This window comes from Miniopterus schreibersii, assembly GCF_964146895.1.
Source record: "Miniopterus schreibersii genome assembly, chromosome: 16".
In the NCBI taxonomy this organism is placed as follows: domain Eukaryota; kingdom Metazoa; phylum Chordata; class Mammalia; order Chiroptera; family Miniopteridae; genus Miniopterus; species Miniopterus schreibersii.
The window spans coordinates 31703157-31844647 of record NC_138116.1 but is presented as its reverse complement, the minus strand read 5'-3'; the positions used below and the strand labels follow the sequence as shown (position 1 = coordinate 31844647).

General features: G+C 45.8%; 5 protein-coding genes, 1 long non-coding RNA gene and 1 pseudogene across 11 annotated transcripts in view; 2 read left to right on the top strand and 5 right to left on the bottom strand.

Annotated features, from left to right (window-relative positions):
• Positions 1 to 20627: 20627 nt before the first annotated feature.
• RPA1 (replication protein A1) lies at positions 20628 to 73785 on the bottom strand. The gene is made up of 17 exons (XM_081162260.1): positions 73641 to 73785; positions 61640 to 61690; positions 60509 to 60587; positions 59733 to 59841; positions 46379 to 46467; positions 41284 to 41376; positions 38849 to 38981; positions 37645 to 37747; positions 36349 to 36417; positions 36039 to 36231; positions 35742 to 35881; positions 35253 to 35401; positions 32514 to 32646; positions 30176 to 30352; positions 27196 to 27303; positions 24577 to 24663; positions 20628 to 23072 (listed from the first exon to the last, which is right to left on the bottom strand). The coding sequence occupies exons 1-17, from the start codon at positions 73668 to 73670 to the stop codon at positions 22968 to 22970; spliced, it is 1848 nt and encodes a 615-aa protein (XP_081018386.1). The 5' UTR covers positions 73671 to 73785; the 3' UTR covers positions 20628 to 22967.
• Positions 68324 to 70712, bottom strand: LOC308568954 (adenosine deaminase domain-containing protein 1-like; annotated as a pseudogene). Its single transcript has 4 exons — positions 69877 to 70712; positions 69486 to 69644; positions 68730 to 69227; positions 68324 to 68545 (listed from the first exon to the last, which is right to left on the bottom strand). The product of its transcript is annotated as an adenosine deaminase domain-containing protein 1-like (transcript).
• Positions 73786 to 73891: 106 nt separating the features above from the next.
• Positions 73892 to 98063, top strand: SMYD4 (SET and MYND domain containing 4). Of its 4 annotated transcripts, none has more exons than XM_081116113.1 (11): positions 73892 to 74061; positions 75842 to 75987; positions 81181 to 81325; positions 85263 to 85352; positions 87018 to 88182; positions 92919 to 93101; positions 93584 to 93747; positions 94954 to 95086; positions 95892 to 96008; positions 96212 to 96335; positions 97212 to 98063. In XM_081116113.1, exons 2-11 carry the CDS (start codon positions 75854 to 75856, stop codon positions 97363 to 97365), a joined length of 2409 nt encoding a protein of 802 aa, XP_080972239.1. In that variant the 5' UTR covers positions 73892 to 74061; positions 75842 to 75853; the 3' UTR covers positions 97366 to 98063. The 4 variants fall into 4 exon arrangements, 3 of the variants coding, with proteins under 3 accessions (XP_080972239.1, XP_080972241.1, XP_080972240.1); XM_081116115.1 differs by having other exon boundaries at positions 73908 to 74061; positions 95032 to 95086; XM_081116114.1 differs by having other exon boundaries at positions 73917 to 74205.
• A 1408-nt stretch (positions 98064 to 99471) lies between these two features.
• Positions 99472 to 110364, bottom strand: SERPINF1 (serpin family F member 1). Its single transcript, XM_081116112.1, has 8 exons — positions 110122 to 110364; positions 105881 to 105969; positions 104434 to 104632; positions 103400 to 103555; positions 102802 to 103005; positions 101577 to 101719; positions 100377 to 100587; positions 99472 to 99918 (listed from the first exon to the last, which is right to left on the bottom strand). Exons 2-8 carry the CDS (start codon positions 105959 to 105961, stop codon positions 99659 to 99661), a joined length of 1254 nt encoding a protein of 417 aa, XP_080972238.1. The 5' UTR covers positions 105962 to 105969; positions 110122 to 110364; the 3' UTR covers positions 99472 to 99658.
• Positions 110365 to 116815: 6451 nt separating this feature from the next.
• SERPINF2 (serpin family F member 2) lies at positions 116816 to 124541 on the bottom strand. Its single transcript, XM_081161120.1, has 11 exons — positions 124403 to 124541; positions 123886 to 124074; positions 123201 to 123267; positions 123016 to 123054; positions 122849 to 122911; positions 122378 to 122579; positions 121762 to 121905; positions 121412 to 121615; positions 120792 to 120934; positions 118513 to 118717; positions 116816 to 117886 (listed from the first exon to the last, which is right to left on the bottom strand). Exons 3-11 carry the CDS (start codon positions 123261 to 123263, stop codon positions 117474 to 117476), a joined length of 1476 nt encoding a protein of 491 aa, XP_081017246.1. The 5' UTR covers positions 123264 to 123267; positions 123886 to 124074; positions 124403 to 124541; the 3' UTR covers positions 116816 to 117473.
• Positions 124542 to 125340: 799 nt separating this feature from the next.
• Positions 125341 to 136338, bottom strand: WDR81 (WD repeat domain 81). 2 transcript variants are annotated; one of them, XR_013997379.1, is made up of 10 exons: positions 132589 to 136338; positions 131762 to 131869; positions 131300 to 131490; positions 130992 to 131182; positions 130548 to 130713; positions 130367 to 130471; positions 128881 to 129570; positions 128145 to 128290; positions 127673 to 127852; positions 125341 to 126601 (listed from the first exon to the last, which is right to left on the bottom strand). XR_013997379.1 is itself a non-coding variant. In XM_081115981.1 (10 exons), the coding sequence occupies exons 1-10, from the start codon at positions 136247 to 136249 to the stop codon at positions 126281 to 126283; spliced, it is 5814 nt and encodes a 1937-aa protein (XP_080972107.1). In that variant the 5' UTR covers positions 136250 to 136338; the 3' UTR covers positions 125341 to 126280. The 2 variants fall into 2 exon arrangements, 1 of the variants encoding a protein (XP_080972107.1); XM_081115981.1 differs by having other exon boundaries at positions 130312 to 130471.
• Positions 136339 to 141033: 4695 nt separating this feature from the next.
• The window catches only part of LOC308546718, a 5740-nt gene continuing 5282 nt past the window's right edge, over positions 141034 to 141491 (top strand). Inside the window, exon 1 of the long non-coding RNA XR_013997380.1 lies at positions 141034 to 141491. This exon is cut by the window's right edge and continues 706 nt beyond it. This is a non-coding gene — a long non-coding RNA (uncharacterized lncRNA).

Below are 141491 nucleotides of genomic sequence, written 5' to 3'. Positions count from 1 at the left end.
ACACACACACACACACACACACACACACACACACACGGCTTCAGGGATCATCAGGTGCAGGACGTGGTGCCCTCTGAGGGGCAGCTGACTGGAGATTGAGAAATCCAGGTGGCTGCTCACCGCTCCAGCCAGAGAGAAATGCGAGATATAATCTAAATAAGCCTTTGTCAGTGATGTGGGGCCAGGGAGACAAACCCACAGAGGAAGAGCTGCAAGGGGCAAGGTCAAGCACGGACTGGGGAGGCAAGGAAAGAGGGAGTCTGAGCAAGACTCCAAAGAAGGCACACATACAGTGCCACCTGGAGAGAGCAAGCACAGCCCCACAGGGCAGTCACACAGCCAGAGTCAGAGGCAGGGAGAGACACAGACAGGCAGGAGGGTGCAAGGAGGAGAGAGAGCCATTTAAAAAATATATATGTCTTTATTGGTTTCAGAGAGAGGAAGGGAGAGGGAGAGAGAGAAAAATATCAATGATGAGAGAGTCATGGATTGGCTGCCTCCTGCACGCCCCCTACTGGGGGTCCAGTCCAAAACCCGGGCATGTGCCCTGACCGGGAATCGAACTGCAATCTCCTGGATCATAGTTCAATGCTCAACCACTGAGCCCCACCAGCCCCGCGAGAGAGCCATTTTGCACACACATCACTCAGGAGCTGCGTCCTGTCACTGTCCCTGGTGCAGCTGAATGTGGGACACTCACACAGTCCACAGGTTCAATCTCCCATCATGGGCACGGCTCTGGCCAGGCCCTGGAATGCCATGCTGAACGAGCGTCCATCCACAAGGAGCTTACCTCTGGCCAACTTCAGCCCCTTTATTTGATTACAAAGGAGGGGTCAAGAGAGGAACAGGGGGTCTTTCACACAGATGCCCCCCACAGGAAAAGTGAAGGGTGGGGCAAGTCCTGCCCTCCCCACATGCTGGTGACCGTCCAACAGGGACATCTGTGGGGGGGGGGGCAGATTCTTGTCTGAGCCCTAGGCCTTGGCGTTTCCCCCTGACACTTGACCCTGACAGGATTTGTCCAGTTCCCAGCAATGTGGAGGCTCCAAGAGGCCTCGAGCCCTTAATCCCTGACACAGCCCCTCGGGCATATGCCCCAGCTAGGGGCTCAGCTATGCCACATTGTGTTCTCCCCCTAAGCTCCGGTCACAGGGGCATCCAAGGTGTTTTTATTCTTTGAACCTCAGAGGTCCCCAGGTTCCTGCCCTCTTGTCTCGTCTGCCACCTGGAGAATCTCTCACTGTCTTATCTGTGGCATTTAAAGTGTCATCAAGTGTCTGGCACTTTGCAAGTCTGAGGTGCAGGCTCTACTGAATTTCCACACCAGGCCCCTTTCCCGGAGCCACCCCCAGGCTCACTCCCCTGCCTGGGCCTCTGCTGGCTGTCACCAGGTCCTGCTTTGCTCTCAGCTCCATGCCCACAGAGGGGAAGCAGGCGGAGACCAGGCACCCTGGTTGGAAGTTGCTGTGGGCACAGCTGCTGTGAACTCCAGGCCTCCGAGCCACCCCCCAATTCCAGGCCTGTCCTGATGCGTCCTTCCTCATCTCCTCCCCTCACAGGTGACGCCTGCAGGGGAAGTTCTCCTTGCAATCACTCCTGCTGTCTTATAGCTCCTTGTCTACCCCCACCAGCCTCACTCTGGGCCCGCGCTGACCTCAGCCTCCCCAGAGCCCACCATCAGGAGCTCAGGAGCTGCCTCCTCTGGCCCACTTGGCCTGCCCACAGACAGATTCATCTTTCAGAGTCTCTGACGACTTCAGCCCCAGGGACAGGCTTCGGCCAGGCCATGCCCCGTCTCCTTACAGATCTTTGCTCCTCATGGTTCCTCTCGTAAGGTCAATGATGAGAGAAAATGAAAACACAACTTAGACTTGGGCAGTATTTCAGGTTTTTAAGGTCCCCTCGTAGACACAACCTCACATTAAACTGGAAAGTATCACCTCCAAGGAGATTTGACTATAATCCCCTTTTTATAGCTGAAGAAATGGACCTCCTGGTTATCCAAGCCCGAGTTGCTGAGTCTAAGACAGGCTCGTCCTCGGCACGGCTCTGTGCTCCCGGCCCCCGAGGGGAAGGGAGCAAAGGCTTTGGGCAGTCCCAGGCTCAGGCTGTCACGAGTGGAGGCCCCGTCCCACACAACCCATGGCTAAGCATGGGACTACCCCAGGGACCCAACCCTTCTTTCCCACGCCCAGGAATCTCAAGCTTAGACGAACTGCTTTGCAAAAGCCCTGGAGAAGTCAGGAGCTTTCCCTAGAGGGTCTCTCTGCCCTCCTGGCCCCTTGCTCAAGCTGGGTCACTGCAGACACCAACATGGTGACTGAAGGAGCTGGCAGAGTCCCTGCTCTCTGCTTTCCTTCCCACGAAGAACAAGTATGCAGCAGCAAGAAACTCCCAGCTGGCCAGGGGGATGACTCCAGTTTCCTGACAGCTGTAGCTGAGTCCCCATTTCTGAAGAGACCGCTCATAAAGTGCAGAGACTCCAATAGTGAGGCAGAGAAAGAAGGCCAGGCCCGTGGTCCTTCCTGCACAGGGCACCTTGAGAGGCATTCCTCCCACCATGTGAAAGGAAGACAGTGGGCAAAGGGTGAGTCGGAGTTGACAATCGGGTCTGCTGGATCCACATGGGGGTTCCTACGCACAAACAACATGGGTGCCTTCCTAGCTGTTCACCTCGAGTGGTTGTATTTTTTTTTAAATGTACTTTTATTGATTTCAGAGAGAGGAAGAGAGAGTGAGAGAGAGTGAGATAGAAACATCAATGATGAAAAAGTCATTGATCGGCTGCTTCCCCCACGTCCCCTGCTCAGGATCGAGCCCATAACCTGGGCATGTGCCCTGACTGGGAATTGAACCTCGATCTCCTGGGTCGTAGGTCGATGCTCAACCGCTGAGCCACTCGGGCCGGATGAGTGGCTACATTTTTACAACTCTTTGTGCTTCAGGTTTTTTCAATCATCAGTTTTTTTGGCCTCATGTCAGAGCTTTTTGTGAACCTCAAGACTATGCTGGGAATCTGTATTTCTTTTTGTCTATTTTGTTCAGTTGGAAAATGAACAAAACTGTCGTAATAATTTTCAGGCAAATATGTCTGCTTTGCTTGTTTGGAACATTTTCATGAGTTTTTATATTTTGTTTCCAATTTTAAATTGTCTAATAGCAAATTGGCTTTTAAAAATGAACAGGCAACCACTAGTTCATGTATTAATTTATTCTAGGTGGTATTATACTTTTTTACAATTTACCTTATTTAAAGTTTTTCCATTAAAAATTTTTTATTTGAAAATAATATAGGTTCATAAAAAGTTGCCTCTCCTCCCCGCAAAAAGGTACAGGGAGATTCTGTCTGCCCTTCACCTAGTTTTCCCCCATGATAACATCTTGCATAACTTCATATTATTTTGCCTTTTCAGTTCTAAATTTATTTTCAGTTAATGATATTTTCTTTACTTATTTAGGTAAAGTTTTATTATATTTAAACAGCTTCGATAAGAAAAAATAAATAAAGCTTCCGACAGGGACAAAGATATGAATGGTCACACTTTTGCTTGGCTATTTCTGAATGAAACATTAGGTTTTAGTGTCCGTTTATCATTGGACTGAGAAATGGAAGGTGAGAAATATTTGCCCACAGTCAGGGATCTTAACCAGGGTCCATGTCAGAGCTGGGGTGGATGAGAGGACTTGATACAAGGCCTTCTGGGAATGTGCAGGTTTCTAGAGAGAGCTTATCTTCAGATCCTCAAAAAGGTTAAGAACTGCTGGTGTATCCTGCTCTCTCCAAGGAAACCTTCAGGTAACCCCAGGTGTTGCTGCACCTCCTCCGCCTGACCCATAGGTGGCGATCTCCCTTTGGGCTGACACCATTGGCTGGCTCCAAGGGCAACATTGGCAGGAAAAGTCATCACCTGTGTGATGGAAATAGTCATTCTTGACCAATTTGGCTGTGACCAAATTGTCTACTTCCCCACCCTCTCACACGAGGAAAATGTGGGTGAGAAAGAGATTGAGGGGCTACCGGAACAAGACGGCGGCAGCATTTTCAACCCAGGCTCTTCTGCTTCCTCTTCATTCCAAAAGCTACGGCCACTGACAGAAGCAAAGCTTTCCAGGAACAGCAGCTTCCAAATGCCAGTTTGAAGATCAGAGGAGCCTGTAATTGAGATTTTACCGATTTGCAATGAAACATTAATGTAGGGAGCTTTTCATTGAGCCAAATTTATTCAATGTAAAGATAATCCTTTATTCTGAAACTGTGTCCCTATTTTTGGTGGGGAGAGGGAAAGGGGTGTCCTAAAAAGATTTTTTAAAAAATAAACTGAATGTATGGGTGCCTAGCAACTTGTTGTTTCTCAGTGTCTCTAGTTGGCCAAATAAAATGTTGCCCTCCCCAAGTAGCCTTCCAAATTCTTTTTGGAATTTAAACTGCTCTGGGGAATCCCAAAACACTGGGAACAGTGGTTTTGGAGGAGTCGGGCAGTGCAGCCCTTGCCTTATACCCTCCTGGCCCCAACTCCACCCCACTCAGGCCAGGTGGCCTGCTTACCTGTGCCAGCCCCTTCACACAGCATTCTTCCACTTTATTACCTGCCTCTCTGATATTTGCAGACAATTATCTGCAATAATTAGGCAATTATTCTTAAAGGCAATTATACTCTTCCACCTGCAAACATTGATGTTCTTTTCTGGGGTCTTTTAATGAAACCGGTATTAAGGAGACACTTTATTTACATAAAGCCAAATGGTTCCTTTTGAGGAGGGTTTAGGTTCAGTGTTAAAGTTTAAAAATCTTAACCAATGGGCCCGGCCAGCATGGTTCAGTGGTTGAGCATCAACCCATGAACCAGAAGGTCATGGTTCTATTCTAGGTCAGGGCACATGCCCCGGTTGTGGGCTCCATCCCCAGTAGGGGGCGTGCAGGAGGCAGCCGATCAATGACTCTCTCATCATTGATGTTTCTATCTCTCCCTCTCTCCCTCTCCCTTCCTCTCTCTGAAATCAATAAAGGCATATTTTTTTAAAATCTTAACCAAGGGGCCTGTGGTTGGGCTGATGATTGGAGTAGAAAAGGAGTTGGGAGGCCTTTTCCTTTTGAAACTCGAGGAGCTGCTGTAAAAGGTAAGATTCCCAGGGGACCTGGTACTGTGTGCACCTGCCCTCCCCAAGCTAATGAGATCTAAAAGTATCAATGTGATGAGCTCAGCCCTGCAAGTAAAGTCATTCAGAAGTCCTGCCCTCATTGCTGCGCCAGCCTCTTACTGACCGCAGCTTCCATCTCCCCTCCCAGCCACCTCTGGGGACCTCCAGAGCTAATCACTTCAGGGAGCTTGATTGAAATGTGCTCCTCACCCTCGGCTGCTCATAAAAGCTTTATCCTGGGCAAAGGCTGACCCAGAACGAATGGAGGCATCTGGAGAGTCAGGAGGCCAAAGGTGCCGGCCGAGGCGGAATCTAGGCTTACAGGCACAACTCCATTACAATGGTTACATTAAAAAGAGGGGAGAGCTACTATTTTATCTCCTCACAAATGCCCCTGTCTTCATGGTTTGGGCCCTACCTGGTGGCTATTTGTACTTGACTCATAGTGGGCAAAACAACAGTAAGATGCAGTTACTTTCAAAATTAGAGGGGGGGGGACTTAAAGTCTGCTCCTGCTGGGTTTATAAAGAGCTGTTTTCTTCCTGAGCTGTACAGCATGGTGACTCTAATCTAAAATTTCTTTTTAATCATAGCAGGAGTCCCAATTAGTGTGTTGGGTAATCTTTCAAGTAGAACTGGGATTTCCATGACCACGGAGAGCAGAGGAAATATTATGTGTGAAGCCCCTGAGAAAAGGGACAGAGAAGGCAGAGCTGCTGGGCCTGTGCACACATGTGTGTGAATAAACATGTATTTGCAGGCTGGCTTCCCACTCACAAGATGGGTGTATGCAGCCCAGGTCCCTGGAACCAGGACCAGAACCAGAACCAGAGCAAATGTGTGGAGCGTTGCCCTCGGTGCAGAAACCCCGACCTTGCGTCGTCCACGAGCCAGTGTGCAAACACACAGTACACGTACACACTCCTACCCCCTACCCCCGCCTCAAGAATACAGGGGGAGCCAAGACCCATTTGTAAAGCAGTGGGCGCAGAATTTGGGGCGTCCCTCTGCTCTCTGTGAGATGGGCTGCACCCCCGACTCAGCTGTCACCAGGGCCCAGCTCCAACCTGGAGCTGCCAGTGACCTACTTTCCTTTGTTGTTGTTTTTGGAAGTGCTGATGTCAATGCAGAATTCAGCTGAGAGGCTGAGTGAGAAAAAAAGAGAGTAGGGGGAGGAGGAGAAGGGAGAGAATGAAGGAGGGGACAGGAGGGGGGGCAAGAGCATGTCAGGTAGCTGGAATGGTGCAGGGACCTGCACCAGCGCTAACCGCAAACTATTCCATCCCCACAGGCCTGCCCAATATAGCTGGGATCAGCCTGGGCCCTGCAGCTTTGGCCTGAGAAACAGGGACCAGGCTTCCTACAGCTTCCTCAATGGGCAGAGGTGACACCCAGGCAGGCAGATCCAGATGTGCCTTCAGGCAGACCCTGAAGGTGCCCGGTTTGCATCCATTGGCCATGTCATTGGTGAGACACTGAGCTGGCCACCCTGCCCTGGGGGACTTGGTGCAGGCCCTGAGTACTGCTGGGGCTGGAGGAAATTGGCCTATAGGGACACAGAAGGCAGTTTCCTCTGTTCACTTGCTCCTTGGTAACGCACATGACAGCTCTGCGGGCAGTCGCCTGCTCTCACCTCGCATTCTCAGGTGCCCAGGAGACCTGCAGGGTTTGGGCTGGGAAGGCCCTAGTGTGGGGCAGCAGAACTGTAGAGAATTTTTCCAAGGTGCTGCCCCTCAGGGTTCTGAATCTCATCCCTTCCTCGCTTCCTGGCTTTCTCACCCTATAGTCAGGGTTGAACTCCACACCCAGGATGACAAAGACTCATGCACTTTCCACCCCATTGCAAACGGCAGCTGCTGCTCCATTGTCTCAGCAGGGCTGCTGAGCACAACCCAGGGCCGAGCCTTCCTCATGACACTCAGTCAACAGATTCTTAATGAGAAAACGATTCCAGGTCCACATTTCCATGAAACCTAAGGCCATAGCCTCGTGATTCCACATACATAACGCATTTCCCCTGCCAAGGTCATATCCATGTGCCGAAGGGACTCCACTCAGGTGGAGCTGGGGGCTGGGGCGGGTCACATCCTCTTGCTCTGTCTCCCTTGGTCCCTTGACTCCCAGACAAGTGTGACACATGATTAAAGTCACTCTTTCCTGCGCCATAAGCTCATACATCTTCCAGGTAAAGAAATATACCAAGGAGACAAAGCCCTCATATGCTGAAATTAGCCCCCCAAAAATAGGTTACCTGACAATTACTTGCTTCTAAGTGGAGCACGATCTAGTGGCGGAAGCGCTGGATGGGCTGCAGGGACTGCCGCCTGCTACTCCCAACTTACTGCCTCTTAACCTCTCAGGCGCTTGGTCTGGAGAAGAGACAATAACTCTCTCCGCCTCCCGCCCTCCGTGGGCTGGTGGAGGGCGTAATGAATCAACATCCGAAGCGTCTGAGGAGCCCGGGTTCAGGACGCCGTGTCAGTACACAGCCTCACCAGCCACCTCTCCAATCTGCACCCGGCTGATTTATTTACTTCCCGTGAAAGAGACAACAATCATCATATTTACTCTTCACGCTCCCGCCTCCTGCACCCCCCCCCCCCCAGCGCCCCTCCCCGTGACCACTAAGGACGCCGCTGAAGGCGCTGCCAAGGGACCCTCCCTCCCCCGGCAGCTCTCTTCCCTTAGGAATCACAGCCTCACAACCCAGCTCCCCAGATCACAATCTGTTGCCACAAAACGCACCGCCCCGCTGTGCACGGGAGACCACAGCCTCCCACAGCTCTCCACGGGCGGAGACGGAAATGGATTCCACGGGCAAAAGAGGCTTCCTTGGAAGTCCAACTCTGCTGAGAATTTAGAAGCAAAGCAGAGGTGCGTGAAAGGTGCATGGATGTTGCTTAAATGTGGCATCATTGGAGGGCTACCCTGGTGCTTGAGTTCCTCGTGAGCAGCAGGGCTGCAGACTGGTGGCAGGGGAGGACACCGTCATGACGCACGACCTCTCCGCTGCTGCTGTTGGGGGCGACATTGGATTTCCCCCTTCCTCTCTGACTTTTGACAACTCCCTTCATTTTCAGCAGCGTTTAGTACTTGGTGCTTTCACACACGGAGAAAAAGAATATTAAAAGGGGAGAAAAAAGAAGAAAGAGAGGAAAAGGTTTGAAAGGTTCTTATTAGCCCCAAGAATTAGAAAGACCGCTGCTCCGAAGACATCCGAGCCTGGCTGGGGGACCGCGGTGGCCAGAAGCCAGAATGTTTGACATCCTGTAGCGGCAAAGTCCCACGGCCGAGCTCCTGGGTACCACCTGCCAGGAGGCAGGATGGATGTATCCTCTCTCCTCCGAGCATGGCCCAGGGACCGATTCCCCAATACTGATGTGGGAGGGAGATGTCAACAGAGGTCCCCTGAAGAATGATGTCTCTATTTCCATGCTAATCCTGGGCTGCGCAGAGAAGAAACATGTCTTTCTGAAAAGCGGAGGGGCCACCATAGCTCAAAGAAGTACACCCAGGGGTTCCGGCCGTCTCCCCGGAGAGAGCAGGGGCTGGGCTGGGGGTCGGGGTGGGTAGGATGGGATAACCCAGCCCTCCCGCCCTCCTGCATGGTCTACTTTTGGAAAACAGCACCGTCTCCAAAGGAATGTCGCCGCGGGGCCTTCCAGTTTATCTCCCCAGTGCTTTCGAGATCAAAACCCCTCAACTCCTTGACTGAAAACTGTGTCGAGGGAACAATACCCACTGAGGTGCAGAAGGTGGTGCCAATTCTCTCATTAAAGTGTTTTTCAACATGAAAACTCACGACAGTGGGCACTTGGCCGCTGCCAGTTCAGAGTCAGGCGCTGGAGAGAGGAGGGAAACAGCTGCGCCCGGGTCAGAACGGATTAAATTTACGGCTGGCCGACTGGCTGGAAGCAGTTTATTGCCTGCTTGGTGCTACTTTTCCCCTTCAGGTGATTTTCAAAATGGTTTTCCTGTGGGTGGTGTGCCTTTCTTGTGTGGGACGTGGGCCTTGCGCCGATGGCCCAGTGTTGCTTCGTGCTGTGGCTTAAGACGTCATTAAGCGATAAAACCCCAGCCACTCAGAACTGTGCCTGATGCGGGAGAAAGCAGACACCAGGGAGCATCTGGGGACAGAGGAACGAGTACGGAGCTGAGGAGCCTCACAGAGGAACCAGAACCAGAAATCCCTGTAGGTCATGGGCAAGGATGGCAACTTGGGCGAGCCCGTGGCTCCCGGGCTGACCCAGCTGAAAGCTCGAGAGAATTCCTGGGGCTGCCGGAACGAACGACCCCAAACTGGGTGAGGGGTAGGGGGCGGGGGGTTAAAGCAACAGAAATGTATTCTCTCCAGCTCTGGAGGCCAGGAATCTGCAGTCAAGGCGTCGATAGGGTTGTTTTCTTCTGGAGGCTCGCAGGGAGAATCGGTTCCAGGCCTTCTCCTGTCTCTGGGGGCTGCCAGCGGTCCTGGTGTCCCCTGGCTTACAGAAGTGTCACTCCAATCTCTGCTTCTGTCTTCATGTCACCCTCTCCTTTGTGTGTCTCTCTCCTTCTCTTCTCAGGACACTTGTCATTGGATTTAGGGTCCGCCCTAATGCAGGATGATCTCATCTTGAGATCTTTAACATAATTACATCTTCAAAGACCTTCTTTCCAAATACGGTCACATTTACAGGTTCTGTTAGACACACCTTTTGAGGAGTTACCACTCAACCCACTGTGACAGTCAAAACCATCAGGAGAACAGCTCCCAGGGCAAAGCCTTCTCCCACTGTAGGCTCTGCCTGCCCTTGAGGCTCCTGCGATTTGGGCTCTGTCTCAAAGACACAGGGACACTGAGCCTTCCCTCAAAATCAGGCCACACCTTTCAAAACCATTTCCCCATCTCCAAGCCTCACTCGGCCCCAAGAACCTTCTCTCTGAGGCAGTTTCTAAGACGGCGGGCCACAGCAGAGCATCCTGCCCACAAGGCATCCTGGGGACTCAAAGGCAAGTGTCGAGCTGAATACTGAAGCTGGAATATTTCTCCTCAGGTCTGCCCTCACCCAGAGCTCTGAGCTGCAGGGGCCAAGCACAGGCTCCTTTCCTTCAGAGGCTTTGCAAATCCTTACCAGCCTTTTCATAGTGGAAGAAGGGTGGACGCTCATTATATTCTAAAGTGACCCATTACGTCATTGGTTGTTCCAATCACTTTTTTTGGTCAAGTCAAAGCTGACCTACCTGTAATGCTGACCACTCACTGTCCCAGATTGGCCTTTGGGAAATCTAGAAATGAAGGTCACCACTGGGCTCCCAGAAAGTTGCCTCATTCTAATAAGTTGAGGGGATTAAAATATCTCCCCCCCAAAAAAAGGTCACAGGGTACTGGCAGCTGGGCCAGATCAAGCAAAGGAATTTCAGTCCTTCTAGAAGAATGGACAGCAACTATCACTGCAATTTGTAAAATGTAGCCCATTATATGCTAGATGCTTTATGTATATTATTTCTAATTCTCACAACAGGCCTGAAAGGCATGCATTAGTATAATCCATGCTTCACCTACGAGGGAATGAATTCTGAGGTCAGGTAAGTGGAAGAAGTGAGATTCAAACTGAGATCTTTCTGACCACAGAGTTGTCATATTGTGTCCCCTCCACACTGCCTCTCTCCTGGGTGACAGAACAGTCCGCATCCAGTGCCTGGGGGCTGGAAAGTGGGGAAAGGATGAAAGTCCTCAAAGGAAGGTGAGGATGAAACAGAAACTCCAGTTTCAAATCTAAACCAAGCAATAATGTTTTATTTCAATTTCCCTGAACGTACAGTTCAGTTACACTCGGGTGGAAAAAAAAAAAAAAGCACAACTGGTGCTTGAGAAATAAATGTCAAGTATTACATTTCAGCGGACGTGTACAGAACAATCAAAATGTTGAACATCCCCAAACAGATGCAAACCTTTACCAGTCTTCCAGAGGCGCATCCCTGAGATTTGAAAAGAGCAGCTCGTGTTGCCAGGCTGGCTGATTTTTCTAGAATAGAAGTGCTGTACCTCCAGAGTCTGGTTCACCCAGACGGGGAAACATAATTACTCCTTGCACATTTTGTATGTGTTCTCTTTCCCACTTATTGCATATGACCCTCACTTTCGTCCCATGAGGTTGGGGGGCAGACGTTACCCTCACTGCAAAGGTAAGGACGTCAGGAGGTGCAGTGGGCTTCCCGGTGAGGAGCCCCCGGGGAAGCAGGACAGCAATCAGGTTCCCTTTTTCTCTGTTATTCTCCCTGCAGGAGCCCCCACTGTCCCTTTGGGAGCTTCAGAGTCCCAGGAAAGATGGGACAATTCGAGATCCCACCAAAGAGTTGGGGGGTGGGGAGGAAAGATGGGAGAGGGAGAGGAAGGACCATGGCAAGACCCAGGAAGAGCAGTTGTGGTCACTGAAGCCGAGGTGGGGTCACTGGAGACTTGACTGCAGCTTCCACCAAGGACAGAAATGAGCAAGGACACCCAGGCTCTTTCAAGGAGATGGGATCAGAAGCCTTTTGAAGTCGAATGGTCTTGCCGCCTGTAAGAGCTTTTCCTTGGGACCATGAGCTCGCCCTCAGCATTGCTGGCTCCAGAGGCTGGGAGCAACACGTCATCCGGTGTGCGTGTGACGGAAGAGAGGTCAGAGGCAGGGGGCTTCTCTGAGGCCATGCCGTCTGATGAATTAAGGTCAGCGGGCAGAGACAGAAAGGGCACTGAACTTTACTCTGCTACCACTTCGCTTCTAAGTACGTACTTTGGGGATCACCTCACTCAGCCTCAAATGCCAGTAGTTCCAGTGAACAAGTGAAGGCAGCCGATAGGCCTTCAGAATACATGAGCGGACCATGCTTCCTTCAAGGGTCAGGCAGGTCTTTGACTTATGTCAGCAATTTTCAACCTTTTTCATCTCATGGCACACAAACGAATTACTAAAATTCTGCAGCACACCAAAAAATATATTTTTTTGCCAATCTGACCAAAAAAAAAGGTATAATTTTCATTCATTCACACCAGGTGGTTATTGCTGTGTTGGCTATTGTCATTTTCTAATTTGACAATCTAAGGGAAAAGAGGTCAGTGTCCCTGACTAAACAGTCAGGTATTGCATGTTTTAAAAATTCTTGTAGCACACCAGGGTGCCACGGCACACCGGTTGAAAATCGCTAATTTATGCAAAACCCAAGGACAAAGAAAACTGAACAGTCACACTTCAAAAAATTCTGTTGGCTTAATTCCTACCCAGAAAAGTACTGGCTCCTGCAGCAAAGGACATCTAGATGTAGCCCTTTCCCCCCATGGCCCGGGAGAGCCCTTCATGCAGAAGACTTCCCTACAGCCCACACTTCTATGTGGGGGGCCACTCTGCTCCTGCACATGGAAAAAGAAGAGTTGATCTTTACACGGTCATTTTTGTTACAGTAATAAAAGCCTTGAAATGATCACAAAAGGAAAATAGGAAAATATGCCTCCTAAAAAGAGCTGAGGCAAATTATTATAGCAACTGAATCCTAAAAGGAATTTTCAAGTAAAAATATGGCTCTTGTGAAGTTGTTATGGCAACTGACATTTAAAAGTAACTGGATTTGGGCAAGTTTCTTCCTCCACCCTCTCTGCAAAGTCTTGCAGGAACTTCATGCTAAAATTATGCTTTAATTTTAATTAGCCAAATAGGTCATAAATATAGCTTATTCCCAAATCCTTGCAAGCAGCTGATCTACTAATGAGAAAATATTTCTCTAAAAACCCACTTACCATAAAAAAATCCTAATATTTTTCTAATATAATTTATCAATTTAAACACATTGCATAATGTGATATTCTGTAGCATTCCATTAAAATGATAAATAGCAGTGTGTGTGTGGTGGTGGTGGGGGAAAACCAAGAGATTAAACATTTTGCAAGCAGTGTAACTGTATTTAAATAACCCAGGTCACTGCTGAGAAAAACGCACTGCTCTCTTTCTCAAATACAGCCTAAACTGAGCTGCACATCCCTGACTATAAGGGTATTAATAGGACAAAAGAAGGGGGGCAATAAGAAACGACAGGCAACTTCAGAAGAAATAAATTTTCTATTAGGCTTTGTTATAAGATTACATCAAAGCAATTCATATGTTTTAATCTGGGGAGAGAAAAAGCAACTACTTGGGGTTTGTGCCTGGGGCCCGCCTCTGTGCATTGAACCAGACAGTTTGCATAATGAACAATTTTCAATCAGGATCTCAGCACAGATAGCTCCCACTCAACAGTCCTAGGCACTGCTCCGAGTTTTTATTCTCCCGGCTCCCCCTGCTGGAAAAACCGCACTTAACAGGGAGAAAGGGCCGCAGGGCATCTTTTCCAAGCCACTACTCCAAATTTAGATCCATAAAGTTAGAGACCTGACTATACGATCCCCTCCCAAAGCTGAAAGGTCCTCTGCAAGACACAGAGCACCTCCTCTAACAACTCTTGCAGGAGGCAGGGAGATTCGAGGGGGTGTAACATGAAAACCTTTGCCCTTTCCACTGTTTACTGAATTGGGGATTTCAGGAATTGCTGTTTGCATTCTGGGCCAAACATCGGGGAGACTGAAGTTTCTGGAAGTTTTCCTTGAATGACTGGTGGACATGGTCACTGGTTTAAAACACCACGTTTCATTCCTACCTGGCTAATCATCTTTCGAGTCTCGCAGCTCTCCAGGTCTTCATAAAATAAAATGGGGGAGGGGAAAAAGCTACCCAAATGAAATTGCATTTTCATGCACAATGGAAAACTTAAAAGCTGAACAAATCGTTTTTGAAAAACTGGCACAACCGACATTGGCTTGGAGGAAGGAAAGCGGGGCGAGCTGGCTGCGCCGGGACCTAGAGCTACGGCCTAATCCCCTTTATCCGGGTTTAGTTCGGCTCCCGCCGCCTTCGCTGAAGCTGCAAAGTGGCTCTGCTCCACCTGGCTCCATCCGGAGCCCACACCGGCTGCCTGCCCGCGGGGAGGCCACTCCAAGAGGGGGAGTGACATGAAGCCATGTGAAACTGTTTTCGAAAACCTGGGATGATCATTTAAATGTTTAAAATATGCACATGGTAATTCAAAACTAATTACCCTGAGCACATTTGAAACATTTATGCCATCATCTCTGGATCCTGCCTTCAGACCGTGTACCACAGCTCACTCTGGTGTTTCTATAAACTGCTCCAGTGATTTCAACTTCCAGGCTCAATCAGGCAGCCGCACGCAGGCCCTGACTCCTGGCCCTGGTGGGTGGAGACACCCCTCCCCCCCCCTTCCAGGACAGGAGGCTGCACCGTTTCCCAGGAGAGCCATTTGTCATGGTCATGTAGTTCTGGCTGCTGAATGATTGCTTTCATTGCAGTTCATAATTGTCATTTCCATTAGTTAATTTAGGTTAAAATGACCTCTCTCCCCACCTATGCTTTTTCTCCTAGTCCCTCCCCACTTCCCCTTCCTCTGTCTCAGCTTGTGGCCTTATTTCCTAATTCATTCAGGTGCATCAAAAAGTTGCCTGAGCATTCATACCCCACCTGGCTACTTTTCCATTTGGGATTGAATACTTGAAATTTTCAAGAAGACAAAGGGGTAGTAGGGTGGCCACATCCACCAGCTCTCTTGAGAACAGGACTGAAGTGGGCCAACCTGGGTGCAGAGCAGTCACTGCTGATATTATCCTAGCCAAGGGCACACACATGCACACAGTACACGCATGTGCACACACACACACGATACACATACATACGTGCCTCATATGTGGTGCAAACTCTGCTTACAGACTGGGCTGATTAGACATAGGTGGGTCCTGAAGCAAATTCACTTCCCCATTTTCCAGAATAAAATGAATTCTCTTCCTTCTGGGGGCACTAAACCATTACACCAATAGCTAAGGGATGGAGAAGGGTGATGCTGTGACTGAAATAACTTCAACTTCCCAAGTTTATCCAAGGACAACTGACCTCGGGCTGGGGAGCTGGAATTGCAAGAGACACAATTCCGGAGTCAAGATATTAGCCTTGGCTTATAAATATGCTCCAGGAACCAGAGGAGTGACGGCTGGCTCCTTATTAGCTCTTTGAAGATGCCAGGGGCAGGTTTTAGACAGTTAGGAATAGGAAACTGGGTTAGAGCCCCACAGCCAGCTGAGGGTTGATAGAGGGACATTACCGGGTGTAACTAGAGCCATTAAGCGACTCTTCATTATCCCCACACCACCACGACCAAAGTTATCACATGAGCCATAATGCAAGAGAGAATTTCATTCCATCAACAAGAGAGGGAGCCAGTCTATCTTTGTCCAAAGAAAATGAGCAGCCCAGCATGAAGCTTGTGAGGAATTGAGTGTACAACACTCCAATAACATCCCCTGCAGGATTTCCTCAGCTATTTAGTTGGCTAAGCAGAGCAGGCTGACTGGAGCGATCTTCCTGGGTACCCGGCTTGCCAGAATGCCCTCTCTAGGAGCAACTGAAAGGTCAATTAAAGACCAAAAAACACACGCTGAGACCACATTCCTAAGGGCTTAAGTATTAAGCCCCAGGAAAATCAAGGTCTGGGCCGCTCTCCTGATGTTCAGAAACCTCTTTTAAAAATCTCCTTGAACCAAGCTAATTCCCTTGGTATCACCTGCGCCCAGTTAACTTTCTTTGACCCGCGTGCCTACACTGGGTACTATTCCTTCACCTTGAAATGGACTCTTCTCCCTGCCAAGCCGTTTTTCTCACCTTTGCAATTATAACTCCCTAGTTTTGTGACTGCCTCCACCACATTGTCCCCTCCTCCCCACCGGACTCCTTTCTCACCCCACATGCTCCACCTGCTCTCTCACTGCTTGTCTACGACGTGCTCTTGCATTCTGCGGGCCTTCCCCTCTCGGATTAGAATTTAGGCAAGGAAGGAAGTCTTGTATTTCCTTTGCATTTCTTGTGGCATCTCAAATAGGGTTTTCACATTAGAGACTCCCAGGTTAGATATACTGACTGGCCTAGTAGTTTTATAGCTGGAGTTGGAAGATCCGTAAATGACCCAGCATCACCCCCCGACACCGAGCAAAAATCGCACCCCTCATTCAGATGTTCCTGGCATCCTATACTTGCCCAAAGCCAGATTTATTGCTCCTGCTGTAAAGTGTATCTTCTCTAAGCCTCACTTAAAAGCTACCACTTGGCAGAGGATCAGGTTGGAAGTGCAGGATAGCAGGTGACGGCGAGGGTAGGAGGGGGTGGGGAGCGCGGGGTGGAGCAAATCACTGAGGCTCCGAGAACAACCAGCTCAATATTTAACCTAACTAGTAATTTGCTGTGACAATTATGCCACGATCGGAACACTACTATATGCAAGAATGTCGCTCCCTAATTAAGAGGGCTCTGCTTTTCCTAGCCGCCCGCACTTTAATAACACACACAAAATGAGACTTGGCTCCGGGAGCTAAAGGCTCTATTAGGAGGCATGCAGAGCAGGCGTGAGTGCCGCGCCCGGTGAGCTGCTAACACCTTCAGCTCGCCCTGCCCTCCGACGGGAAGGGAAGGGAAGGGGCCGAGCAGGCCCCACGACACGAGGCCCGCCCGACTGACAGGCTTCCTCCCTGAACACCCGCTTCCCCGCAGCCCTGCTCCTGGACAGGGGGGTTCGGCGTGGGCTTGATCCTTAAAGAGTAACTTTAATCAGGGTTTTCATAAAAATAAAAGTCCATGGAAAGTAATTTTCCTCTTAAAGATGGAGAGGAAGGCAGGCACAGACGCGCGCACGCACACACACACACACGCCCCACCCTACCTGCTGGCTGAAAGACAAGAGAGTATTATTAAAATCATAGCTATAAAGAAGGCTGTTGCCATCTTCTAAATTGACTGCTAGATTCATGTAACGTGGCTAAGCAAGACAAACCGTTTTCTGCTTAATTAGTGGCTCCTTTATGGAAGGTTTGCTGCCTGGAGAGAACCCATTAGAGGAGGAGAGCTCATTTAGAGATGCACCTTCTAAAGCTACTGGAATTTTAAATAAATGGTGGGGAAGGAAATGGTGGAGGTGGGAGCAGGGGTGCTATGGAGGCAGAAAAGCTTCTACAAAGACAAGCTCTGCATTCCAAGCTGAGTGCTGGGGAGATCGGCTTTCCTAGGCAAACACAGAAGCCTCTAAAATTTTAGGCCAATAGAAATGACCTCTGTGCCATGGCTGACTGAAGATATAAATAAACTTCAACACGAACAGCCTTGTCAACTGTGAGAGAGATGAGAGTCCAGTTGGGGCTTATTTTTTGAAAGTCCAGGTTGTTCTGTTTCAGGGGACAGCATTCATGAGCACAAAGCGGCTGCTCCCTGCAGGGGGCCCCCCACTTTACTGGGTACCAGACCCTTGGTTACCTAACCATGGAGAGGAAGCTGCACCGCACACGTTAAATATAGGCTGAGTTGTCTGCATTTTACAAGCACCAGGAATGTTATCTGAGGAAGCTGTCATTTTTAATGACAGCACAAACTTCCAATTACCACCTGGGTAATACTCTAGGGAGCAGGGATGATTTCATAAGAATGGCTCACAATTATTAAAAGTTTACATGGTTTCTTTTGAATTAGATATAAATATTTCTCCTGAGGCATGTGGGATTTTTTTTTTTAAAGGGGTCTATATTCAAAGCTGAAAAAAAAAAATTGTTTCCTTCAAAATCCCGTATTTCAAGATTTAGCAACAGCTAAGAAGCAGGGGATGCAAGGTGACAGCCATTAAGAACCCGGAGAAGCTGGAAGGTTGTAAAAATGGCCAGGTGTTTGGTTTAAAGTCTCAAGTACACCCACAAGTTCAACAGCAAGTCACAGTGCAAGAGTCAGGAGCCTGGCAATAGAGAATACAAGTAAGGAACCCACATAAGGAAACCAGTTTCCTTTGGTGGGTCTACCTAACTCGCACGGCATCTACACAGCTTCATTCATCAGTGGTAAATGCAGAATGAATATTATCAGGTGTTACACACATCCTTCCATACAGCAGACAGCCCTTGACCTAAATGAAGGCTACAATTTATATGTGTCTCAAATCACCCAATTCTTCGTGAAATCTCTCCTGATGACTCTAGTCTCCAGTGATCTCCCCATTTATTGAATTTTAATTTGACTTATAATATTGCTACTTAGCTCCAAGCCTTGCTCCAAATAGACCACAGATCTTGGGGACAAGGATTCTTGATTTAAAATCACCTAGAAAGAGGGTAGAACAGGCGGTCTATGAAGACAAGTGCTACATACGTTTCTCAACGACTTAACAAAAAACCACCATCACAAATGTAATTAAAAGACTTAATAATCATTAACTAATAGATTTAGAGTAAAGAATCAGGTTGATTTCTAAAGCAAGTCAATATGTTTTCAAGAGGCCATTTCTGCCACACCAGCAGACAACTGGAGGGGTTGGGCCTCTTCCCATAGGCACAACCCCATCCTGTGGTAGGTGGGATGAGCCACGATGGCTCCAAAGCGTTCTTTTCCCCTCTCCTCCCTACATTAGCCTATCTGCTTTTGCTCCAGAGGATTCTAGGGCCTGCTCAAATTACCTGCCAGCCCCTGATGGTATACAGGGTTACAGGAGTTATCACTAGACTAAGGCAAAGGAAAAGCACCAGAGAACCCAAGAGAACAAAAGGAGGCATACATTTTCGCAGCCCCACAAAGGATAAATGCTTGGGCCCATCAAAAGCTGAGCTTAGGATAACAATCAGAGAGTATAAGCATCCAGCAAAAGTGAACTGGCTCAATAAATTTACACATCCATATAGCCAAGTACCAATCAAAATCGTGCTCTTTTTATTAAAATAGAAATGTTCATGCTAGGGTAAAAGTATGCATAGTATTCATACCATTGTAATTAACCTAGTTATGTATTAATAACAGGAAAGGAGCAACAGGAAGGCCAAATATTATAGGCATGTCATTTGGGCAGCTTTGCCAGGAAGCTGCAGCTTTACACTTCCCAGGGACCCACTGGTCTATGCCCCACAGATCACTGGGGGAAGGGACTGGACAGGGGGGAGAGAGACACATGCCCAGTAAAGTTGGGGTAACATAGGGAAGGTGCTTTCTCTCAGTCACACCTGGGAACCAGTCATTGGCCAAAGTAAGGGTGGCCACTGCAAGCACGGGAAGATTTGAGATATTTAATCCCCTAAACAAAGGATTTAGCTCTCCTGGTTTCCCTTGGCTACCCTTGGGACTCTTGTTGCAGGGGCACACTCTCTTGGCTCCCCTGCATTTGCCCGCATTGCCCACAGCCATGTGGATCCCACACACAATGGACTAATGGACTGCAACTAGCCTGATGCTGAACTGGACCCGGCTGCGACGTGGGGTGGAAACTCTGGACACTGGCTTTGCTTCTAGCTCTACTGAATCCCCGGCTACCCTTCTTCCAGGACTGGGCTAAGGGAAATTGGGACTTTGGAAACCCAGGAATGTAATTCCACACAATTAAAATCACTCATCCTGCCCAGCTGGGCGTGGCTCAGCGGTTGACCATCGACCTAGGATCCAGGCGATCGGGGTTCGATTCCCAGTTAGGGCACATGCCCGGGTTGTGGGCTCGATCAATGACTCTCTCATCATTGATGTTTCTATCTCTCTCTCTCCTTTCCTCTCTCTGAAATCAATAAAGATATATTGAAAAAAATAAATAAAATAAAATCACTCATCCTCCCATGCGAGTCTCGGAAAATTCTTTTTCTCGAGATATTGTAAGGACTCCACCCCCAGCACACAATGGGGAAAGGGATACCCCAAATCCCCCGATAGCAGTATAATCCCATTTTTTAATTAAAACTATACTTACACACAACTATGCACAGAAAAAAAGCAGCCAGCTACACAAGTGATTCTTGCTGACTGGTGGGATTATGGGGAATTTTGTTATCTGCTGGTGATTTTTCTGCAAGAACACGAATTGCTTAAGAAATAATGATCCAAATGGCCCCATTCCTTTCCTTTTTACTTTCTTTAACAGACATTAACAATACTTAACATCAGCTTAATAATAAAATATACTCACTCAGTAAAAGTGTTTATAAAAGCCAGAACTCTACCGACAGAGTGGATGATAAATCTAAGAGCTAACCAACCACATAAAAAGGTGGCAGTGGGGTGGGGGTGGAGGGAGAAATCCTCTCTTTGAGATAAGGAAACAATTAATTTACTAGGTGAGTAGTGGCCTTCTAACAAGTGGAAAGAAGGAAAGGAGACAGAACAACCTGTTTTGTTTTCTATAAATAAAACCTTGGAAGGCATATCGCCAAAGAAACACAAGTCAATATAAACCTTTATATACTGGGCTGCCAAACTTCACTTTTAGACAGTATATTAATTATGTAGTCAATAACCATGGGTTTCATTAGTGTATTAAATACCACGATCAATATTATTTATCCTTTTTGAAGACAGGCCACTCAGGGAAAAAAAGCAGCAGGGGAGGGGAAATTTTTGACCCTGCAGTTCAAAAAAGTCAGAATAGCACACTAGAGATTAGCAAGGCTTTAATGGAAAGCATAAAACACTAAAAATATGGACAGAAATCAGATTATTACTTTTTTTTTTTTCTTGCCTCCTTCACAATGAGACTGGAGGGAATCCAAGAACCATTTAAAATAAAGGCAAAATGATTAGATTTTTTTCCCCCTAATTGCTTAACGCTGATGTCATGGTGTACGCAAAATAAACATCGATCTCTAAGTGAAAGATGAGAAACAGAACAGCATGAACAGCTTTTGAGTAAACTATATACAAGACAATTCTAAGGACTGTGGGCCAGAATCTATTTAGGCAATCCTCAGGGACCCAAATCTCTTAAAAGCATAACGGTGGAGCCAATTTCTGATGCTCCTCTACTGGTGATCCGATTTTTAGCAGGGAAATCTGCTAAACACCCTCCCTAGAGGGAGCTGCCCTCCCGCAGAACCACCCGGTGGATTTCTAATCACACCCATGTAGATATGCAGATTTCATCACATGGTCACCAAGAACACTCAGTGACTGGTACACTCGAAACACGTCACGGTAACACTGCCAGTAGACAGGCATGTGGTGGGAAGAGGGAATTTTGCTGGGAGCGGTAGATACAGAAGGCTGGTTACTGGACTGAGAGCTAGATTATCACTTCCACCCCACAATTTGCCAATCCAGAAGAGTGTTGAAGACTTACTTTTCTAGCAACTGCTTTATAAGCAAGGTCAGACAGAAAAACTGAGGCCTTGGCCAGAGAACCAGGTACAACCCAGTGACCATCTTCTGAGACTCAAATGTGCCTAAACGATCAGCAGGCCTGAGAAAAAGACCCTCTGTGTCTGTTCTGAGCCATGGGAGCCATCCTGCTTGGAGCCGCTGGTTCCTCCTGAGAGGACAGCTAAGGATGAAACTGACAGGCTATCATCACGAAAGCTCCACAAAGGGCCTCCACAGGCCGCACTTGCCCAAATCAAAAACCAGGTCCTCCCGCTTTAGGCCGACTGCAGCGCTGCCTGGGTGCTCGGAGAGGGATGTGCACCGAACGCCAAGCGGTGGGTTGCAGCAACCGGATAGATCATTAATATGATTAGGAACACACAGAGCAAGCATGCTCTTGCTGACTGAAAAGCCCAGTAGCGTAATTACTGTTTTCTTACCAGCTCACTGTCTGTACACATTTCAAAGCCTGGTTGGTGTTAGACTGCTGTGTAAACATCAATAAAATCCCAAAGTGCCTTATCATCAGCATTCTTGGGCACAATGGCTTTGTTTTTAGTGTTTTCATTCTTTTAAAGATGCATTTCAGGGTTGCAAGCATTAGGAAGAATGATCTCCGTGCCTTGGACTAATCTTCGAGTTTGAAATGAGTTAACATCTCCCCCAAGTGAACATTTATTACGAAGGCTAATTAATTGCTTTCCAGTTACAAGAACTCCCTGCATTCTGAGAAAGCAGGATTCAGAAGCAAAGAACACGCTGTTTTTTAAAACAAAGCAAGGGGAAAAAGGGCTTCTCCCTTCAAAACCCCACCTATTTAACACAGCTTTAATCAAGAAGTGAAACACAAATGCAGGAAATATGTACAGGTAGAAAAAGTGTGTGTGCGCCCATTGAAATGCAACATTAGTTGAAGTGAAAACTAAAGCAAAGCTTTGTAGTTGCCTGGATGTCCCTAGGGGACAGCAAGTCAATGCTTATCAGCCTTCCTCAGAAGAGACAATTTTGATTAATATCAGACCCATCAGACTTAGTCTATTAAACCCTGAAGGAAGGATATTCTTCAGATATAAGAGATTGGTCTTTGATTAATAATTCTACCCTGTTGCCATTCCGGGCATTAACCACCATGTGGCACCTCTAGAAAGAGGGCGCCTTTGGATTCTAGGAAGACGTGCTTACTAAACACCCAGGTTCCACACAGTTACTCCCCGCTCTCCCTCCCGAGGAGCCCAGGCTGGGAAGGTGCCACCACTGGAGAAGCAGAACCTCTAGTTATAAAATTTATTTCACTGCCTGCAGATTTAGGGTCAATTACTCGTGACATAATTCCTGCTTGAAGATAATGAAGTCTCAATAAAACAGACAAAAGCCTGAAGAGAGAGGGAGCGACTGGCACCACACTACCCGCCGGCCGACCCCGTAGGCCTGACAGCTTACACCACAGCCATCTGAGCGTGTTTTCCTTTGCCCACCAATGGGTTTCGAGACACACATAAGAGAGGAAATTGCTTAGTCCACCATAAAGAGGCTCTAGGCACTGTAGCTAGTGTGAAATTGTCGCACAGGGGGTGAGAAGACATCAATTTCATTTCGGCTCTTTATTTCCAAACTTCTGCCCAATCAGGGCTGCCCCGCTCACACTGCTGCATTCCTCCTGATGTTCATGATCATCCTTCTGCTGTATTCTCTGTAGTCCACGGGCTTCACATCCATCACTGTGGCCTTAATTCGAGACTCATCCTTTGAGAAGAGAAAAGCAGTTTATGAACGAAGGGAAGCCCGTGGCACGGCACAGTGGCGATAACCCCTCTCCTGCAATGGTTTCAATGATCCCAGCAGGAGAAAACACAAACTCAGGCTGGACTCAGAGGCCAGTCATTCCAATAAAGGAAAAAATCTTGAGAGCCGAGTCCAGAATTTCTGGGGCTGGAGAGAAGCCTCCCTTCAGCACAGGCCCTTTCATCCATCCTTCCCTCATGCTCCCAACACTCAGAAACCCAGAATCCAACGGGATAGACTTTAGAGGGCTTATCGCTTCAATTTATTCTCTTTGTAGAGGGGGAAATAAGAACCCAGAGAAGACAAGTAAGTTGCCTAAAGCCACAGCTAGTTCTGCAAGCTGAGTGTGGCGAGCAAGAAAGCGCCTGCGGCAGAGGAGGACAATCTGGTTTGGGGCCCATCTCAGCTCTGGGAGAGGCAGCCTCCCTGCACCTCACCTTCCCCGTCCTTACCAGGAAGGGACTGAATGACCCTCCAAATCCCTCCTGGACCCCACTTCACTCAGACACTGGATCAAAGACACTTTGACTTCCTATCTCATGTAATGCCCATAAAAACAAGCGCATCTATCACAGGAATGGAGACGGTGGTCTAACAATACACCAGAACAAGTTAACCCTAAAACAAGTGAGATGTTCTCAGAATTCTCCTCGCTCACTCAACCATTAGGACTGAACGGTGTCTTTTAGAGGCAGAATGGGGGGATGCCCAGAAAGGCAGCAGAGTCTAGCCCCAGGGCTCACACACTTTAGTGTGCTCAGTAATTACTCAACACAGTCCTATTTCTAAGCGTGATCAAGAGCAAAGCTCTGAACTTGGACTGCCTGGCTTGGAATCTTAGCTCTGCCACTCGTTAGCGTATGACTTTAGGCAAGTTACTTATCCTCTGTAGGTGACATTTTTCATTGGTAAAATGGAGATGACAATAGTTCCTACACATAGGGTTAGTGTCAGGATCTAGTGAGGTAATTTGTGGAAAGTAAAGGGTGCAGAACAGAATCTAGTAGATGGTAAGTGCTGTTTTACTTTGACTATACAGCTATATAATGTTGTGGGCAATTTAAGGAATTTTCAATGTAATTTTAACTACATGTGGTCTTTGTTTCATAGACTGACTTAGTGCCCAAACCTTGTAGCAGATGAGAGCCACTAGACATAGTATCACTCTCTGTCAGTACACACAAAAAAACCCCGGTTATAACGGAAAAGATCATATAGCATTTTCCCCCCTGGATGCCTGACACGGGACAGGATATTTAACCTCTAAGTCCATTTCCTCGTCTTAAAACGGGAATAATGGTACCTGAGGTTGGGAAGATCAATGAGTAACACACGCAGGGTGCTCAGCTTGGGACTGGCACACAGCAAGAATGAACTGATAGCTGGTACTGCAATGCTGTGGGTGGGTGGGTGGCACACAGCAGTTTCCCATGCAAACCCTTCTGCAGCCCATGACCTTACTTACATTGTAGGTCTCCAGTTTGACCCTGATCTTGAATACGAAAGATCGAAAGTTGGCATTCTGGAAAATTTCCTCAAATGCCTGCTCATTCTGCAAAAAGAAATACAAAACTCTAGGCTTGGACACTACTGAACCACTTGATAATATCTATCAGAGTTTTAAAGAGACTTTGAGAAAAATCTCAGAAAAGTATCATTCTAGTGGTTTGAAATTACTCAGGAACGACTAATCTACAGGTAACAGTTCATTACATAAACCTGTTTAAGTAGAATTTTATTTAAAGTTAAAAATACTCTATATCTAGAGTATTGAAATTCATAGAGAGAAAACAGAATGGCGGTTGACAGAGGTCAGGGCGGGAGAACTGGAGTGGGAAAGAGGAGTTTGTGTTTAATGGGTACAGAGTTTGGGGAGACGAAAAAGTTCTGGAGCTAGATGGTGGTGATGGTTGTACAACCATGTGAATGTACTAAATAAGTTGTACAACTTAAAAATGGTTAAAATGATAAATTTTATGTCATGTATATTAACCACAATAAAAAAATGTAAACACTTCTAGGAAACACATTCCTAAACTTCAAAAGTTTGTGATGGAATACATCTGAGGCCCAACATCTTCCTTATAAATTAAGAATTATGAAAAAATGAATAAAAATTCAGAAAGAGGTTCAAGTTGTCATATATATACTATTTCAGCCTCTGTATCTACAGCTACTGGTTTGATGAGCAGGTGAAGACAGCTAACGTGGGCAAGGTTGGGGAAAATTTTTTATGCAGTCCTTTCCCTCGTTCTCTCACCCTTCAAATACTATTTGATTAAGTTTGTAAAAAAAAAAAAAAAAAAAGTCTGGTTAACAGCGGGATTAAAGAAAGCATTTTTTTTCTTTTCTTTTTAATTTTGTTAATCCTCACCAAAGGATATTTTTTCCATTGCTTTTCAGAGAAAGTGAAAGGGAGAGAGGGAGGTGGGGGGGGTAACATCAATGTGAGAGAGACACATGGCCTGGTTGCCTCCCGCATGCGCCCCGACCGGGGCTGGGAGTGAACCTACAACCCTGGTACCTGCCCTTGGCCAGGAATCAAACCCTTGACCCTTTGATGCGTGAACCAACGCTCTAACCACTGAGACATACTGGCTAGGGCTAGAGAAAGCATTTTATATAAATATGCATAGGATCAATTTACAATAACTTTATATAAAATTAATAGTTCATATCAGCTAAGTGTTATCTTTGCAAGCCACGTGGAACATGAAAAGGGCTTTGTTACAAAAAGCTGTGTAAAGGTTACTTCACACACACAAAACAAGTCCTCTGGGTTTTCAGGTATGTAAATAAAGCAATGTATTAAGCCTTCAGAAAGTTACACCAGTTGCCACTATTCTTCCCAGCGTGTATCAGGGAAAGCATGGCGCACGTGCTCCAAGAGCACCATGGCTCCCGAGGGAAGGGCTTCTCCACGTCCTCACTCACCAGCAGTAAAAAGTCAAATGCAATAAGCTCATAAAAACCCTGGAAGGCTGCCTCGAGCCTTACAATCCGATATGAAAATAGAGGACCAGGCAAAGCAGATAAAAGAGACCATCATACTTTAAAGTCAATTCCAGTTATTTCTATAAAAGGGCTTGTTGGGATTATTTCCAGAGATCTCATAGACAACATTTGAAAAAGGTGGGGGCAGAGGGACAGAACTGAAGACAGAAAAGAGTAAGAAAAACAGACCCAAACAAATGTCAAATCCCTTTATCTTATGCTTTTACAAGTATTCTAACTGATTTGAAAAAATCAACAGATGCCAATTTGGCCCAAAAATACAGGTTTTACTGGTCTTCTTTACATGTTTTGAGCAAATATCTTTCCTAAGTTTAGCATAATTAATCTTTTCTCTGCATTAAATAAACCTAAAGTGTAAAAATTCAGATTTATAAAAATGAAATGGATAAAGTTAATTTATGGAAGAAAGTTACTTCATAAAAATTGCATCTGATGACCTAAAACAGCAAGCACCTTATCTGTAACTTTAAACCAGCATTTTACTCAACCTTCCAGGAAGGTGTTTGTTCTGTTGAAAAGGCACACTTATATTTCAGGTTATTGCAGAAGATACCTTCCAGCCCAGCCAGCGTGGCTCAGTGGTTGAGCGTTGACCTATGAACCAGGAGGTCATGGTTCAATTCCCAGTCAGGGCACATGCCCGGGTTTTGGGCTAAATCCCCGGGGGGGGGGGGGGGGGTGCAGGAGGCAGCCGATCAACGACTCTCTCATCATTGATGTTTCTATCTCTCTCTCCCTTCTTCTCTCTGAACAGATATTAGAAAAAAGAAGAAAAAAAAAAAAGAAGATACCTTCCATATCTCAAGTGACCACAGGCACACCAACTCTGGTGCTGACAGTAATAGGAGAAATAGTGCTGCTTTTAAGGCACGTTTGTCTATATTATTTCATTACCCGATTGTCAGCAAATCCAAGATGGACAAAAATAGACAAAATCAGAAGAGCACCTCAAATAATCATCAGACTGAAAAACTATATACAACACCCAAAAGAAACAAATCCCCAAAATATTGAAGAGCCATGTTACAGCACAAGAACTATTACGGTAATAATAAAAGATGTGGCTGACCTTCTCTTTTAACTCTCCAAGATAAGCAGTGCTTTGTCCGAGGATAGCCTCTGCAGACTCCTGGAAACAAGTGACCCACTGGTTCTCTTGATAATCGGCAATATTTACCTAAAAAAAATACAACTGTGTATTATTTCAGCAAAGAAATAATAAAAGGAAGAGACATTCAGGAGATGGGAGATTTCATTAAAATAATCACCAGGGGGGAAAATAATTACCACCATGTGAAAAGTATCAAAGGAAGAGTTTAAAATGTAAGTCTGGCCCTGGCTGGTGTGGCTCAGTTGGTTGGGCATCGTCCATGCACTGAAAGGTAACCGGTTCGATTCCCAGTCAGGGCACATGCCCAGGTTGCGGGTTCAGTTTGGGTGTGTTCAGGAGGCAACTGATTGGTTTCTCTCTCTCCTTTTCCCCCCTCTCTAAAATCAATAAAACATATTTTAAAAAAATACATAAATAAAATGTCTCGGTCACAGCAGAAATACACTATGCTGTGGATGTGTGGATTCAGCTCTCAATACAGATACAGCCCAACTAAACTCTCCTTCAGACGCAGAATCCAGACACACTGGACTCAGTTCCCCTCCAGCTGCGATGGCCTTTAGACTAAAGGTTTGAACAAGCCTCCAATGAGTCAGGGCAGGTTCACCGCATTTTAAATTGTATGTCCTTCAGTCACTAGGAGACAGCTCTCAGTCACTGCTGTGCATCCCAGACAATTTAAAAGCTTGAGCTAAGGAGCTCTGGTCAGCCCCCAAATTTTTAGCAACAGAAACGAGACATCAAGTATCTCCGGTTGGACCATGGTGTAAAATTAAATAGAGGAGTCAAGGAAGAAAGTAGATCACAAAGAATCCAACTGCTAAAAGGGAAAAGTAAAAGGCTTAGGTACAAATAAGAGGGCCCTGGCCAGGTAGCACAGTTGGTTAGACAGTGGCCCCAATACCCCAAGCTTGTAGGTTTGATCTCAGGTCAGGGCAGAGATAAGAAGCAACTAATGAATGCATACGTGGAACAGCAAATTGATGTTGCTTCCTCTCCCCCCTTCATCTTTCTCTTTAAAAGCAATAAATTAAAATTAAAAATTTTTAAAAATAGAGCAAAGGTGGTTTTTTAAAGGTATCATTTTGGTGCTTTTATATATTCACTTTGCATATACATGGGGTTTAATGTACAAAGTTATGATGAAAAATAAGGAAATGAGAAGTTAAAACAGAAATATAAGGGCATATTGCATACTGGGGTGCACACCTACAGTTCCCCCCATGCTATACTCCTGGAGGCAAAGGCGCCCACTTTCCAGGGCGGAAACATCAACAATAGATACATGGGTGAGTGTCACATGAAACCAACGTGCCAGAGAGTTCACTTAGAAGAAACTTCTAACAGAAAGGCTAATGAAATAAACTATCTGAAACAATTTTGTTCATTTTAGTTCATTGAAGTGTACAGTTTACAGAATATAAGAAGCTTAAATATATAAATTTCTTGTTGAATTAACATTTTAAGGGGCAATTAGATTGTAGAAAGGGTAGGTGGGATCCCTTTAAAAAATAAATAAATAAATAAATAAATAAATAATAAATATATATATATATTTATGGGTGTTTTTTTTCTGATTTTTTTTTTTAAAGAGAGAGGAAGAGAGAGGAAGGGAGAGGGGGAAGGAGAGAGAAAAACATCAATCAATCGGTTGCCTCCCATACACACCCAGACTGGGGATCAAACCCACAACCTAGGTATGTGCCTAGACCGGGAATCGAACTGGCAACCGTTCAGTGCATGGGACAACACTCAACCAACTGAGCGACACCAGATGCAGCTGGAATGCCTTACTTTTTATCAAAAAAGATTTAAAAAAAAATTTTCCTATTATAAAAGTATTCACTGCAGGGAAGGAAAAAAAAAGGAAAATGCAAAAGAAATTTTGAAAAATCAGTCAGAAATAACCATAACCAACAGTCTGGTATTCAGTCCCCTAGTTGGTTTTCTGTCTGTATACATACCTTAAGACTATAAAACATAACACTTAAAATTTGCTATTTTCAATTAATAAAGCCTGAACATTTATTTATGTCACTTAATAGTCTTCATTAACATTGCTTTTAAAATATTTTAACTGTGGAAACTATTGAACAACAATTCTAATGTCTTCATGGTATTCCACTCTATAGGTATTCAATAAAGGAATTAACCAGGAGACTATTAAGGACATTTAAGTTATATCCAAGTATTCAAAATAAATAGCAGGGTAATAGACAACTTTATAGAGATGTAACATCTCTGATTATTTCTTTAGAAGAAATTCCCTCCTGGTATTTACTGTGTCAGAAAGAATAAATATTTTTAAGGCTTCCGGTATATTACTGCCAAGTCAACTTCTAGAAAAATATGAGTGTGCCCTTTTTTTTGGTACCTTTATCATCATTTAGTATAACTTCTCAGAAAAAATCCACCCTTCATTTTAAAAGTTTTAAAAACCTTTAAAGAAATAATTCTTACAATGCAAAAAAGCCACAACCCCACATCAGCATGCAGTGACATTCCTCTGAAGTCAGCTCTACCGAGGCGAGAGGAACAGATTATCCATGAGGAAAATAACTAAATATAGGCATCAGCTGCATACGTATAATTGCTGCTCTCCAGAAACGCCAGTGCAAATTAATTTATCTTCATAACAGTTAACAGGCAAGTGCCACCAATGCTGTAATTGCATGACATGCACAGTGACTGAAATCAGCTGGAGAGCTAAATGCAACTTTCTGGGAGGAAAAAAATGCTTTTAGTGGGAGCGGACTGACTGCTATTCAGTCGCAAGGCCCCGTACTTTTGTATTTATGGAAAAATAATAGGCTCTTCAGCACTTACTCATCTGCAGGATTCCTACCAAGAGTGATCTTGTTTTTGCTGTTTCTACAGCACCTGGCACTCAGCAGAGACTCGAACACCACAGTGGTCCGCACCCACCCATTCTACTCACCGACAGGATCATGCGGTACTTGAAATTGGGAAATTCACGGTCACACTTCTCACAGCGGTATAATCCATTCTGTTGGTCAATCACTTTCTTATTGCAGTCCTGAGTTGGGCAGGCCTGATACATAGAGTTCTCCTTGCGAAGATACACCACTGTTGCCACAGAGCTAAAATAGTCTGCCTTCAGGAGAAAAGAGTGACACAGGACACTGAGCCAACAGGCCTACACTCATGCCCTTACACAGAAATGTTTCTGATACATGATTACAGGGAGTAAGTCATTGTGTAGCTTTAGAAATCACTTGTGCTAACCAAGAAACCTAATAAAACTTAACCATAAAAAGGTAATAAACCAAGTTCGAAAGCATGTAATTCCTTAACAGTAAAAGAGTTATAAAGACTTCGAGAGACAAAGACTTGTTCCTCTGACCCTCTGAAGGTAACAGGCTAGGAAATACAGAGTAAGGCAATAGAATCTAATGAATCCATGGTCAATCATCCTTCCATATGAAAAACAATAGCAGTGCTACTAGGGCTCAGATTAACCTTTACCTTTGTCTACGTTAGGGGTCAGCACACCTTTTCTATAAAAAGCCATGTAGTAAATATTTCAGGCTTTACAAGCCATTCGGTCATAGTCTCTGCTGGAGTCACTCAACTCTGCTGTTGTGGGCAAAGCATCCACAGACAATACGTAAATCAAAACACATGGCTGTGTTCCAAAGAAACGTTATTTACAGCAGGCAGCAGCAGGCTGGACTTGGCCTGTGGGCTGGTTTGTCAAGCCCTGGTATAAGTCATCAAATTCAGCAGAATGCAAAAATGACTGAACAAGGGCACTCAAAGTGGGAAATCACTGACAGGTAGATGCAGCGAGGACTAAGTCATGTGCTGGGCTTTATGCTGTCGCTCTTTGTTTCGCTTTTTAACTCTCATAGGAAGGATATGGGATGGATCGTTTTTGAGGGTGAACACGTCCCTCTGGGTATACTCTGAATTCAGAGCCAGGTTAGCAACTTCCGGGACTTTCTGATGTTTCAGACCAAAAGAGGCAAAACAATCATGTGAATGTTTAAAGAGCTTGGATGAGTCCTCAATCTAGAGAGCTCAATAGAAAAGTAATAAGCCTCCTAGGAGAATGCCTAGAGTTTTTCTGTATTTCAAACAAAAAAATTTTTTAACCCTCACCGAAGGACATGCTTAGAGAGAGGAAGGGGGAGGGAGGGAGAGAAAAACACTGACTGGCTGCCCTCCTGCCCTCCCTACGCTCCCTGGCATGTGCCCTGACTGGGAATTGGCCCAGCAACCTTCTGGAGCATGGGATGGTGCTCAACCAACTGAGCCACTCCAGCCGGGCAAGTTTTTCTGTATTTCCAGGTAAGGTCCAGATTCAAAGCATGACTTGAAAGTTTGGGTGCAAACAGGGACTCTCTAGGTCTGATTTCTTATTACAGAATGTCTACCTTTAGATCTTAGAGAAAAACTGGGTGACAAGAACCCAAAGAGTGGCTGTCCCTCTAACAGGACAAACAGACCTGTCTAAAGCTGAGCTGTATAACAGCACTGCCAGCTGCAGCTGACAATGAAGGTGATAAGGGAAAACGGCAAAATGAGCCAGTAGGGAGTAAAGGCCATACTGTATAGTATGAAAATAACAAAGCAGGAACTGCTGTTTGGGGGAAGCATAAAGGAGAAATAAGTAATTTAAATATTAAACTGTGGACAGAATACAGGTTTAGTTCAAGATGGGAGGAGGGTCATTCTACACAAACGTGGAAAAGGAAGCTGCAACCAAAGGCAAATGCCAGAGCCGATTCTTGTCAGAGACACTGGCAACCCTCCGCCCAGGACAGGTTAATATTCTGCAGCCGGTGAAAGATCAGGTGAACTGCCTGATGTCTGACACTGGGCCTGACGAACGCTCCATGTGAGCTGTATGTATAATCTCAAAACCTCCCTTCTTGGTATGCGGGCATTTCAATCTGTAGAAACAATCACAGAAAAGAAATATGGGCCCAAAGGCAGTTTATATTATAAACTTGCCTTATGGCTTGCTTATGACACCTTGTTAAGATCCCTCTAAGAATTAACTCTCTAAGTGAGAGTTCTTAACATTTTCTGTCCGCAGGACTTGAGGGAGATAACATACTCCTATTAGGGAGCATGGCTACTGCTCCCTGGCAGCGATTCCCAACCATCACGCCATGTTCTGGCCAGAGCCTCAGTTAAGAATCACAGCTCTGAATTAATGTGTGACAGCTGGTACCAGACATCGGATTTGAAAACACATCCTTTTGCACACTTTACGTGCTTCTGTGAAGGAAGTCAGGAATGTGGGATACCTTGTCACCTTGGCCCAGGTTCTCCGATTTAACCTCATACAAAGTTTTCCAGTTGGTGTTGCTTCCAGCTAGTCCTCCACCCTTTAGATCTGAGATGGAAACACCATTTAAGGCTTGTCCTTCTGAGTCAAACCTGAGAAACAAACAGAGAATGACAGGCACTTTATGTACTTATTGACTATGCCACTCATTTCTTTATGCCAAATACAGGCTATCCACCCCCCACCCAACTTTCACAGGTCACAGTCCTGTGGGAAGCAATTAGCATCTTCCTCATTGTATCTTTAGCCTACTGAAGAAACTGAATGACCTCTTTTTATCTCAATTGCTTTGATGCCCCCCAGTGGTCAAGACAGTGCCAAAGTACCACAGAACCTTTTCTTAAATTAGCCTTCCATATCAACACTGGCCAGAGGGCCCAAGGCCAAAGAAACAGTAACCTGCAAAGTCAGTAACAAAAAAGCAATAACGGAGAGCTCCAGTATAGTTCTCTGGGCTACTGATGCTCATTCTCCACCAGTGGCTGCATTTTTACCATCACTGAAATGTATCAGTATAGAAAGTGACAGCCAACATATTGTAACGGTAGCAAAAAAATGTTCCCATGGTGAAAAAGCTTTTAAGCCTGATACAGAGTCCAAAAGATTACATAACCCCAAGTAATTTATTAGAAGGTATTGTTTTCTTGTAGATTTACCTTCTTAGTGAGATTTTTACTTATGCCAATATTGAAGTTAAAATTAAGTTGTATTAAGTTATTATTAAAATTGATTATACTTTTTTATTAAAACATATTTTTATTGATTTGAGAGGAAGGGAGAGGGAGAGGGGAGAGGGGAGGGGGGAGAGGGGAGAGGGGAGGGGGGAGGGGGGAGGGGGGAGGGGGGAGGGGGAGGGGGGAGGGGGGAGAGGGGAGAGGGGAGGGGGGAGAGGGGAGAGGGGAGAGGGGAGAGGGGAGAGGGGAGAGGGGAGAGGGGAGAGGGGAGAGGGGAGAGGGGAGAGGGAGAGAAACATCAATGATGAGAAAGTCACTGATCAGCTGCCTCCTGCACGACCCCTGCTGGGCATCGAGCTCGCAACCCGGGCATGTGCCCTGACCGGGAATCAAACTGCGATCTCCCGGATCCTAGGTGGACGCTCGACTGTGGAGCTACGCCAGCCAGGCTGATTATACTTCTTGATCACATATCAGCCAACATGAAGGAAAGGGGACCAGGGAGAAAGTGGCTCAGAAACAAATTTGTGGCAGGGAATAGTGAGTCTGAGATTAAACACATGCCAATGTCATCCAAAAGGAGGGCAACGACAAGCTAGCCACGTACAGAATAGGCTCCTGAAAAAGAGACCATCTACTGCAATGGATGCTGCCCTAAGCTGCAGACAATTGCTCCTCATTCTGTCAGGTAAGCAGCTAAATCCGTCACAGAGGCACAGCAAGGTCCATAAATCTGTTTTGCCACAACTAGCTACACAAGTTTACGATTTCAAAAACTCCAAGGAGACATTTGCCACCAAAGACAGCTCATCAGGAGTCAACAGAGCAAGGAGAGAGACAGCCCTTCTTACAATAAAATTCTACATTGTTATAACCAAGATCTAAACATCTCCAGTCCTTGTCTAGTGGGTTGTGTGAGCTGAACCTCTTAGATCAATGCCTAGTTATTTTATTTTGGAGACAGCCATGTCTTTTTATGTTGACCGGGATGATGGTTATTGACGAGTAAAATATAAAGACCTTAATGTGGGCATGCCATTAACCTGGGGTCAAGCTCCAGAGCCTGAAAGAAAATAAAGCAGTAAGGACCCAAAGCTGTGGTTATTTCTGGTCAGACTACTAACAGGCCCTGTCTTATAACACAACGCCATGCCAGCTACCAGAATAAATACAGATACCTGTGGACCACACTCATGAGGCTGCCTTAAGTGACATGAGCACTCCAGTAGATGTTTCATGAAACTATTCAAATACTAGTGCTTCTGTTGGTTCCCATTCGACTCCAAACAAAAGCCAGGAGTATGTAACGTGAGCTAATTCTTTAGTCCCTTAAGCTCTAAAACCTAGCTGGAAACCGACACACTTCCCCCTGTGACTACAGCTATACAAATTATTTAAACTGAGCTAGCGGGTTCTCCCTGACATCAATTCCTGCATGCTATGTTTCAGTTTAAGTGCTCTTCTGAGGCAGAGTTTTAACACCCTAAAAAGCTAGACAGAGCCAGGTTTTAATAGGCTCCCCTCATCGCTTGAGTGCTTTGGGAATAATAAAACGCCAACAAAAGCCCGTTGTTCTCACGGGGCACTTTATCAGAGTCCGGTGAGTACACACTAGAAGACGCCATCGGCACGAAAGACTGGCCAGAAAAGAAAGCAATCTCCCCCACAGCGCAGTAGCCCACGGCTTTAGCCCACGGAAGAGAGATGCCTCCAGCACACAGCTGCTAAGCCCGGCCTCACCCTGCTTTGGAAGGATTGAGGTCGGCAGCAGCACTTCCATTCTAATTGCCTCCTCCTCCGGCTCTCCAGGTTTGTCATGGGATTACAGGTTTGTCAGTTTAAGGGCTTTAAAGCCCTCCTCTCAGAAGGTATAACGCCACCAAGAAATATAGGAACTGCTCCATTCAGTTACAAAGCCCTCTGCTCGGTAGACAGCTCACACACTGATCATAAGAACCAAAAGAACCAGCTCTTCTCAAAGCCCAAGCTCAAAAAGCCCCCTTGTTTAGCCCCATGGCACCTACCATCCACGAAGCTTATAGGCCTCTGGGATGTCAGGATTCACAATGATCGTGCTGGAAGATAGTACAGAGAGGCTCCGTCCACCAAAATCAGAAACTCTGGCTCCTTTGATAGCCATCACGGGTTGTCTGGAACCATCAAATTTATCAGCCTGCAGCACAACAAAAATCCCAGACAAATACAAACGTGTCACTGGCAGTTTTTACAGAAAACAAGGAAAGTAGTCAATACCAGGGTGAAAGCAATAAATGGTACATGGAATCTACTGTACAAGATAACCTCACACGCAAGAATCTTCTCAGAGATACATCAGGACTAATGTAGAAGCAGCATTTCACTATGTAAAACTTAAACCATACCAATCTCACAGAAGTAAATCAAATGAAGGGTTTCCAGCATTCCCAAGACAGCCCAATTCTTCACTGGGCAGGGGCTACAGGACAAGTCACTGCCTTCCGCATGTGCTGCGACTGCTCAGCACAAGTACTTACATCATCTCCCCACAGAGTAGCAGACACCACTTTCCCCGACATGTCCATCAAATAGATATTTCTCTTAGAAACTTCTCTGTTGTTAGACTTCACTGTGATTTTAGTGGCATCTTCATAGCTCTTGCAGATCCCAATTATGTCTAAAACACAGGCACAATGTTTTAGCTCGAGATAGTCAAGGCTCCCACTACAGTGTGACTGAAGGCTGAACAGTAAGCAGGCAAGTCTTCCGCCCCTCTGTGTGTGGAAAACAGAACTGACAATCACCCCTCTCTGTGCTCCCAGACACAGACTTACCTATCAGGGAGTCCTTGGGTTTGTTCTCTAGGTCATCGATCCTTGTGAAATCAAACTGAACGGTAGGTAAATTATGACCATCTTCACAAGGCAAGACGCAAGTCTCATTATTGAAGGTCATCTCGTAGTCGTTTTTAACAGCTGAGAATTGTTTGTTAGCAATCTTCAGAGTGCCTTTAGAGAAATAGTACACCTGCAAGAGTCCAAGCCACGGAACATGGGGCAGCCCATCCAATCGGATGTAAAAAACCCTTTACCAGCACACAGCCCTCAGAGGGACGTTTCAGTTCTAGACTCAGCATTACCATACCTTGTTCATGTCGATGAGGGGAAAGAATTTGTCCACTTGCTCATTGAAAGCAGTAGCTCTGATTTCACCCTGTGGATGGGGCAAGAGGTTAGAATCATGTTCACCAAGTTCTGCCAGCAAAAACCAGGACACTTTAAGTGTCAAATGACATCTTTAGGAAACACGCATCTTATACTCACATATTCGAGTTATTAACCTCATGAAACAATGTAAGTTTAGTTAGCTGATACTGTCATCACGCACTTTATTAGCCTCAAGTTAGAAACCTAAAAAAATAAAATACCAAAAAAACCCCAACAAATCTAATGATGAGTTGAATATTCTGACAACAAAAATAAAACAACCCGAACACTGAGTGACACGACCAAAGCCCACGGGAACCACGATGATTCACCAGCCTCCCTCGCACTTGCACTAAGCAAGGAATTAGTTCATGCTCAGGAGTCACTGCCAAAAACGTTACAGTAAGTCATGTTTTCAAGTTGCTCGTGATTTGATTTTTGCTTTTGCTTTTTGTCAGTCTAAATGCTACAGATGGATAAAAAACTTAAATAAATGGCTGAAATTTTTGCCAACTGACAGAATAGGTCAGTAATTTGGTAAAAAATTAGGTTCTGATATTGATCAAGGCATTACAGTCAATATGTAAATTGGGGTGTCATTCCATCTTCCAAAAACAAAAAACAAAAACAAACCACCTATTTTTTGCTGCCCTTAAGAGGTTTGAACAAACAGGAAGTATGCGGCAGTTTGAAAAGAATGCTTGAAGTACATACAGTATTGGGAATTAAAAACGAAACTAATGAAGACTGGAGATTCCACAACTTGGGTTTTTTGTCCCCTCACCATAGTTTTGTTTAAGGAAAGCAAGTAGAGTCTGCACAGTCAGAATCTGCACAGTCCACAAAACCACTCACTTACCAAGGTGGCTGCTGTGCCTTCCGATGCGGCTCAAAGCTCCACTTTGCTCCTGAGCACACATCTCCTCCTACAGCCTCAACTAAACCTGCCAGAGAGTCAGACAGAGCATCTCTGGTTTCTCCTGCCCACGAGGCTCCTCATACATTTAGAAAACTAATTTCCACTGCTACAAATGCTTTCGTTTAAGGTCAAGGATTTTATTTATGACCTTTAACCCTCGGCCCCCAGGTAAAAGACTACAAAAGAGGAAAAACACAGTAACAATCATGGTTCTTTTTGGACTCCCATTGTTTTTCATCCCATAGGTCTGCACGGAGACAGCCTTCTGTGTCTCAGGGTCCACCACTCTTATTTCCCTACTTGACAAATACTCACACTTTCGTCGACTAGTTCTATTGAGAAAAGCTTCCCTTCCCCCCGGGAATTGCTCCAGGTACGGATCTGACTTTTGTTGGTAACCCGAGCACAAATAGTCCACCTAAAAACCAAATAGATTATAATAGTGTCAGAGTCTCACGTGGGAAAGATCTGAAAGGTTCCCTAACACCTTCCAATAGCCTTTCTTATCTTCTGCCTAATTCATTTTTCAATGGAAGCTGTATTTTAATCCACCCAATTAAACCCGAAGGTGACACAAAGGTTTGACAGTTTATAGAATTAGCAAACAGTATAACATACAGGTGACTTAACACTAAATCATTCTCCTGTCAAATAAGCAAATTTATAAACTCTCTCCCTTCTCCAAAAAGCATCACCAAGGCAACAATACCCCCTTAATGAAAGGTTTGAAGCGAGAAAATGCAGTAATACCAGCAATTATATTTTGGCACTATTTTCATTATGGGAACTGATACAGCTGGCGTCAAACTTCTGTCTCATTTCTAACACACGCTGGATAGAAATACAAGGTTATAGAGCGTGGTGTCGGTAAGCCACCAAAGCAAGACACGCCAAAGCCGTATGAACTCAGAAGCCACAAAAAGAGGAGGCACAAGATCTGACATGCAGTCCTGGTACCCATCCTGAACGGAGGAGCTGGGTACATTAGTTACTTTACTTATTTCACAGGCGAACATATCTTCCCTACACTGCAAAGAATTGAAGGATGCAACCGCTAAAATTAATTTTTAATGGAACAAAGTCATATAAAAGAAATATCTCTTCAGGGTATATTAATGTGATTAATACAAACAGTAGAGATTCTTTTAGCCAACTATAGCAGAACAACATTCTTTTAGACAAAAAGTCACCAATTTATATGATGAGGCGATAAACGCCTTCTGAATTAGAACAAATATTTAGTTTTACTCATAAGACTATCAACTGATGTTTCAAGCATTAAACATTTTAAATTTCAAAATGAACGAGCCCACCAGGCATTGGCAGACTGCTCTCTTTTGGCCGTTTTTTGTCTGATAAGAGAGTTAAAGGTTGCGACAATTTGTACCCTCCTGCCCCTCAGGAAAAAAAAGAAACCTATTTTATGTGTGGTTACAGTTCACACATATTTAAGAGCCCATAATACCCTCTTCTATTGCTTTGTAAGCACATCCTGAACTTATTCTATGGAGTAACTCACTTGGATTGGTAAGGGGTGAGGCTGGCAATGGGTACCACTTTGGCCTGTGATGCCCCAGAACTATTCACTAGGCTGGCACCTCCAGCTTTTCCAAATGTCTTTGAGGCACCATAAGCCTTAGATACAGTAGAACCTTTAAAAACAAACACAAGAAAGGACAATCATTATTCTATTTAAATTAACTCTCAATTACTGAGGTATCACTGGTGAAATCATAACAAAACAAGAGGCAAACTTTTTCCTTTTCTAGCAATCAGGAGATATGAAAATCAAATACAGATGAAACAAGAGGCTGACTTAAGTCCTCAGGTCAAGATTGTAATGCTAAATGAACCCAGACACTGATCCACTCTTCTAAAACTTTTCTCTCAATGGGCAATATAATGGGTCAGAAAAAGAAAATCAATCTCCTTGACTGGTAAAACTGATGAAAGTCACTAGCTGCATAAGAAAAAGAGCAAGAGGAAAGGTCATAGTGAATGAACCATCCAAGGTAAAGGATGTCCGTCACAAACATATCACCTCAAAATACCCCTAGAAAATTCCCAGTCCTCAACTGGTCTACAGGCCTGACAAGTACAGAATGAAGTCTATGGGACTGGGTTCAGTTGGGAACAAAGGGAAAGACTCAGTTGTTGGTTCAGGACAAGTAGGTGGCTGGCTACCAGGACCCCTTCTGCCTCCTAATCCAAGCCTAAGCAACTGCCTCCACTTGGAAAGAATAGGCAATTAAAGCCTATAAGCACATGGATTCCTCTGCACACTGTTTCTATAAGGCTTCAACCTCCAAATTCAGATAATATATTTCAGTCCAATGATTTCATATCTTCTATATAAAAACATTTCTTCATAATGGAATTTGGCTAGAAGTATAAACCCACCATTATTCAGCATTCATTATTGAGTTTCCACTGCATGTACAACACTATTCTAGGTATTTGCAGCACTTAGTAAAAAATATACAGACTGCTCCAGATCTTAAAATTTTATTCTAACTGCAGAGTTGAAAGACGGCTACATACACAGCAGTAATGATTATGCAAAGAAGCACACATGCTTTGTAGAATACATGTGTATACATACCTAATACATAATATACAATTATGTAGAACACACACACACACACACACACACACACACACACACGCATCCGGTTTTCATGCCGCATAGCTTCCCCTCAATACATATCCAGTCTTTTTTCTTTTACCACCCAGCTGATGTATGTTTAGAGAACATTAACAGATTTTAAAAATTAAATATTAATAATATAAGCCAAAGACCGACAACTGAGAAAATAAGTCTGTGGGAGAAGAATAACACATTTGTATTTCAGCATAAGGAAGTGACTTTTTGATTATTTACCATCTCAGACCATCTATTCCACCACTTTTTTTTTTTTTTTAAATATATCTTTATTGATTTCAGAGAGAGAAGAGGAGAGGGAGAGAGAGATAGAAACATCAATGATGAGAGAGTCATTGATCGAGCCCACAAGGGCATGTGCCCTGACCGGGAATCGAACCCCGATCGCCTGGATCCTAGGTCGACGCTCAACCTCTGAGCCACGCCCGGCCAGGCATATTCCACCACCTTTAACAGCAGATAATTTGAGAGCTGTGTATGAATACATCCATTTATGAAGAGAGAGAGATAGAAAGTAGGTAGATAGATTTTGCAAGGCAGATAAAAACATCAAAGGCCAATGGGGGAAAAGTCATATGTTTCAAAAGTTTCACAGAAACATTACTGACGTAACTTTGCCATTTTTAAAGTCCTAGCATTGAAAAATAGAAACTGGTTGAGAGGAGAGGATGTGGTGTATGTGAAGCTGTACAGAGAAAGGGGCCTCTAAAGAGAAATCCAACCAAATTCTACAAATCATCATTTTCAATGGTGGTTCCTAAAGTAAAGGCCAGAAGGAAACAAAACGATTCCATTACAGCCTCCCAGGACCTGCTGCAGAGAAAGTTAAAAGAAGAAACTATTTCTCATCCTTAAGACGAGAAGCAAACCTATGGCCAATATAAATGACACTGTCTTCAAGCTAAGACAAATGCTCAAGAGCCCAAAATGGGAAATGTGGAGTGAAACAGGCCAAATTTAATAAGCAGATCCTAGATAGTTAAAAGGCTGGAATTTAAAAGCTATGTAAATTCACAAAGCCAAGAGGGCGTAAAACCTAAGATGTGAGAAACTACCAGAAATACTATTAACAGAGAACAGTATATCATTCTGACAAAAAATGGCATATTAAGTACCTTTAAAAGACTATCTTTAATCATTTTTTCAATCACATACTTTGCAATAAGAATTGGACTTATTCTTTGTCAGGAATGGCATTCTGAACACTCCCTTTTGTCCCAGATTAAATTTCAAAACATTACTCAAAAGCCTGACACGTATAATCAGCATGTATCCCCGTGTGGCAGTCTTACCTACTCCTGAGCTCCCATTCTGCTGCTGGGGCTTGCTGGTTGGTGGACTGGCTGCTGAGGCTAGAGAAGGAACTACCTGCTGCTGCCCATGTCCTGAGGATCAAAAGAGAAAGAGCATTTTGGTGCAAATAATTTGGGTTAAAAGATTTAAACTTGAGTAGAAGAAATACTCTGAGAAAATGAGAATTTTTTTTGATTCTGTCAAAGACTCTCATGGGTCGGCATTCCTGCTGGGGCAGTCAATAGCACGCAGTGAATTTGCTGGGCGGTTCATTTTTGTTTTCATTACATCAAAGGTTGGCTCCATTTACCTTTCACCTGCGTATAATTGATAGCTTTCCGTTTTAATGAGGTTCTCCCCTAAAGCCTTGCCCATTTCTCCCTTGTGAACCTGAGGTAAAGTCACTGGGCTGAATCTGTGACAATACCACTATTTCCATAGCAACAAATCGATGTCATCAACAGAACTGCGTGCTCGCGGCAGGATCTATTAGAAGAAAAAGCTGGGTGGTAAGAAAAACCTAAAAGCAGTTCAATTGTCTCTGAAGTGCTCCTGCTTCAAAGGAAGGCAGACATTCAGAAAGGATTCTAGCCTTTCCCTCCCAAACAAAGCCACCTTATTTTGCAACTGACAGTGGTGGAAAATCAGTTGAAAGAGCCTCAGGTACCATGAAGTGCTAGTGAACTGTCACAGCAGGAAGAGATGAGAGCGGAGTTCAGAAGCAGGTACGTCAAGGAAACAGGAAGATTTAAAGGAAAGGAGGGGAAATGAACACGTGTCTCGAGCAGAAAACAAGAAATGCCTTAATCCTTTCTACAAATGTTTATGAAGTTGAAAATGTTAAAATAGCAAAATACACCTAATTGGGGGGAAAATGATAGGATTTCTGGAATTTGCTTTTGCTTTGTAATTGGCACTAAAAGTACAAGCCAACCTAATGTGGGCTGCTCACCAAGAGTGCTTGCAGCACACGCCGTAGCTCAGAAAAATTTCCTAGAGAGCCCCGAGAACACAAATGGTGAGCGGCTGCCAAGCCCCCTCCTGCCCCTCGCCCTGGCCTCTCCAAACACAGGCTTATTCCTGCCGCGCCCCCAAGGCCCTCATGCACGCGGGCAGATTACACACTGATGTCATTTCCTTCTGCCAATATTACTCTTCACTGGTACGACTAAACAAGAGCTAACTGTGCGATTAGAGTAAAACGAATTTAGCATAAAATTCAAAAGGTTAAACGGAATTGTTTATTCTTTAGTTCTTCCTATGGAGAGAAAAACTGAGGCCTTATTTACATAGAAGAGGAGGGTAGATTCTTGACAATGAATTTTTGTGTTTCCTTTTGGCTTTTCCACTATCTCTGAATTTACAAAGTGTCACAGAAATTGAAGGGGAGAATTGCTCTTCTTTGATAGTGTGTCTTGTGAAGGAACATTGTGAAATTCTACAGTGAACCTGTTTTAAAATCAGTAGGGAAAACAGGAGTTGCTCAGTAAACAGTATTAGAATCTAATGGTTGGAGGCAAAAGTATTATTCCCTGCTTCGTGAAATATATTAAAAAAATGGAAAGATTTCAATATTCAAAGACAATACCATAAAAATACACAAACCCCTGCTCTACTTGCTCTGCTCCACTGTAGTGCGCCCTTCTCTTCCACTGTCTCAAATCTGTACAAGTTCTCAAGCCCTCTTCTCACTTACCACGCCAGCTTCTGCAAATACCTTGTCAAACAGGACACGCTCATGCGACCATGCTGATCTGCTATCTTTAATTTCTATCAAAATGTACCAAGAGTAGTCAAATTCAGAGACAGAAAGTAGAACGGTGGAGTGGGAAATGGGGAGTTACTGTTTCACGGGTACAGTTTCAATTTGGGATGATGAAAGAGTTCCGAAGGGGCGACGGTTGCCTAACAACATGAATGTACTTAAATGCCACTAAACTGTACACTTAAAAAATGGTCAAGGTGCCCTGGCTGGGTGGCTCAGTTGGCTGGAGCATTGTCCAGTGCACCAAAGGGTCACAGATTCGATTCCGGTGAGGGTACATACCCAAGGTTGTGGGTTTGATATCCAATCAGGGCACAAATGGGAGGCAACTGATCAATATCTGTCTGTCTGTCTCTCAATGAAAAACATATCCTCAGGTGAGGATTTAAAAAAAAAAAGGTTAAGATGTAAACTTTGTTATGTATACTTTACCACAATTTTTATGTATGTATTTATTAATTTATTTAAATTGATGATTGATATTTTAGAGAGAGAAAGGGAGAGAGAGAGATAAACATCAATGTGAGAGAGAAACATCGATCGATTGGTTGTCTCCCGCACCCACCCTGACCGGGGATCGAACCCTCTACCTGAGTATATGCCCTGCATAAATCAAACCTGTCATCTTCTGGTGCATGGGTCTACACGCCAACCAACTGAGCCACATGGGTCAGAGCTACCACCATTTAAAAAAAATGTAACTTACCTATTTACCTATTCTAAAATGAACACTTGACATTTTAACATATAAATTAATATTAATGTGTTATTTCCTTGTAGTAGTACATAATATAATGTTACAGACTTATAATCATAGGATTCTTAGATTCAATGACGTAGACAATAATAGCTACCATTTTTTGCATCTTACTATATGCATCAAGTATAAGATTAAATGCATTATTCCATTCAATCTTTAACTCAATGATATAAATAGTATTATTATGCCCATTTAACAGATGAGAAAACTAGGTTACAGAGGTCAAGTAACTTGCCCAAAGTCACACAACTAGGAAGAGGCAAAACGTCATCTTGAACCCAGGTTTGTCTAACTCGATTCATCCACTTCACCGTGTAGTTAATTTTTAATAATGAGCAACTAATTCTGGCAGCCAAGACTCTAATTATATAGAACGTAACTAATAACCCTAATATCTGGTAGCTAGGAAAAGCTGCTAATCCACTTATCAGAGCAATAATCAACTCCTGCTTTGGACTACATTTGCAAATCTGGCACAGGACACAAGGGACAGTCTCAAAGTAAATGGATGGCAAGAATCCTGGTGCATTCTAAATAGCAACAATTGCCCTTCAATTTAATGCACTGCAACAGCCGCTGACCACAAGACCTGAAAGAAATTAGTCTAGAGCTAAACAAAAATCTTGCTAAAATTTAAAATTATACCCCAAAGCAGAAATGCAGACTCAACTTCTGATAATCTTCTGTTTTGTGCCACCAGCAAATCAAACATTGCAGTGAGGTGGATCAAGGTTGTAATCCTTAGACTCTTTTGCTTATCACTGGCTCTGACCAAGGAGGAAAATGGGATATTTAAAAGCAGACTCCAGCTCCTTAAGTTACTTGTACTCACACCCATCATTTTAATTATCATTACAATGGTAAGTGAGCCACCAGCAGATAAAAATTAGGTAACACATGGTAGAGTACACAAAGTGACAAAAACTCAGTTTCTACTAGCAAGTGATTCCTTAACAACAGTTACAAAGCATATAAAAGAGTCAACCCAATAGTTAAAATTGCCTATTGGCAGAAAATAGACAGAATGGGGCCCCAAAAATTCCAACTAATAATGAATATATTATGACGTATTATGTAAGACATTTAAGTCTAAGCAAAATATTATAGTTAAAAATAGCCAGCGTGGCTCAGCAGTTGAATGTCAACCCGTGAACCAGAACATCATGGTTTGATTCCTGGTCAGGGCACATGCCCAGGTTTTGGGCTCGACCCCCAGCAGGGCACATGCAGGAGGCAGAATCAATGACCCTCTCTCATCAATGATGTTTCTCTCTCTCTCTCTCTCCCCCTCTACCTTTCTGTCTCTGAAAGCAATAAAACATATTAAAAAATAAAAGAATTTCATTTTTTCAGTACTGAGCTATCAGCTGTTAAAGTATGTGTACATTTTTTTGGGACACCCTGTATTTGTTCATTAAAACTTGTATAGTTTTTGCTCTGCCTGGTATGCTCAGTGGTTAGTGTTGGTCTGTGCACAGAAGGGTCTTCAGGTTCGATTCCCGGTCAAGGGCACATACCTGGGTTGCAGGTTCAATCCCCGGCTCTGATCGGGGCGCATGTGGGAGGGAACCAGCAGATGTGTCTCTCTCACATCAATGTTTCTCTCTCTCCCTTCCACTCTCTCTGAAAAGCAATGGAAAAAATATCCTCAGGTGAGGATTAAAAGAAAATTAAAAAATGAAATATGATTAAGATAATCAGACAGCTTTTTAAATAAACATTAATTGTTGAATAGTTATATGTTTCAAGTGAAAACTACAAAATTATACTTTTAGAGAAATCTTACTCCTACCCCTGCCTCCTACCCCCTTAACTCCTACCCACTGCTGCCCCCTTTAGGCAACTAATTTTAGTGGTTTCTTTTTATTCTTCATGTGTTTATTTTTATTGGACTTGGTGGCAGAGCAGACAAGCTGCCTCCTTTTATGGGATCAATGACTGAAGATTCTTTGCCTTCTTCTAGAACTATTACTGTCTCTCTTGTTTAAAGTAATTGAATTTTTCTAATTGTGTTTTTCTAGATATCTTCAGAAGAAAATGAAAATCATTATCAAGAGATAATCACTGTTGAGAGGATTCTGGGAAAATGGCAGCATGGGAAGCATCAGTGACCTGGCCCCCAACCTAGACTACAACTGCACTGGCAGAATCTGTCTGAGGTAACTATCTGGGGGGAAGCAGTCCTATGGGACTGAGGCCTTACCCTGTGGGATCTGATGCTAACTCCAACCAGGTAGTGTCAGAGTTGAACTGAATTGAACTGTAGGACTCCCAGCTGGTGTCTACAGGGAATTTGAAAATTATTTGGTGGGGGAAAACCCTCCCTACATCTAGTCACAGAAAAGCTAGAAGTGTGAGTGTTGAGCAAAGAGAAAAACAGAGAAGTTTTTCCTTTACAGAATCTAACCATTTCTTCAGTCCTGAAGAAAACTGCAAGAACCTGGTTCCTAGACCCCCCAAATCACTAGTTTTATTAAGACTAACAAATCAAACTGAATCCAAAAGGTAGAATTCCAGATCTATAAAGAGATATTCACTTGAGTGCTACAACCTATAAAAAGTATTTTACCTTCATTATAGGGCACTGGATTGCCAATCTTTACTCCAACAGCTTCTGCTGATTTCAAAATGTCTAACTCCATCAAAATAACTACTCTCCTACAAAGGCAAAGAAAGAGAAACAAGTTAGAAAAAAATAAATTCAGAAGCCCTTCAAATGACAAGCTACTTAAAAAGCTTTTCCCCAATAATCATTTTGATGAAACTATTTTCCTTTGTCAGTTGGTTTTCATACTGAATAACTTGAGAAACATATGATAGCAATTCCTACATAAATATTTCTCTGAATCTTTCACTGTATCATTATCAAGTCTTTTTATGATCGCAGGATTTTCATTTCCCATCAAGTCCTTAATTAAAATGCAGTGTCCTTACTACATACTGTATCTTCAAGGAGCAAATGACATAAGAATATAGATTGTTAAACACAAGAATATGTGGCACAACAAGAGATTATCTATTTTCAGAAACATAACAATTATCTAAACAATTACCTTTCCCAGTGCAAACCAGTATGACTGTAGATATAGTTTTTTAAGTAATTATAATCTAAGAATATAGTTCTTTGACCTATTTTTAACTCTGATTAAAACCCTACAATAGGGGATTAAAGATGGTGGCAGACTTAGTGGAAGCTACACTGACACTCTCCCGGGACCAAACTGGAATTACAACTAAAATACAGAAAAACCATCCTGAATGATGAACTGCAACCGAAGACAAGCTGGAGAGCACCCTCGTAACCAAAGAGGAAAAGTGGAGACCGCATAGAGACTGGTAGGAAGTGCGGAGGCGCCAGAGGGCTGGCTGGGCTCCCAGAGGCAGCAGCTGAAGGTCCCGAGCAGTATCTCAGCTGTGGGGGCTCCCACTGAGGACTCTGGGGTCTAAACCCCAGGCTGGGCTTCCCAGCCAAGAGCACCAGAACTGAGAAAGGTGCCCATGTAACATCTGGCTGTGAAAAGCAGCAGGGTTTCTGTCTGCCAGGGAGAGAAGGCTGGAAATGCCGGCACCCTCTTAAAAAGCCAATGCACAAAGTTTCATGTGCAACCACTCACCTTGGGCTCCAGCAGAGGGAGGGCAGAGTGGACTGGAGTTATGTAAGGAGAATCAAGGGCTGTGGGCTCTGGAGACAGAACTTAGAGGGTACCCCTCTGGATTCCTGTGCCCAGTCATTCCCCTATACTGCAGAGTCAGACATTTACTTTCCAAGCAGCTTTTGCCTGAGGGGGAAACAACTGCCCCACCCTGCTGGAAAACCTCTTACCCTACCCTAAGGAGTTTCTACAGTGAGAGGCTCCTTAAGAGACTAATAATAATCAGCCACCCCACCCTGTGGAGTTTCTACAGCCTGAGGCTCATTAAAAGAATCAGATTAATCAGCCTGCAGGCAGAGGCAGACTCCAGAGGGCTTTAAGTCTTCGCCTGATCTGCTTCTGGATCTGAGCCTTGGAAAAGCAGACTTTCGTGTGCATCTTGGTCCTGTCCAAATGGACCCCACCCCCAACAGAGGGGACCTCAAGCCATGGGTTGCTGATAGCTCCAAACAGGGTTCTCAAGACCAGTCACAAACAGCGCCCGACATTGGCCTGTACCAGAGACCATCCAAAAAGACTGAGTGTCGTAGCAGGCCTACCTAATACATAGAAACAAACCCAAATAGGCAGCCAAAACGGGGAGATAAAATAACAAGCCCCAAATGAAAGAACAAGAGAAGTCTCCAGAAAAAGAGCTAAATGAAACAGAGATAACCAATCTCTCAGATATAGAGTTCAGAATACTGATTGTAAGGATGCTCAACAGCATGAAAAAAGATATGGAAACTATGAAGGAAATTAAGAATGACATAGCAGAAATAAAGAATACATTGGAAGGAATAAACAGCCGATTAGAGGAAGCCGAGGATCGGACCAGTGAATTAGAAGGCAGAGTAGGAAAAAAATCATTCAATTAGAGATCCAAAAAGAAAAAACAATTAAAAAACAGGAGGACAGTCTAAGGGAGCTTTGGGACAACATGAAACATACAATATTCACATCACAGGAATGCCAGAGGAGGTCGAAAGGAAGCAAAGGTTAGAGAACCTGTCTGAAGAAATAATGGCAGAAAACTTCCCTAACCTGGTCAAGGAAAAAGTTACACAAGTTCAGGAGGCACAGAGATTCCCAAGCAGGAAGAATCCAAAGAGGCCCATACCCAGACACATCATAATTAAAATGCCAAGAATTCAAGAAGAAGAGAGAATCTTAAAGGCAGCAAAGGAAAAGCAACCTGTTACCTACCAAGGAGCTCCCATAAGGTTGTTAGCTGACTTCTCATCAGAAACTCTACAGGCCAGAAGGGAATGGCATGAAGTATTCAAGGTAATGCAAAACAAGGATCTGAAATCAAGACTACTCTATCCAGCAAGGCTATCATTCAAAATAGATGGTGAAATAAAGAGCTGCCCAGACAAAAAAAAGACTAAAGGAGTTTATCATCACCAAACCAGCATTGCAGGAAATGTAAAGGGACTGCTGTAATAAGAAGAAATAGAGAAACATAGGCATAAAGAATTAAAATGGCGTCCTGGCTGGGCATGACTCAGTAGTTGAGCCTCAACCTAGGATCCAGGAAACCATGGTTCAATCCCCAGTCTGGTGTGTGCAGGAGGGCAGCCAATCAATGACACTCTCATCATTGATGTTTCAATCTCTTTCTCCCTCTCCCTTCCTCTCTCTGAAATCAATAAAGTTTTTTTTCAAGAATTAAAATGGCAATAAATAAAGACCTATCAATAATAACCTTAAGGACTTTAAGGGAGAGATCAACAGCAATACAGTCATAGTCGTGGACTTTAACACTCCACTGACTTCACTGGATAGATCTTCCAGTCAAAAAGTCAACACAGAAACAGTGACTAAATGCACACTAGATCAGATGGATTTAATTGATATTTACAGAACATTTCACCCCAAAGCTGCAGAATATACATTCCTCTCAAGTGCACATGGGTCATTCTCAAAGATAAGACCACATGTTAGGACACAAAACCAGTCTCTACAACTTCAAGAAGATTGAAATCATATCAAGCATCTCAGATCACTAGGGCATGAAATTAGAAAACTACAGTAAAAACACTCAAATACATTCAAACACGTGGAGGCTAAATAACATACTAAACAATGAATGGGTTTCTAATAAGATCAAGAAAGAAATCAAAAACTTTCTGGAAACAAATGAAAATGAACACACAACAACCCAAGATCTATGGGACACAGTGAAAGCAGTCCTAAGAGGAAAGTTCATAGCACTGCAGGCCTACCTCAAAAAGCAAGAAAAATTTTTAGTAAGCTATCTAACCCTACAACTTAAAGAATTAGAAAGCTCCCCTGTGAGGCCGTCCAGACAAGGGCTTTTGTTTGCTGAAAGTTATTTTATCGCTGCTTCAATTTCATCAGTTGTTATGGGCCTATTCAAGTTTTCTGATTCTTCCTGGTTCAGTTTTACATGCTCTCACTCATATGTGGAATCTAATAAACAAAATAGACTAAGGAACAAAACAGATCCAGAGACATAGAAGCATGGAACAGACTGATGAATCTCAGAAGGAAGGCGGGAGTGGGGGAGTGGGTGGGGAGAGATTAATCAAAGAACTTATATGCATATATGCATAACCCATGGTCACAGACAATAGCATGGTGAAATCCTTGGTGGGGTGGGTGGATGCGGGGTGGAGGGGATCAATGGGGAAAAAAAGGGGGGATATCTGTAATACTTTCAACAAAAAAGGTAAATTTTAAAAATTAAAAAAAAAACAAACTAAACAAAACCTTACAATAACTTCCCAAGGGCCATAGACCAAAAAAAAACCCTTTCACATGGTCTACAGGCTGTGTGGTCTGGCCTTGCTAATCTCCAACTCATCTCACACCAGTTCCCCAAGGATCTCTGCTCTCTAGCCATGCTGTTTTCTTTCAGCTCCCAGTGTATGTTATGTTCTCTGCTGTGGCAAGGCCTTTGTGTACACCGCTCTGATTGGGATGGCTTCCTCTTATTCTGCCTCATCTAATACTCATTTTTTGGCTTTCATCTCAACTATCACTTCTTCAAGACACTTCCCTAATTGTTAGGTTAGATCAGGTTTCTGTTATACTCTCTTCTATAGCCATGACTGTTTTCCTTCTTCAGCTTACTTCTCTCAGGTTTAATTAACATATATGAACATGTAATTATTAACATATATAGTATAAATGTCCACTGTTTATTTATGCATACATGTACATATATATAGTATAGTATAACTATATATTCATTACTTGATTATCTCTTTCTCCTACTAGACTGTACTTTCAATGAGGGCAGGTATCCTCCTGTGCTTAATGCAACAACTGGTCCACAGTTGTTGCTCAATACAAACTTGTAAGAATGTCATGATCATGTCTATATTTTAAAGAAAACTTGCCCAGCCGGCATGGCTCAGTGGTTGAGCATCAACCTATGATCCAGGAGATCTTGGTTCGATTCCTGGTCTGAGCACATGCCTGGGTTGCAGGCTCAATCCCCAGTGGGGGTCATGCAGGAGGCAGTCTCTCATCATTGATGTTTCTATCTCTCTGCCTCTCCCTTCCTCTCTCTGAAATCAACAAAGATGTATTTTAAAATAAATTAATTAAATTAAATTAAATTAAGCTGTTGAAATACCAGTCTATCTCCTTCTGTCACCAACCACCACTTCTCCACATAGCTATCAGAATAATCTTTTGGAGATTTTTTGAAACTTAAATCAGATCATATCGCTACTACCTGTCTCAAAACCCCATGGCTTCCCATCACACTCAGAATAAGACCTAAACTCTTTACTGGGGTATATAGGCCCTCCATGATATGGAATATCCATTTGGAAAAAAATTAAGCTAAATTCCTCCTTCATATCCTATGTAAAATAAATCACAAATGAAATATTTAACTCCATATCACAAGATACCATAAAAAGACTATTATAAAGTGGGATAAAATATTTGAAACATCTAACAAAGAATTAGTCAGTATCCCAGCTCTAAAGAGTTCCTCCCTCCACCCCAAAAAACATAAACAAAAAACATGAACAAAGTATATAATAAAAAGCTATTCAGAGAAATACAAATAGTCAATAAATATATGAAAAGATGCTTAATCTCATTAATGAAAATTTAAATTTAAAAAATGATTAGCAATATTTTTAAAAGTTAGTGCCTGGCCGGGCATGGCTCAACGGTTGAGCATCGACCTGGGATCCAGGCGATTGGCGTTCGATTCCCAGCCAGGGCACATGCCCGGGTTGCGGGCTCGATCCCCAGTCAGGGGCGTACAGGAGGCAGCTGATCAGTGACTCTCCCATCATTGATGTTTCTATCTCTCTCTCTCCCTCTCCTTTCGTCTCTCTGAAATCAATAAAGATTTTTTTTTTTAAATAAAAAAGTAAAAAAATAAATAAAAGTTAGTAATACCTAATATATTGACAAGGTTAAAGGGAAACTGGAATTCTTTTTAAAAAATAAGTTTGTAAGATATCATTCATATATCATAAAATTCACACTGTAAAAGTATAATTCAGTGGGTTTTAGTATATTTGGAGTTGTGCAAGCATCAACACTACCTAACTTCAGAACATTTTCATCACCCCCAAAAGAAACCCTGTACCGAGTTTCTCCATCTCCCACCCCAGGAACCACTGATCTAACTTTAGTGTCTATGAGTTTGACTATTCAGAAACAGAAGCTCTTACACATTATAAGCACGCAAATTGGTCTATTCTCCACAACAGATGCTCTCTGGCCCCACAATACTAACTCCAGTATAATCTACTCAGAAATGATAACATGAGAACGTAATATACAAGGATGATTGCTAAAGCCCTGCCTAGAATAAACCTAAACGCCCATCAGAAAGGTAAGGAGTAAATTAAGCAGGATGTACACAGACAGGCTCCCACCACAGGCAGGAAACAATGCCAGGCATCACCATGCTGAGGTGCGGGACAGGGCAAAGCCCGTGGGGATGGATTGCTACCCCCGGCTGGAGAGAATGGAGCCTGAGTGTTTGTACTCAGTCCCAGCAAAGCTCTCCATCCCCTCCCACAACCATGCCCTAGGGGACAGAGAAGTGGACACAAGGCACACCCGAGCACTCAAAGGTCGCCTAGAACAGAAGATAGGGGTCCCACATGCGAAGGCTGGCAAGGAGATACACCTAGCCTAGATAAGTCAGAGAAAACATGAGGTCTGCACAGAATTGTCCATATTAAGCATAAACAAGATAAAAAGAAATGACAGTAACAATGCAACACACCACAATGTATAAAAATGGAAGGAACAGAGGAGGCAGAGACAATTAAAGAATCCAGTCTAGAACACAAGCCAAAAAAGGGAAACTACTTCTCGAGTGGTTTGCAAAATAAAGACTAAGGAGTCAATAAAACACATCAAAAGATGAGCTAAAACAAAAGACTGAGAAGAAAAGTGGAGCTTGAAAAGCTAAGGAGAACACTCAGAACAAAAGTAATACCATTATACATCTAACACTTAAATTATAAACATCAAAGAACAGAACAGAGAAAGCTAAAAACTGTACTAATACGTTGCAAAATCTTGAGGTTATCCAATGCATGCAGTAGGAAAAAAGACTACACCAAATTGAAGATATGCATGGAGGACAGCTATCCACAACATAAATAAAAACTGGAACCCAAATGAAATGTAAGACAGCATTAAGGAACAACACAGAAAAATTTCATCGGAAAGAAAGAAATGAGTCTGCAGACTGTAAGGGCATATCACGTACTGGGGGGAAAATCAGAACAAGTGACATCAAGAGACAGATTAGTGAACTTACTGAACTGGAAACACTAGGAAAGAATTCTTTCGTCTAATACACAGAACCCATTCGAATTTCATCAATTGTCTCAATGATGTCCTTAATAGCAAAAGGATCCAGTCCAGGATCACTTATTATGTTTAATTATCGTATCTCTTTAGGCTCCTTCAATCTGGAACAGTTTCTCAGTTTTTCTTTTATTTTCATGCTCAAGATTTTGAAGATCAGAGGCCAGTTATCTTGTAAAATGTCCCTCAATTTACCTGACGCTTCCTCAGGATTAGATACAGATTATGCGTCTTTAGCAAGAACATAACAGCAGGGAAGCTGTGTTCTTCTCATTGCCTCCTGTCAGGAATACCCGATTCCTACTGACCCATTGCTGGTGATGTTAACATCATCACTGGGATACATGCCAGGCTTCCCCACTGTGAAGTTGCCACTTTTCCTTTCACAATTCGTAATTATGTTGTGGGGAGGCACTTTAACCCTCTATAATTTGCTCCTCATCAAACTTGCACCCATTGTTTCAGCCCTGGCCGGGTAGCTCAGTTGGTTAGACCGTCATCCCAATAAGCCAAGGTTGCGGGTTCGATCCCCAGTCAGGGCACATACAAGAATCAATCAATGAATGCATAAATAAATGGAACAACAAATTGATGTTTCTCTCTCTCTCAAATCAGTTAAAAAAACTTCACCCACTGTTTTAGCATCCATGGTAGGCTGAATGATGGATCACCCAAAAGACAGCCCAGCCACCTCCTGATCCCTGGAACTTGTGACTATTAACCTTATATGGCAAAGACAAGACCTTGCAGGTGTGATAAGGACTGAAATGGCGAGAGTATCCTGGATCATTCAATGAACCCTAAAGCAATCACATGTATCCTTACAAGAGGGGGGCAGAAGCAGATCTGACACAGACAGAAGAGGAGGCGGCACCGTGACCATGGAGGCAGAGAATGGATTGCTAAACCAATGCTAGCAATCTCCAGAAGCTGGAAGGGGCGAGAATGGATTCTCCCATAGAGCTCCTGGAGAGTGTGGCCCTGCAGACACTGTGATTACAGCCAGTAAAACTGATTTCAACTTCTGAACCCCAGGAAGAATAGATTTCTGTTGTTTTAAACCTCCAAGTTTGTGGTAATTTGCCACAGCAGCCACGGGAAGCTTATACAGCACCTACTGGTGTTTCCTGAATTATTACTATGATGGTCGCCAAATGGTGCTATTCTAATTCCATTATCCCTTCTACATTTGTAAGATGGCATTCTAGTGTAAGAAAAAGCTTTCTGTTGCACCCATTCATTCATTTATTTAGTACAGACGTGGAATTCCTATTTGAGTCAATAGGTTGCAATCTGTTACTGTACTTATTTTGATTTTTAAAAACTGTCCTGGATTTGGCAAGTGTAAGACCCTGCAAGCTAGTTTCTCTGTCCTTTCAATGGCCCCATCTTCCTCACTTTCTGGCACAATAAGATAGTTCGGGCTCATCTTGTAATTTCCAAGCCTGTAAGACACCCTCCTAGGAGCCCTGTAAGACACCCTCCTAGGAGCCCTGATGCCTTTTAGTGTAAAATGACATTCATAAACCAAGATCTGAGTGCTAAATGGGCTCTTAGCTGTGGGGGTGTTGCTGTTCTAAAACCCTCTCAGTAGAGAGATCTAGACAGACACACACACACACACAGGGTGGGCAAAAGTAGGTTTACAGATGTATGTACAGTAAAAGACATGCAAGTTTTGATTATTATAACAGTTTTATTACCTGTTTCTCATACTCACAGCTGTAAACCTACTTTTGCCCACCCTTGTGTGTGTATATATTATATATATGATACACATATGCAAACTGAACATTTATAACTTCTTATATCTACATATATTGAAAACCTTGAGCTTAGCAATTACCTCCAATTTCATTCCAACATCACAGCTTTCTCCCGATTGACTCCCACTGTCCTCAATATATTTACTTATAGCAATTTCCCCCATATGTAAACCAATCTCCTTTCGTCACCCCCACTACTGCACACATGGACAATACCTTCCTCACAATGCTTGTGCTCTAACCCGTGGCTCTAGGCCACCACCACCCAATTAAAACAAGCACCCTCCTCTCCCTTGGATTCTATCATCTCAGGCTGGGCTGTCACCATTCCCTGCAGAGACCCTCCTTATCCTGCTGGGACTCCCTCCTCACCCTACTCAGTCTCCACAACCTGCTGCTGTCCCTCCACTCCCACACCCACAGATGCCCTCTTCGCTTGCTCAGGACTCAACAGCCACAGGACTCTTGCCTCACCCTCCTCAGGCTCTGCCAACCCCCGCGGGGCTGCAGCCACCCTCTCTCCATGTGTGTTCTCCTTACCTGCTCATGCTACATCCTGTGCCAGCCCACGAAGACACCCTCCTCCCTTCGGGCTCTGACCCCTGGTTCCAGGCCACCACTACCACTCCCTCCCCTGTAGACAACTACTTTGCTTGGTCCCACCTAATGGCTTTTGGACTGAATTATTCAGAAAGGAAAAGAACAAGAACGTTACAGTCATTCATGGCCTATCCAAGGGGTACGTTCTGAGAAAGGCACTGTTAGGGACTTAACTGGCGTGCCAACATCATGGAGCACACTTACACAAATCTAGATAGTGTAGCTTACTACACACCAGTTTTTTTTACTTTCTACACCTAAATTTTTTTTTTTTACTTTTTGATTCTCTTTTGTGGTAATAATTAGCTTAAAACAAAAACATTGTATAGTTGTACAAAAATATTCTTCTGTTTTTTTCATTATCATTTAATATTTATCATTCACTATCATCATAGCAAAATGTTTCTTAGAATACAAGGTATAAAGATGAGCAATTCATGAGTTTTTCCAAGCTTAAAATCTAAAATATATATATTCATTTTACCTTACTATAAATAATTAGCAAGAAACAAGGGCAGAATTTGTCTACAATCCCATCACTTAATCAAATCAATGTTTCCATTTAACCCAGTCACCTTTTGGTCCCTGTGCATATGGTTTGGGACATCATGGATTGATAAAAACTGTATCATGTGTGAGTAATTCACACTGGAAAATGATTATCCCTTAATTAAACAATCACCTCACTTTTACAGAGAGCCAGAGACATCATCATGGGAACAGAAATGCAATCAATAACAAATTTGGCAGATATATGCAGATTGGGACCTTATAATGAGCGTTTTCATGCTGGCACATTATAATTTTAAGTGCTGGCAGCAAGTCTCCACTTTCCCTTTATATATTAGTGAAGGCATGTGGAAAATAGTTGAAACTCTCTCTGAATCTAGTATATGTATATTTTAGGGTACATACTGTATTATTTTTATTTATTGATTGATTGAATTTATTGGGGTGACATTGGTTAATAAAATTATATAGATTTCAGGAGTACAATTTTTTTTAAATAAATATATCTTTACTGATTTCAGAGAAAGGAAGGGCAAGGGAGAGAGAGATAGAAATATCAATGATGAGAGAGTCATTGATCGGTTGCCTCCTGCACGTCCCCCACTGGGGATTGAGCCCGCAACCCGGACATGTGCCCTGACCGGGAATCGAACCTCAATTTCCTGGATCCTAGGTCGATGCTCAACCGAGCCACGCCGGCCAGGCTATTTTCTCTCTTTATATTCTTACTCTATAAGCTTTCTTCTATTTAAAAAAAATTTTTTTTTACTTTAAACTTTTGGTTAAAAGACTAAGTCACAAACATACATATTAGCCTAGGCCTACACAAGGTAAGGATCGTCAATCTCACCACCTCCCACCTCCACCTCTTGTCCCACTGGGAGGTCTTCAGGGGCAGTACCATGCATGGAGCAGTCTCCTATGATAACAATGCCTTGTTCTGGACCAGCCTGAGACTCTTCTTGAGGAGCTATCACTCTTTTCAGAAATATGTCCATGGTAGTTTGATTGTTTTTTTAATCACAGAATAGCTGTAAGCAGATAATGCACCATGAACATTCCTCTCTATTAATAATAACCTTTTGGTGTTGGAGTTCATGTTTTCAAATTTTTTAAGGAACTTGTTGAACTTTACAAAAGCTTCTGCTAGCCCAGCCGGGTGTGGCTCAGCAACTGAGCATCGACCTGGGATCCAGGCGATCAGGGTTCAATTCCCAGTCAGGGCACATGCCCGGGTTGCGGGCTAGCTAATCAATGACTCTCTCATCATTGACATTTCTATCTCTCTCTCTCCCTCTCCTTTCCTCTCTCTGAGATCAATAAAGATATATTTTAAAAACAAACAAACAAACAAAAAAGCTTCTGCTAAACCCTTCACTAAATTTTCTTGGGGTTCTTTCTCTTCTCCTGCAGTTTCCCTTCTCTTGCCTCTTAGTCAATTCCTCAGGAACCATCTCTAGAAGCTCCTCAATTTCATCCTCAGCACAGCCAGGTTAAAGTTGTTTGCCATCCCAACCACAGCATTACTGATTTTTGCAACCTACTCATCCTTGCCAAATGCTTTGAAGTCATGAATGAGCCTCTTGAGTGTCTTCTTCCAGATGCCATTTACGCACTTCTTAGTGACATCACCACAAGCCCAAGCAAGGCTCTCGATGCAGTCATAAGATGTTGTGTTCCTTCCTTCCAAAACTGCATCAGTGTCTTCCTCAGTTGCAGCAATAGCCTGGGCAAAGGTCCTCCTCAGGTAGTAGGCCTTAAAAGGTGCTACAAGTCCTTCATACATTGGTTGGATTTGAAGTGGAGTTTGGAGGGAGAAACGCCCCTTTGATATTGGGGTCAAGACCACCAATGAGAGGAGGATGCTCAGGAGCATTACCAACGATAAGCAAAATCTTTTCTTTTCTTTTTTAAATATATCTTTATTTATTTCAGAGAGAGGAAGAGAGAGGGAGAGAGAGAAAGAAACATCAATGATCAGAGAGTTGTCATCGATCGGCTGCCTCCTGCATGCCCCTGACCAGGGATTGAACCCGCAACCCGGGCTTGTGCCCTGACCAGGAACTGAACCCTGATCTCCTGGATCCTAGGTCTAGGCTCAACCTCTGAGCCACGCCTGGCCGGGCAACAATGAGCAAAATCTTGACGGTGAGTTATTCTCCAAACTCACTTCTCCATTTCATGGGCATAGCAATTCATGAGGGCACCTTGGAAGAGGAGCTGGATCGTCCACGCCTTCTTACTGCTTCTGTAGTACACTGGCCTGTGTGCTTAGCGATGTGCTTGAAGGCCCTGAGGCTCTCACTGTGCCCCGGGGGGTTTCAATGTGTGGCCTGCAACACTGCTCACAGTTATTCTGTCCTTAAAAGCCTTCAAACCTAGCTGGTATTGACTTGGCCTCCTTATGGATGAAAGCACTTTCAGGCATTCGTCTCCAGAACGAGGAGGTTTCATCCATACTGAATATTTATTTGCTCTGCCAAGTAATTTTCCTCCACAATCAGCTTATCTAGAGTTCCTAAAATTTCATTTGCTGCCTTCATCTCAGTCACAGACTCACCACTCACTTTCACATTATGTAATAAATGATGATTCTCATTTTTAAATTGTTATTAAATTTATTGAAGTGACACTGGTTAATAAGATTATATAGGTTTCAAGTGTACAATTCTATAAAGACATCCAAAATTAATAACATCAAGGTTGAAAGTTAGAACAATGATATGTCAAACAAATATAAGTAAAAAAACCGTTTTTCGGAAATGACAAATAATGTAACATACACTGACATACCCTTATTAAGGTGGGAATGCTTGGTATATTTGCTCCTCATGTGTTTTTGTTGTGTTGTAATTAAAAACTAAAAACCTGAGAAAATAGAACATAAAGCCACTCCCCAACAAAAAAGCCATGTTTTATCAATGGTTACCCGTGAGTGAATAGCATTTCTGTTCATCACTGCACCTCTAGCATGTAGCATCTGTAGTTACTCAACATTCTCTATACTGGCTGGATAAAGGTTTTACTATGAAAGATTCAAGAATGCCTGGGCGGGAGTGACTCAGCGGTTGAGCATCGACCTAGGATCCAGGCGATTGGGGTTCGATTCCCGGTCAGGGCACATGCCCGGGTTTCGGGCTCGGTCCCCAGCAGGGGGCGTGCAGGAGGCCGCCGATCAATGACTCATTGATGTTTCAACTCTCTCTCCCTTTCCCTTCCTCTCTCTGTAATCAATAAAGATATATTAAAAAGAATGCAAAAAAAGGGCTGCATTACAGAATTTATTATATCTTTTTTGGCTCTCATAAGTGACCCCTTTTTATTAAGATCCTTTGAGAGAGAATCCTAAAAACAGGAAGTGTTCTGCATTCTGCTTTATTCCCCTGCTCGAAGTGCTCAACGTTTCCATATTTCTCTCCCTTTGGTGCCATGTTTTAGTCACCGGAGTAGAGAATTCAATAGCTGTAAATCCTTCGCTGAAAGCTCATCATTGCCTTTTGGGTTCCAAACTGAATTCTGGCACCCAGTGAACTGTTCAAAATTAGCCCCAATCTACAACACAGTAAAACAGAAAAAACACACCACATACCTTCCATCTTTCAGCGTGTTAACAATGAATCGGTTAATCTGGCAAATACAGTTGCTAGACAATTGTTCGCCTTCAACAAGAGGGTTCAACTGTGTTGCCAACATAAAAGCTGAAAAGCAGAGATTAGTTTAGTCCCCAAAACATTTTAGCCATGACAATCTGAAAGCTGATCACACCTGTACTAGCAAAGAAAAATGCCTTAAGTATGTTCCTGAAATTAAAACTAGTCAGACAGACTCTGCAGAGTGAAAAACAGTATAATTTGCTGTGCATTAATTAAGCATCTGCTGCTACTCTGAAATGTATATATTTCTTAAAGTGCACCAAATCATTTTCCCCATCATTCAGGTTTCATGACAGAGACTAAAAAAATCTTTTCTAGGTCCTTCACATTGTGACTAGAGATAGCAACCATATATTCTGCAAATTCTCTCCTTTCTCCCAGGTAAACCTTTCAACACAGGAATAAAACCCTATAAATGCAAGTATAGGACAGCTAACCCATCATATTCACTAAATGTCAATATCATCCTGGGGGAAATTAATCAAAGAAAACATGGAGCACCAGTTAGAGAAAATTAATTAAGCCAAGTGGCAGCTTTCCACTAGATCCAGTCTATTGTTAGAATGCTCTCTGACAGCTGCAATTCTGTCTGAATGAATTACATAGCCAAGCAAACACAGACTTCCAGAATGCCCCAAATTATTGCAATCGTAATGTTGAGTTTGCTTTTATTATTTAAATCCAAATTCCTAGATTTATACATCATACTTACAGGATAGAGTGTTCAACCCATCACTCATGAGCAGTCGATAGCGGGGTGGACTATTCCCTGTAGTAATGGGACGGATGTTCTAGAATAGAAAATTTGATTCATTAGCCAGGTTGTCTGCCCAGTCCCCAGGGATAAGTAAACCTAAGTGGCAGGAGAGTAGGCTTGCCATTAGATCAACACAAACTGAACTGCTAGTTCATTCTCTCAAAACCTAAATCCAAGTAAAAGAAATCAGACTTGATTGTCCCATCAACCTCTATCCACTAACATTATGAAAGACAACACAGATGAGAACAACACGTTGCCAATACTCTTGTGTTCTCTTCCCTAACTCAAATTTGTTGAAAATCAACTCTAAAAAATATATAACAAGGTATCTAATATATGCAAGGTACTGTGTGGGAAACATGCTAAAAATACAAAATGAAAAAAATATATATTCTTGCCTTGAAGGGAATTACAATGAGGGTAGAGATGGAGGCCGGGAGACATAGGAGAAGTGTGCACATAATGACATGGGGCAAAGCCAAGACATTTATCCCAACTGGAAGGAAATCAGAGGCAACTTTAAGTGAAATATGTAGAAGCCTTAAGATAAAAAAAGCCTTAAGATGACTGGCAGCTAGTTTGAGAGTAACAGGGAGACCACCAGGCTAATGACTCAGAATCTGCAGGTATAATCCATGATTCTGCTTCTATTGATTTTTAAATTTCCCACTAAAATCTAAGAACCACTTAAATGATAGGGTTAACGAAGACTTTTAACCAGACAAGTTTATTTTACAGAGAGGCCATATGTAAGACAGATTTGAGCAAGACAAACCCAAGGGCAAAAAGACGAGGAGGAGGCAGTTGTAATGATGTGTAGCACTACAGCATCCATTAATTGTGGAAAGAACAGAGAGGCAAAACCTCAGATTAGAATCTCCAAAGGTCTACCTCTGACTAACCTAATACATATTTTTAAAGCCTAGCTCCTTTCTCATGGTTGTAACATGGACTGGCTGAGTTTTTGTGACGATGGAGAGACTTTCCTAAAGTGAACAAATCTTTATGTCCTTCATCAAATGTAATTTATGATAACACATAAGTTTAAAAACTGCTTGACATAAAATATATGTAGTTACTTACAATGACTTGGAGGATGGGTTTTATGGATGTGTCTCCCTGTTGCATTATGGCCTAAAAGAGTAAAAACAGATTTTTGTGAGATATGTGCTCAAATCATGATTAAAACTGGACATATCTTTACAGTTTAGAATTTGTAATAAACTATAGATAGTATTGTTAAAAGAGCCTTTGGGGAGCTTATCATTTGAAGATCTAGTTTAAGTTTTATCACTCTGGACAAGTTATAAAATCATAAAAGTGAGAGACATGCTTGCCAACAAGGATACGCTCACCACATCTAAAATACTGGCATTGCATAAGTACTCATGCATAACAACACATTAATTTGAATACAGTGACATTAGGGAATGGTAAATTTTTAAAACAATATTATACAGACTTAAAGAGGAGACGTTATTTATATAATACTGGTTCCCTCTTTTTTAATTAAATTTCTTAGAGTGACTGGTTAACAAAATTATATAGGTTTCAGGCGTATAACTATACACGTCTTCCAAACATTGCATTGGTGCATTCACCACCCCAAGTCAAGTCTCCTTCCATCACCATTTACCCCCCTTTTACCCTCTTCTACCCCCACCCCTTCGGCTGAGTTGTAAGTTGTGTATATACAAAATGAGACTCCACAAGGCCAGGCAAAGAGTAAGCATTAAGAGAGCTATAAACTGAAGTATTACTGGAGCTCACAGAAACTATCATACATTTGTGTTCCAACCAGCCAGAATGGAGAGAACTCAATAAACATGGTGCATTCAGTAAAGACCCCAGAAATGCCATGGTTTAGAAATAAGACTAACTAGACCCAAAGTAAAATCTACTCTAGACCCACTCCAATCTCAAAGGGATCAGCTAATCGGCAAGTAAATTAACAGCCTGCTAGACAACTCAATATTCTTAAAAGAAATACACGTAATCCAGACACTAAATAATGTTATATTCATAATGTCTAGTATCTAGTAAAAAATTACTAGATGAAATATTTTATGAAGGCAGACACAAGTTAAAGATATATGCTACAACCTTGAAGCAGTTGTCAAAATTGCAATATGAGGGCCCAAGACCTTTTCAGGGGGTCTATAAATTCATCGTATTAAATAAGACATTGCCCTTCTCACTCTCATTTACTTAATACACTGAAAAATTGGCTGAAGAAAAAATAAAGCCTTATACTATTAGCATTGATGAATGTCCGCTAGATGAAAAGTCAGTAAAAGAAAGCACAGCAGTGCTACTTTCCAATGACAGAGCAACTTGCTGAGTTGAAGAAACAAGACTCATCATGACGACTGAGTTAATATCTCTTCTGCAGAATTCTACTTTTGCCTTACAAATGAATGAATCTAGAGATGTGGCTAGAATTGCTGCTTTGCTTGTATTCTAATGGTATCATAACCAATTAATCATCTAGCAGGATCTTCTCTCATGTGAACACTTGACAATAAACTCAAATTATACTGAAATATTCAAAGTGTTGAATTATTTTCTGAAACTCATGGCTTATCCTGAAACAGCTGTGTTGACATTTGAACCGATGGCACAAAGCAGTGATAGGTAAGACTACGGGTGCCTTATTATACCAGTAGGCACTATATTCTTCTGCCTTGAACTCATGGGAGTAGGAGAGGTTTCACTCAAGAATACCTTTGATGAAGCAGTAAAATTATGTTATATTAAATTTAACTCTTGAATACAAAATTTTTTAAATATCCTACATAACAATACGGAAGTATGCAAAAAGGACTTCTGCTGCATACTGAAGTATGGCTGTCATCCTGAGGAAAAGCACTTGTGCAACTGATTCAGTGAACTGAACTAGCACTTTTTTCACAGATCATCACTTTTTATTTGAAAGGGCAAACTATTCAGACTTGGGAATTTAATATTTTCTCAAAAATAAAGTGAGTCTGTTTTCAAGGAAAATAATTAGCAGTATTTGTTGCCAATGATGTTTTCTAGTAAAAACCAGAAGTTTTGAAAACTTGTACTCACCACCATGTGCTTTACAGCTTCCCAATACTTACATATGTTTCTGATTAAATTAGCAGTGATGTTAATAAATGTAAATTTTTGTTGTGAATAAAATATATCAACATTTGGGATCTGCATAATGCAACAAACCAATATTTTTCAAACGATCAATGCATAATGTTACAAATAACACAAACTAAAACATCCATTCAAAAGGCAAGATAGTTCAGTTCTACATTCCAACTAACTTTTAAGAAAGTACCATTTAATAAATGTTTTGATGTAGTATTAAAGGAAAACTGTTTTTCCATTCTAAGCACTTCTGACATCGAATATGTGGGTTTTTCACAGGAAGCAATTCTCTGTAGACACCATCTGATTATCCTACAATTCAGTTCTGACACTACCCCAAGTTAGTGTAGACCCCAGGGGTTAAGGGCTCAATCCCACAAATCTGTCCCAAGACCACTTCAGACACCAGTATCAAATAGTGGATCCCCAGGCTACCCATACTTATGTTCAACATGGCTATGAATTGAGGATTCCCACAACCCCCTCCCTCAGGCTCCCAAAACTCAGGGAAACACTCTACTGGTTCATCACAGAAGATATTATAAAAGATACAAATAAGCTCTGGCCAGTGTGGCTCAGCTGGTCAGAGCATCATCTCATGTACCAAAGGGTTCGATTCCCAATCGGGGGTGGGTACAAGAGGCAACCAATCAATGTCTCTCACATCTAAGTTTCTCTCTCTCTCCCCCTCCCTTTCCCTTCCTCTCTCTCTAAAATCAATAAAAACATGTCCTTAGGTGAAGATAAAAAAAGAAAAAAGAAATGAACAGCCAGATGAAGAGGTACATAAAGCGAGATCTAGAAGAGCCCCATGCATAGGAGACTGTCCTTGTAGGGCTTGTGGTGTGCCACCCTCCTGGCACTTGGATGATTCCACCAACCCAGAAGCTCTCTGAACCTGTTGTTTAGGGTTTTTATGAAGGCTCCATTAGGTAAGCATGATAGATTAAATCACTGGCTGCTGCTGCAGAATTCAATTCCCAGTTGGGTGGGGGGGGGTAGGGGTAGGGCTAAAAGTTTCAACCCTCTAATCCCATACTTGGTTACCCTGGCAACCAGCCCCAATAGGAGGCTATCCTGAGGTCCACCAAGAGTCACCTCATAACATACACTCAAGTATGCATGAAAGGGGCTTATTATGAACAAAAGATGCTCTTCCCATCAATATTTCTCAGGAAATTCCAAGGGTTTTAGGAGCTCTGTGCTCCTGAATACGTATTTCTTACATCACAGTATCAAAAAAGCCTGAAAACACTATTAAAATAATACTCCTTTTCCAACTACATATATGAGACCAGATTTCCTTCATAGGGTTGAACCAAAACAACACAGTATACGAATATACTGAATGCATAAGGTATGAAAATCTAGCTGTAGTGTCTTCTCATAAGCCAGATACTAAAGCATTGTGAAAAAGTAAAACAATGTCACTTTTTTATTTGTTTCGAAATACACAGTGAGCTTCTGAGTTGGTGAACACATGGAGCTGTGGGAAGACTGGTACACACCTAGAGAGGGTATGGAAGCTCTGAGCTCCCTCCCACATACCTTACACTATCCCTCTTCTCCATCTGGCTGTTCCAGAGTTATATCCTTTTACAATAAGTCAGTGATCCAGTAATTTAAAAAATATATATATATTCACATATACACACACACACACATATATGCCTTTTTTTTTCTTTTTTTTTTTTAGAGAGAGAGAGAGAAACATCGATAGCTGCCTCCTACATGCCCCCCCTACTGGGGATTGAGTCTGCAACCCCCGGCAAGTGCCCTGACCAGGAACTGAACAGGCAACCTTTCAGTGCAGAAATTGTCATAATGAATAAGAGAGACCCAATGATTTGCTGTCTACAAGAAAAGCACTTCAAATATAAAAAGACAGATATATTAAAAGTAAAACACTGGAAAAAGATGTATCATTAATAGCAGGCAAAGTAGCCCGGCCAGCATGGCTCAGTGGTTGAGAATCAACCTATGAACCAGGAGGTCACAGTTCGATTCCCAGTCAGGGCACATGCCCAGGGTTGCGGGCTGGATCCCCAGGAGGGGTGTGCAGGAGGCAGCCGATCAATGACGCTCATCATTGATGTTTCTATCTCTCTCTCCCTCTCCCTTCCTCTCTCTGAAAAATCAATAAAAAATATATATTTTAAAAAATAGCAGGCAAAAAAAAAAAAAAAAATAGCAGGCAAAGTAGACTTCAGAACAAAGAATCATACCAGGGATAAAAAGAGCATTTCATAATAACAGGGTTAACTCCTGAAGGAGACACAACAATGATAAAAATGTATGCACCTAATCTTTTTAAAATGTGTGCTCCTAAAAAGAATTTCAAAATACATGAAGCAAAAACTGACAGAATTAGAAGACGAAATAGACAAATCCACCACTATAATTGGTAGTTTCAACATTCTTCTCTCAGTAATTAACAGGGGAAATAGACCAAAAAAGTCAGAAATACAAGGAGACTTGAACTACCAACCAACGTGACCAAATCATCTAACAACTGCAGAATACACATTCTTTTGTTTTCTATCCACCAAAAAATAAAAGATGTTTTAAAATCATGCTTCTCAATTACAGCTGACATTCAATATTCTTTTATATTAGTTTCAGGTAGACAGCATAGTGGTTAGACAATTATATAATTTATGAAGCAATCCCTGCCCCCAGATAATTCAAGTACCCACCTGGCACTATACATAGTTATTACAATACTATTGACTATATTCCCTATGATGTACTGTATATCCCCATGACTATTTTGTAACTACCAATTTGTACTTCTTAATCCCTTCATCTTTTTCACCCAGACCCCCAAGTCCCTCCTATCTAGCAACAATCAGTGTGTTTTCTGTGTCTATGAGTCTGTTTCTGTTTTGTTTGTTCCTTTATTTTGCTCTTTAGATTCCACATACAAGTAAAACGTATGGTATTTGTCTTTCTCTGACTTATTTCACTTAGCATATTCTCTAAATCCATCCAAGTTGTCGCAAATGGTAATATTTCATTCTTTTTTATGGCCGAGTAATATTCCATTATGTATATATACACTACCACTTTCTTATCTACTCAGCTATTGGTGGGCACTTGGGCTGCTTCCATATTGTAAATAATGCTGCAATGAACATATGAGTGCATATATTCTTTCAAATTAGTGTTTTGGGTTTCTTTGGATATATATCCAGAAGTGGAATCACTGGGACATAAGGCAGTTCCATTTCTAATTTTTTGAGGAAGTTCCACACTGTTTCCCATAGTGGCTGCACCAATCTGCACGGTTGGGAGTTTTTTGATTACTGCTTTGACTTTGTCGGTCGTGACTGGTCTGTGCAGATTCTGCTTCTTTTTTATTCAGTTTTGGAAGAATGTACGTTTCCAGAATTTATCCATTTCTTCCAGATTGTCCAATTTGTTGACATATAATTGTCTGTAGTATTTTCTTATAATCCTTTGTATTTCTGTGGTGTCAGCTATGTCACTTCTCTTTCATTTCTGATTTTATTTTGGTCCTCTCTCTTTTTTTCTAGGTGAGTCTAGTTAATCTTGTTTAATCTTTTCAAAGGACCAGCTCTTGATCTCATTGATATTTCATATTGTTTTTATTTAAGGCTCTATTTCATTTATTTCTGCTCTGATGTTTATTTTCTTCCTTCTCCTCACTTTGGACTTTCTTTGTTATTCCCTTGCTAGTTCCTTTAGGTATAAGGTTAGATTGCTTATTTGAGGTTTTTCTTATTTCCTGAGGTAGGGCTGTATTGGTATGAATTTCCCTCAGGATTGTTTTCAGTGTGTCCCATAGATTTGGGGTTATTATGTTTTCATTCTCAAGGTATCCTTTGACGTCTTCCTTGATCTCACTGTTAACCCATTGATTGTTTAGTAACATGTTATTTAGCCTCCATGTCTTTGTGTGTTTTTCAGTTTTTTTCTCATAATTGATTCCTAGTTTCAAACTATTGTGGTTGGAGAAAATCCTTGATAGGATTTCTATCTTCTTAAATTTATTGAGATTTGTTTTGAGGCCTAACACATGGCCTATTCTGTAAAATGTTCTGTGTACACTTGAAAAGAATGTATATTCTGCTGCTTTGGGATGAAATGTTCTAAAAATATCAATTAAATCCATCTGGTCTGATGTGTCATTTAAGGCCGCTGTTTCCTTGTTGATTTTCTATCTGGAATTCTATCCAATGATATTCAACTCCCTCCATTACTATGACTGTATTATGTTGATCTCTCCCTTTATGTCTATCAATAATTGCTTTACATATTTAGGTGCTCCTATGCTGGGTGCATAAATGTTTATAAGGGTTATATCCTCTTGTTGGATTGATCCCTTTATCATTATGTAATATCCTTCTGTCTCTTATTAGAGCCTTTGTTTTAAAGTCTACTTTGTCTGATATAAGTGTTGCTACCCCAGCTTTTTGTTTCATTACCATTTGCATTAAGTATCTTTTTTCATCCCTTTGCTTTGTCTGTTTGTCTTTTGATCTGAGGGGGGTGTCTCTTGTAGACAGACTATAGATGGTTTGTTTTCTTATCCATTCAGCAGCTACCCTATGTCCTTGGATTGGCGCATTTAATCTATTTACAAAATAAAAGATTTTTTAATGTGACAATGGATTGTCTAACTCACATACTGAATTGCTCTATACAGGGAGATTTCACAATCCAAGAGCCATAGCCAAGTTGCTCTAAGTAGGATTTCAACAAAGTTTTAGCTTCTTGACAGGATTCAGACATAGGTGAATCCAGCTACATGATATGTACTAGCTTCAAGTACATGTACACTGTCTTTCTTAGCTTCACTGGAAAGAGTTAAATCAGCTTAACTTTGCAGCCTTACAAGGCAGACTGAGTGCATTTTCTTTTTTTTTTTTGATTGATTTGAGAGAGAAAGGAAGTGAGAGAGCGGGAAACACAAATTTGTTGTTCCACTTATTTATACATTCATTGGTTGATTCTTGTATGTGCCCTGACAGGGGATCGAACCTGCAACCTTGGTGTATGGGGACAATGCTCTAACCAACTAAGCTACCCAGTCAGAGTGACACAGCATTTTTAAATGGGGAACTTTCAGTGATCTTCCTACGTAGGCATCCACAATCTTTAAAGAAATGTCCCTCTGTGCCCAATTTGGAATCAAGTATCTGTATTCCAAGTGTGTTTGAAATAAATATGCAGAAGGTACTAAACTAATCTGAGATCTGCTGACCAAATGAAAGTGGAAGTTTTGAAGTGAGTGCATCATCAACACGTTGCTTTATAGCAATTTCTAAGCCTCTAGCATCACTGCAATTCCCATCACCAAGTATACTGCTGATATCTAGTTGTTATAAAGTGACTCAGCAACGCTCCCTGTACTCCAAGCACGTCCCATTTTTTCAGTTTGTCACTTGAGGACATACTGCCTACTCTATTAACAATATCTGCAGGACAGTAGACATAGAAATTCTGCCTTCAACAGTCACATAGACTCGGTTCTTCATTGGCTTCAAATACAGACAGAGAATGTAGATTAAGACGCAATCGTGTCCTAGCTGGTTTGCATCAGTGGTTAGAGCGTCGATCCTCAGACTGAAGGGTCCCAGGTTCAATTCTGGCCAAGGGCATGTACCTTGGTTGCAAGTACCTTGATCCCTGGCCCTGGGTGGGGTGTGTGCAGGAGGCAACCAATTGATGTGTCTTTCACATTAAAGTTTCTTTCTCCCTCCCTCCCTTCACTCTCGCTGAAAAGCAATGGAAAAAATATCCTCAGGTGAGGATTATTTTAAAAAAAAGACATAATAATGACTTAATCTGGGCTGATCCTTTAAGCAACTGGTTCACATAGAGGTAGATGTTGATATCCTGTTTGAGAGTGAGTAAATTAGAAGCTGGTTCTATACAAAATACTGATTTTTCCATCAGAGCAGGGTTTCTGCAGTAGTGTAGAAGTTGTCTATAAAAGTACCTAAGGAGAGCCCAGCCAGTGTTGCTCAGTAGTTGAGCATCAACCCATGCACCAAGAGGTGACTGGTCCAATTCCCGGTCAGGGCACATGCCAAGGTTTTGGGCTCGATCCCCAGTAGGGGCATGTAGGAGGCAGCCGATCAATGTTTCTTTCTCATTGCTGTTCCTATCTCTCTCCCTTCTCCCTTTCTAAAAATCAATTTTAAAAAAACATACATTTAAAAAAAAAGTACTTAAGGAGAAACCTTCTTATAACAATAGCATGAGTGTCAGGCAACACTTCCATTTGGCTAAATCACTGGCTGTAATTGTATTCACCTGTGCCTATAGCTACACCTTCTGGCCACCCGCTCTTTTAATTATAGAAGCAGCCAATGAATTGGTACATTTCAGATATTCTGAATGACTAGGAATTAGTTGACTAAATGTTTAACATTCTGGGAAATCTTTGCATACTGTATGTGTCTCCCTTCCTAATGTACTTTTGAAACATATGCTGGTTCTGGTGAAGCAATAGGTTCTGCAGGGATAAGAGAAGGACCTGGTGTTTCTAAATTTTTTGGTTCAGGTTCACCCAATTTTAGAAATTCATTAAGAACTAATTTTGCTGCACTGGATCTAGACTCTTTATTTTGTCCCAATCCAGTCTTGTATTGAGTACCATCCACCACAGACAGCACAAAAAGCAAAATATGGTCCTATAACATTACCTGTTGTTACAGTTTCCTTAAGGTCAAGTTGAACCTGCTGCATTTGTGCAAACTGGTGCAAGGCTTACACATTTGTCTCTCCATGTTTGTATTTCATTATAAACTCCTAGCTATTTTGTTTTTGGAGGAAGAACAGGATTTGAAATAGATGAAAGACCTTTGGAAAGCAATGGTTCTGGAAAATTACCCGTCACTCGTATAACCTTGGATGCCATATTCAACAGGCTGTAACTTTCCAAGGAATGTGCTGTGGGTGTAGTTACCATCTGGGCTGATGGCTGAACTGGCAAGTCCTTTTTCAGTATCTGAGCAAAACTAGGGACCTGGGAGCTCTGAAACTAGTCATTGTTGGCAGACATTCCTCACCAAAATCAGCCTTCCTACCCTGTTGGCAGAACCCCACAGGCAGGTAGCTCAGGCCAGGCCATAGGCTGCAGGGCTTGCCAGTAGACTATTGTTTCAGAATACACATTCTTTTAAATACACCTGGAACATTTTCATCAAGACGGTCCCTATGTGCCCTGGCTGGTGTGGCTCAGTTGGTTAGAGCATCATCCTGTACACGAAAAGGTGGTGGGTTCAATTCTGAGTCAGGGCACATGCCCAGGCTGTGGGTTCCATCCTGGTCAGGGCATGTACGGGAGGCAACTCTCCCTTCTTCTCTCTCTAAAATCAATTTTTTAAAAAAACCATATCCTGCACAGACGGGTGTGGCTAAGTGGTTGAGAGTTGACCCAGGAACCAAGCAGTCACAGTTTGATTTCAGGTCAGGGCACAAGCACAGGTTTCAGGCTCTTATCAATGTTCCTACCTCTCTATCCCTCTCCCTTCCTCTCTCTAAAAATCAACAAAAACATATTTAAAAAAACAAAACACAACATATCCTTAGGTGAGGATTTAAAAAAAAAAGGAATGAAAACATTTCCACAAAAGACTTGTACATAAATGTTCAAAGTATTTTCATTCATAATAGCCCAAAAAATTAAAGTGACCCAAATGTCCAAAAATAACAGAAAATTTTTAAAAATCATATTTATTCACACAATGGAATACTACTTAGCAGCAAACAGGTATAAATACCAAAACAACATTAGTAAACCTCAAAAGCCATTTTGCTGAGAAAGCAGCCAGACACGAAAGAGTACACATTGTTTGGTTTCAGTTACATAAAGTTTTAAAACAGTCAAACTAACCTAGAGTGATTGAAACCAGAACCCAGAACAGTGTTTGCCCAGGGGTGGGGCAGGAGATGGGGAAAAAACATGAGGCTGGGGCGGTATGATTACAGGGGTGTATACACTTGTCAAAACTCATCAAACTGGGCACATACAGGAGTCAACCGGTAAACGATGAATGAATGGAACAACAGACTGATGTTTATTTTCTCTCTCCCCCTGCCCCTTCCTTTCTTTCTCTAAAATCAATTTTTTAAAAAAATGTATTTATTGGGTGCCTAAAACTCCCCACACTGCCCCAGGTATTGATACAGGTATTGGATACTATGTTGAGCAAAAACACAGATATAAAAGAATGTAAATCCAGTGGGGAAAATAGAGAGTAATTGATGTTAATCAAATCAAGAAATAAATGTAAAATAACACCTGTGATTATCAATAATAGGTAACATATGCTGAGCATTTACTATGTATCAGGCACAGGCCTAGCACTTTAAATGTAATAATTTGTTTAATCCTCCCATTAAACTTAGGCAATAGGTATCAGATATCATTAATCCCATTTTACAGAATGAGAAAGGCAGAGTTTAGTATCTTGCCCAAAGTCACACAGCTAATAAGTGAAGGAACAGAAATTAAGGTCTCAAAACAAAGGGATTTAGCCTAGTAAGGGAAGACAGGGAAGGCTTCTCTGAGGAAGTAACAACTGAGTTGAGGTTTGAAGACTATGTTAGCCAGTGAGAAAAACCACCTAGGCAGGAGGAAGAGGGAAAGCCATGATAGCCCTGGCCTGGTAGCTCAGTGGGTTAGAGCATTGTTCGGACATGCCAAAGTTAGAGGTTTGATCCCCGGTCAGGGCACATACAAGAATCAACCAATGAATGCATAAATAAGTGGGACAACAAGTCAATGTTTCTCTCTCTCCCTTCCCTCTCTCTCTAAAATCAACTTTTAAATTTTTTTAAATTAAGAAGAATGATCAAAGACCCAGTGGAGGGAAAGAGTATGGAATGTACCAGGAATTAATTTTTTTTTTTAAATGGCTGAAAAGGAGAAGAGAACAAGCTGGGAATATGCTATGATGGAAATGGCAGGAGGAGGGTATGCTGAGTGGAAGTGAGTGATCCAGGCAAAAAATTACGGTGTCAGTGCGGATGGAGAGAACTAGATGGATTTAAGATACCTATGTGGAAGTAAAATACATCTGACCTGGCGATGGACTGGACATTCAGGGTGATGCAGGAAGAATGATTCCTCAATTTCTGGCTGGCGTAACTTAACTGCACAACAGTGCAATTCATCCAAATAGAGAACACCAAGAGGCCCCAATTTAGGAAGAGAAAGGATTTGCTTTGGGACATGTTGAATTTAAAATGCCTTTGAGATACCAGGCAGGCAGGTAGATTGTAAAGGTTTGTCTTTCATACTTAAAAGTCCTCCGGACAAAGAAATCTTAAGCAATTAACATGAGACTGTCTTGGGAGAAGAGGGCCTAGAGCTGAGCCTTGAGTCTACAAACACTTACAGAGAGGGTCCTGCAAATAAGATGGGGAGAGACCACACGAGCCAAAAAGAGTGTCACCGGCAGGAAGCGATGCTCAAAGGACTCAAACGCTAATGAAAACTCCCGTAGATTGAAAACTGGAAAGTGTCTGTTGGATTTAACGACTTGCAGGCCCTGTTAATTTCAGCCCGTTATTTCTATAGCGATCAAGGGGGTGACTGACTGGAGTGGGTTAAAGGCTTGATAGGAGGTAAGGGAACGAAACAGCTGGAAACAGACAACTCTGGAGAAGTTTGGCTGTGGGTGGAGGAAGCGCAGGACACACAGTGGTCGTGGGGTGGGAGGTGGAGAGGGGGTATTACAGTTTATTTTGTTTCGTATTCTTAAGCAGGAAAACATAAGCACGTTTAAAAGACGATGGGAAAAATTCTTTCAAGAAAGAGTGATGGCCCCAGGGAATGACCCAGCGGTTCCCACCGTCCCCGCTACCTCGTCCTCCCGCGTTCTCTCCCCATCGACCCCAGCTCCTCTCCCCTTCCCCACTACGCACAGCCCCACGACCCAGAGCCACCCCAGCCCGCCGGCGCGGCTCGCAGGCGTCTCCTCACCGCAATGGCCCCTTCGCTCAATGACACCATGGCTCCGCCGCGCCAACTCCCGCGTTTTCGATCCTCCGAAGCCCCGGCTCCGCTCCTGGGGTCCGGCGCGCTCTAAAGCTATTGGCCCGAGGAGCTGAGTACGTCACTTCCGCCTGCCTACGTGCGCACTCCCCGGGGCGGGCCTAGGAACTAAACCGGCACCGCATTGGCCGAGGCAGGGCGGGCAGCCCACGTGAGCCACCCGAGCCCGGATCCCCCGGAGGCGCGGCCAGGCTCGGCCCCGGAGGCGGGGAGCTGCGGGCGCGCCAAGGCTGACGCGAACGCAGCTACGGGCCCTGCGAGACCAGTTTCCGGAGCTTTGCTAGCGGGCTCTCGGAATCATACCCGCTCGGCCTTTAGCGGGCGCACAGCCTTCCAGCCCGGAGCACAGGTAGAGCTGATAACCTGCAGCTAAACGTGGGAAAAGCAGCGACTCAATCCTGAGCTTAGCATGGTGAGGGTTTCTGAATGTAAGTAAGGCCCGGTTCCTGACCTCAGAGGAGAACACAGTCTGTCGAGGGAGTTTCCACTCTAAGTAAGTAGCCCTAGTGAGGTAGATATGGTATGGGCCCCAGGAGAGACACAAGTGTGCCGGAATCACACAGGTGGGAAATCAGGGAAGGCTTCCCGGAGGAGGTGCCACTTGAACTGAGCCTTGAAGGATGTGTGGAAATTTGTCCTGTGGACTTCAAGTTAGTGGAGGGATGTCCCCGGAACAAAGAGTAGCTTATGCAAAAACTAGAGAGGTGAATAGCCTGGCAAGCTGGGGATTGCTCTGAGTAGGTCAGATAGTAGGTTACAGAGGAAAAGTGATACTGGAGCATTAGAAAGTAAGGCAAAGGTCAAATACTAAAGGGCTTGTACTGGACTTGCCTAAATTCTAGGAGGAATATTGATGAATTTAAGGCAGAGGAGTTAATCTGTCTCAATATGAAGGATGGGTTGAATTGGGGGATGAACTGAGACTAGTTATGACACTCTGCAAAGAATGCCAGATGAGATGGTAAGGACTTGAACTAAAGGAGATTGAAAGAAGAAAACTAAATTATGTAAGGAGATAGAAATATTTGTTGTCCAGCAGTGTGGCTCAGTGGTTGAGCTTCACCCTGTGAACCAGGAGGTTATGATTTTTTGTTTATTTGAATATATCTTTATTGATTTCAGAGAGAGATATAGAAACATCAGTGATGAGAGAGTCATTGATCAGCTGTCTCCTGCATGCCCCTGACCGAGAATCAAACCACTATCTCCTGGATCATAGGTCGATGCTCAACCGCTGAGCCACGCTGGTCAGGGAACATGGTTGGGTTGCCAGCCAGCCAGCCAGTAGGGGGCATGCAGGAGGCAGGGGATCAAGGACTCATCATTGATGTTTCTATCTCCCTCTCCCTTCCTCTATCTGAAATCAATAAAGACTTTTTTTTTAAAGTTGCTGGGGAGAGTTGAGAGAAAAAAATCTGGGATGTCCCTCAGGTTTCTGACTGAGCAACTGAGATAGATGGAGGTCTAAGGGGACAGGGATGTGACTGTCTAGTCACCTATCATGGTGCCTGGAACAGAGTAGCCTTTCAATAAATATTTCTGAGTGAAAGGACAGTTGAGTGAATTGGTGTGAGAGAGTAAAGATACTTCTTCAGCATATAAACAGCTATTGAAAAAGATCACAAGAGCCTGGCCGTTGAGCATCGACCTAGGATCCAGGCTATAGCAGTTTGATTCCCGGTCAGGGCACATGCTCAGGTTGTGGCTCGATCCCCAGGCGGGGGTGATGCAGAAGGCATCCAATCAATGAATCTCTCATCACTGATGTTTCTCTCTCTCTCCCTCTCCCTTCTTCTCTCTGAAATCAATAAAGGCATATTTAAGGAAAAAAAGAAAAAGGTCACAAGAATAGCCTGGCCAGAGTGGCTCAGTTGGTTGAGTGTTGTCCTATGCACTGAAAGGGTTGCCAGTTCAGACTACGCAGAGGGCAACCAATCCATGTTTCTCTCTCACATCGATGTTTCTCTCTCTCTCCCACTTCCTCTCTCTATGCATGTCCTTGAGTGAGGATTGAAAGAAAAAGATCACAAAAATTGATTTGGTTGCTTCATGCTTGCTGGAATGAAATCTTGATTTTCTAGAACTATGCATTTGTAGAAATCTGAACTCCTTATTTTCTTATTTTATAGATCTAAAGTACCATGGATCTGCCTGTGGATGAGTGGAAATCATACATACTTCAGAAATGGTCTTTGCTCCCAAAGTCCACTCAGGTCACCATTTGTACAGCAGAGACTTTGAGCGATATCTTTCTTCACTCCTCTTCACTTCTTCAGTAAGTAAATGGAAGCTTTAACCAGGGAAATTTTGATCTGCAAAATGTCCCTGTTTGTCATTTGCTCTTACGTTATATCTCTTTTTGATGGAAGGGTTAAATTCAGATTTTTAATTATTGGGGCATTCAGCAGTTCTTGCTATTTCCAGTATTTCCTAACCTTCTATTATAGAAAAGGTAGGGATGCTATTTAGCTTTTTCAGTGTCAGTGTTATGTTTCAATAATCAGTGCCTTGCTGTAGTCACTTTACCATTTCCCAAAGGTTGTAGTGGAGATTTACTAGCTGCACATAGAAATTCATAAGTTCTCAAATTTGGAAAGGACCTTAGAGGTGTAACCTATGCATTTTTAAACTCTTTACTACACTTTTCAGTGAGAAATATTTTACATCACAACCTAGTACACATACATATATGCAGAAAACTGAAACAAGAGTTTCCCACAACTTCATTATCACCTATTTTGAGCCACAAATTCTCTAAAACTAATAAAAGACGTCAACCCAGAGATTCCAGAAGTTTAGCAAATCCCAAATGGTATAAACATAAATAAAATCACACCTAGGGACAGCAGACTCAAACTACCAAAAACTAAGGAAAGAAGAGGAAATCTTAAAAACAATCAAAGACTCCCAGCCGGTGTGGCTCAGTGGTTGAGTATCGACCTAGGATCCAGGAGAAGATGGGTTCGATTCCTGGTCAGGGCACATGCCTATATTGTGGGCTCGATCCCCAGTAAGGGGCATGCAGAAGGCAGCTGAACAATGACTCTCTCAATCATTGATGTCTCTCTCTCCCTCTCCCTTCCTCTCTCTGAAATTAATAAAGACATTTTTTTAATTGTCTTAAAAACAATCAAAACAAAAAAACATGTTACCCATATGGCAGTAAAAATAAGACAATGGCTGATTTTTTCAATGAAACTATGGAAGCCAGGAGACAGTTAAATGGCACATTTAAAGCCCTGAAAGGAAAGCAAAGCAGAATAAAACTTGCCAATCTAGAACTCTATACCTAATGAAAATACCTTTCAAAACTGAATGCAAACTGAAACATTTAGAAGTAAGACGTAACAACAACAGTACAAAGGGGAAGATGGATAAATGGAGTTACATTGTTGTAAGATTCTTGTGTTGTTTGGGAAATGGTAAAAGTACTAACTGGAGATAGCAAAAACTCAGATTCACTTTGTAACCTCTAGGATAACCATCAAAAAAATAATAAATAAATATACACACACACACACACACACACACACACACACACACACACACACACACACATATATATATAAAATTTATAATCAAGTCAGTTCTTCCCCTTTCCCCATATGATAGGCAGAATAATACATCCCCAGATGTCCATGTCCTAATTTCAGGAATTTGTGACTTAGGTTATATAGTAAAGGGGAATTAAGATTGCTGATTAGCCAATTTAAGATAGGGAGAGTAGCCTGGATTATCCAGGTGATCCCAGTATAATCACAAGAGTCCTTAAAAGCGGTAAAGGGAGGAAGAAGAGAAGAATCAGAGGGAGATGGGACTATGGAAGATCAGTCAGAGAGATGCAACACTGCTGTCTTTGAACCTAGAGAAAGGAAGCCCTAAGCCAAAGAATGTAGGCAGCCTCTAGAAACTGGAAAATGCAAGGAACACAGATTCTCCCCTAGAACCTCCAGAAAACAATGCATCCCTACCAACACCTTGATTTTAGCTCACTGAGATTCATGTTAGACTTCTGCCCTTCAAACTGTAAGATAGATTTTTGTTTGTTTTAAGCCACTAATTTTGGGGTAATTTGTTACAGCAGCAACAAAAAAACAATACTCTTCTCTTTACTTCCCTAATCCAAATTACTATCAGTAGCTAGACCATTACAATAGCCTCCTAACCGGTTTCCCATATCCATCCTTGCCTCACTCCAAACTATTTTCTACACCACAACAGGAATCATTTTCTAAAAACACAAATCAATTTTATTGATCTCACTTAAAACCTTTCAGGAGCTTCTTTTGCTCTTATAATAAAGACTAAAATTCTTAACTTAATATAGATAGCCAGTAAAGACATTGCAATCTGGCCACTGCCTATCTCTCTAGCCTCCTCTTTCACCACACTCCCCTTTCAGACATATTGGCCTTCTTTCAATTCCTGATATGCATTATGCTTCATGCCACATGTCCTTCACTTACTATATTTCTTCTGCCTGAAATTCTTTTCCTATCTCCCCTCTACTCCACCATGGCCTAAGAACTAATTAACTTCTGCTCATCCTTTAGGATCAGCCAAATCTTTCATCAGGATTCCCTGAATTCCAGCTGGATCATCTTCATTTTTTTATACATTTACAAAACTGCATACCTTTCCTTTTTATATTTGTGTAATCATTTGGTTAATGTCTGTCTTCACTACTAGACTATAAGCTCCGTAAGGGCAAGGACCTTGTCAGCATTTGTTTGTCTTTCTTTAGACAAGAGCAGTGCAGTGTCAAAAAAACAGGTACTCAAATACTGATTGAATGACAGTTTGATAACATGTATTAAGTTCTTGGATCAGTGACTGGCACATATTAATGCTAAATAGGACACATAAATGAAAGCCTCATCTACAGGCAGATACATAAACACAGACCTTTCAAGTTCAAGATGGACATTTTATCTTTGTGTCAGCAACTAACACAGTGTCTTTCTAGTTCTTTCTATGTATTCTCATTCATTGTAGATAAATATGCACGTATCTTTTTTTATTCTCTGTTAAATTATATCATGTGCTTTGTTCTGTGAGGTTTTTTCTAATATCACACCTTAATCTTTTTAGCAACCACAAAATATTGCTATGTAATATGCCATGGTTTAGTTATACTTTTCCCTGTTGATGGGCAATTAGTTATTTTATGTTGGTTTTTTGTTTTTTACTGTTACCAGCACTGCTGCAGTGAACAGCCTTTATGTGTGTTTGTGTACATACATTTAGAACTTAACATAGGTTCTTAGAAGAGGAATTGTTGCATCAAGGGTTATGAGCATTTTAAATTGAATAAATACTGCAAAATTGTCTTCCAAAAAGGCTTTACCAGTTTGCCACAAATAGCATATGAAAATTACTTTCCCATGTTATCACCAACATTAGAAAGCAATAGTCTTTAATTTTGCCAACCATAAGGACAAAATAATCCTGTTTAATTTGCATTTTTTGAAATATTGCACCATTTCCAATATTACAGCCCATTTATATGTCCACTATGAATTGTTCATTTCTGTCCTTTGCCCATTTTTCTAGTGGGTTATCTGTCGTTCTCTTATTAATTTATAAATCTGACTGTATAATTCTTTGTTATATATGTTACTAATTTTTCTCTTAGTCTATTTATCTTTTTTACTTATGGTGTCTTGCAGTGTGTATATGTTTTAAATTGTGTGTATATATTTTAACTTTCACACAACCATGTCTGTTATTTTCATTTTTATTCCTCGCCCAAGGATATTTTTTTCCACTCTCAAAGAGAGTGAGGGGGTGAGAGAGAGAGGGAGAGAGAAAGAAAGAAACACCTATGTGAAAGACATATCGACTGGTTGCCTCCTGCACGTGCCCTGACCGAGGCCGGGGATCGAGCCTGCAGCTGAGGTATGTGTCCTTGACTGGAATCAAACCTGGGACCTTTCAGTCCATGGGTTGACACTCTAACCAGTGAGCCAGACCAGCTAGGGCTGTCATTTTCTTTTACAGTTTCTGGGTTATGTGTCTTACTTAGGATAGTCTATTATACTCAAAGATTATAAAAGTATCCTTTATTTTTTTTCTGACATTTTTTGTAGTTTTGTGGATTTTTTATGTTTTTATTAATTTTTAGAGCGAGAGGAAGGGAGAGGGATAGAGAGATAGAAACATCATTGAGAGAGAGAGAGAGAGAGAGACATCAATCGGCTGCTTCCTACACCCCCCACACGCCCCCCACTGGGGATCGAGCCTGCAACCCAGGCATGTGCCTTACCAGTAATCAAACCAGTGACCTCTTGGTTCATGGGTCTGTTCTCAACCACGGAGCCACACTACCAGGCCAAGCACACCTTTTGATTTAAATACTTTAATACTTTCCTAATTTTTCTTTCTGTGTCATTTATTTTGAGATTTTTTTCTATATTGTGTTTAAATATTAAAAAAATAATATTTGATATTAACTTACACATAGCAGAAACAAATAATGTTTTGTGAAATTCCAATATATACATACACAATATAAAAGGAGGGGGTGTGCAGGAGGCAGCCAATCAGTGACTCTCATCATTGATGTTTCTCTCTCTCCCTCCCTCTCCCTTCCTCTCTCTGAAATCAATAAAAATATTTTTTAATTAATAAATAAATAAAAGGTGTTTCTTACTGAGGGTCTTTGTAAACAAAAATTTGAAAAATATTTTCTAAACATTCTTGTAGTTTAGATTCTGATTTCCTATTTGACCCAAGGGTTGCTAAAGATAATTTTTACTTCCCATGTTGTTCATACTCTGCTTCATTGCATTGTAGTCAGAGTGTAGTCTAAGTTATACTGTACTATTTCTCCTTACTGGAAAACGTGTGTTCTCTATTGCTAGTGTGTATATATGTTTGTATATTTGTTAGATCAGCCTTATTAATTTTATTATATAGAACATTTGCATACAGTACTTATTTTTTTTTAACTTTTCATGTTGAAATAATTTCAGATTTAGTTATAAAAATAATACAAAGATTTGCTGTGTAATCTTTAAGATTACCCAAACATTACCATTTCACTACTTTTACTTATTATTTGTTCACTTGTGTGTGTGTGTGTGTGTCCCCCCCTTTCCTCCTCCTGTTCTCTGGCAGCCATTCAGCTCAGGTGTTTCCAGCAGTGTAAGCGGTGAATATGCCTTGGTGCAGTCTCTGTATTATGTCATTCTCTACACCCAAGCTTCTATGTGGTGTATCTGAGGAATGGTGCGTTGGCCAGTAATTATGAGACAGAGAATAAAAAATTAGCCCTCCAGCCTCTAAATAGGAATTCCAGCCCCTAAGTCACTGATACCACAAGATCCCCACCCCGTGCCACTCCCCTCACATTGCATAATAGAACCTCTTGTGCCCCAGTGATTTGCAGACCATGGGTTTCAAGTGCAATGGTTAAGAGCTTTCCTTGAAACAAATTTATGCTTTTTTTGTTTCTTTCTCCATAAAGACCTGAGGATGAAATGTTTTTAAAAAGGCTTTCTAGAGGTTACTTTGTGGGAAAGGACCCCAACATTCCCATTTTCTACAGAGAAGAAGGAAACAAAAAATTTCAAGAGAAGGATTATATGGGAGCCACAGTGCTGTACTCTAAGGTAAGACACTCCAGGCTCAGCGGGAGGGGCTACTTCAACAATTTAACAATACGTAGTTCTTCAAAAGATAGAGCATGCCCGGCCGGGCGTGGCTCAGCGGTTGAGCATCGACCTGTGATCTAGGAGATTAAGGTTTGATTCCCAGTCAGAGCACATGCCCCAGTTACGGGCTCGATCCCCAGTAAGGGGCATGCAGGAGGCAGCTGGTCAATGACATTCTCATCGATGTTTCTCTCTCCCCTCTCCCTTCCTCACTCTGAAATCAACAAAGACATTTAAAAAAAAAAAAAAAGATAAGAGCCTTAAAGACGAATGTGTAGCCAGTGGCAGCTTGCCTTGTCTATGATTTGTAGATTGGATTTGAAGAAGAAAACTGACAGAATTCTGCCATTGGCTATATTCTGAAACAAAGAGTTTCAGAATATATCGGACCCCTTACCCTACCTTGTTCATGTTGATCAGCTTTCATTGACTTGTATGCCATTTTTTGTATAAATGATTGATAAGGCTATTGTTTGATTATCTCAATTTAGAGAGCAGCTAGATTTTTGGTTAGCCACACAGTGTTAGCTAACATACAAGCAGTATGACTTAGATGAAGTTAGAAAGGAAAATAAGCTCAATTGCCATGGCCCAGGAGAACTCCAGTTTGAAGGTTATCAACAAATATTTAAAATTACACTAACGATCAATGATCTAGATTTTGAGGAGGAATGCTGGCTTTTGTCAACCTATTGCTCTTGTCCTGCTTCCATAGTAGGAACTGGAACAAGATCCCTGAGAGACTTCCTTCCATAACTTTTTTTAAAAGAATCGTTTATTTTTTTAGAGAGAAACATCGATTTTAGAGCACAACACCCATCGACTGCCTCCTGCACATCCCCTACTGGGGATCGAGCCCATAGCCCTGGTATATGCCTTGACTGAGAATCGAACCAGCAACCTTTGATGCACAGGGTGACGCCCAACAAACTGAACCAAACTGGCCAGGGCACTTTCATATAAAGATAAATATAGATTTAAAGCAAGATGTATCGCTCCCTTGTACCAGCTCTTTGATCTTGTATATTACAAGAATAAGTGTAAATTTGAAAGTGTACCTCTACTGTGAATCTTTAACAGGCCTATGCTTAAAGTTTGGAATTATTTTTCCAACAAGCTGCTGCTGTAGGACCTACAGCAGCAGCTTCTATAACTGATAAAAAGCCCTGCTTTGTAATGTTATAACAGAGCATGTAGCTGAATAATGTGTTAGTGATTGCTGATTAAAACCCATTAGATGTAATGATCCACCGATAAATGGCTCAGTTCTTCTTCAGAGCTAATCTCTTCCACTTTATGCATGTGCATCATAAATATGATCCCATGGGAAGCTGTTCAAGAAAAACAAGTAAAATAAAAAGTAAAATCAGACAAAAAATGAAGGTTTGCTCTGGATGTGAAGAGCCGAGCCTTCCTATTTCATGCAGCTAGTATTTTGGTGATTATGGTACTTTTGCAATTTTTATAAAGCGATTTTCTTCCTTTTTTATAATAATAGTTGTTGGTTTTGTCTGATTGCAAGTGCAATATATGTTTACTTGGAAAATATAGAGAAGCATAAAGAATAAAAAGAAATCCCATAGCCAATGATAGGCACTGTTAACATTTTTGCTTATATCCATCCAGCCACTTTTTCCTCTGAAAATAACACTTTTCTTTTACAAAATGGGGATAATGCTGTACTTAACTGTTTTGTAACCTGCTTTTTTCCCTCAACAATTTATTGTGACCATTTTCTCATGTTATTAAATTTTCCACTGGAACATGATTTTTTACGGCTGGCTTAGTGTTCCATTACAGAGAACTGTACTTGATTTAACATCTAATGTTGGCAGATTGTTTGGTATCATAAAGCTGCAAGGAGTGTCTTTCTGTATAAATATTTGTACATATCTGCTTATTTCCTTAAGATTCAATTCCTAGAGGAACAATTGCTGGATCAGTTGAGTTTATTTTTTTAAGGCCTTTGGTACCTGATGCTGAATTGCTCTCCAGGAAAGAACTGGTTAACATCCTTTCTAGCACAGTAGGGGAATGTTCAGATCCCTATATCCTAAGCAATCCTGGTTATTATGGTTTTATTATTATTATTTTATCAACTTAGTTTTGAATAAAAAATGTGTTTATATAGTTAGAACTCAAAAAGTTCAAGATTATACAGTGTAGTCTGTTTCCTCTGTCCCCAGCCGCCTAGTTTCCCATACCCAGAAGATACAGCATTAAATGTATCTTTCTAGAGGTACTTTAAATAAATACAAATAATCTTCCACTCCTGCACACACACACTTTTTTTATTATTATTGATTTAGAGAGAGAGAGAGGAAGGGAGAGCGAGAGAAACATCAATTTGTTGTTCCACTTATTTATGCAATCATGACTGCTTCTTGTATGTGCCCTGACCAGGGATCAAACCCACAACTTTGGGGTATGGGGACAATGCTCTAACCAACTGAGCTACCTGGCAAGGGCCTCACTCTTTTTATATAAATAACATTCTATATACACTCTTTAGCATTGCACTTTTGTCAATAATATCTTAAGATCACTTTTGCATTTAATTGGTGTCCTATAGATGAATATTTATCATTTCTTCTCTTTTGCTATTTCAAACCATTCTGTGATGAGAAACTTTGCATGTATGTTACTTCGCACATATCTGTAGGATAAATGATTATATCTGTTGGATAAATTCAAGAAGAGCAATTGCTGGGTCAGTGGATTTATATAGTTAAATTGCCCTCTATAATCATAAGACCAATTTACGCCCCCACTAGCAACATTGAGAATATTCATCCCACCCCTTTGCCACCTCCATGTGCTATCAATTTATTTTTCTTTGCCAAACTGATAGGTAAAAAATGGCATCTCAGTAAAGTTTTAATTTGCATTTTGCTGATTATGAATGAGCTTGAGCATTTTTTCATATGTTTAAGAGCCATTTATATTTCCCATTAGAACTGTCCATATCATTTGCTTATTTTCCAATCGAATTATTGGTTGTCATCTTATCGATCTGTAGGAACTATTCCTAAAGTAATGAGCCCTTTGCCTGTCGTATAAGTTGCAGATATTTTTTCCAGTTCAATGTTTGTCTTTTGGTATTGCTTTTATTGGGTTTTGCTGTAAAGAAATTTATTATTTTTATGTGGTCAGATTTATTAACCTTTTATGACTTCTGAGTTTTGTATCTTAATTAGAAAGGTATTCCTCACTCCAGCATCATGTTAGACTATTTCTTTAGTTTCTAGTGCTCTTATAGTTTCATTTTTTACACTAAGATTTTGATTCATTTGGAATTTATCCTAGTGAAAGTTTTATCGTATATAGAGAACCAATTTTATTTTTCCTCAGTGGCTACCTATTTTTCGCAGTACTTTCACTGAATAATCCCCATCTTTTCTCCCGTCATTTGAGATGCCACCTTTATTATTATTAATCCTTGGTGGTAGAAAAACCATAGCCCTTCTCTGCTTTCATTCATATATTTGGCTATCTATATATGAATTACCCATTTGTTTCCCATATATCATTAGTGTTTCTTCTTTTGTGAATTTCTGTTTGTGCCACTGGCCCTTTGTTATGTGCAGGATTATGCTCCTCTGTTTTCATTTGCCTTCGGTATTGTTTGTGGCTGAAGAAGCTGTGTCTGATGCTGTTATCTTCAAAGTGCTTTGAATATTTATTTTTTTCACTTGCTCTTCACAGCTTTGCTCTAAGGTAGTTAACAATGACGCTGAAGCAGGTGAGGCACAAAGAAATCCAGTAAATTTCCTAATTCCATACAGTCTTTATCTGAAAAAATACTATTTAAAGATGCTAGTCCCCTGTTATCTTAAAAAATGCTTTAAAGATGCTCGTCTCCATTTATACCTTTAACTGGTTCATTGTTTTGCAGGGAGTATCTCATTCGAGGCCAAACACTGAGGACATTTCATTGTGTTACGCCAATCGCTCGGCAGCCCTCTTCCGCCTGGGTCAGTACGAAGTGAGTATCAGGATGCCTGTGTGATGGGAGAGGATCTGGAAGAGGTGGGCTGGAGGACTAGACCTTCATCTCTGCTTCTGCCTTAGAACACTAAAATTCAGCCAGCCTCAATTGATTGAATTGGAAGCACATTGATCTCTCCCCAAACTTGTTCTTTCTCCTGATTTATTGTACCCATCAGAGATGATTATGTGGGGTGACTATGTTGTTTGATAAGAGATCATGGCACATTCCACAGGGCATTGGACTATATCCAGTGGGTCAGCAGTTCTCAGTGTTGAGATCAGCTATGAGATAAGTTGCTAATAATACTTCAGGTTCCAAGTGTTTGCAAACTCTTTACTTGTTTGATGTGTTCTTTTAATAAGTAGAGCATATTCAAGGCGATCCCTGCAATAATATAGCTCACATTTAATATGCCTTTTGAGTGGGAAAGTAAAAGTGCCTATGTATGTCTGTGAGCATTCCCTACCTAAAGTCTAAGGACAAGCTCTAAATACCATTTTGGTCCATCCATTTCAGAATTCCACAGAAATTTAAATTATGCTTTAGAAGTAAGAATTATGTCAGTAATCACAAGTTCACACTTATTGCCCTTTGGACTCAAAAAAGAAGAGCAAGACTCCGACTCTAGGTCCTAAGCAAGAAAGTCCTGGACTACTGAAGACGGTGATCAGAAGAACTTGTGAAACATTTAACCCTGTTTACTCTGTATTGGTTATTTCTATATCCCTTCTTATCATAACGATTACCATATATTGAGCACATGCAATGTTCCAGGCACTCTTTTCAGCACTTTCAGTACCTTATTTTTTTATTTTTTTTTATCTTTATTGTTGAAAGAATTACCGATGTCCCCTTTTTTTCCCCATTGACCCCCTCCACCTTACACCCACCCCCCGCCACAGGCCCTCACCACACTATTGTCTGTGTCCATGAGTTGTGCATTTATGCATATAAATTCTTTGATTAATCTCTCCACCCACCCACCCTCATATTACCTTTTTATCATTATTTCAACCCTATGAGAGAGAGATTATTATCCCTGTCTTTCAAATGAGAAAACTAAGCCTCTGAGAAATTAAGTCACTTATACAAGGTCATACAGCTGATAAGAGGCAGAGTCCGTGTTGGAATGCAGGCCCCGCCTCTTCACCACCATACTGCTTCTATCCATAAGACTGTTTTCCTTAAAAAACAGAAATATGTAATAAGATAGTTAAATATAATCTCTTTAGCACAGATTTCTAATCACTCAATAGAAAGATCACATGGTAGAATATGATTTTAAGAAATAAGCATGTGATTGTAGTTGCTCCATTTTAATTTTTTTTTTTTAAATCCTCACCCGAGGATATTTTCTCCATTGCTTTTCAGAGAGAGTGGAGGAGGGAGAGCAAGAGACGGAGAGTGAAACATCAATGTGAGAGAGACACATCGATTGGTTGCCTCCTGCCACAACCGAGGTATGTGCCCTTGGCCAGAATTGAACCCGGGACCCTTCAGTCCACGGGCCGACGCTCTAACCGCTGAGCCAAACTGGCTAAGACTAGTTGCTCCACTTGAAATAATCTTCAATTTTCCTATAGATTTTTGTTAAGACTTTCAGTAGATGTTGAAGAGCAGGGACCAAGGATCATTTTGGGATTTCCTTTCTGTTTTCAGGCATGTCTTAAAGACATCACCAGGGCACAGATGCATGGGTATCCAGAAAGATTGCAACCCAAGATGATGTTGCGCAAGGCACAGTGTCTGGTGACGCTGGGGAGACTGCAGGAGGCAAGCCAGATCGTCAGTGATCTTGAAAGTAATTTCACTGCCAAACAAGCCCTAGCAGCTTCCCAGTTTCAAATTCCGCAGAGTACCCTCTGTCATCTAAAAATGAAGGTACAAGAAAAGGAGACTCTCACGGAAACCTCCCCAGCAGCTCTAACCAATGCCTTTGAGGATATGAACCTGCGGGAAGAGAATGAACAGGTTTCCGGTGCATCATCATCTGTCAGCTTATGCACGGACCCTTTAAAAGGCCGCTGTCTGATTGCCACAAAGGATATTCCTCCAGGAGAGCTCCTGGTGAAGGAGGATGCTTTCGTTTGTGTCCTTAACCCAGGAGAAATGCCACCACTGCATTGTGGCCTGGAGAGCAAATGGGATACCAGAGTTACCAATGGGGATCTCTACTGTCACCGGTGTTTAAAGCACACTTTGGCCACGGTTCCCTGTGATGGATGCAGCTATGCCAAGTATTGCAGCCAAGAGTGTATGCAGCAGGCCTGGGATCTCTACCATAGTATAGAGTGTCCTCTAGGGGGGCTGCTTCTCACACTGGGGGTCTTCTGCCACATTGCCCTGAGGTCAACCCTTTTAGCTAGATTTGAGGATGGTGGCAAAGTCATAAGACAGCTTTGTGGTGAGATTAGTAACAAGGACATCTGTTTACCTGAAAGCAAAAATCTGGTGCAAACACTCAGTTCTCACCTGGGAGGGGAGGGTGAGAAAAATGGCAAAACTGCTGAGCCCCCAATTCCCGGATGTGATATTAATGGGAAGTATGAAAAGAATTATACTGCTGTCCTACACCTTTTGCCCCATACTAAAAACCACAGCCCAGAGTACAAATTCCTCTGTGCGCTCAGTGTGTCCGCACTGTGCAGGCAGCTGGAAGCAGCCAGTTTGCAGGTCCTCACAACAAGTCTGAAATGCTCTCAGGCCAAAGCAGCAGTGGTTCCTGGGAGGTGTGAAGAGTTGCACATCTGGGGAGTGGCCATGCTGAGACACATGTTACAGCTACAGTGCAATGCTCAGGCGATAACTACCGTACAGCAAATAGGTAAGAGGGGAACTTTTCTGCCTTACAGAATTGTTCTTTTTTTTTTTCTTTTCAGTCCTTACCCGAGAACATGCTTAGAGAAGAGATGGGGAGAGGGGGAGAAAATAAACATCGATGTGAGAGAGTACCGTCTCTTGGTTGCCTTCTGGGGATCAAACCCTCAAACCAGGTATGTGCCCTGACCGGAAATCAAACTGGCAACCTTTCGGTGCACAGGACGCCACTCCAACTAACTGAGCCACTCCGGCTAGGCACAGCGTTGTTCTTGATGTTGCTAACGTTTGGGAAGAAAGAACCATAAAGAAACATATCAGGTAGTTTCATGGGAAAACACAGTTGTCTTGTATTATCATGAGTATGCCATTGAAAAGCTATGTGACCTTAACAAATTATTTGATCCCACTCTGCCTCAGTTTTCTCATCTTTAAAGTGGGTAGTTTATCCCACATAACTTTCCATAGTTGTAAAGATGATATGTTTATTTGTAAAAATACTTTGAAGTTAAATACCCTATTACCCTATTAATTTTTTATTGTGAAGGAAAACTGAAACAATTGTTAAAAAAGACTGCAGAGAAAACAGGGTCTATAGTTAAGGTATCAGAATCTTAGCTCACTCATATAACTCAGGTACTCTGTCTCTGCTCTTTCCAACTGACAAATTGTTCTCATTCATCTGTTTAAAATTTCTAAGAGAGGAATCTGGCTGAGCACAACTTTTCACACAGTGCTAACTTAAACTGTTGGTCGGCCCATGTTTGGGCTGTCCTCTGGTCATGTGGCCAAGAATCTAGGGGCCACTTCTAGACACAGCCCAGCCCAGCCCTGCTTTTCTGAACCAGTATAAATAAGGCTGTTTAAGGTAGGTGGAGAGGTTGGATTTGCCCAGCATCACGAGTGACATCTCTAATATGAATGTACTGACAACAGATCTGTTATTGCAAAAGACATGCTTTTTCCCGTATTTCTAGCATATGATCTCCATTTTAGCAGATAATGCCTTTAGATTCAATCAGTTCATTATTTTTCTGCATTTTCTGATTAACTATGGAGGGGAGAAATTAGATTTTAACCAAACCTAGGATTTATAGACAGATTAATATTAAATGTGGCTTAGCTAAACTAAACACCCTTAGCTCTTTAATCTTCTCATATTAGGTAATGTAGAATTTTGTCAACCTTTTGTTTATAGAGTTTTATCTTTAATTTTAATTCAGCTGTCAAGTTATGTGATATATAGGTATTTCACTAGAGGTGTCTTGGGGCAAGACTCTCTTCCCCATCCTGTAGCACATGGACATCCAATAATAGCACTGGGTTCATCCCATGGTACTACAAAATCACATTGCAAACTAGTCTCCATTTTCTCTTCTGCCTTCTTTTGCTTCTTTGAGCCGCTGCTACCTTCTAAAATACATCTGTTCAGTGTTTTCCCAGAATTATGTTTTCCCTTGGGTACATTGACTAGCATTTTAAAAAATATTGTTTTCATTTTGGTTTGTTTTTCTGAATATAAAAAATAATATATGGGCTTCCAGATTATACTGGCAGAAAGTAACCAACTCTTTTTTTTAATATGTTTTTATTGATTTTAGAGAGAGAGGAAGGGAGAAGGAGAGAGAAACATTGATTGGCTGCCTCCTGCACGCCCTCTACTAGGGATGGAGCTGCAACTGGGACATGTGCCCTGACCGGGAATTGAACTGGTACATGGGATGATGCTACTGAGCCACTCGACCAGGGCTCAAATAATTTTTATGTGAACATTTTTAAGGTACTTGATACATATCACTAAATTGCCCTCCAGAAAAGTTCTACCAGTTACGCACCCACCAACAATGTTCAGTTTCATTTTGGAAGTCAATCAGATTTTGTTTTAGTCTGCTCATATTTCTGAACTTGTTATATCCCTTTTTATTATTTCTTTGGGGTTCTAGCACGTCCCAATTTAGTGTTCTCATTGAATTTCATTAGCAGCTGTTTCATTAGTAGCACAGAAGAAGGATTGAAGTGTTAACTAGGATAGACTTTGACAAAAACCTACAAAAAGGTATGTTTTTATCTTTGCATAAATCCTATTTAATCAAAGTTCCTCAGAAATCTCTCTTTGATACTTAAGAGTGAGTACTGACCACTGATGATATTCTAGACCTTGAGATGTGTGGTTCTCAGTGGGAATGGCACATTGGTGATATAGCTGAATTCACGTCATAATAAGGCTCAATGAGATTCTGTGTAGATTCGGATCAATTCACTGCCCTTTGCTTCCACCCTTCAACAACCAAGGAATCTGCCTTCAGTTGGGATCCTTGATTACTTGATATACACACAGATTTCTTATTTTGTAAAATATCTACCAAAGTAAGTGTATACTTAGAAATACTGTGAATGAATTTTTTGTCTTTACTTGAATTCCATTTTAAAGGCACTAGGGCCCTGGCTGGTGTGGCTCGGTTGGTTGGGCATCGTCCCGGGCACCGGAAGGTTGCCGTTTGATTCTCCATCAGGGCATATGCCTGGGTTGTGGGCTCAGTCCCCAACGGGTCGTGCAGGAGGCAGAAGATCGATGTTATGCTCCCATATCCATGTTTCTCTCTTCTCCCCTCCTCTTACTCTAAAAATCAATAAACTATTCTTTAAAAAAATAATAATAAAAATAAATGCACTAGGGATATTAGCAAGGTACACTTTGGTAAAATAAAGAATCATTCTCTTTTTCTTTTATGCACAAAATGTCACATATTCAATTTGGTTGATAAGGTACATACATATTCTCACTTTCTATTATCTACTAAGAGATGACTAATGCAAAATATTGAATAATTTTTTTAAAAATCAATACTTAATTTTTTAGAAATAATTAGAGAGAGACTCAACTCTGACATAAATACTCACCCCACTCAGTTCCTGGGCCTGCTTCTCTTAGAGGCTAACCTATAAATAATTCATGAAGCTGACATTACTCACTGTATTGTGATCATTTTTTCTGGGAAAATCTTAGCAGCTGTTCTAATATAGATTGCCAGTTATCAGTAGTTGGGAATGCAAGTCAACTTTTAATTATGCAGAGGCCGATTATTCAGACCACAAACTGTTCGTGCCCTGCACTGCTCCTTCCTGCTGCCTACATTTTAGCATTTTCACTGCTCATTAGCACATCTACTAGAAGGGAGGCATTGGACTAGGGGGAGGAGGGGAAACTAAAATCTGTTAAGCACTTAGGAGAAGCTCTGATGAAAGATTTCAATACAATTTATAGAACTGTTGACTAAAATTGAATCATTTGGATTCTCTGTGAATTTTATTTGTTCTTTTCTTGTCCTCCATAGCAACAGATAATAGAATTGTCTGCAGAGAGACAACATTACACCTATAGTTCATGATTTCCTTTCTAGAACATTTTCACATGATGATTCATATTTGCTCTATTTATTACATTTGTACCTAGACTACTTTATTTATTTGGAGATTGGTATATTGAGATTCCTGGCATATACAGTGATACCACAATTATCTCATGGTTTTTCAGTTTTCCAGAAAACTGAAAGTTTCCCTTTAAGTACCAGTGTCTTTAATGTGTCAACGGGTTTTCTTGGAAATGCGATTTTCTCATACCTAAACCAAGGCCACCGAACGCAATTTAAGCGTTTCCGGGCGCCCAGCTTGTCTGTGTGGTGCGCCCGTTGCTGAGATATGTGCGGCCGTCACGAAAGCCCGCGCGGGCACTGGCAGCCCAGCAACCCCCAGTTAAGCGAAACGCACGTGGTACAGCTCAGGTGGTGCAGTGGTTTTGTTTGCCCTGCGGCTGTTATTCTTGTCTAGGTTTTCTGCCTCCTCTAGTCTGTCACCTGTCTCTTTGGTCATTGTCAGAACCTGCCTCCTGCTAGTTCTCTGTTTCTGGGCCGTTGCGGGCCGGTTAGAACTGTGGCTAAAATACGAGCAAGGAGGCCCGCTCGGGAGTACAGGGGACTCACCTATGAGTCCAGGCGCACGAGCTCTGGCGCGGAAATAGCCTCGCTGCTTGGAGGCCTTTTTCTTCCTTCCTAATCTTCAATCATGCAGTTAAAGAGCTGGCTAATTGTATTTCAAAGAAGATATAGTTTAAAAAAAAAAGACGTTGTTTGGGACATGAGACTATCTTTAATAGAGCTAGTCTAGAATTTTTTTCAATGAGAACGACTGCTGACTGATGTCCCCTAATGTTGGGACAAAGGGCAGAATGAACAGGAGAACATAAGAACTATGGATTTTAAAAAATATAAGCCTGTTTAGTTTCGGATAGAAATTAGGTTACTTGTTCTATTAAGCAACCAAAAGACCCAAAGAGCAGTTAAGCAAAAGCACTAAGACTATAAAAATCTTTGGGAACTAAACTCAGCAGGTACTCTAGTTTCTGTGTCCTCATGAACATCACGAAGGTGTCTACCTAGAAAGCTCCCTACTGATAATTCCTTTTTTATTATTTTTTATAAACTCTAATCTTTGTGGGTTTTGTGGTATGGAGACACAATGGCTAGGTTCCAGGATTCTGGCGGACTTTTCATGTGTTCATTTGCTTCGCTTCCTGGGGACCAGAGTTTGCTGTGAGTCATGTTCTATCCGATTGATATTGGATCCGGCTGTGGAGCTATGACTCAGAGGAGCGTCAGGCCCAGTTGCCCAGCTCATCTGAGGAATGGATGGCGATGCCAGGACTGATGTCCTGACACATTTTCCTTTTTCCTGTTGGACTTTCAGAACCTAAAGAGAACATCATTACCGAGAGCAGGCAGGTACGCCTTGCCACAGGCATCTTCCCCGTTGTCAGCCTCCTGAACCATTCCTGCAGCCCCAACACCAGCGTGTCCTTCATGAGCACTGTTGCCGCCATTCGGGCCTCCCAGCAGATTGGAAAAGGGCAGGAGATTCTCCACTGTTACGGTGAGCCATCCCTCCTCACTGCTGTCTACCTCGTCCAGCAGAAAAGGAACTATACGTAGCAAAGCACTGGGCAGGTGTCCTCACGTGGCCAGTGATCGTTTCCTGGAAGAAACAGTGACTACTTAGGCAAAAAAGCAGGGAGCTTCTTACTGGGCACCGTTGTGTCTAAACTGTCATGCGTGTCACCGCCTCATCCCCATAAACTTCCTATCCTGAAAATGGGCTAGAAACACCTTTTTGACTTTTTCTTCCTGTCCCTTCAACTTGGGTGCTTATTTTTATGTCTGGTTCCACAAATGTTTGCGTAAAGAGGACCTGTCACATAATGAATAATTGATGAGATTCTCTGCTAAGCTGAAGTTTTCAAAGTAGTGCCTCTCTCAAAAATAATAAAAATCAAAAATAATAAAAATCAAAAATTAAAAAAGGAAGCAGTGCCTCTCTCTTGCTTTAAATATTGGCCAAGTGTCATCTCTCTGCAGGGCCTCACAAGAGCAGGATGGGTGTTGCTGAAAGGCAACAGAAGCTGAGGTCTCAGTATTTCTTTGACTGCAACTGCCTGGCTTGTCGGAATGAAAAGCACAGAGCCGCTGTAGGACCCAGATGGGCGGCGTTCCGCTGTAACAGCTGCAGAGAGCTCATGCAGGTGAACCCTTCCTCTCAGCTTCTCCTGGAGGTCAGTTATCCAGCCCAAAGGCCATAAACCTGTAAGAGGAAGGCGCCGGGGCTTACAGGTGCTGAGAGCAGTACTCTCTCTTCCCTTTCAGCCCATCTTCCCCCCACATTGATTACCACCCCTTCTCCCCCTTCGCAGGAACCACAGTGAAAGGTTGGATTTATTAATCTTACAAGAAAGAAATTGGCAAGAGCAAATAACAGAAAATCCCACCTAAACTGGCTTAAGGGGGTAGGGGGAAGACTGAGAATTTATTTGCTCAAGTAAATCAGTAAAAGGTCCCAGGGTAGAGGCACTTCAGATACATCTTGATCCAGGGGCTTAGGTAATGCCATCAAGACCCAATTTTTCTCTCAGCCTCCCTCAGCTCCATTTTCTTTGTTAGCCCCATCCTCAGGCAGACTTCCCTCTTGAGGTGGCAAGATGACCAAAAACAGGCTCTGGTCTAACAGCTGTCTGGACAAAAAAATTTTTTCAGTTTCATTGACCCGATTCCTGTGGCTGGAGGAAAATCAGAGTCAAATAATTTTCCTCCAGTCATTTGGGCCAGAGGAATGGGCCAGATCTGAGCCACGTGCACACCCCCTCAGCTGCCAGGCGCTGACTATGGGAGGTGGGAGAGGATCCTCAGGAGAGGTCAGGTTGCCGTTGCCAAATGAGGGCATAGGTACTGGCATCTAAAGAACAGCAGATGTTCACCTCAGAGACTTTCTCCTCTGCCAGAGGCTACCGTGTTGTTAGGGGAACCATGAGTGGAATAGAGAACTGGCTAAAGTCACAAACCCAAGGTTAAATGTAGGGAGGCCTCACCTAGCACCTTTTCTTGCTGGTTTTCTTACGGCTTTTTTATAACTACTATAAATGTGTCTGTCGTCCAAAGTGCTAGCCCCAAAGAGAGATGAGAGAAGGGCTGTCAAGAAAGGAAGAAATTGTGGATTGTACCAGTTTAATTTTAGTTGTAAAAATTAAATCTTGAGGAGGGTGGAATTGGTTCCTGCTTTCATTAGAATTGCTGCTGTCAAACCAAATTCAGTCAGGCTTCGGTCACGGTGTATTACTGCAGGAGTCTCTCTCCCCCATGGGGTCAGAAGCCATGGAGCGATCCTGTCGTGTAAGCACGTGAAGGGTTGCTGACCAACTCTGATTTAGGAATAAAGCCCACGCTGACTTCCACAGGGAGATGATGTGCTGAGCTGTAGCGGTGCATCCTGTACGGAATCAGCGAGCAGGGACCACCTAGTCTCTCGGTTACAGGACGTTCAGCAGCAGGTCGGGATGGCCCAGAAGCTTCTCGGGAGTGGCAAACTAGGTGAGACTGGGTCCCTGCTTTGGTCCTCCAGCCCCTTCCTTTTCATTCAGTCTGAGATCACGACTCAGGATACTCAGTAATGATTGAAGAATTGCATTTAATTATCCCCAGGCCAGCCACAAGATGGCTGTGTAGGCCAAGGAGACCAAACCCTAACCAATTCAATTTGTGTGGTCCTGGAAAAGGGGCCAGATGATTTAAACTGCAGTTCTCTTATGTATCAGATGGCTAAGTTCAAGTATCCCATGGAAACCAAAGAGTTATCCCTGACATCCATGATCTTTGTGCATATTCCAGAGGTTCAGTGTCATTTTCATTCCAGGCCCTAATGACCTAATTTCCTAGAGAGATTGTTCTGCCTTCATCAGAGCCTCATCTCTCTTCTAAGACCAGTGGGGCCAGTGCCCAGTAGATATGTGTCCTGCTTTTTTCAGAGAGGGAGTTGTGGAACTCCTCGTTACCCTTGAAAACTCTGCCTTAGAGCTCGATGTCATGGGAATTTATTTACCCTGCTTTATGAACCTTGACCTTCCGCTTAGATTTCTGAGTCAGGAGAAATAATGACTGTAAGGGAAATGTGTTCCACTTTAAACTGAAGCTGGAAACCCAGAGTAAATGTGAGGAGGCCTCACCCAGCACCCTTTTCTATTGTGAAAGAGAAAAGAGAACAGCAGCTTTATTGGAACAAACATTGTGGGTTGGTCACAGGGAGACAAAGTGGGATTTCCACATTTAGTCCAGCTAATGGAGAATTTAAGGGCTGGGTTTGTGTCTGTAATGAGGCCGCTTCCCTTTGAATTGATAGAGCGAGCCATTCAGCTGTTGCTGGGGTGCCAGCGTGATGCTGAGAGCTTCCTGTCCGCAGAACACAGCGTGGTGGGAGAAATCGAGGATGGCCTGGCCCAGGCCTATGCTGCTTTAGGTATGGCATGTGTCTTTGTTTTCTGCTCCAGGAAACAAGTTTGCCTGGTACATTTGGTCATGACCCTAGCTTCATCTGGTTCATTATCTCTTAGCCTTTCAACTGAGGCTGCTGTCCCTTCCATTTAGCTTTTCTCAACCCAAAAATGTTCATCCACAGTTGATTGTGGTTCTTTTCTGGAACACATTTTTATTTCTTCTCAGGGGACTGGCAAAAGTCAGCTACCCATCTGCAGAAGAGTCTCCGAGTGGTTGAGGTTCGCCATGGGCCATCCAGTGTTGAAATGGGCCATGAGCTCTTCAAACTGGCCCAGATCTTTTTCAATGGGTAAGTCTTTCTCTTCTTTCCTAGCACGTGGCCAGGCCACATACTGTTCTCCTGTGTATTACTTTTTTCCTGTGGTGCTTTTCAGCATGTTGAAACTTCTTTATTTCCCCTTTAGGAAAGATCCTGTCCTTCTGTTTTGTTGATTACGTTGAAGCTTTAGAATTTTCTCCTGAGAGATACGAGGAAAGCTCTTAGCTCTGAGGGAGTTTCCTAGGGAGAACTGCCAAGCAGCCCCACCACCCACCAGAGCCGTTCTTCTCAGTCCTCCCTGGTTACTCACACCTCCCTGGTGCTCTCATTCCATTCCTCAGCTCCAGGGGCTCTTCCTCTCCTTAGATCTACCCTTTTTAAAGCAGTTGTTTTCAACCGGCAATAACTTCCCAGGAGGCATTTGGCAGTGTCTGGAGACACTCTGCATTGTCATGACTCAGAGTGGAGGTCCAAGTTGCTGCTAAACATGCTGTAAATGCACAGAGCAGTCCCTACAGCCAAGCGTTACCCAGCTTTTGAACGGCAGGTAGACGATTCCCGAGGCACAGAGCAGTCCATTTGGTCAGAGAGAGAGAAAAGGGCTGCAGACTTGTCGTGGGTAGACGTGGTTACTCTCAGATGAAGACTCCTGAGTAAACCTTGGGGTAACTATCAGCTTAGTGCTTTGAGGTTTGCCTATTTCTCAGGATCCTAGACTCTTTATACTTTTTTGTGTGTGTATTACCTTGCGTGTGTTTGTGAAAGTTGTCTTATCTGCTCTCTTGGATTATAACATTTTTGAGGGCAAAAATGATCTTTATATTCTTCACAGGGGTGAGTAGGCCCCCAATAATTGTTTGCTTGATTGAGTGAGCGGAGTGACTCCTCTCACCTCCTTTGGTTCAGGTTTGCTGTACCCGAAGCTCTGAACACAATTCAAAAGGCAGAAAAGGTTCTACTGGTGCACTACGGCCCTTGGAACGAGGAGATCCAGGAACTACAAAAGATGAAATCCTGTTTATTGGACTTGCCACCCAGCCCTGTGGCGCCTTCTGTGTAGGGTCCCAAGGGGACTTTGACCCACAGGAAAGGAGCCTTGGAAGATGAGTTAAAGAGGTTCTGTTGCCACTGAGCTGTCACCAGGAAATGCAGGACTTGCTTGACAGGCGCAAGCCTAGTGTATGAGGCGTGGGGAGGACTTGGAAGTCATTGTAGTTGGAGAGATGCTCACCTAGTTTGATGAATGTTTCTTGAAATTGTTAACCGCCCTCCAGTAAAAACTCCCAGTTCCCAGAAAAGACTTTAAAACTAGTATCTGGAGAGCCTAAGCCCTTTAAAAGGATTTTAGCTGATCCGCAGGCATCCGGATGTTGGCCTGGGGTTTTGGCTAGATGCCACCTCACTAAATGACGGCAGTCTGTTTCCTTGGAACATTCCTATGGTTTCTAGTAGTAATGAAATGTTGTGTACCACTCCAGTGGGAACTTAAACTCCTAGTAGTTGTATTGTAATTGAAAAATAATTATAAAGCAAGAAATCAGTGAGGCTCCTTATCTCTAGAGACAGTTTCACTTATGGTATCTAGCTTCCTCAAATCCTTTGTTAAAACCGGTGGAGTATAAATTGTGAACAGAGAAATAAATATGGGGCATTTTCTGCCAGTTTTCCAGGCCTTATTATCTGGCTTTCATTCTATACTCGTCAGATTCACTAACCAAATACTAATAAAATCAGGCTTATAGCAATGACTTTGTATCACGTGTGCCTCCTGAGTTGTTTATTAGCAAGCCTGTAAAGAGATGACTTTTTTTTTTTCTACCAGACCTCCCCAAGCTGGCAAATGAAATACAGACTACATAAGTACTGAGAAGGCGGGGGGGGGGACACTTCAGAAGATGCTGAAGGTATGAGCATTACTGCTTGTGGTTTCAAACTTAAGAGACAGAGGTAGGGTCCTAGCCAGTGTGGCTCAGTTGGTTGGGCGTGTTCCTGTGCCAGAAAAGGTTGCCCGTTCGATTCCTGGTCAGGGCACATGCCCGGCTCAGTCCCCGGCGGGGGGCATGCAGGAGGCAGCTGGTCGTGTTTAGCTCTCTCACACCGATGTTTCTCTCTCTCCCTCTCCCTTCCTCTCTCTCAAAATCAATAAAAATTAAAAAAAAAGAAGTAGAGGTGATAACTCTCTTCTACCTGGATATGTAGCAGTGGTCTAGACCTTGCCTGGTCAGAAGGCTAGGGACTCTGGGTCTGAACCCCAGAGGCTGTTTCGCTACTACTGGCCAAGTGGTTCAGATGAGTGAGTGGGAAAGAATGCCAGGCCCACACTGCTTTGAGAGCTTGCTCACCCTGGCCATGCCCGAGAAGTGCCCATGGGTTGCCACAGCATTATAACCTGGAAATGAGTAGCCCTGAAGATGCCTGGCAGAAGCTTTTGCAGAAGCTGAGTATTTGGAACACGGTTCGCACTGAAAGATTTGAATGAAGGGCAGGCAGAACATATTTCTTTCTTTTTTACTAACTCTGGCAAGGCAGTGGCCAGTGAGATTTTTTGGTAGAGCTAACTTTTTCAAGAAGGAAAATTTAGTCCTGTGGACAATGTTTTAAACACTCGGCATGTTTCATGTTCCTGAAAAAGGTCCTGTTGTACTTTGTAAATAGGCATACTTCCTTAAAAAGAATACGTTTAGAATTTTTACATCGGGTCCCATTTTTATGTGTACTTGGGAGCTTTCTTTAAATGCTTTGTAAAATAGCCCTGGCTGGTGTGGCTCAGTTGGTTGGAGCATCACCTCATGCACCGAAGGTTTGCGGGTTCAATTCCCAATCAGGGCATATACCTAGGTTATGGGTTCGATCCCCAATCAGGGTACATATAGGAGGCAGCTGATCAATCTCTCTCTCTCTCTGTCCCTGTTCCTCCCCTTCCTCTCTCTAAAACTCAGTAAGCATATCCTTGGGTAAGGATTAAAAAAGAAAACTAGAGTCGGTTTATTTAAGATTATGGAGCCAGGAAATGCCCTCCTGGGGGCATTAGTGGTCCTAGTATGTAAACATCCAGAGCAGAGGATCAGTCTCTGCCTTATACAATGCAGATAACTAAAAGTTCTTATAAATGGTGACTTTCTGCAGAGTTTAGATAGACCCAGGCTAGAAATGCAGGACCACAAAATTCCTAAAGAGCTATTTATTTTCATATTAAACTTAATATAGCTCAAAATAGGAGGGGGGATAGGGTAACAAAAGTTAAGGATAAAGCACTTTTATTGCAAAGTATACATTGAAACATTATAGGGGCAGCCTTCATGTAATGTATAATCTGCCATCCCTCTAGGGTTTTTAAACATCAAACTGGAGCATTAAGTGCCCCTGGGGTCCAGAATTTTGCCTATGAAGAGAAGGGCCCCTGTGTCCGTGTCCCTCAGTACAAAGATGAAAGGCTGGTTAAGGTGGTAGTCCAGGGGGAAGGTGAGGCGGGCAGGCTGGAGCCCTGGGCTGGGGGTGGCGCCTGCTCCATCCTCATTCCACTCGAAGCCAGCTCGATGTTCCACTTGAGTAAGTTTGATAGATTTGCCCGTGATCTTGCTAAAGTCTGGTGAATCGAACAAGGATTGCAGCTCTGCAGAGATTGAGAGAGATTTCCATTAAAACCCTGTCTTAGCCAACACCCAAGGAAGAATACAGCCCTAATTCCTAAATCCTGATTCAAGGAGGTAAGCAAGCTAGGAGTGGAACACTGCTCTTGACCTTTTGTGAGGTACACAAGACTCTAGTTAAAAGTTGAGTGATTTGCCCAAGAGCACACAGCAATTGAGGTTAAGATTAGAAACCAGATCAACAGACCTGTCCGGATAGGCAGTGTTCTGAGTGCCTGTTATAGGGATGTGTCATCGTGGGGCTGAGGAATGAGTCTGATAAGGCGGTTCATTCTTCTCCTCCAGAACTATGTATGAGAATTAAGGAATCATCCATGGCCTCCCTACTAAGGCCTGGAGCCTTTGAGTCCTGCTTAGCGAGATGGAAGGCTCAGAACTCAACCCCACCCACCCCGAGAGCAGAGGAGCCTTGCGGACATACTCATCTCCTGCAGGGACTTAGTGACTTCGCCTTCATAACTCAGCTTCAGCTTGGGGATGGTCAGGACCGCTTGGACAGTCTTCAGTTCTCGGTCTATGTCATGAATGAACTCAGAGGTGAGGCTCTCTTCTATCATGGTCAAGTTCTGGGTCACTTTCAGAGGCAGGAAGAAGATGATACTCATGCTTCCAGTCAAGGGCAGCTGGGCAATCTGGAACAACAGGGAGGAGGCCACATGGGTTAGTCCTTCAGAGCCTAGGAGCCTGGAGATAGACATGCGCACACACATCAGTTGCCTTCTCTCCTATGGTTGGGCCCTGTCCCTGCTTTCCCCAGTGCCTGATCTATTTAATGGTTACTCCTCTAGGCTATTGCTTTCTGGCAGCAAGATATTTACTAATGTTCGTTCAAAAAGTTGACTTGTCTTTTCTTCCCTTGGCCTGATCCCACCTGAAGTTAATCTGCTGAAAGAATTTTCTCCTGTGGTTCTAAGGAGCTAGAATTGTCTTCTCCCAAGGTTTATCTGCCAACAGTTACTGAATATCTGTTATATAGAGAGCCCTGGCGTAGAAATGGGGGCATTGAGCACAGCAACACAGAAGCAGCAATAAAATAGGTCCTTTGAGCGGAGGTTCTTAACCTAAGGTCCATGGGACAAATGGCATCCCAGGCCCCAGTAGCCCCTGAAATTATATACAGAAATGTGTGAGTGTGCATACATGGCATTTCTTTCAAGTATTTCGGGTGCTTTGTCAGATTCCCAGAGAAAAAGGTTAAGGACTACTGACTTAGAATTAAAAGCAGTCAGGTAGATGAGAAAGACTTAGAAGGTCAGCAGTTTGGAGTTTGTGACAGTTTTTGAAAGTTTGGCTTTGAATTCCAGAAATAAAAGTGCAGCACACAAAAAAGAAAAAGAAAGAAGGAAAGAAAAGACAAGAAAACGCCAACATTTGAGTATCTACTCTGGAGGGCCCCAATTTCACAATAAGGTAATTTCACATTACCTTATTAATTCTTATAAGCAACCCTGAGAGGGTAAGTTTCTCCCCACCTTTATTTTGGGTGGGGGGGGGGAGAAGCTCTTAGCTTGCTGCAAGTCACACAGTAGGCAAAATTTAGACTGCTGTTAGATCTCAAAAGTCATTCTATTTCCACAACACCACCTGTAAGTCTTTTTTCTCTCTCCCCACCCCTACAAACCTTGCAGCTCAGATCAGAATCCAAGCCGTAGCGTAAGACAGCCTTAGGGTCCGACATCATGGGCACTTTCACAGTCTTCTCTTCATCCAAATGGAAATCCTGGAGGGAAGTCTTTCTGGGGTCAAACTTTGTTACCCACTGCCCTGGAATGAAATAAAAGGAGTGCCCTAAGCCCCAGGAGACCAGAAAGGCACAGGGACCATGCTGAGACCAAAACACAGTGTTGATTGCCTGGCTAACAGAATCTTAGTTGCCAGAGGCCCCGACATATCAGGCAATAAGTAAACTCAGAAGGAAATAACGTTGATTTTATTCATTTGACTGTCAGGATTATACAAGTTCCATTATTGCCTGGGAGAAAAGGAAACTGGTTTACGGTTCCACAGTGGTGTGTCTGGGAGACGGAATCAAAGGAGGCCGGAGCTGGACATCATGTCATGACCCCTCTCATAGCTGAAAAAGCACTGCAGCCAGAGAGGTGAAGTCACTTGCCAGGACTCACACAGTGAGTTGATGATAAAAAGTCCCTTAGTTCAGCGTTGCCTTTACCATGCTGGCCCGGAACCGCTGCTCTCCCTTCCTGGGGATCAGCGCTTCAGGCCAAGCTTTTCTCTAGGAGTTTAGGGTCCATTCTTGCTACTGCCTCACAGGCGGTTATAAAGCATTTTAAGGGGAGGTTGCCTAAAATCCCAACCAAGGCTTATCTGAGCGGGGCTGGCCTCACGGAATAGTCTTGGGTGCATTGCCACAGCCCAGAAGAATAGAACCAGCAGTGGTTTACCGGGTACCTGCAGTGTCCTGGGCACAGTGCCAGGGTCGATGTGAAGGTGGGAGGGGACCTAGAGTGCCTCTGAAGTGGATCGTCCCCATGTTAGAGATGAGGAAATAGGCCCAGAAAGCTTGTGCTAAGTTCTATAGCCAGTAAAGGCAGAGCTGGGCTTTGACCCTCTTCTGACTCCAGCCAGAAATCTAACAGTGCCTGCCCCAAACAGGCACAAGAGGGGTCATGCTTTTGTCTCTCTGCTAGTCTCTCCACAGCCTCTTACACATCGTAGGCCTTGGATCTGGCATCAAGCAGGTAACACTCAGGCCAGTGCGTTTCTCAGGCCCTCCTCTGGCTTCACCTCCGGGGTGTTGAACTAGGTCTTTGACTTCCCCCCTTCCCTGGTCCTGTCTGACCCCCTCCATCCACCCTTGGCCAAAAGAGAAGTGGAGAAGGCCTCACCCTTGAAGTAGGCCACACCCAGAAGGAGAATGCTGATTTCACTGGGCATTTCCCTTGAGGACCTAGCAATCTTCCCTTTCATCTGGGCCTGCACCCAGTTGTTAATCTCCTGAAGGTCGGAGCGGGAGTTGCCGGTCAAGACTCTGGGCCTGGTCCCATAGGACTTTTCCAGTGGTGCAACAAAGCTGGATTTTATCCGCAGCTCTGGGAAGAGACGGAGGAAGGTTAGTGTCGTCTGAGAGCTAAACCAGCATGCCCTCTTTGAAAGCGTGCCAGGCTTAGGTTCTGGTTTACCCCTGACTTCCTGCCTAGTGTCTTCCCATGACTTGCTGGAACTTCGTGCCAGCTTCCCCAGGCGGCACTGGACAGGGAACTACAGATTTTGCTCATTGCTGTTTCTCTTCATGTTACTGGCCTCCCCCCGACCCTCCCCTGTCTCCCTCGCCCACTTCCTCTTTCTGATCCCCTTTGGGCTCACGGGGCCCCTTCCTGCCTACCAGGGCTAGGCCTGGCCGGGGCCGACATGATCTACTGTTTAGAAAGAAACACAGAGCATAGAGCCCCATGCTCCTCAGGCAGCCCAGGCTAGCACACTCACTCCTCTCAAAGACAATCCGGGAAGCACTCTTGAGGTTTTTCTGGGGGGCAGTGATGGAGGCAAGGAGTTCCTTATAGGTGCCATGGATGTCTGGGTTGGTAATCAGGTCGTAGTAGAGAGCCCGGTGAATGCTGGATTCTGTCCGCTGTTCAGCTCCTGCAGAGAGACAAGGATATGGGCTCGATAGCTGTTCCAGGGCCCAACTCAGGCCAGCTCCCATGTCAGGACAGGGACACTGTACACTTAGTCTTTTTTCTTCTGATACTGGAGACATTCTAGGTAGGAATTTGAAGGCAACAGAAGAAATAGAAATTTTTCTAAACTAGGCTGAAGGCATCAGGGCCAGAGAGATATAAGGTGGGAATGAGGGTGCAAGTCCCTGTGCCTCTCCCATCACAGCACCCACCAGGCTGTTCTGTAGTTACCTGCTTATTATTTCTTTATTTTTACTGATTTTTTTTTTCAGAGAGAGAGAAAGAAACATCGATCTGTTGTTCTGCTTATTTATGCATTCATTGGTTGATTCTTGTATGTGCCCTGACCGGGGATCAAACCTGCAACCTTGGTGTATTGGGACAACGCTCTAACCAACTGAGCTACCCAGCCAGGACCTGTAGTTATTAGTTTCCCCCATGAACTCAGCTGTGACCTGAGTGGAAGCAGGAACTATGCCCACTCGTATGCAGTTATAGCCCCAGAACCAAGCCTAATGGCTGACACATAGTAGAAGCTCATGTAAGGAATTAATGAGTATCAAAGTCACCATGTCAATAAGTGGTCCTAAAGCCCCACACCTGTGTCAGCAGTGCTCAGCACCCTCCTGGGGAGCAAGGGAATTGTGTGTGCACGGCCTTCAAGCTCTCACTTGCATGCTGGGACCCTGCTGGAGCCAGTCTCAGTGCCTCTGCACCCAGTCTCAGTGCCTCTGCACCCTGCCCTAAGGCGCGGTGTCTCTAGGGCTTAGCGAGCCAGAGATGTGCGGTGGCCAGATGGCAGCTCTAGGATCCTGGGGCTTTCTGTGTCAGAGAACTCACCCAGTGAGAGGGCGGAGAGTGCAGTGGCCACGCTGAGTGGAGACAGGAGCACATTGGCAGTGGGGCTCATGCTGGATTTCACGCGGTACAGGTCATAGCCAAAGTTGGAGACAGCCGCTGCCAGCTTGTTCACAGGGACCTTGAAGAAGGGATCCTCCTCCTCCACTGACACCCCCGTGGTTTCGGGGGCTGGGGAGCCCTGGATTTGAGTACAAGGACCAGTGGAGATGAGCAGTGGGTGACTGGTCTCCACACGGCTTTGAGTGGAACTGTCGTTCTAGCCCCCTGCCTGAGTGCGGTATGTTTAGCCTGACACTGGAATGATTTTGTGTCCCCTGATCATGCAGGAGCTCTCTGCTGGGGAGAGGAGAGGCAGCCCAGAAGAGAGACTAGCTGACCAGGTTTCAACACTAGTGACCTGTGAGCCTCAGGCCTGTGACATACTTTAAAATAAAAAAGGAGAGGAGCCCCCTCCTCTCCCAAGAAACCCTGTTCTCAGCCAGACCAGATTCCTGTTCACTCACCCTCGCTTACTGCTCCCAAGTCTCTACCTGTCAAGCCTCCCTGTCTCATGGCCCTGATCACCTCCTCCATCATAAACTTTCCTAGTTTGCCCCAATCTTAAGGGACTTTTTGGTTTTCTCACCTTTTTTTTAGAGTCAAATACCACATATATGTTAACCATCTGCTGTGTACTGACTGGGCTCTGTGCTATTTCTTTTCATTGGCGTCACTTCATGTCATACTTGCTGATGTATTTGATAACCCCCAAGGCTAATATCTCAAAAGACTGAGCTCCTTTAGGCAAGAGCTGAGTCTTTTATATTTCCACCCACCCCCAGCACCTACAGAGTAGTTGTTCAGCAGATGGAATATAAGTGACTGGCCACATGGCCCTGTAAGAATGGGTATTTTTTAATCCCATTTTATAGATAAGAAAACAAAGACTCAGGTAAAAGTGACTTGTCTAAGGTCACAAAGCTAGTGAGAAGTAGAGCAAGAATTTAAACTCCAACTCACAACAAAGTCCAGGCCTCCAGCCAGTGTGCCCTGGCTGCCCTGGCCCTCCTGAGGCAATAACCCCCCGGGCACATAGCATTGGCTCCTTAGCATCTGCCTTTGCAACCCAAATGCGCTTCCTCCGCACAGGAAAAAGACCTTTCCACGCTCTTACATCGGAACAAATATCCAAGAATACCACCCACTCATGACACGCACAGCGATGCGGGTGGCGAGGAAAGGTCTTCACTGAAGGGGCAGCCCTGGCCTGTAAGAATGCTTTTTGCCTTTCACTTCTGGGATCTTACTTTTGTCCCCACTCTGTTCTCTGAAAGGCAGGGCAAGACGTTTTTCTGTTTTGCTGATGTCTAGACATAGAGGCCTGAGCCCAGCCTGGAACCTGGGTGCTTGCTCACACCCCCACGCCCCCACCCCACCCACCACTGACCTCCGGGCTGCCAGCATTGTTCTGGCAGCTGCCGCTCCCGAGGAGGGCTCCAGTCCAGAGCAGTAGCATGAGGGCCTGCATGCCGGGGCCTGCAAGAAAGCAAGAGGTGGCAGGCAGTGTCCCTCACCCCCACCCTGCACCACCAGGCCGCCCTGAGCAGGGAGCTCGGGTTTCACAGAACTAGGCACCTTCCCTCCCCAGGCTGGAAGTGGACCCTCAGATCCCTCCCTCTCAGCAACTCCCTTCCCCTCCACCTGCCTCACGGCCCACAGTCATATCAGGTGAGCTTGAGCTTTCATCCCACTGTCTGTGTCAGGAGACCCTAAAGCCCCCAGACAGTGAAGATTCAGCAGTGGGCTCCTGTGTGTGGACATGGCCTAGCAAATGAACACGAAGGCTTTTCCCTGGAGGCACTTGACCAGCTCATGATATAGGAATTGGGGCAATATCTACTAACAGAATGGGGGCAGCATCTAGGTCTCATGTAAAATCACAGAATACAGAGAATGGAGGCATCCGGTCCAGCTCCTGCTATCCCCAAGAAGTTCTCGAACTCTCTCCTTGAACTCCTCTGGCCTGGAAGCCGTGGCCTCGTAAGGGACTCACTGTCTTCCCCGACAGGTCTGTGTAAGAGCTCTCTCTCTCACAGTTAGCAGTGCTGGGTCTCTGGTCCAAGAGCCTGGGCTCAAATCTCAATCCTGTGTCTTAATGGCTCTCTAAATCACAATATCTTCTCTTGTAAAATGGAAATCAAGTAGTTCTTCACTATTGTTATAAGGATTAAATTAGATGATTTCTTAATAGCACTTCCCAATGCAGAGATAGGTGAGCTCTCCAGTGGTCCCTGAGTGAAATGTGTCCCTGCAACTGGAACCCCAGGGCGCCCCCTCTCCAATGGAGAGCCAGGACTTCCTCCCCCGGCCAGCTTGAAAATAGCTCTTATGCCTCCGGAACCTTCTTTCCTTCAGGTTAAACAATCCCACTCTCAGGAAGACCACCCAAGCCCCTTCAACTCCCCAGCTGTGGTCTTTCCTGACCCGGCTCTGGTCTGGCCCCTGGACCGCAAAGGAAAAGGGAAACCTGGGTCCAGGGCTCTAGGTGCTCCACCATCCCTTACTGTCTTGAATTCACTGCATCTGTGGGCTCACTCTGGGGTCATGATGTGGGATGGGAAGGGATGAGGCAGCTGGGGGTGGTCACAGATCAGATCTTCCAAGAGACCTCTGGTTAGAAAGTAGGACAAAGTCTTGGAATGCTCCCCCTCCATCCACATTGCCATATCAAGAACATATAATCTGTCTTCCCTGCCCCTCACCTCCCCTGCAAAACACACACATATTCACACACACACGACAAGGGTCTCGAGCCTTTACATTACCCTTTCATGTACCCAATAACCCTCCCCCCACACACACACACACACACACACAACACATACTTTTCTGACTTTTCAGAACAAACAGGAAAGTTGGGAGTGCAGTGTGTGATTTTTGGCCAGAGTCCTTAAAATTAAGCCTGATGCCTGGCCGGGTGTGGCTCAGTGGTTGAGCATCGACCTAGGATCCAAGAGATTGAGGTTTGATTTCCGGTCAGGGCACATGCCCAGGTTTCGGGCTTGATCCCCAGCAGGGGGGGTGCAGGAGGCAGCCGATCAATGACTCTCTCATCATTGATGTTTCTATCTCTCTCCCTCTCCCTTCTTCTCTCTGAAATCAATAAAGATATATTTTTTAAAAAATAAGCCTGATAATCCACTGGACAACATTATAGAGCAAGAAAGGCAACAAAAGAAAAGATGACTGCCTGAGTGTGCCCGGCTTCTGGCTAGACTGCCAATGGGAACCAGCCCGCTTTCTTTGTCAACCCTGATCTCTGTCTCAGAGCGAGGAGCCCTGTCTTCTCAGCCAGCTGCTCTTCCACATGGCTGCCCCTGCCCCTCAGGGAGAAATCTTCTGTTGAGACGACGGGAAAAGCTTTCTGCAGTGCCAGATAAAGACCTTAACACCATCCAGGCTACAGCTGTTCTCTCCACCCAGCCAGCCCCACCCAGAGCTGGCAGGAGCCTTCCTTGCCTGAGCCTCAGGAGACTGGTTTATTGGAGACTGAAAACTCAGCTCCACAGGCGGCAAGAATAGAGGAAAAGCTGTTAGTTCTAGTCGCTCTGGCCAGAGTAGGGAGTTGAGATAGCAGCCAGATGTAGGGGTCATCCTGGGATAGTGTTTAAGCAAACTAAGTTCACAATTCCAATACCCTTGAAAGTGGGATGTCTGTGGGAGTCCCTACAGGGTCTGAGCCCAAGCCCCAGGTCCTGTGATCACCATCACCGTGTGTGTGGGCTCAGGACTGAAGATGAATTGAGGGACCCTGTTGGGAAAGACACATGGCTCCACAGCTGGCCCAGAGCCAGGCACGGGGACACATAGTATTAATGGCACCTCTGAATCCTCCACCTTAGCCCTGGGATGAGGGAAGTGGAGAGATTATCAAAAACTCCCTACAAGGGCAGTAAGAGGGCAGAGAGTAAGGGTCTGCGTGGAGGCCCCTCTGAGCACACACTCAATGCCCTGTCCAGGATGATTGCTCCATGGCAGCCACTGCCTGGCCAGGGGCATAGGGACAACGATGCCATTCTGTCCAAAGGGCAGTATTCCAGCCAGACTCTTGTCCTACCAGGTTGGGGAGGGCACAGGAGGAGGTAGTTATCCTCTCTGCCGGGCCGAGGTCAGGCCTTCCTCTCTGCCACATTGACCAAATCAAGAGACGCAGCCCGGCCGGGCGGGGCTCAGCGGTTGAGCATCGACCTAGGATCCAGGAGATCGGGGTTCGATTCCCGGTCAGGGCAGCCGATCAGTGACTCTCTCATCATTGATGTCTCTATCTCTCTCTCTCTCCCCCTCCTTTCCTCTCTCTGAAATCAATAAAGATATGTTTAAAAAAAGGAGACGCAAGGAACTGGGAATTCACGATCTTGCCTTCAAGCTGGGAAGATAAATTTGAGCCAAAGCATGTGTTTCTAATTAAACCCAGTTGTGAGACAAACACCATCCCTCCTCCTCCTCCTCCTCCTCCTCCCCCATTCCTCCCCCTCCCCTCTCTCCCCCTACCCCCCTCCTCCCCCTCCCAGAACCACAGAGCCTTCAAACTATGGTGGTGGACCTCATGGGCAGTGCAAGGAAGGGCACCACCCTCTCCCCTGGCTCTGGGAAGGAGATTCCAAGGGGGTCCCCTCCCAGCCCACCCCACCTATGGTGACTCCATCAGTCGCCAGGCAGTGTGTCTTATGAAGACCTGATTAAGTTGGGCCAGGGTGCCCATGAGGATCACCCCACACCCCAGAAGGACCAGCCTTAGGAGCAGAACTCCCCGGCCCCCTTCCTCTCCCACCCTCATCCTGGGGGCTGAATTCCCAGTGGATGGGCACGGGCCAGACAGTGATGGGGTTTCTGGGAAGCCTGCAGCTTTTCTTTGGCCCAGACCCACTGCTTGCTGTGGCCTGCCTCGGGGAGCGGAAGGAGTGCGGGCAGCATTCTCTCCAGCGCTGGCAGCTGAGCCCCCAAACCCCAAACACTGGCTGGGCTAAATACCAGTCTTTGTTCCTGAGAGGCCAAAACCCCACTGACCTCCCAGCTTTTACTGGCAGCTAATTTGGCCAAGAGAAAAGAGTGAGCACTGGATAGCAGGACCCAGCTACCCTCTGTCCCAGCCTCCCAGCGTGGCGCGATAGGCCAGCTGCTTGGCAGTGCTGGGAAGTTACCATTGAAATCAGCACCAGTTGACTGAAAAAGCGCCAGAGAGCTGAGCCCAAGCTAAGGCTGAGCGTCAGGATGGGCCGCCTCCCCAGCTGCCCTGGTGGGGGCACAGCTCCCCGACAGCCTCCGACCCTCGGGGCTACAGAGCGTCTTTGAGGTGCGGCTCAGTCCTGACCCAGCAGCTGAGCTCCCTGCTTCCCCCCCCACTACCACCCTCCACTGTTTCCCACCCACTTCATTCAAGTTTTTCCAGCCTCTCCTAGTGGTGAGTGGAGTTTGAGGATAATTGGGTCACCGCCCTCTGACCCCCAACTCCCTCTCCCTCTCTCATCCACTAACCCTGATGCCCATGCTGCAGAGCCTACTGCTTCCCCACCTCCTCTTCTTTGCACCCCTCTTTTCCACTCCCTGGGGTACCCTGCCTCTACCCTGTCCCCACAGCCCACGGGAGACTGGCAGGACAGGGGCAGACCGGGCAGGGAGCTGCTTTACCTGAGGGTGCGCTGCAGCTCGGCGCCCAGCTCAGTTCTGCACTGAGGGGGCTCCTGCAAGCACAAGAGCTTTTCTGCTGCCTCCCAATCCAGCTTCCAGCAGGCTTCGGATTACAGCTACTCCTGTCTTAAAGCGACCTGCACTCAATTCGGAGTCCGTGATTGCATCATTGTCTGGTGTTAACTTTAACCCACTGCTGCCCTTCCGGCAGGCACCCCGACGACACCCACATTCACACACCCTACTGGTCCACCTTCAGGCCCTAGCCTTCCTCACTGCCTGAGGGTCCACGCCGGAGGGCACCCTGGCCAGCCCAGGTGGGAAACTGGGCTGAGGAGGGGTCTTGCAGGAGGAGGCCCAGAGGCAGGCTAGTGGAGTGAGGAAAACACTGGCCTAATACTGGGGTTCTGGGTTTTTCCTGGTCCTTGGCTCTGGTACTAACTGGGATTTGGGGCAAGACCACTCTCATGGTTCCTCCCTTTCTCGGCTGAAAAATGAAGGGATGGCCTGGCCAGGTAGCTCAGTTGGTTAGAGCGTCTTCCCAATATGCCAAGGTTGCAGGTTTGATCCGCTGTCGGGGCACATACAAGAAGCAACCAATGAATGCATAAATAAATGGAACAACAAAATCAGTCTCTCTCTCTCTCTCTCTTTCTTCGTCTCCCCCATCCTCTCTCTAAAAAAAAAAAAATCAATAAAAAAATTTTTAAATGAAGGGATTGGCCCTGGCCAGTGTGGCTCAGTTGATTGAACATAGTTCCATACACTGAGAGGTCACTGGTTCGATTCCTGGTCAGGGCACATGCTTGGGCTCGATACCCAGTAGGGGGTGTACAGGGGGCAGCTGATTGACGTTTCTCATCCATGTTTCTCTCTCTCCCTTCCTCTCTCTCTCAAAATCAAGAAAGACATTTATTTTTTTAAATGAAGTGATGGAACTGGGTTATCTGGGTGCTTTTTCAGCCCTGGAATTCTGTAATTTTGAAAGGGAAGTAAGGAAAATATCTGACCAGAGGAAGACATGAGATGTACTATAAACATTAGTCCTGAGAGGAGCCGAGTGTGTGCCTGGCACCCACCTAGACACAATAGAAGTCACCTGGAGAGGAGAACACCTAGGCCCTGTCCACCTTGGGATGTTTAGGAACCTGCAATGTGGTTGTGAAACTAAAATACTGACATGGGAAATAGAGAATGTAACAAAATGTTTTCTAGGTAGATATGAGTCCTGGCCAGAGGAGGAAAGGAGATTGCTCTGGGATATTTAGGCTGAGGAAGAGAAATTTTAGGGGAACCTCACCTCCTGTGAGGTTCTAGGGAGCAGAGCTAGGGCCCCTGGGTAGAATTTTCCAGTGGACAAAGTTCAGCTTTATATAAAGAGTGTGTCAACAGTCAGAGTTCACTCCATTTACCAGAAAGTTGAGTACCTAGATACAAGGAGGGGAAGGAGTACATAGATGAATTAGACTCAGACCCTCCAGAAACTTACTGGCTGATAACAGAGGCTGATGTGGGAAAAGTTCATTTCAATATAACACAACACGTTCTGTGACAGCAGTCTTTAGAGCCACACTGTCCAATACAAAAGCCACTAGTCAGGTGTGACCATGAGCACTTGAAATGTGCTAGTCTGAGCTGTGATCTGCAGTAAGTGTAAAATACACACCAGATTTTGAATATTTAGTATAAAAAGAACAATGTAAACCATCTCAATTTTACACTGATTACATACACTGAGTTAAATTAGATATATCATTAAAATTAATTTCACCTACTTCTTTTTTAATGTGTCTACTAGAAAATCTTAAATTACATGTGTGGTCTGCATTGCATTTCTAGTGGACAGCGATGCTCTGCGGGGTATTGTGGCAGAGCGGTTGGAATATAGGAATCTAAGCTGCATCTTGAAGGATAAATAGGAGTGAGCTAAGCATAGAAAGGTAGGAAGGCGTGACTATCCAAGCAGATGAGTTAAAATTGGATCCCTGTTTCACAAAAATGAGCTCTATGTACATTAGAGTTTTAAATGTGAAAAACCATTTCTGTTTTTGCAGAACCGTTTAAAATGACTTTTTATTTAAATTATTTACTTTTTTTGAATGGGTCTTATGTTCACATGGTTCAAAACTCAAAAGCAACAGAAAGTATACAAATGAAAAAAGTCTTCCTCTCGCTCTTATCTTCCGTCAGGGTCTCCACTGCCTGGAGACAGCTGATGTTAATCTCTTTCCTAGGTATCCTTTCAGAGATACTTTTAGTGCCTTAAAAAGCAAACACAAACACATACACAACAGGAAAAATTGTAAATGTTTTAGAAAAATGTATAGATGGATATCTTTGTGATCTCTGGGTAAGAAAGATATTTGTTAAGACAATACACCAAAGGAAGCATGAATTATAAAAGATTGATAGATCTGGCAATAAAATTAAAAACTTGTTTTCATGAAAAACAAAATGAAAAGCAAGCCTCACACTGGGAGAAAAGATTTGTAACAGAGACAACTGATAGAAGAAATCACTAACTGGGATACAGAAGAATTACAAATCAGTAAGAAAAAGAAAATCAATTCAACAGAAAAACAGGACCAGGTAATTTAAAGAAGATGAATCTTAAATGGCCAATAAACTTATAAAAAAGGGTGTTTTGCCCTCACCGGTAATCAGGGGAATGCAAATTAAAACCATAATTGATGAGTGTATTTCAACCTCATCAGATGGGCAAAATTTAAACATCTAACAAAACCAAGTGTTGGCGAGGATGTGGACAACCAGGATCTCTTATGCGCTGCTGGCGAGAGCGTAAATGATACAACCAGTTTGAAGAGCAATCTGGCAAAGTTGTGCATAACTGTATGTGGCAGCTCTGGCAGTTAAAGGTAGGTAAGCCCAAACCCACAACTCAGTAATTCCACTCCTAAGCATGTGAGCTGAAAAGACTCCACATATGTGCACAAGGAAGTATGTAAAGACTATCCTAGCCCTGCTGGCGTGACTCAATGGCTGAGCATCGACCTAGGATCCAGGAGGTCACAGCTGGACTCCTGGTCTGGGCACATGCCCAGCTTTCGGACTCCACCCCCAGCAGGGGGCGTGCAAGAGACAGCCAGTCAATGACTCTCATCATTGATGTTTCTCTCTCTCTCCCTCTCCCTTCCTCTCTCTGAAATCAATAAAGACGTATTTTTAAAAAGAAAAGAAAAGAATATCCTAGAAGCATGATTTGTAGTGACAAAAAAATGGGAGCTCCCTTTATGTCCATCAATAGGAGACGAAATAAAGGATGGAAAAGTCTACAGCCTGAGAAATAATCCAGGAAAGCCATTTAAATCAACACAGATTTATCTCACAATGTGGAGTGATACAAATTGCAGGAGAATACAAACAGGATGATCCATTTATGTAAGACTTAAAAACACACAAAATGATACTATAGAGCACTTACAGATAAAAACTCATGTGGTGAAAATAAAAGAAATGCATGAAAATGAAAACCAAATTCAGGATGATCGTTCTGGGGGTAAGGGACAGATTGGGGGAAGGGAATGTAAGGCTGTCACTATATGAGAATTTTGTTGTTGTTGTTAATCCTCACTCGAGGATATTTTTTCCATTGATTTTTAGAGAAAGTGGAAGGGGAGGGAGGAGAAGAGAGAGAGAAAGAGAGATCCACTGGTTGCCTCCGGCATATGTCCTGTCTGGGGTGGGAATCAAACCTGCAACCCAAGTATGTGCCCTTGATTTGGAATCGAACCCTCAGCGCTTTGGCGCACAGGCCACTGGGCATGTGGGCCAGGACTATATTGAAAAAAAATTTTTTAATGTTTTTATTGATTTCAGAGAGAGGAAGGGAGAGGGAGAGAAAGAGAAACATCAGAGAATCATGGATCGGCTGCCCCCCGCACGCCCCCTGCTGGGGATCGAGCCCGCAGCCCGGGCATGTGCCCTGACCAGGAATCGAACTGTGATCTTCTGGATCCCAGGTCGATGCTCAACCTCTGAGCCACGTCAGCCAGGCTACTGAGAATGTTTTTTAAGTTGGGCAGTGGCATTATGTAATTCATTATACCTTTTGGTATGTCCCAATTATTTCACAGTAACTTATTAAAAAAAGAGATTTCTCTTTCGTCCGATGACCGCGGAAGGACTGTTTCCCTCTCCTACTGCAGAAGAGGGCCTCGGAGTGCTCTGCAAGGACTTGGCTCCTGCAGGTGGCCCCTGTCCCGAAGGATCACTCCACAGTCTTCATAGAAGTGTGAGGCTTATTTTTCATTTTGTTTTATGCTATTTCTCATGAAAACAAGTTTCTCATTTTAGTGCCAGATCTATCAATCTTTTATAATTCACACATCCCCTGTCACCTCCCCCCTTTTTAAAAGCACACCCTCCAGGCCATATCCCCTAAAGCCACTGCCCATTTCTCTGCTCCCCCTCACAGCTATTGATTCTTGCGTCTGCAGTGTCTTTGCTCCATTCCCTCCCCAGCCTCAAGCTTGCTTCTGTGCCCACCTTTGAAACCTCTGTCACCAAGTTCACAGGCGACCTCTGTGTCTCTGCCTTGGCCTTCTTGAAACCTTAACTTCACACCCTCCTGTTTTACTCCCACCTCGCATCGCTGCATCTTTCCTGTCCCCTTGCTGGCCTGATCCTGGGACCTCTTTCTTTCTCCCTCTACATCTCCTCTTAGGTGATTTCTCCCAGTTTCATGACTTACTTTTTATTTTTTATTTTTTTAATTTATCTTTATTGTTGAGAGTCTTACAGATGTCTCCCATTTTTCTCAGTTCCATAACTTTAAATGCCTCTGCATCCTTCCAGATATACATTTCCAGCCCTGACCAAAATATCCAGTTTCCTATTTGACATATCCACATGGATGCCCAGTGGGTAGGATGAACATATTATCCAAACACTTCTAAGAGCAAAAATGAATGCAATTAATTAAGCTGGACATAACTCAAACTGTCCCGGGCAGACTGGGACATATGCTCACCCTATATAAGTGTGGCATTTAAAATGGAAATCTTCAGTCAGAGCTAAAATCTGCCCCTCACTCTGATTCCCATCAAAGTAAAAGCCATTTTCTTGAGACAAAACTCCAGGAACTTGAACTATGAGCCCCACGGCCCTTGAGCCTTGCATTTCCCTCATCTCCCATACAATCCGTCCACAGGTCCTATAACATCTACCTGCAAAACATGCCTGAGTTCTGACCACTTTCCTCCACGGCCAGCACCCTGGGCCAAGCCACCTGTGTCTCTTTGCCTGCTGACCAGTCTCCCTCCTTCTGCATTTGTGCCCCTAGAATCTGTTCTCCACATCGCAGCCGAGGGAGCCTTCTGGAGCTTAAATCAGACCACGGCACCCCTCAATTAAAAGCCTTTCACAGTGAATGCATTATTGCCATCCACAATAACACATATGAACTTCACAAACATGAGGTTGAACGAAAGAAGACACAGGAGCACAGACTGTATGATTCCTTTATATAAAGTTTAAAACTAGGAAAGACAAATCTGTTATTAGAAGTCAGGAGGCTGAGTACTGTTTCTTGATTTGGGTGCTGGTTGCAACACAGGTATTTGGCCCATGAAAAAAATCATTAAGTTATGTACAGTTATGACTTGCGTACTTTGCATACTATATTCCAACACAAAGTGTTCGCTTGTTTTTGCCTAGACCATTCTATCGCCAGCTTCAGGCTTCAGGAGTGGGGGTACTGGCTGCTTGTTAGCTGCTGCACCCCCAGAGCTGGGTGTGCTGCTGGACACACAGGAGGCACTTCATAAGGATGCGATTAAAGCAGCCAAACCAGCTGCGGGGAGAATCTAGGAGGCGATGGCAGTGACCCCCAAAGTGATGACTAGTTTCAAACCTTCCCCTCACTCCCTCAACTCCCCACAGATCTCCTGCTCATCTGGAACTTTCCAACTGCACCCCCGCCTCGGCAGCTCTGCACTTGCTACTCCTCTGCCCAGGACTCTTCCCCAGGTTTCCACGGTGCCCCCGTCACCTCCTTCAAGTCTCAGCTCCCTGCTTTCTTTCCCATCCCAGCTCCAATCACGACATTCCATGTATTCCGCTTGTTTACTCATTACCTGTCTCCCCGCTGCTAGTTTGTGAGAAGCAGGATTCCATCCCTTGCTTTTAACCACTGCCCTTCAGGGCTGCAGGGGGCCGCTGCCGCATGGACACCCTGCTCTCAGACAAGGGCCACCCACGTGGACACCCATGCTGCCCCTGCCCCGTGCCAAGGTGCCCCCAACCGCTTCCCCCAAATCCTCAGGCGCTGACAGCCTTCAGCCGGAGCCACCCCCGGCTGGCGGGCGCCAGCTCCTGGCAGAGGGGCCAGCGTGTAATTAGAAACTCCTCAAGTCCCTAATTGCTGGTTCTTCTTCCAAAACGGAGGCTGGTGCTATTCTGAGCAGCCCTTGTTGCGGCTGCCTGAGGCCTGTGGAGAGGCACAGGCTGAGAGCAGGCCAGGCTGGCGTGGAGGTGGCCCTGGAAGGCACTGGAGAGGTCAGGGGGGACTGCACGGTGGCGAAGGGCTGGCGAGTGGCCAGAGACCAAACGTGGCACAGGAAGGGCTGGTGTTCCTGGGGCCCTGCCTGATTCTTGTCCAGTCTGCTCTGTGGCCCCCTCCCCACCTTCCTCCAGCCCCCTTGCTCCCAGCCATGCCCAGAACAGTGACATCAAAGCAGCCCATTCATTCTTTATTCAGGTAGCATAAAAATCACTACAAAACTTTACAAAAGAGCCTTTAGGAACTAATGCCAACCCCCCTCAGCCCCTGAGACCCCAGGCAGGGGAGGAAGAGGAGAGAGGAAGGAAAGGGAGTCCTGGCAGTGTTGGCATCACTAAGGACCAGTGAGAGGGAGACTGAGGCGACAGGGCACGGGGGTGGGGTGGAGGCTGGTGGGGCGCTGGGCAGGTGACGGCAGGGGCAACGGCGGGATGCTCGACCTCCACCCGCAGAGCAGGACAAGGCCGGCCCACAGGGTCTAACCCCAGGACAGTGCTCTGCCCCCGAGCCACCCTCAGGGCTATCTCTCCTCTCCCCAGCCAGAGCATCCAACCCCTCCTGCTCCCCCATCTGGTAAACAAATGTGGATGTACGCCAGCCAACTTAAGGAATAACCCACCTACCTTGCTGACAAAAGTGGGTCCACAGCTGCCCCTCTTCCCCGCCCCGCCCCACTCCAAACTCCCCAAGAGGAGATGGAAAGAATGGCTCCTCTCCTCCCCTGGACTGCACACCCAGGCCCCCACCCCCATCCCACAAAGTGTTTGGAAAGAGTCACATGAACTGAGAGGCTGGTCCAGGCAGGGACTCAGGATGCTGGAGCCCGCAGCCCTCACTTGGGGCTGCTAGGTTGGAAGTCATCCTCCTCTGAGAGGGGCGCCAGTTTCAAGTCCGGGCCGAAGGGCTTGTCCCCGCGGGGGAAGGCTTTCAGGTCCTGGAGGAAGTCCCTGTTGTCAGGGGAATCCTGCTGCTCCTTGTGCTCCCGCTGGGCACCAGGGTTGGGGTTTCTCACGCTGCCCACAAACAGGGGCAGGTTCGTGGTGTCTTCCACGATGAAGAAGAGGAAGGGACGGTTGACGCTGAAGGTAGAGAGGGACATGCGGGACATGGCAGAGCTGGTTGCAGCGGCCGCCTCCACGCCGGCCTCGCTGAGCTCCAAAGTGGACTGATGCTGTACGCTGGACACCACCAAGCTCTGGTCAGAGATCCCACGCAGGTCTGGGGCCTGAAACAGCTCCTGCAGGCCTGCCCGGGGCGAGAGATGGCTGGTCAGAGCTGCCTTCTCTCCACAGGCGGCCTGCACTTGCCTGGGAGGGTGTCTGGCATCCTGGCAAGGAAACACCTTGAACCCACAGATCCCTGGTTAACTCCCACCTAACCTTCAACTCTCAGCTTAAAGGTTACTTCCTCCAGGAAGCCTTCCCTGAGCCCCTGCTCCAAAGCCCAGACAGGTGCCTTTTCAATGTTCTCCTGGGTGAACTGGAGAGAAGCCCTCTGCCTTACCACTTATGCCGAATTGTAAATACTGATTCCTCATCTGCCCACTCCGTTAGCCTGAGCTCTTTGTACACGGAGGGCTCCCAGTGCCTGCACAATGCCCCCTGCAGGAGAGCCAGTGAGGCTCACATACCATCCCAGGCTCTCCACCCGGGATTCTTTGCAATACTGACTTGCGCAGAGCAGGTCCTCATGGCCTAGACCGCCCAGTGTACCCTAGGCCAGACAGTCCAGGGACTCACATCAAATCCTCTCACCTCCTTAAGCCTCATAAAAAGGAAGGACACAGGCTAACTTTGTCTCAGACCCACTGCCAGCTGGGGCTTCCTCCTCACCCACCTTGCCCTAGGTGGCTGTCCCATGCCCCTCCTTACCCAGCTGGCTGAGGGTGGCCACCAGGTCCAGGTGATATTTCAGGTGCAGCTTAGGCAGCTGGACCTTGGTAGGCCTCTCCCAAAGCAAGGGCTGATGCAGGATGTCCCAGCTCAGGTTGGCCAGCACGTGGGACACATTCCACTCAAAGTAGGTGGGCACAATGACCACAAAGCTCATGTTGTTCTTAAAGGGGAAATGAGCCACCTACAGACAGAGGAAGAAGACAGCATGAGGGCCAGAAAGCACCCAGACCTAGGTGGGTCTGGGCCAGCGTGTGCTTCTGAGACCAACGGACCAGGGATCCGGCCCACGCTTCTCAGGTATGAGCTCAGCTCCCCAGAGCCTCCAGCCCCTCACCTGTGAAGTGGAGTAACACTACCTGCCCACACTACAGGCTGATGTGTGATAACGCTTTTAAAGCTCCTAGCAGAATGTCTGCACATTAGCTGCGCTTAATAAATGGTGTCTGTCTGGGTCTTCATCTGCTACTACCTGCTAGCCCTGTGACATGGGGTGAAGAACCTCCTGTGTTCCCCTCTCAGTTTCTCCGTGTATACAGTGGACTTGGGTTGCTGCTTTTCAAACTGCCCTAGGTTCTGCAGAGCAGCTGCTGCAAAGGGTGGTACTCTCTCCACCTCTCTCACCTTTGCCCAGCCCTGTGACTTGGGGTAAGATTTTCATGTGCAAGGGATTTCACGGCTAAAGAAATATGAAAACCATTGGGATTGATGGTCTCTTGCAGCTTTGACTCCTGAGGCTCTCAGCAGGCCCAGACAGCAGGAGCCCAAGGGGTGGGAGGAATACCAGCATCTGGCTGCCTAGCCCTGCCTGCAGAGTGCCTGAGGACAGGAAGGCCGGGGAGGACAAGAGTGGAGACAAAGGGAGAAGGAAGAGGGGCCAGGACAGAGCCTGGAGGGAAGGGGCAATAGGAAGGAAGCTGGTGGGGTGGTAAACCAGACCGTCCTCCTTTCAGGGTGAACTGGAGAGAAGCTGCCCCCTCAGGAGGGCTGCAGAAGCAGATGTGGTCTGTGACATGCTGCCCTTGTGAAACCATGTGACACTACCATCTCAGCCACAGGCACCAGCTCTTCTGGCCCAGGGATCAGTGCCTAAGCCCAGGGGACCACATTTAGACTAGAAGCAAAGGAGTCCACACCTGAGATAGCTCAGCATAGCTCTCTATCCAGTCAGAATGTTCTATCAGGATGCTGACAGATCCATCCCAAGCAGAGCCTCCCTTCTAAGAAACACAGCGTGAGAGCTCAGGTCGCATCTCCCAGGCTTGAGGGTGCTAAGGCCCTGAGTGGCTCCATGGCTGCTGAGGTCCATGTAATACCCAGAGATCACCTAGGTCTCACCTCAATGCCCCTCCTCAAAAAATGCTCCCTGACCGGCCCTGGCTGGTTTGGCTCAGTGGTTAGAGTGTCGGCCTGCGGACTAAAAGGTCCCAGGTTCGATTCCAGCCAAGGGCATGTACCTCAGTTGCAGGCTCAATCCCCAGCCTTGGTCAGGGCAAGTGCAAGAGGAGCCAGTCGATGTGTCTCTTTTACATTGATGTTTCTCTCCCCTTCCCCCCTCTCTCTCCATTCTGCTCTCTCTGAAAAGCAATGGAAAAAATATCCTCAGGTGAGGATTTTAAAAAAAAAAGCTCCCTTAACACCTCTTTCTAAAATACCTTCCCCAGCCCTGGCCGGGTCGCTCAATTGGTTAGAGCATCATCTGGACAGGCCGAGGTTTCAGGTTTGACCTCCAGTCAGGGCACATACAAGAACCAACCAATGACTGCATAAATAAATAGAACAAATTGATGTTTCTCTCTCTCTCCCCCCCTCTCTCTCTCAAAATAAAATAAAATAAAATACAATACCATCCCCAGTCACTAATAGATCACCTTAAAATTTTTTTTCCCTTCATAGCACTTATCACTAAACAAAATTATCCTGTTAACGTTCGCATGCTTGTGTACAGCATGTCTTCCCACCCGAGAACTGGGATCTGGGCTCCCCTTGTGTTCCACTAAACCCCCAGTGCCCAGAACAGTATCTGGCACAGAGCAAATACTCAATATTGTTTTGTTGAATGAATGAACCTCGAAGAGCCTGGAGCCTCAGTCCCCCTGGGTGGGGGCATAGTGAGGCGTTTCATAGCCATGTGCCCCAGGGACATGGCTACAAGGGAGATGAGGGCGCACCTCCCCACCCCTGTGCCTGCTCTGTAGCCTGTCTACTCCCTCCCCGCTTCCCAGCACCCAGGCCCAGCCTGGGCTGTCAAGGGTAACCTGTATCTCAGGCTGCTCCAGCAAGGTCCAGCGCAGAGGATACATGCGGGCTTGCATCATGTCCACGGGCACAGTGAACTGCTCGTCCAGGTGGAAAGTTCTTGTCTGGGTGAGGCTTGGGTCGAACTTGCTCTTCCAGAAACCTGCATCCAGCAGAGGGCAGGGGCCACATAGACTGGGAATAGGGTGGGTTCTAGACCACCAGCCTCTTCTTCATCCCACCAGAACCCATTCAAGGGACAAAAGGAGGGGGCCGAGACCCGAGAGGGTGCTGTGCCAGTTGATACGCAGTTGATCTGAGCTCTCTTTTCTGTAGAGTTTTGAAAATCTTGGTGTGCGTTTTCCCCATGCCCTGACCTGCTCCCGGGAACCTCCCCCTGGGTCTTTTCAGACTCGGTTTCCTCCTAAGGTACTCTCCACAACAGCCCCATCCAGTTCCTGGGTTCCCTCCCTGCCACACCATTACCCGTCTCCTACCCTCTCCCAAGCCACAACCCAGTGAGCTCCCTGCCCCTGGCTCAGCCCTGAGGAGGGAGAGGGACAGCGGGACAGCCAGCTCAGCCTACAGGGCAGAGGTAGGAGCTGCCAGGGTGGGAGGCCTGAGAAGAGGAGGAGCGCACCCTGGAAATGGATGGCATTGAGGAGGAGCAGCACCGTGTCATCTGCCATCTCTGAGAGGAAATCCTCAATCTTCCCCTCCGTGGTTTCCTTCACCCATTTGTTGATGTTCGCCAAGTCATCCCCCTTCGTTCCCATCAGGTTCATGGGCTTTGCGCCAAAGAGAAGTTCTGATTGTTTCAGGAAGTCCTCTTTGATGGGAAATCCTACACAGAAGGGGCCACAAGTTGTTCCCAGGGTTCAGGCTCCACAGACAACAATGATCCAACTGGCTACCCGAGGCCCAGTTCATCTCCCTCACCCCGTCCACCCTGGGGCACTACCTAGGGCGTGCCCTTCCACCAGTGCCTACCTTTCTGCAGGTACATTCTGGCAGCCATTCGGAATGCCCCGGGGCCCAGGTCCCGGCAGAGGCGGCTCAGCAGGTGGGGGAGGCAGGGCCCCGAGTCCGCATGCAGCACCTGCTGCAGCCTCTGCAGCGTCTGGTTCCGAGCACCTGGAGGGGATCGCACCAGCTGTGGCCCAGGCTGGGCTTCTTTCCCACCACCACTGCCCGCCAGTCCCTCTTGATTACCCACGGTGAGCACGCCCCCGGGACCACACACTCTCCTCATGCCCACTGAACTGGTCTGTGTGGCAGGACTTCAAGTTCTACTTTCCTCTCTGCTGCTGACAGCCTGGGTGACCACACCTCATGAAAATTGTCAGCCCTTTCTGAACCTCAGTTTCCCACAGTGAGACCCTCCAGTCCAAGGGAGATGTAGCTACCAAACTCTGGCCTAAAAGTCACCAGAAGCAGATCCCTGGGCCCAATCCCTGGGAATCTGATTCACAGAGACTTGAGGTGGGCCCAGGAATCTGCATTTTTACCAGATGTCCAAGTGACCCTGATGGAGGAGTAAGTCTGAAGTAGTGAGTTCCTACTGGCCTCCCAGCTCTGCTGGTTTGGACAGGTGCTGCCACGGTACCTAGTGCCAGGTGAGACAGTGCCAGGGCCACACTCAGAGGCGACAGGATGAGGTTGGGGCTGGTGGACCTTTGGGCCACCAGGGAGAATAGGTCTGTGGTGAAGGCCATCAGGGCCTTGGCCAGCCTGCGAGTCTGCTCCGGGGTTGGGGCCTCATTGCAGCCTCCTGGGGCCGTCTTCAGGGCAGTCGGGCCACCAGGCTCCTGCAGGGATATGTGGGGGGGTCAGTGGGGGCCAAGGGTCAGCTCCCGGTTCTGTGATGATCTCCTCCCTAGCCCCTGTTCCCCGGGGGCATCAGGGCCTTGTCCCAATCCTGAGAGTTCTGGGGACTGGATGCCTGTATCTGATCCCTCTCACCCCCTCCTTTAGGTCCTCAGCTCAAGGCCACGCCCCAGTTCCCTCACCCCTGCCTGCTGATTGGTCCCTCTCCCTCAGGCCCCGCCCACTCTTTCCCAGCCCCACCTGGTTGTACCTGGTTGCTCAACTTGAGGAAGGTAAGCGGGGACAGCTTCTCCTGGCCTGGCCCGATCATTACCTGAAGAAAGGAGGAAGCAGATGGACAGGGACCCTTCCCACAGGTCCCCCACCCTGCACGAGCCACAGGCGCCTTCCTTCCTGTCAAGCCCCTCTTCCCAGTACCTGCTGGTTCAAGGGCTCCACGGCGCTCGCTGGAGAGAACTGTTGAAAAAGGGATGAGAGGAGGGGGAACCCTCTCAGAGCCAAACCCTCCTGCCACCCAGATCTCCTCTGCCCCTTCAGACCTCTGGCCTCTCAATACCCACCTCTCCCTTCCCCCCCAGACCCAGACCACTGCCCAGGCTCACCACTGAGCAGGGGCCTTGCAGGCAGGACAAGCTGAGCACCAGGAGCCCCCGGAGCAGCACCATGTTCCTGTGTGGGACAGGAAGACTTGGTTTCAACTCGTCCCCCCATACACACTGTCACCAATTATCTTACCGGCCACCTGAGGCCAAGCCACTATACCCACATGATCACTGGCTGGCAAAGTCCTGAGCTGTCACAGCTAAGGGGACAACGCCAGCTACAGCACACACCCCCAAAACACATTAGCATCAGCCCTCAGCTCTGAGGGGTGGGATATCCCCCCCTGAACTGTTTCCCCTCTTATGTTTCTGGGTGTTTCACATTTCATGCACTGAGAATGTTTTGACTCATAGGGGAAAGTATTATCAAAACAAAAAAGTCCTCATTATTCAAGGGCTGGCATTGTGAGTCAGACCTGGGTTTGAATCCAGACTGACTCTTGCCAGAGGACCTTGGACATCTCCCTTAACCCCTCTGGGCTTCTTATCTCGTAAAATGGTGGCACAAGTCCCTACCTCCTCCTACAGGTATTGTGAGGACCAAAATAAGACAGTCTTTGTGAGCCCTGAGTACAATGCCTGGCACTTAGTAATGGCTGCCTGCAGCCTAGCCCAAGGCCCCTCTTCTGAGAACCCTGTCCTGTACTGGGGCTCCCTCCCCAGATTTCCTATCCATCTGACTCACCTTTTCTTACTGGTCTTGTCCAAAAGGGTGCACAGACTGATAAGGCCCTGAGGTCTCAGCAGGAGTGATGGGGTGGCCCCAAGAGCCCCCTTGTTGACCCAGCAGCAGAATCCAATGAATGACTCTGGCCAGAGCCACCTTTGGACTTTCGGGAAACACTCTGCCCCAGGCTGCCTCCGGGAAGTCAGGCTGGCAGGAGGGGATGGACAGGTCTAGATCTAGCCTGGGAGCACGTCTCATACACCCCACCCCCATCTCAGGACCAGCCCTTCTGGAGGATCCTTCTATCACCCCTGGCCCCACCCCCATCACACACAAGGGCCCTTGGCCAGGGTTCTGATCCCCAACCTGGACTTTTGAATCTTCCTGGCAAGAACAGATCTCCAGTTTTTCAAACCCCAGAGAGCCTTCCTCTGGATCCCCACCTTGGCCCCTCATCACCCCAGGAAGCTGGGAAACAACAGGCCTCCTGAATAAATTCAGCCCAGACCCCCTGAACCAAGTAGGCAGCTCCTACCTCCTCTCCTGCCCGAGGAGCAGGCCTTTACCACTCCTCTCGTACCTCTGTAGGCTCTTCTCTGCTGCACACGCTGTCCCTCTGGGACACTTGGGTGCTCCCCACACTCTGCCAGGTCTCCAGCCAGCCCAGCCAAGCCCTCCCCTCCTACCAGGACCTTTGCTCTCAGCCAACCCCTGTTCAGATTGCTTTCTCCTCTGGTAAATATTGACCTGCATATCCGATTAAACACTGATATTGGGGCCAGAAGCCCCTTTCCCACCAGGGCATCTAATCCTGAGACAGCTACCTGGAACCATATGGATTTGGGTTCCACCTGAGCCTGAAAAAAGGAGGTTCAGGAGATAGTAGAGGAGGCTGTCTTCACCTGGAGAGCAGGTCCAGAAATGATAGGGGCCTTCCAGAGACCCCATTAGGTGGGGGGGGCTATCCCTGCTTTAGTCAGGCTCAGAGAGGCTATGTAACCTGCCTGAGGACACAGAGCTGAGCTCAGTTACATCCAGGTTCCCACTTCCAATGTCCTTTCCTCTCCCCCACACCTGCCTCCCATCTCAAGGGGAGGGAAGGGGAAGCTGTAGGAGCGTATGTAGGGAACCCAGGATAGGATGCCCATACCAACCCTTACACGTCCAGGATCCTGGTTGGCTGCCTCAGCCTTGTCCAGGAGGCAGGGAGTGGGAAGAGCTGCTGAGGGATGCAGACTGTCTCAGCATCCTACCTCACTAGGAGCAATGCCTCCTTACCCAAGGGTGAAGCTTCTGGAACCTGGAGTGGGGCTGCACGAGCCAGAAGCCCTGCCCCCTGTGCTGCCTGAACAAGATCAGGCTGCCTCCCCACCTCCTGCCCTACTCCTCTCTCTCCTCACTGCCCTGCAAACTGTGGGATCTCAACTTGCCCCCACCTGACATCACCATCAAGAAAACCCTCACTCAGTTCCATAGCTCTTCCAAAGGATTTATTGGTCATATTTACATCTATTGCAAGTAGTGAGGAGGCAGCAGAGGCCCAGTCCCAGACCTCATCTATGCTCCAGAATGTGAGGACCTGGGGACGCCAGGGTCTTCCTGTCCCCTGGAAGGACCTGAGATGCAGAGATGGAATTCTTCTTGCCCCTTCCCTCAGGGTCTTGGACCCCCACCCCACCCCCTTGCAGGGGTTCTGGGCTCAGGGGCTGCCTCCTCAGCTCAAGGCACATACACCGTGGTTAGGGGTAGGCAGGCAAGGCATGGGGTCACTCCTGGCAGGCACCAGCTGGCCCATTCCATCTTCCTTTCCCTGGTCCTGACCTCTTTCTTGTCTTACTGGTCCCACACTGGGCAGGGCCTGGCTGGGTGGACACTTAAACCCCAGCGCACGGCTCTTAACTCCTAGACCATGGCCAGCCCTCCTTAGAGGCCGGAGCCCAAGCACCATGGGGTCCTGAATGGAGCAGCTTCTCTGTCCTTGGGGGACAGGGGCAGAGAGCCCAGCAAGGGGGAATGAGAGTGCTTGGCTAGAGACTGGGTGAGCAGGGCCAGTCTCCCTTCTCCTTCCCGAGCTTCCCTGTCCCCATGTGGACCCATGGGAAGAGCTGGGGTGAAGAGGGGACAGTGAAGCTTCCCCAGCTCCTTCTCTGGCTTCCTGCCCCCTGGAAGAGACCTGGAAGAGACCTAGGAGCAGCGTCTCCCCAAGTCATGAATGAGATCCCTGCTGACAGCCTTAGTAGCTCTGGGGATTCAGGAGCCCGGATTTCCACTCTGCCCTAGCTGACAGGCCATGTGGGTACATTGGGCATGGGGCCTGAGGCTTGCATGGAGGGGGCTGCTGGGGAAACAAGAATGAGGGGTGAACTCCCTGGGGATGTCTGTCTCGCCAGGCCTGGCCAGCTTCCACAGCAGCCTATGCCAGGAGGCGGATGACCCCATTGTCTGAGCCCAGCAGGAGGTGCCGTTTGGTGGGCAGCAAGGCCAGGCTGGTGAGTGTGCCACGGAAGTTCTCAGAGCTGAGCTTGGTGGTGGCCTGGGAGGGCGGCTCAAGCAGGGAGCAGACGCCGATCTTGTTGGCCACAGTGCCAGTGATCACCTCGCTGCCGTACAGGTCGAAGGTGTGGATAGGGTCAGACGCTGACTTGTAGTGGTGTGTGGGCTTCTGCTCCAGCTCCTTCCAGACAGTCAAGGAGTGGTCAGAGGAGGAGCTGACCAGGACGCTGCCCTCCACGGCCTGCTCAGGGAGAGGAGAGCCTCAGTAGGGCCTGGGCCCCCCGTGTGCCCACCAAGCCCCAGGGTCTTCCCATTTCCTCCCACAGTATCCCCCAGGAAGACGGTGTCCTGAGCAATTGACAGGCTGCCATCCTCCCACATTATGTTAATGTTAGTTAATATGAATATATTACAGTGTCATTAACCTGATCATCACTATAGTTTGACTACTTACTATGCTCAGGCATTGTGTTAGGCATGCTGCATTACCACATTTAATCTTTGTAACAACTCTAAGAGACAAATACTGTCATTGTTCCCATTTTACAGAGAAAAACTAAGGCTCAGGAAAGTTGTCATCCTACCAAGGTCACAGAGTGAGTGGAAGAGCCAGGATTAACACCCAGGCTGACCCCCAGGGCCCTCCCGAAAAGTCAGGATTAGAAAGTCGGAATTTAGAGGTATCTGCTGCCCAGAGTCCCTTGGGGCCTGGAGGGAGCCCAGGCAGCCTGCCCCCAGCAGGGTTAGTGCATGTCCCCTGACCTGGCCTCCACTTAGGAAGGGGAGGGAATCACAGCTACCGGGAAAAATCCTCCCACAAGTAGCCCTGTGCCTCCCCTCCTGTGCTTTCCTGAGCAGTTCCCTGAGGTCTCTGATTGAGAATGGGTGGGGGTAATGATGGGGGGAGGATCCCCATGCCTGGTCTTCCCCTGCCCCCACCAGAGCAGCCAGCAGGGGGCATGGACTCTGCTCAGTGGCCTGGGGGGAGTAAACAGCCTCCCAGCTGAGCTTTATTTAACCTGAATTGGGTCACGGACAGGACCCGACCCCTGATCCTCCAAGCAAGACAAATATGGACAAGGGTTACTCATTAGAACATCTCCAGGGAGCAGCAGGGTCAGCTCGGCCCATAGTGCCCGCCCCCACGGCCTGCCTCCTGCCAAGGCCCTGCAGTGAAGCTGGCTCCTGAAGCTCCCTTATACCTGTCCTTGGGCAGATAACAGGATGATCAGCTTCAGCCTGTCCTGGGTGGGCCCTAACCAGAGGTGGGGACCCGGAGCAGTGAGGTAGGGAAGGGGCCCTGGTCTGTCACCTTGATCTGCAGGATGTCCCCTTCGTGGGCAGGCCAGCCACGTAGAACCAAGCCCGTACGGGTGTCCAGGAGCACCATGAAGCCCGAGGAGAAGCCGGCTACAACACTGCGGCCACTGGGACTAACAGCCAGGGAGCGGACAAGCCCAGGGTTCAGCCCGCCACCCAGGCGGAACTCATGCTGCAGGCGGAGGAAGACAAGCTGAGGTGCCACTGCCTGCTCCAACCCCCTCTCCCTGAGGTCCTGCTCACCACCCAAGCCCACACAGCTGGAAGGCCTGAGCCTCTGTCTCCCAATCAAGGGGAGAGCTCCCCACATCACAGGCCACAGTCCCACCCCACCCCACCCCAGGGTTTGCTGCTGCTGGTGATCTATCTCCAAAGAGAAACTATGCCCTGGCCTCTCTCTTTGGGATCTCCCCGTGTTGCCAGAAGACACCTGGGCCAGGGCTCAGGGAATGGAGACCCCTGACCTGCAGGCCAGGCTTCCTGCAGTCCACAAAGCGCAGGGTCGAGTCAGAGCTGGCCATGGTGATGCTGCTGTAGGGAGCAGGCATGACAGCCACTGCGGTCAGGGGTACCCGGCTGTCCGACGGCTCCACTGTGCGAAGGGTCTTCCCTGGAAAGGAAAGGTGAAGATGATGGAAGAGCCCCAATTCTTCCTATCCCCCTGACCCACCCTATACCTGCCTCCCATATCCCAGGGATCTCAGAAAATGTTATGTTTCCTGACCCTCCTACCTTCCTGCTTTCATGGCCAGACTAGACTCTTATCCCCAAAGCAGCCTCCTTTCTTCACACAGCACCCCCTGATTGAATGCTACCTCCCTCAGTCTACCTCTTTTATTTCTCCCTACAATGAGAGCCAAAAAATAATGGAGCAGCCACTTACCAAACATGTACTAATGCTACATTTTAAGCCAAACCCCTGCATTAAAGCTAAACCAGTTGTTCTGATTCCCATTTCACAGATGGAAAAACTGATGCTTCCAGCAGTGAAATGACTTGCTCAAGGTCACTCAGCAAGTAAGTGGTCAGGGCTGATTCAAACTACTGGGTTCTCCTAACTACTCCTCTGTGTGGCTTCATTGGGTCACCCAAAAACACACACCATTACATCCCAACTACCCACCCTTGGGACCCATTCCCGGAGGCCTAGCAGGGGACAGGGTGGCAGCAACAGAACAGGCCTCACCTGGGCCCGCTCACCTGTGAAGGGGTCCCAGACGTGTACAGCCCCATCACAGCTAACCACACACTGTGGGGCCTCAAGCTGGCCCACAAAAAAGACACTCTTGCGGTGCTGGGCATAGATGAAGCGTGGGGCTGTCTCGCTGGTGCCATCCCCATAGTTGTAGAGGGGCCACAGGCGCACAGTGCGGTCCTTGCTGCCACTCAGGAAGAAGTCCTCACTGCTCAGAGGTGCCACACATTTGACAGCCCCTGAGTGGCCTGGGAAGCTCTGCAGGCGGATCTGGTGGAAGTGAAAGTGGGCATCCTGCTGGCTCACGCCAATCTCGTATTGCCAGTATGCCAGCCAGTTCCCGCTCAGCCCATGGGCACTCCGTGGCAGCTCCCGCTTCAGCGCATTTTCTTCGCTTTCACTGCCGATGCCTCCAGTGCCCATCCCAGAGATAGGGCCCAGGGGGCCGGGGCTCTCGGGCTGAGAGTCATCAGGGATTTGGATGCGGTTCCCAACGAGGACACTCCCAAAGGTCCCTGAGTGGCCATCATCCTGGGGGCAGCCCCCACCCTGGGGGTCCGACTCAAGGCCAGAGCTGGGCACAGTGGGCTCCACACTGGCAGGACTGCGACTACTCGGGCTGATGCTCTCCAAATACAGCCCTGCCAGCTCCCCCACCAGCTCGTGGTTAGGAATGATTTTCTGGATGATGTCACCTGGATGAAAGTGGAAGTGGTCCTAAGATTAGAGAAGACAACAGGTGGCTGCCACCACCCACCCAAGGGCTTGGGAACCACAGAAGACAGGGCAGGTACCGGCTGTGCAACTCTTGAACAAGTAACTCTTCACTTCTGAACCTGTTTGCTCCCCAGGAAAATGTATGTGGATTCATTTGTTCACTATGTACAAGGGAGCTTCTTCTATATGTGCTGGGCACCATGGTGGGCATCAGAAATAGGAGAGTGAACAAGACAGGTCATGCTCTCCCTCCCAGAGCTTAGATTTTAATGGAGGGATGACAACTTATCTGACCACAAGGCTGTGCATCCTGTTCAGGGCAATGACACCTGTCAGCACTCAGCACAGTGTCTGGCCCGTACCTTGCGGGAACCTACGTAAACAGTGGGCTGCTCATTCCTCTGACAGCTCCTAGAGACGTCAAGATGTCGGCCTGACTCCCCATCTTTCCCAGGGAGATGCTAAGCCACTCCTGTACCTCCTTGCTGGCTAATGCTCAGTCCCTGTTATTATATCACATTGGGACTCAAGGCCTGAGGCCAAATTCCTTTTATCTGAGCCAGAAAACTGTGCTTAACACCCACTACTGACTCTGAAGACATCCACTACTGACTCTGAGGACACCCACTACTGACTCTGAGGGCAGGGGGCGCATGGGGCCCTCCCAGGAGAAGAGACATAGCCACAGAGGCTGTGTGAGGAAAGGGGAAGGGCAGTACCCAACAGGCAGGAGAAGGGCACGTAGATTGTATATGCCATCTCCAAGGTGAACACCTTCTGCAGTTCATCCAGCAGGGCGGGGTCCACCAGTCGCTGCTGCCCATCAGAGAAGGCCACCTCTGGCAGCTGGCCCTCACTGTGGCCCACAGGATCCAGATCCTGGGAGAAGGAAGCCCAGGGTCAGCTGAGTCCAAAGCCCCTGCCCAGCCCACCCCAGCCAGGTAGGTCTACCCACCTGGTGCTGCAGCTCATGCAGCTGCGAGAAGACTTGAAAGAAGGTGGCCACAGGCTCACTCAGGTGCTGCTGGACCATCTCCTGTCCGATGCGCAGGCAGATGAGCGCAATGAGGCTGATGGTTTTCATACACAGGACAGTCCGGGCCTGGGCTCCACTTGGGAACCTGGAAAGAGCTTATAAGCTCCAGCCCCCCGTACTGTGGAACTTGCCCAGAATCTATCAAAAGCTGTAAGTGAAAGGTGCTACAAGACCAACTGGTCCAAACTAGATGAGGAAACTGAGGCACAGAAAGAAGGTGTGACTTGCTCAGGGTCACAGATCCGGGATCAGAACAAGGACACCCAGCCCAATGTCAGTGGACTCTCCCCCAAGCTTCCCAGCCCCCACCCTCCATAGCCCCCTCAGCTGAGCTGCCCCCCACAGGACGGGGCAGGGGCGTACCCTGTGACAAGGGAAGTAAGGAAGCTGAGCACGGGCAGCAAGACCTCGTGGCTGATACGAGGCAGGATGTCCATGAGGGTGGTGTCTGAGAGGTACACAATGATCTTCTGGGTCAGAGTCACCGCTGCCAGCAGCCCGGCCTCCTTACGGCTGTTCAGTCGACTGGGGCTTGAGGTGCTGCCTGGGGCCACCTAGGACCATAGAGTCGATGAGGGCCAGGCGGCCTCACAGGCCCCCTGGAACCTCCAGGGAACCCAAGTCGGCCCTCCGGCTCCTCCTGCCCACAGCCTGCCAAATCAGGCACTGACCAGGTAGCTGATGTAGGGCAGGTACTGGTAGGTGAGGACGGGCTCCCCGTACAGATGGGCGATGTGGAGGAGGCAGCTGAGCACAGGCCCCGACACTATATCGCCCAGGACTGGTCTCTTCTGGTAGATGTTGCCGGCACTCAGCGGGGGACTCTCACCACTGCTCACCGTGAACTGCTGCCGAGTGGACCCTGCCAAGGAAGGGACAGAAGCCTTGAGTGCTACCGGAGGGCAGGAGGGCAGTCAGCCTTCCAGGGTCTATGGTAGCCACACCCTCTCACCCTAGCCTGGGGTCTGCCCCGTGACCTATCTAAGGAAGAAATGAGCTTACAGACTGGGACCCAGGCCCTGGCCAGGAAGTGCTTGCTCTGCAGTGGGAGTGGGAAGGACCCTTAGAGGGGGCTGAAGATTCGCAGAGGGTCTGGGAGAAGTTTCATCTCCAGCACTTGCCACAGGCCTTACCAACGTAACAGGATGTCAGCAGGCGGAGCAGGTTACGGGCCACGTGGCGGGAGGCCACAGTTGGGCCAAGCTTGGCGGACAGCCAGCGGACCATCTTGCAGGCAGTATCTGCAGGGCAGAAGCAGGCCCTGAGCTCATCAGATAGTGGTGACTCACCACTCCTCCCACTCCACCCCATGATACCCCACCTAGCCAACTCCGGCTACAACCTGGGCCTGGTCGCCCCACACCATCACCACAGTGCAGAGGTGGCCTGCGGGACTCTGGCTTTGGGGCTGCTCCAGGTGACCCTTTCATTGAATCTTCTCCAGCTCACAAATGAGGCCCTGGCTGCACCCTGGCTACCTCCCTGTCTGGCCTCTGCTCCCTCCTCTTCCCTTCACTCTCTCAGTCTCAGCATGCTGGCCTTTCACTAATTCTTTAATGGAACCACGACAGCCTCTGAGCTTTGCACATGCTATTCCCTCTGCATGGAATGCTCTTCCCACTGCAGACCCTGATATTTTTGCCTTGCTACCTCCTACTCATTGAACCTCAACTAGCCCTACTTTCAGAAAGTCTTCTCTGACACCTGAAAATCAGACCTAAGCCCCATTTAATATTTCCTTGTAGCACCCAGCTGTGTTCTTTATAGCATTATGCTAACTTGCACTTACGGAATATTGTCTACAACGTGGCATCTCTTCTGCTATATGTGATCTCCAGGCCCACATCTATGCTGTATATGGATCTACTCGATCCACTGCTTGGCACAGAGCAGATGCTCAGCAAATGTTGAGTGAAAACCAGATGACTGTTCGACCTACACCTCAGGCCCGAGTACTCACCAAGAAGGATCTTCTGTTCTTGGCCCTCCGACTGCTCGGTCAGCGGCTCCTCCTCTTCCTCCCCTTCTGCCTCCCCACCGCCAGCCACAATTGTGTCCATGGACATCACCGTGTTGGAGAGAGTGACCTCAGATGCCCCAGTCACTTCATCTTGCTCCCCTTCTTCCTCCCCCTCCTCCAACACTACACAGCCTTCCTCTTCCTCCTCTTCCTCCTCTGAGCCTTCGCTTTGCTTCAAGTCCTGACTGCTGTCACCTGACTTGAGGCTGCTCTTATCCATAGGGGCACCCCCTTCGTCTGCAGCCTGCTCCTCACCCAGGGAGGTCTCACTGGTGCTGCTCTTGTCACTTAGCTGACCCAGGCTCACAGCCTCAGCCTCCTGGGGCTGTGGGGACTCAGCCACATAGAGCCCCGCTTGGAAGTCATCTGTCTCAGAGAGGTCCGCCTGGTCATGGAAGCTGACGCCAGATGTATAATCTGGGAGCCCCAGACCCGAGGAAGCAGCAGGCTCCCCATCCATCGGAATCTCCTCCCCAAAGGCACAGGAGCTGGGCCTGGCCCCTGGGAGCCCACTTTCCTCATCGTCGGCAGCCCCTGCCAGGCCCTTGCTCTCCTCCTGGGAGGCCTCCACACCAGCCAGCACCTGCAGGACATGGGGCAGCAGGTGGACAAGAAACGCCTGCAGACCCAGCCGCACTATCAGCTGGACCACGAAGCAGTCAGTGTACAGGTAGAAGCGGCCGTGGAGCCGGCAGGGGCTCTCGTAGGCACCAATGAGAGGCTTCAGTAGGTACTTATTAGCATTTTTGGGGCCCAGTGCTTTGGCAACAGGTTCAAACAGGTACCAGGCCGTATACACAGCCGTGTGCTCCTCAGACATGAGTGACAGCACAAAGGGCAGCAGGATCTCCAGGCCCTCAGGGGTGATGTCATTCAGCACTGCACCCAGTTGCTGCCACAGAGCAAAGACCAGCTCCCGCCCCTGAGCCTCGTCCTCCACGCGCCTTGCCTGGTACAGAAGGATGAACTTGTGCAGCGCCGGGAAGTATGGAGGGAAGGGAACCACAGAGCTGAAGGGGCTGAGGAGCTGGGCCGGGGAGGGTGGGGGCAGACCCTGGGAGACAGGCCTGTACTCAAACAGTGGGCCCATCTTGCCACTCCGTGCCACCACGGGTCCTTTAGATCCACTCAGCTGCAAGAGCATGTCCAGCATGGGCTGCAGAGACACAGGGACCTCCTTGGGATGGCGTGTACAGAGCCTCTGAACAGCCTCAAAGCGTACCGACAAAGGCGCATCAGGCTGCAGCGTTCGGATCCTAGTGGCAAACACCATCTCAGCCAATAGGACACCCAGTGCCTGCATGTCCCGATGGAAGAGGTCCCGCAGCTGCACAGGTGGCTGAACCTGGGGCTGCTCAGGCACCTCCAACCGGCCTCCTAGGCCTTTGGTCAGGAAGTTGCCTAGTTTCTCCAGCTCTTCCAGAGCTTGCACGGGATTGAAGCCCTCCGGAAGAAGAACCTTCCCTTCCTCACCTTCCCCAGGGTCTGTCCCAATAGCCTTGTTCCTGCGGCCTGATCGAGAGGCTGAGGCTACTGAAAAAGACAGGAGGCCTGGGGGGGCTTGACTGGAGGAGGAGGGGCCCAGCTGGTCACCTGCTTTCCCAGCAAGGGATATGGAATCCAGAGCTTCTGTGGCCTGCTCCAAGTCATCTTCACCTGCCACAGGCCTGTCTCTGGCCCAGCCAGCCTCACAGGCAGTGGCCTCCAGAACCACTCCATTTGTAAGCTGCCCTGGGAAGTCCTCCCGGCCTGTGCTCTCCTGGATGGTCTGGAACAACAGCCTAGGGATAAGCGGAGGCTCAGGGGCAAGGGAAGGAGCCCCAGCCAGGCGCTGGGGGTGTGGCTGATCAAAGAGCTGCACCACACCATAGTTGGTCAGGTGCGTGTGGGCATCCACCAGGTGCAGACACACATTCTTCTCCTTTACAGCTTCCTTGCCCTGGAGTTTGTAGCCGAAGGTGAGGTCGATCCAATGGTGCAGGTCCTGGGACACCTCACGGCTCTCCAGCAGCACCCGGTGGGCAGCCACAAACTCCTGGCTGGAGCCACACCAGGCAGGCACATCCAGGTCAGGCATGTCAGGGTGAATGGAGCAGAAGATAGAGGGATCAGTGTAAAATTCAGGGATACACTCGTCAGGTGTCCAGTTCTGCATGCGCTCCATGCTGGCAGGGTACTCATTGGGCTCCCATTGAGCCCGTACATGTCCACAAAGCACCGACCGGGGTGTGCGCCGAGCCTTGTATACATAGTATGTGATGTCAGAGAGCACATCTGAGATGTGATGAGGAACATGGGGTGGCTCCCCACCACCTGCACCACCTGCTACAAACGCCTGCCGCGTCATCTCATACGTGAAGTCCAGCTGCTTATCCCCCTTGTTGAGGCGGAACTTGGACTTGCGCAGGTCTCGGAAGCGCCCATGGGGTGTGGTGAAGTCCACCACCCAGGGCAATACTGGGTGGTAGTTGGGATCCCCCTGCCGCCGACCTGCCAATCGATTCAGCTGCATGAGGTAGTGGAAGTTGCTGATGCGGCCGTGGACCCAGTCTAACACAAGGCCCCTAAGTTCCTCCTGGCAGGTAGGACACTCAGGTCCCCCTCCTCCCTCCTCTCCACAATCAGTGCCTGCCTTGTCCCTTGCTACAGGGGTCTCCTCACTCTCATCCTCCTCAAGCCTCTCATAAGCACTCAGGTCCAACCGGAGCTCGCTGCAAAGTTTCTCATCCACAGCGACATGGTGCAAAGATAGGGCCCCACAGGCCAATCCCTGGCGGTGACAGGCATCCATAGCCCTCAGCACACGGAAGAGAATGAAGAGCACCTTGGCTTGGCTGTTGGTCAGCTTGGCAGGGCTGAAGGTGACCACATCATGCAGGGTGAACTGCACATAAGGGTGCACCACATATAGCATCTCCTGTGACTCCAGCAGGGCCTCAGCTCTCAAAAGACTGGGACAGGCCGGGCTGCCCCGAGGGCGACAGGGCCCATCTCTGGTATTTGATGGGCACTGGGTAGTTTCACCCACTGGCAGGAAGGAGCAACCATAGACCCTCTGCAGAGCTTGTCTTACTGCATCCAGAGCAGGGACAGCTGAGGGGGCAGAACTATGACTATAGGGCTGCCCATAAGTATGATATGCATGGCGCCATAGGTTGCGATAATTCTGGGCAGCCACATCCTGCATGAAGCGATTGAGGGTCTCAGGGCTGCAGGACCCCTCCTCAAAGGGCAGGCCGCCGCCCAGAGGGTAGGACAGCCTCCGTTTCCGCAGCCCGTGCACCTCTACTCGCGTCCAGCCTGGAGGCAGCCTCTGCACAGATCGCTGCAGGAGAGTCCTGACTTCCGCTTCGCTCAGGCCCTCGGCGCGGGGGCAGGGGCCCGGGGGCAGCCGGCGCTCGCGGAGGCTAGCGAGCCAGCGCGCGGGCACCAGGGCCACCACGTGGTTGCCCCCAGGGGCCGGAGCCAGCTGCCGGGCATCGATGTTCAGGTCCCTCTCCACGCTCAGCAGCAGCTCCTCCAAGTCAGGGCTTGGGGGCGGGGACCAGCCCTGGACCCCGGAGGTAAGAGGGACTTCCCGTCCCCTGCTCTCCAGGGCCATCCCCCCCCCCCTCCAGGACGCCTGGGGGCAAAGCAGCGTAGGGGCCAGCCAAGGCCCTCCTCACGACAGCTTCCGGGGTGCCAGATCGGCCGGGCGGGGACGGACGAGGGGCCGGGGCTGGGGCGGAGGCGGCAAGGGTGGGCCCGGGACGGAGGAGAGGAGGGCGGGGGCACTCTTACCCCTCCGCAGGGTCCTGCGCTCTGGGCGCGGAAGGGAGGGCACTGAGTGGTGCCAGCACCGGGCTCCACCGTGACGGGTCAGCTGACGCGACTCACGTGATCGCCCGGCACCGAAACAACCGCACGTGGCTCAAAGGGGCGGGCGGGACTCCTCCTGCCCCGTCGCCCTCGGGCTGACGCTCTGCCCTGGCCTGGCGGCGGCTTCGCTTCCTCTCGAGCTGAAAGGGGCCCCATTCGGCCCCAACCGTGCAGAGGATGGCGATGCCGAACCGCCCACGAGGTTTGCCCTCCCCCCCCTGCTTCCTCCTGCACCCTCCAGAACGCAGATCTAAGGGAGGCTGTTCCCAGAGATCCCAGCCTCTAATTAGGGGACTGATCACCCCTCCCCATTTTACAGACAAGAAACCCGAGTCTGAGCTGGGACTTTTGACATCAAGTCCCTTCATTGCCTCCGTGCTGGCTTCCAAAAGAAGGAGCTTTTAATTTTCCAAAACATGTCATCAGTAACATTCCATTTGGCCTCACAGCAGGTAGGGAGGACAGTTATTACTGTTTATATTTTACAGGTGATAACCAAGAGCCATGAAAGAGGTTTGTCCAAGTGGCAGAATGGAGACTCAGAAGCTGGTGCACAGACTTTCTGCCCTGCAGTCCTCTCTACTAGCAGCCCTCTTCCAGTTTTGTTTTGTTTTTTAATTCTGGGCGACCCGAGGGAGAGAAGTGGCCCCAGCCCAAAGGCCTGGAGTTCTTGGGAGGAAACGTTCCCCAAGACTTCCTGTTGAAGATCAGCTTCTGCGGTTTCAAAGAGCCTGCTGGCTGTGGCAGAGTTTGCAGATACCACAGTGGCTAGGGGTGGGGGTGGGGGGCTTGCAGCCCAAGATAGTGAGTGAAAACCAGATTCTGGCACCAAAACTACATGACTCCTTCAAGGGGTCTTGGTTCTCACTTGCAGAACAGATAGGCCGTTGTCTGCAGTGAAACCACTGGCTGTTTTTTGAGTCTCACTCCTAGAAGGAGAGTGTAATAGTTTGGTGTAGAGGTGTAGAGGGTTTCATAAAGTCACTTAAGAAAAACGAAAGTCCAAATTAGAGAGGAGACAGGAATGGCTCGGCCACCATCTGATTCCATCTGTTTTTTTGTTTGTTTGGGTTTTCTTTTTAATCCTCACCTGAGGATATGTTGTTATTGATTTTTTTTTGTTTTTTAAGAGAGAGGAAGGGAGAGAGAGAAACATCGATATGAGAGAGAAACCCATCGGCTGCCTTCTGCACGAGCCCCAACTGGGGGTCAAACCTGAAACCTAGGTATGTGCCCTGATCGGGAATCAAACCTGCAACCTTTTGGTGTACAGGTCTACCCTCCAACCATCCAAGCCACCCACCCAGGGTTCTATCCCCTTTCTTGAAGGGGCAGCTGGGACCCTGCTTGGTCATAGAACCTTGGTCATAAGAAATAACTTACAACCATTTATCAAGCACTGATTAGGATCCAGGCAGCATGCTAAACACTTCACACACCTTATTTTGTTTAATCTTCACCACAACCCTTTTAAGGATTTATACCCATTTTAGAATAAGGAAAATGGCTACCTTAGGTAGCTTGCCCAAGGTCACATAGCTAAGAAGTGGTAGAGCCAGGATTCAAATCCAAGCCTATCTCTTTCTAAAACTAATGTTCTCTGTACTTCTTGGCCATTGCACTGTTGTTTTTTCCAGCTGGGAAATTAGGTGTTCCTTGACAATCTCGAATCCTCGATTTTGGTCTGAGTAACTGAGACTAAAGGATGGGTTTTGATGGTCAGGAATAAAATTGGGTCCACCTGATCTTTACTCTGCTCTCAGTTTACCTAGGCTACTTTACTTTCTGCAAGTCTGTGTGTGCCCTGCCCTCTAGTGGTTTTGGCTTGCAATGCAAAAATGACCTTGGATGTAACTAACCTTACCTCAGAAATCCTTTTTTTTAAAATCATTCCGTAAGATTTCCTTTTAATTTTCACTTAAGTGATGTTTTTTCAATGCCAGAATGTAGAAGGGAATATTCAAAACACTTAGAGGTAGCTTAGATTCTAAAATAAATCAAACTGTTCTAGCAATATTCTGAATCTGCAAAACAGGGAGAGCAAAGAAGAGAATTAATGAACTGGTTAGGATTAATGAATCATACAGGGCTGGATCAACCTCGGCTTCCGATGAACATGTATTTCCAAGAGAGAAAATCCAATCAGAATTCTTTCCTTCTCTTGAATAGAAAAGTCCTTGCAATGGTGGACACTGGTGCACCAAGATTTCTGGGGCAATGACACCTTCCCCATTCTGAAACAGTGGTTTTCAAACTTTATAATGTACTTCTGATTCAGTAGTCTGGGATGAGATCCAGGAGTCTGAATTTTTAACAAGCACCCCAGGTAATTCTGATGCTGGCAATCTGCAGCATCTTGAAATATAATCCTCTGTAACAGATCTATTCCCAAATTTCCCTTGAATCCCAACCCAAGCACCCTTGGGCTTTGGGGAATCTGGGACTAAATTAGCCACTCCCCTTCACCAACCTCAATATTGAGTGTACTCGAGGTCATGGCTTGGATAGTCGGGGAGGCAGACTGCAGCTGCCCCGGCAGTCAGCCCATGCTGAGTGAGGTTTGCCTTTGCTGATCTGGCAAAGAGAAAAGTGAAGGAAGCTAATGTTTAATGCACCAACTGTGGGACAGTGAGCCTGGTACTGTGCTAAGTATTTTCAAACAATCCTTTTTTAATCCCTACAATAAACCATTAACTTTATTATTCATTCAATTGTGTAGATGAGGAAATTGAGGCTCAGAGATGCTAAGTATATTCATCAAGCTCAGAACTGTTAAGGGCTAGAATTTGAGTCCAAGTTTGTCTAACTCAGTGGTTCTCAACTGGGGGCAATTTGGACTCCCAGGGACTGTTTGGTAATGTAATATCTGGAGACACTTTTGGTTGTCATGGGGAGGGGGCAAGTTGTGTTGCTAAAAGTGTCTAGTGGGCCAGGGATGCTGGCCTCCACAGTACAGCCCTACAACAAGAAATTATCCAATTCAAAATGTCAATAGTGCTGAGGTTAAGAAACCCTGGACTCAAACCCTGTGCTTTTGCCCTAAGGTGGGAGGGTGAGGAGAAAGAGACTTAGTAGAACAAACAGAGAGAAGCCTACCACAAGGGCCTTGAGTGGGAAGGGGATGGTACTTCTATGCTAAGGATAATGGGAATGGGTCAGCTGGTGAGATTTCTCTTCCTTCCAAGCTTGGCCAAGGCCCTGATCAGTTTCTCCCAACCTTGCCAAGTCATTCCTGGGACTTCACACTAAGCTTGTCCTGGAGTGACCCTGATTCCCAGCTTAGGGTTGGGGTAAAATATTTACTTAGGTCTTCCTGCAGGACTTCCCACTCTAAGTCACTGGTTCCTGGGGCCAGTGCATTCCACCTGCACCCCTGGGAAGCTCCACCTTAGCTCCCTTGCTGTAGAGGGTAAGAGTGTAAAAACTGAAGCAGCCAAGGGCCAGGTGGCATCTAAAAACAGTTAGAAATCGACTGAACGGGCAAGGCCAGGAGGATCCCCTTAGCAAGCCCCTGTCTGGGGAGGAATAGGGCAACTTGAGCAGGGAGTAGAGGGCAACTGGCCTGGGGAGCAAGGGTTCTGACACCCAGGAGGCTTGCTCTCCACAGCCATACCTCTCTAGGCTTGGTCCGCAGCTTCGCTGGACTTTCCCCAGAACCCATTCCTGGGGCCCGCACACACCCCTCCAGCTTCCATTCTGGGCCTCCCCAATACTGGCCTCCCTTACTAGGCCAGGGAGGGGTGGGTCTGAGCTGAGGGCGCTGACAGGAAATACCTCTGGCTCCAAGCTCAGAACCTCTGAAGAGCTAAGCAGCAGATTGGGGGGAGGGAGAAGGGGAGGGCAGATGGCGACAGTGAGAAAGAGGGAAGAGGAAAGAACATACAAGCGGGTCCCCCATATTTGGGGTTCCATCTCCTTCCTCTCCTCCCCTCCCCACCGGTGGTGGGGGAGGAGGGACCAAGCGGATGGAGTAGGGCAGGCCAAGAGGAGGATGTGGTAACAGCTGATTCGTCCCCTGGGGTCACACTTTCCAACAATCAGCTGTTACTGGGGTGGAAGGCAGGAAGTTTCCTTAAAGGCACAATGTTCTGAACGCAAGTTCAGAATTCTGGAGCTCCTGGGAACCATAGCAATCGCTTGGCAGAGCCCGTATTTGGTAGAGAAGAAACTACCTCACGCTCCAGGCAAATCCTTCCAGCTCAGTTACCCTCACCGCCAATCTGGCGCTTATGGAAAAGTCATGGATCCCGGGCTACACGTTTCTGTTCAGTCGCGGAGGGAGGAGGGCGAAGGAGTGATGAGGTGGAATGGGTCCCGGACTTGCCCCTTTAAATAAGCAGTTCGGCAGCTTTTGCCAAGTCACTGGGTTCCTTTCAGGTTTTTGCCCATCCCCCGCCCCTCTAAACGCTGATTGGCCCCTGAGGGAAGGAGCCGCCTTCTCATTGGTCTTTAGCTTCGAAATATCTTCCCTAAGTAGGCCTGAGTCAGTGGAAAGCTTCTGGAGGGCGGTACTGAATGGGGGTATTAGGCACAGGATGGGGTGGCCGGCCCGTGGCACGTTGACACGGCCCATCCCCTAGTTTCTGAGCACAAGTCTTCCTTCTACCCTCAGGTGAAGACTGCTATCAATCTTTTTTTTTTTTTTGGGGGGGAGGGCGAGGGTAAGCAAACCATTTTATTGAGGGCCTTTCGCGGGAGGGTCGAAGGACTGGGAGGGCGATGAGATCCGACGTCCTCGGCACGGCCGGGACCTCTCCAGCTTCACAGCCGCCGAAAAGTGTGAGTCTTTTGTTAGGAAGCGGCTCTGTCCCTGCGGCTGGGACGAGACATCTCCAAGAGAAGTCTCCTGATCTGGAAGCCTCCCTCCCACCCCCATCCCCAGGAGGGGTGGACTAGATCTCTCCAGTGGAAGCTGGGGCTTGGCGAGGTGGGCAGTCCTCTGTACCCCAAAAGCCCTCAGGAGTTCCCATCCTGTGGAAGAATCT

What these genes read in the sequence shown, in the direction of transcription:
- RPA1 (XM_081162260.1), bottom strand. Translation starts at nt 73,670, where the DNA reads ATGGTGTCATTGAGCGAAGGGGCCATTGCG. An exon ending in AACCCATCCTCCAAGTCATT is followed by an intron (nt 60,588 to 61,639) that starts GTAAGTAACTAC and finishes TTTCTATTCTAG; the next exon opens with AACATCCGTCCCATTACTAC. An exon ending in ACCTGGGCCAAGGTGACAAG is followed by an intron (nt 30,353 to 32,513) that starts GTATCCCACATT and finishes TTTCTCCTGAAG; the next exon opens with GCAGACTATTTTAGCTCTGT.
- SMYD4 (XM_081116113.1), top strand. Translation starts at nt 75,854, where the DNA reads ATGGATCTGCCTGTGGATGAGTGGAAATCATACATACTTCAGAAATGG. An exon ending in GCTGCAGAGAGCTCATGCAG is followed by an intron (nt 93,748 to 94,953) that starts GTGAACCCTTCC and finishes TGACTTCCACAG; the next exon opens with GGAGATGATGTGCTGAGCTG. An exon ending in TCTCGGGAGTGGCAAACTAG is followed by an intron (nt 95,087 to 95,891) that starts GTGAGACTGGGT and finishes TTGAATTGATAG; the next exon opens with AGCGAGCCATTCAGCTGTTG.
- SERPINF1 (XM_081116112.1), bottom strand. Translation starts at nt 105,961, where the DNA reads ATGCAGGCCCTCATGCTACTGCTCTGGACTGGAGCCCTCCTCGGGAGC. An exon ending in ACTCTCCGCCCTCTCACTGG is followed by an intron (nt 103,556 to 104,433) that starts GTGAGTTCTCTG and finishes GTCTCTCTGCAG; the next exon opens with GAGCTGAACAGCGGACAGAA. An exon ending in GGGTGTGGCCTACTTCAAGG is followed by an intron (nt 101,720 to 102,801) that starts GTGAGGCCTTCT and finishes ATTTCATTCCAG; the next exon opens with GGCAGTGGGTAACAAAGTTT.
- SERPINF2 (XM_081161120.1), bottom strand. Translation starts at nt 123,263, where the DNA reads ATGGTGCTGCTCCGGGGGCTCCTGGTGCTCAGCTTGTCCTGCCTGCAA. An exon ending in TGGAGCCCTTGAACCAGCAG is followed by an intron (nt 122,912 to 123,015) that starts GTACTGGGAAGA and finishes TCCTTTCTTCAG; the next exon opens with GTAATGATCGGGCCAGGCCA. An exon ending in TGGAGCAGCCTGAGATACAG is followed by an intron (nt 118,718 to 120,791) that starts GTTACCCTTGAC and finishes CTCTGTCTGTAG; the next exon opens with GTGGCTCATTTCCCCTTTAA.
- WDR81 (XM_081115981.1), bottom strand. Translation starts at nt 136,249, where the DNA reads ATGGCCCTGGAGAGCAGGGGACGGGAAGTCCCTCTTACCTCCGGGGTC. An exon ending in GCTGACATCCTGTTACGTTG is followed by an intron (nt 131,491 to 131,761) that starts GTAAGGCCTGTG and finishes CTTCCTTGGCAG; the next exon opens with GGTCCACTCGGCAGCAGTTC. An exon ending in TGCCCTACATCAGCTACCTG is followed by an intron (nt 131,183 to 131,299) that starts GTCAGTGCCTGA and finishes CTATGGTCCTAG; the next exon opens with GTGGCCCCAGGCAGCACCTC.